The sequence below is a fragment of the Phoxinus phoxinus genome (assembly GCF_949152265.1).
Source record: "Phoxinus phoxinus genome assembly, chromosome: 5".
Classification (NCBI taxonomy): Eukaryota; Metazoa; Chordata; class Actinopteri; order Cypriniformes; family Leuciscidae; genus Phoxinus; species Phoxinus phoxinus.
In genome coordinates this window covers 17,567,438-17,691,143 of record NC_136880.1, presented here as the reverse complement: position 1 = coordinate 17,691,143, position 123,706 = coordinate 17,567,438, and the positions used below count along the sequence as shown (strand labels likewise).

The following is a 123,706-nucleotide window of genomic DNA, read 5'->3' as shown; positions in this document are numbered from 1 at the left end:
ACAAGGCTGCGTTCCCATCAGCCTCGCCAATTAGTTTAATTTTTAAAGCTCAAAATGTGACTTTGTTATGCCATTGTGACTAGTTCTTGAAATTTCCATTTGATATTGTGCAAAGTGACTGTCACACAATTACGACTACTAATTGGCATTTTACATCGCAGTAAATACATCAATTTGTCGCAGTTTGTCTTTTATTTCCTGTAATTTCAACTTTACGTCTCACAATGTGACTTTATTTATCGCAATTGCAATTTTATTTTGTTGTACTTTCAGTTACTACACCTCACATGTGGTGAGACACAACATTATCACAATTTTTTTTTTTTCACAGAGTGGCTTAATGTAGTGGAGATTGATTTTTATATCTAAAATTATATATATATATATATATATATATATATATATATATATATATATATATATATATATATATATATATATATATATATATATATATTTTAATTTTGTAGTTACTTACTTAAAAAAAAGAAAGAAGGCTTCCACACAAAACTTCACTATCTTAAGACATGAAAAATAAGCAATTCCTTCTTTTAGGTCTTCTATCTAACCATAATGTGGGGTAAAATGCCGTGCTATCAATAATATTCGGACAATATGACAAATTAGCAGTAACGACACACTCTTTCCCATTTGCCAATTGTGGTTTCACAAACTACATTGCAGCAGAAAGATCCGTCTTTTCCTGTAAGTCAAAGCCAGAATTGACCCGTGTCCAATCTGGCTGTTTTCAGCTCACCCTGAGTGTGTACTGGTAAGCACTTTGAGGCTTGCGGCGTTGCGGAGGAGCTTGTCAAGTGTGCTGACGATCTGTCCGAAGCGTGGCCTCATGTTCCGCTCCTTCACCCAGCACTCCAGCATGAGCTGGTGCAGCACTGCGGGGCAGTCCATGGGAGGAGGCAGCCTGTAGTCCTGCTCCACTGCGTTCATTACCTACAGCACCAACAGACAGAGCAGTTACACTGTCCTTCTGCATTAGGACAAACTCTGCAGTATATATGCAGAGTTTTATTAGGCATACAGTATGCGACTGGAATGTTACAACAGTTAAACCATAATAAAGACTAATAGGGTTGAACAACCTTCTTAAGATCATCTCAGAATAAGACATATAGCATCGTGCTTGTGGTATAGGCAAAACAACACAAGCTACAGCACCGAATAGAGGCAGTAAACAGTATAATAAAAGAGGTTAAAAAACATTTATTTTAACAATATTATTAGTGCGAAAGGATGGACCTCATGAAACCGGCCAGGGAAATGTCTGGGTCATATTTCACCTCATAAACAAAAACAAAATGCTCATTAAAAAACTGAAATATAATTAAATTGTATTATATTTATACATACCTTTCCCAATAACGTAATGTAAAAAATGTCATTCTTATCTTATTCAAAATGTAAAGTGTATTTAGTATAGTTGTAGTATATTTTGTACTAATTTATGCTGATTTATATCAAACATTAATGTTACAGTATTTATTTGACTGTATAACAGTAATAAATACTGTAACACAACTTGATTTTTACATTTAAATAAGATATAATACGAGAATCAGCATTGAGAATAATGGAGAATCCAAAATAAAAACCCCAAAAGCATAAATACTTATTTCCCTCCTTAATTATTTAACTCGGCCAAAGGTATGGGCTTTTCAATAAATAAATAAATAATAATAACATCACATCCAAAATAAAAGCTTGTGTTTACATAATATATGTGTGTGTACTGTGTATAATTATTTTGTATATATACATATATATATATATAATAATTATACACATATGCATGCATATATTTAAGAAATATTTGCATGTATATATATATATATATATACACATCATTTGTATTATATATTATAAACACAAATATTTTATATATAAATAACACACTTTTCTTAAATATATACATGCATATGTGTGTATTTCTATATACAAAATAATTATACACAGTATACACACATAATAATATGTAAACACAAATCGCAATTAATCGTTGCCCAGGACTAATACATATATATTGGTATATATATAATTTGACTTTAAACATGAGATTAATGACATGAAATAGTTGACATACATCTTGATTGCTCATGTCCCAGTACGGCCGCTCCCCGAAGGACATGACCTCCCACATCACAATCCCGTAGCTCCACACATCACTGGCAGAGGTGAACTTCCTAAAGGCGATCGCCTCGGGAGCGGTCCAGCGGATTGGGATTTTCCCCCCCTACACGATAACACACATGCACACAGAGAAGCCATTAAACTCAAACACAGACTTTAAAACCAATGACATAATGGCTTGAGTCTTTAGCTGCCTAATTAGAGCGAAGACTCAGCCCAAACTCACAGCTCTCTCCCCACAGGGCACCATCGCTGGGTTCATTAATCTAAGATGAAAACCAGTAAAAAATAAATGGCAGGGTTCTAACTTTAAACATAACGGTTTGATCTGTCCATGAAACAGACAACGTTGACGGGGAAGCTGATCAATACACTAATCCAAGCCAATTACTAAATCTTCACTTCTACTAATACTAGCATGCCAATGACACAAATGTTTACTCAACATTTGTAGTCAAAATATTCTAAAAATAAACTGAAAGGAATTTTAAGGGATTCTAGTCATCCAATTCCCTTATCTGTCGCCTTTCACGTCGGACACATTGAACAAGCCGTACTGTACTGACTACTTCCATATGTTTCCAACTGACAGAGATAGAGACAGGCTTCTTCCACATATCAAGTATGCCATCTGTACTCCCGATTCTGATGGTCAAGGCTGTTCTTATCAATTGTTGATGCACACTGTATCTGTAAAGCACAGATATCGCTTACATTTCTGTCTGGAACTTGGATCAAATGGTCTCTGAAGTCCCTCAAAGCTAACAGACACAGACTAAAATCCATTTTATAGGGTCTTTTAGGTTAATATGCTAACAAAAAATACCAAACAGTATACCATACTAACATGGTTTTTGGACATGTATAATGTGAATAAACACCACAGCATATGTCATAGAATCTGACAGAAACCCGAAAGAAAGCATGGTATTGAAAATGTATACCATCATGGTAACCCAAATGCATAGCATCATCATCTATGCTAACATAAGGTCGTCGTGATTTTGCAAGTAAAACATGTTCCTGGATCAACATATTTTGTTGATCCTGGAACAACATTCCTATCTGAAAATGTAGTCCTAACCCTAACCCTAAGTTTTCCCTAAAATCAGAGGGGAAAATATGTGAATAACACTTATGTATAAGCACCTAACCCTGGTTGTAAGTCTAAACTTGACTGCAAAATTGTCCCTCAAATTTGATTGGTTGATTGGAATGTTGTTCCAGATTGTTGTAGACTCAACTCTTATCAATAAGTCATGACAACATGTTTTTACATTGCTTTAACTCATCAAAATAAGTTAAGTAATTTTCGACTGTTTTTTTTTTTTTTTTTTACAAGTTATACAAGATTCAACTAATTTTTTTAAGTCAATTTAATGTCATTTAAGTTGAAATGACTTAATCATCCAAGCAACTTATTTTACAGTGAGGAACATGTTGGGTGAAATCACGTTCGCAGCTAATGTCTTTGAATTGTATTTTATTTTATACTATCATCTAGCAGTTTGTACTCACATATGAAGGAAATTGACCCTATTGATATCTCTCTGTTATGAATCTTTTTTAATTTCCTCCTTATTTACTTAGCCTACTAATTTAGCTATGCAAATGATAAGTAACAGTTATGTGCTTTTCTGTTTAAATGAAATGAAATTATATAATTACTTAATTTATTATCAATAAAGGCAAGAGCTCTTTCCTTTAGCCATGTACTGACTACTAATTTGTACATTTGTACAGACAATACACTATGAGATAAGCTACAATAACGGCTTAGTGGGGATTGGAGGATTTGTTGGAACAAGGATATTTCATTATTGCCTTCATATTATTACATAAAAAGAGCAGACCTTATCTGAACTCACCAATGAGCTGGTGTAGGTGGGGTCCGATGAGTTATCGTCTAAAAAGCGAGAGAGGCCGAAATCGGACACTTTGCACACCAGGTTGCTGTTGACGAGCACGTTGCGAGCAGCCAGGTCGCGATGGACGTAGTTCATGTCGGACAGATACTTCATGCCAGCCGCGATCCCCCTCAACATGCCCACCAGCTGCGTCACGGTAAACCTGCCGTCGTTCAGCTGAGCGGGAAACGGTGCAATAAAAGAGGGAGAGTGACATTAACAGATGTAAACATGACACCACCCCGGTTCTACTCGTTCTAATCAGCCTGACTTTGACAGTGCCGTCGGACTAATTCCACTCGCAGCCTGTAATCTCCTTCATAGTATCGGGATGCCAATGCGAGGAAGGCAGAACTCCACCAAAAGCTAATCCTCATGGAAGAATTTCCTTTGCAAAAAGCGCTGAACACTTAAAAGCATAACTCAATTACACACTTCACATAGAATATCAAAACCACATGTTTTCATTTTCATATTCTGAATAGAGAAAAGCTGAAGTGCTCCAGTGGGTCGCAGTCTGTTCTGATAGGATCACAGACAGCAGGGACAAAACAGTGGGCAACACTTTCATTTAGGGTCCAATTCTCACTATTAACTAATTGTTCATTAGCATGCGTATTACTAGGATATTTGCTGTTTATTAGTGCTTATAAAGCACATACTGTATCAATGCCTTATACATGACCATATCCTACATTTTTTAATCTTACGCAATACCTAAACTTAACAACTACCTTACTAACTGTTAATAAGCAGTGATTAGAAGATTGTTGAGGCACAAATCATAGTTAATAGTTATATTAATGGTGTTAACACTGCCTGGCCCAAAAACAAACAAAAAAAAAGATCAAATTCTAAAGACTGAATGATTGCTGCAGTTATTATGTTTCTAGCATGTTATATGTTTGGCAACAGATCTTCTAAGCCTAATTGATGGAGAGTGTAGCTTTTCATTTCTTAAAACAATCATGTAGGAAGACGCATCATGGCCATATTCCAGGATGACATTGTCAAGATTCATCAGGATCAAATTGTGAAAAAATGGAGCATGAAGAATCATTTTCACACATGAATTGGTATCACTGAGTCCAGACCTTAAATTCATTGAAAGTCCTTGGGATGTGCGGGAGGAGACTTTACAGAGTGTTGGACTCTTGCATTGTCAATACAAGATCTTGACCAAAAACGAATGCACCTCTTGATGGACATTAAAGGTTGTGATGTTATTTCAATCAAGAGGTGCATCAATTTTTGGTCAAGATCTTGGCCATGATGTGTTTTCCTACAGGTTGCAAGTATACACTGTATATATATATATACTTTTGTTCAAAAAATCATTGATCTTCGGATTTACGTCAATATAAAAATTTACTTTAATTCTTCTGCTGAAGAAACCTCTGATGGGAAAGTCTACTGTTCACAAATAGCACACGGTTCATGTTAAGCCTCGAAGCAAAAGGACATCATCACGTCTGTAGCCAGTCTCACTTGGTTTGGCTCCAATGACGATAAGCATTCTGCAACAAGATTTTGATGTTGATGCTTTTTTTCTTCTTCTTCTAAAGTTGAAGATGAATCATGCCAAACCTTGTTCCTACGGATATTTTTAGAAGCGTGTTTGTGTGTACGCCTGGAAATGAGTGTGCTTGTGTCCCTGGCTGGACTTTGTGTGAGTACAGGCTGTGCCGTAGGAAGATGTCGGGCTGGTTGGGTGCATGGGCTTTAAGTTGTGTCATCGGCTGCTGCTCAGAGTCAGACAGAGCGAGACTATCCCACCTCTGGATGTCCAAACTCTCAGTGTTCGGCATCGACTGCATGGGCTGCTTAAGGTTCCTGAGTTCAAACAGTTTCTCAAGTGTTTCTGTAGAAACTCAGCCGAGGGATTACATAAAGACTTTAGATGACTTTGGTGTTTTTTAAAGATTTTCAAAAGCCAGATGTTGACACAAGTTAAAGGTGAAGCAAGGTTCTGTCTAAAGAACCATGAATAAGTGTTTAATGCTGAGGGGTTATCAAATTCCCCTGTCAGCACGAAATAAGTTTTCACTGACAGTCTGGCCAGAGATTCATGCAAGGGAAGTTTTGTAAAGTAAAGTGACGCATTTCAGACTGAAGCAGAATATTCAATTGGACTTGATTTTATCCATCGGGAATTGATTGAACAAGTTATTACATTTTGATGAAAGATTATGAAGCCAAACTTTTTTCTTAGCACCAGGGGTGTGACTAGGCGAAGCCCCGAAGGTTTTCCAAAAGCTGCGTTTGTTCTTTCCAGCTTGTTTTTTTTTTTAAAACGCTGTCTTTTTCTTTCATTCTTTTTAATGTATGCACTGCAGCAAAAATTGTTTTATTGCAATGGAACTTGATTTAATATGCGATTGATGTATTTTAACACCCAATCTAGATCGCAAGCTAGCAGCGCAACACGACTCAACAGATTCTTTCAATTTAATGGCAGTCCTTTAGTTCGTCACATTGTGTCGCTAGCCGTATAAAAAGGGTGATTTACTATACACTTCGAATTAGTGTAGAACAGGGCCTCAAAGACATCAACATTCACTACATTATATCGATTTATTTATAAATCGTGGCTAATAAGTCGTAGCTAAGGTTGTATGTTTTATGCACACCACTGGCCACTTGCTTTTCAGCCTAAACTGACACAGTCATTCAAAATGCAATTTCCCATTTTGAGTACAGGTAAGGTGTCACGGTTTGTTCATGTTTCATGTCTTTTATTTTGTAAAAAGTCATAATCATATTTCCTGTTTGCAATGTGCTTTCCTTGTTTGTGTCATGTTCTAGTCATGTGATTCTGCCATATGCTCCCCTTGTCATGTGTCCCACATGTCCTATATATATATATATATACTTTCCATAGCCCTCATGTTATCATTGTCCTTTTTCTAGTATTGTTTCCTGTAACTACTGTTGGTGAGTTTTAAGTTTCTAGTCTAGTCTAGTCTAGATTTTGTTCCTGTTTGGATTAATAAACTAAAAAAAATAGATTTTGGGGATAAAAAGTGGATTTCACAAATGTTTCCAAGTCTCCACCTTATGAATATAAGACGGGATGCATTAATACAGATTTAATACGTTTGATCGATGTATTATGTTATGGGTCAAATTTGACCCGCAATACATTTTTGCTTTGCTAGCGTCTCTGCTGATTGACATACAGGAAAGCACATTTTAAATCTTAAATTTAAAATACAAATATTTTAAAAGTTGGTTATAAAATCCACTTTTTTTTTTTTTGTAAAACAAATGTTTTAAAATGTAGTTTTAAAAATCATATGTTCTCATGTTTACTTTGTTTAATGTGTGAGATGTATTATGGTTAAAAGTTTACTGACATTTTTTTTTTGTTGTTGTTCTTCATAGTTTGATTTTTGGTGAATTGCACAAAATATAATTCCATAAACAAAATGATCATAACTACAACTTTAACAATACAAGGGTTAAAATGAGCTGGAAAGGTTTATTTATGATTTTATAATCAACATTATGTTTAGATGGCTTCTTTTTATTAATATTTATAATCCATAGTATAATTTCACTATTGTTGTTACTATTACCAGTTTAAAATGAATATGTGATGTAATGAAATCATATTCTATATGTTTGCATTTGTTTTGACCCACTTTTACTTATTAAAGCATTTGATGGTGGACTTCATCAGCTCCAGAAGAGAGTGTGTTATGCATTGCTAAATAATGGTAGCATTTTTAAAAAACATATTTAATATATTTTTGTGAAATGTACCAGTGGGCAAATATAACAGGGTTAGAAAACCGTTAACCTTGATAACTTAACTGGGCCACGCTAATAATGTCTAAAATGCCCATGCTCAGTTCCCGATGCCGAGGAATCGCGCACAATAAGACCAGGAATGTCTTTTAATGTAAAGTAAATAAGTAAGGCTACTGCAGTAAAACGGTTTTGCATCAAATATGATCTCTTACTCTAAGGAAGGAGTCGAGCGCTCCGTTCTCCATGAACTCTGTGACAATAAGCACGGGACAACTCCTAGTCAGAACTCCTTCCAAGTGGATGACGTTGGGATGGTCAAACTGGCCCATGATACTGGCCTCGCTAAGGAAGTCCCGTCTTTGGCGCTCCGTGTATCCTGCCTTCAGCGTCTTGATGGCCACGGTGGCTTCCTTTCTGCCAGGCTGTTTGAGTCGGCCTCGACACACCTCCCCGAACTCCCCTGAGTGAATGGAGCAGAGAGGAAGAGGAGAGAGAGAGAGAGAGAGAGAGAGAGAGAGAGAGGGAGTGGGGTGGGGGGCGTGAGGGAGAGGGAGGATTATTGGTTTGAGCTCAGGATAAAAAAATCATTCGAGGGAAGAAATGATGTACTGCTGAAAGACCAAGGAAAGTGCGAGAGAGAAAAGAGCAGATGGCAACAGTTTAGAGTTTGAATAGGCAGGGGACGGATGGAGAGAGAGGGCGAGAGAGGAGTTTAGGGACGGGCTGTGGAGAGGGAGGAGAGAGGAGTTTCAGGGTTGTGGGAGTTTTGGGTCTGGACTCTGGATGTGAACGTTAGACATGAGGTGGAAGGGAAGTGATCCAGATTGTAAAACATAAAACAAGCACAGGGATGGAAAAAAAAAAGAAAGAAAAAGAAGATTTTACATAGGTAAAGGCAGCAAGCAGCATGCATATGGTTAGTTTTAGAATAAACTCTGTTATCTTCCATGAATTTGGTTTATTGCAAAAATGGTTAAAAGAGAGATAGTTCACCCAAATATTAAAATCCGGTCAAGTCTCTAGTTGTTACAAACCTGTATGAGTTTCTTTCTTCTGCTGAACACAGAGGAGTTACAGTAGCCATTGACTTCCATAGTGTGAGGTTTGGGGGAATACAATGGAAGTCAATGGGGTCCATTACTGTTTGGTTACCCACATTCTTTTGTGTTCAGCAGAAGAAAGAAATTCATACAAAGTTGGAACAACTTGGGGGTGGGTAAATTTTTTTTTTTTTGGGTGAACTATCCATTTAAGCTATTTAAATAATACACTGAGTTGTTTCAACCCAAATTTGGGTCAAATATGTGAGTTTTTAATTCAAAATGTTAACCCAACGGTTGGGTTCATCCATATTTGACCCAGGTTTGGGTTGAAACAACCCAGCATTTTTTTAGAGTGCTATTGTTATAAATGAATATTTTAAAACTTTAATATTTTTTTTCCAAGTCAGTGGTTCTCAACTGGTGTGTTGCAGATCTTTTCAAAGCACTGACAGCAGGGAAAAACCCTGCATGTAAATTATTAAATGCAACTGATCACACAGTCCTCAATATTTATGAAAACAAACAATCTCATTAAAAGGGAGTCTGTCCAATCAAATCAGTTGTTTTTTCATGCAAATTCATAAATGACATTGCAAAGTATAGCCTTATTTTTGGATCAAATAAATGCCGCCTTACAGCAGTCTTATTTCAAAAACATTATGATTTTTAATCGATACTGTTGGACCAATTCATAGTAATAATCATAAATATCAATGTTTTGATTTTAAATACTTTTTTGTTACTTTTGTATGATTAACAATTTTAGTCATGTAAAATCTGGGTCCTGAAGCAAAACCAGTTTAAAACCACTGATCCAAGGCATGGTTCTTCATAACGACCATAATAATCAGAGATTTGGTTTTAATACTGAGGAATGTGGTTTACCTGCTCCAATGACTTCCTCTATCTTCACACATGAGATGTCAATCTCTCGGGCAAACTCATGAACTGCCTCGTTCGGGTCCTCATAAGTAAAAGGGTCAATGTAAACTTTTACGCCCGGTGATACTTAAACGGAAAAAAAAAAGTAAAGAAGAATGTTAGTTATTTTTATATATATTTTAATATTATTATTTGACATTCTTTTTATGGATATGTACACTGTAAATATTCTGTAAAAAAAAAAAAAAAAAAAACATTCCAATGTACCAATAACAAAAAAGATTTAAAATAAAATATAATAAAATTCTTTTTAATCATAAAAAATGGAACAATTTTTTCCTACCAAAAAATAACTTTTTGACACATGCTTTACTATAAATACATATAATGTCATGATGAAGACATATATACATCTCATTCTAAATTATATGGTAATTCATACTTTTTTACAGTAAAATTAATTAAACCAATTAACAGTTGTTTACTGTGGTATTTTTGTATTCTTCAACAATTAAAACTATGGTACACTATAACAAATTATGTTTTTTTACTTTAGTATACTTGATACAATAGGTTTCCACCAGGTCATGGCTCTGACCTAATAATTTAATTAAATTTAATATATGTTTTAAATATGTTACATCATTGCACCATATTCACAAGCCTTCTCTTGCCACATCAGTAAATATGTATAGCAACTTTAGCAAGACATATATCTTTTTTGTAAACAGGGTGCAGTTATACTCACCGTACTGCTGCAGTTTTTCCGTATACTCCAGCTCAGACCCAGTACGCTGCCGTCTGTAACCAGATTATACACACACTGAGAGTCTGGCTTAAGACTGGATTTACACGGTACAGGCAAACACACAAAAAAATGTTTTAACTGGGGCATCTTGTGAAAGAGAACATTTGAGTGCTTTAGGTATTTCATATGCTTCAATCATCAATTACGTCCCTCAAATTGCTAGTTTTAATCAATCTAAACTTATGAGGATGATTCCCCCCCCCTAACAGCCGGATCTAGGCCTTTTCAGCCATTTCTAGTCATTTGCGCCTAATTGCGATACAGTACATGTAGGATTCAAAGGCCGGGTCACCACAACAAGCAGCGCGAAAGATCAACCGTCAAGAATGTCTCGTCGTCGCCTCTAACCAGAACTCCTCCATTACACGGTTCAGATGAGCCGAAAAGTAGGTTATACTCTAAAAACAGTAAGTCAATTAACACCAAATCATAGGTTGAATCCTTAAGCGCGGAACAAATAACCAAGCCCGGAACATACATGCTAATCTGCGCTCGGTTCATGCCTGTATCGAGTGTCTGAAGACAGTGAACAGTGTATTTAAATCTCCGGCTTCTCATTAAGATCTCTTTGTTTCACTAACTCTGCATAAGTAGCGCGTTTGAAAGGGAACGGGAGCAAAGGGGCCTATTGGAATTCGCCATCTGTGGGATTCCTTTTGTCTCTTGACCTGTGCTAACAATGACGCCTGCTGCTAATTAGCATCTCATCTCCAATTTAAATGTCAGGAGGAAAAAGAGTGACGCTTCAGCGCGCACACACACACACACACAAAGAAAACATTGGGATACTAGCGCAGAGGGCATGAATGAGAGAGAAGAAAGAGCTTGAAGCGGAGAGGAGGAGACGCTTTGGCACAACAAGGCGGTCACAGTCAAGAAGAATGTGTCAAATAGACACAGTGGCAGTCTGCCGTCTCTGGAGTGATTGGCAGCGTCCCAGTCTTCGTTCGGATCTGGGCGAAGTGGCCTCAAATGAGCATCTTGTGAGAGTCTCATAAATATCCGAAGTCAGACGCACTTTGAAGTCTGTTTTGCAGTGTCCATCTTGTGCTATTGAGTTTGTTTGACACCAAGTAGGCTACCGAGGCATTGAAATGATAAACAATACAAATAGCCCTTTGCTAAGTCAACATGAAATTGAAATGGACCTCGTTTACTTTCGTACTATCTTACCACGAGTTCCTGGTCTAAAGGCGCGGTCGCATTAGCAAAATTGCGGGACGATTTCACAAGCAAAAAAAGGTCTATTTCAATAGCGTAGAGATGTATGAAGCACAGCTCAGAAGTCATGTCCAAACCAACAGCTTTCTGTTGGTCAACGGGGCGAATCAACTTGGATACGTTGAGAATGTCCGCTTGGAAATCTTTCGCCTTCATGTGAAATTCCTACTTGAATGGACTCTTTTTACATTTCAGGGGTTGTCAGAAGCGGAAGTCGTCAGATTCAAATAAACTTCTAAATCCACCAAAGAAAGTCACACAGATTTTGGAACAACATGAGGATGAGTGAATGACGACAAGTTATGTAGGGGTGTTCATTGATAAAACTTACCTGAGGCAAACAACAGCAATGACCACCATGGCAAGGATGACCACAAACCCAGCCGCGGCGGAGCCCACAATGAGCGGCAGCAGGTCCTGTACGGACCGCTCTGGGTCATCTGTCAGATGAATTTAAATTGATTTACAATACCAATAATGGAGAAATATAGGCAAAAGCTTCATATGAGATATTTCTTCTAAAATCCACTAGGAACAACCACTTCTGGGAGGGAATAGTGAGAGAACATAGTGCTTTGCACGTGTTTCGTCTTCAAACCAAAAAACTTGGGTCTTTAGCTGACCAAGTTTAAATCTCGACTGGCTAGCGCGCTAGTTTGCTCAGTAGGCAGAGAAGGCGGCCTTTTGTGGCAGTTCGAACTAATTCGATCACATGAGCGTTTACACTACGAAAGCAATCCGGTTGAATGCGCTTTCGACTACTTCTGGAAGTGGTTGAAAGTGGACAAACTCAAAACGTTTTAGATCCTGTTTACACCTGCATTTAGCGTCATCCACTTGTGACCCGATCGAACAAAACATATCTTAATACCAGATGCAAAAAAACTATTCGGATATTACAGAGATCTCATTAGTGATAATCCTTTCCTATGGGTAGTATACATGGTTTGCACTTGGCCACTCAGTATCTTTGCAACAGATGCAAAAGAAATAAAAGTACGTGTCCTTACCATACAGACTCGTACTGAAGTCCACCGGGCTGCTATAACGTCCGTACCCGGCCACCGTACGAGCCCGTACCTGCACGGCGTACACCGTGCCAGCCTTTAAACCCTCCACTTTGGCGGAGGTGTGCTGGGCGGTGACGGTGTGCGAGAACGACTCTCCCTGAGAAAAAAGAAAAAAACACACACACTGAACGGCCAAAACTAGACTCTCGAGTCATTCAGTGCTTTAAAGTGAATGTTTAGTTAACAGTTTTCACTGCAATTAGCGGATCAAAAGTGTTTGAAAAGGCATTCCGCGGCTAAAACTGTGATCCAAACACGCGGCAGCAAGTAAATCCTATAGACGGAATTAAGCTCCACTCTTTTTAGCATTAGCCATTGGGTTTTGACCAGTGGCCATCTGTTGTTCCATTGTACTCCACTTTAAGTCGAGCCAGGGTTACTTTGAGCTCACGCCAGTTAAACCCATGCTGGGTGCCTGGTGAAATGTCATCTGGCTCAGGTTCAAGAGTTCTTCAGTATGGGGTGATTTAGATGCGCAGCAGTTCCTCACCCTCTCCTGGTACTTGATCTCATAATCCAGGATCACGCCATTGGGCCGCTCTGGGGGCAGCCAGGAGAGGCTGAGAGTGCCAGCTGTGGCCCGCATTAAGTGGACGGTGGGGACCGCGGACGGAGCTGGAGGTGGAGAGAGATGGGGAGAGAAAAAGGTGAATAACTTTATTAGAATAACAGATTAGATTGTAAACATATAGTCTGAAAGATATATTGTCTGTGCTGATTGCACGGACACAGCAGGGAAATGAAAATTGAAGAGAAAGCACTTTGCATATCGTATCGATCTCTACTGTATTTTGGCCTAATTTAAATAAATACAATTCTGTAGTGTATTTTAATTCTTGTGCATACTACAAAATTATTTTTTTTAACATTATTTTGATCATATTGCTTGTGGGTCAGTGGTCAACACCTCTTCTATGATGAGCATGTTTTTGATTTCTTAATTAAAATTAATTTTTAATTTAATTTTTTGGGGGATGTATCAAAAGGTGTGATACAACTATCCAGATATTATAACGAAGTAAAAAAAGCCCAATTAAATGAAATATTTAAAAAAAGAAAACCTTACGAAGCAAGTTGACATTAACTTTACTTCAATAACTTTTGGACACCAAATAACAGACATGTGTTGCGATTCCCCAAAGACATAAATACTTATCGATTTATATTTATGATATTTCTAACAAATAAAATACATTTTTGAAAACATACTGAATGTATAGGAATTTAAATGTTTTACTCTTCATCACATTTTAGGAGTCATGAAATTAAATGTTTCTTGAAAATGTTTCTTGTTTCTTCAAAACCAGCATGCGTACATTTCAGAAAACTTTAAATTTAAAATTTCTTAAAAACATCTACTTTTCTTTATTGTAGATGCTGTCATTTGTCATTGACACTTGCGCCACCATTTAATAAACACAATATGCCACTTGAGGCTGTGCTTGTCTGTTCGGGGGGAATACTATAAGCACAGTCTCTCGTGGTTTACTGGTTTATTAGACAATTGAAAATGAAAGTCTCACCTGCTTGATTGGTGGTGATATTGACAGTGGCATATTGCGGGGAGGCGGGACTCTTGGGGGACACCCCGTTGACAGCCTGGATCTCAAAGCTGTAATGGGTGTGTGCCTGTAGATTCCTCAGCGCCGCCTGCCTCTCGGCCAGTCCCAGTCGGCGAGGAGACACCTCCACGTTATCGTCACACCGCGCACAGGACCCGCCATCGTGCAGGCACTTTTTACACACCACGTTATACACCACGTCCCCTCGCCCGCCTAAATCCCGTGGCTCGGACCACTCCAGTGACACCGAAGTCTCGTTCACACTGGAGATCACGTTTAAAGGAGACGAGGGAACAGCTAGGGAGACAACGGTAAAGTGTTATACATGTGGAATATGTATTATTTAACTCTTTCCCCACCATTGATGGAAATTTCCGTCATTTATGAGACAACGCTTTCCCGCCATTGACGGATTTTTCCGTGTTTTCACTGTTAAACTGTAGGGGGAACTATTACACATCTTCTTAAAGCGTACTGCATATCCTGTTCAAAAGACATGTAAAGAAGAAGCAGAAACAAGCGATAGCATATGTAAGCAGATGCATATGTAAAATAACGCGATCTTCAACATTCAATCCATCATAGTCAATCCAGGAAGAGGTATTAGACTATGAAGCTTCGGGGGTGTTGATGGACTCGATCTACTCCATCTACTGTATGTTTTGATCATCATTATGAATCCGATCCTGACACATTTTTCTCAGCTTTTTGCTCAAAATGTTGCTTTTTTAATGAAATTTACCCACATTCAAGTGTTAAAGGAACACGTGTCTTAGTACACGATTTAACTACAGAAGAGTCAGGTTTTAAATAGGAAAAATGTCGAAACTCTTTGGTCATTTTTTTTGAGAGAGATGCTAACGGTCTAATCAGATTCAATTATCTATGCTAAGCTATGCTAAAAGTGCTACCGCCAGACCCGGAGATCGGCTGAATGGATTCGAACACGGTAAAACTCAACTGTTTAACTCTAGGGGAGATGGACTATTTCCAAAAAAAGTGGAGTGTTCCTTTAAATAATAGAATAAAACAGTTTTTTTTGTTTTGTTTAAAAGCAAGAGACTCTGTTCTTTCTTTTTATATATTAATACAACTAAATAATCTGGGGGCCATTATGAAACTTTTGTGAAAATGATCAAAAATGCTGGCGGTGGCTGGCAACTTTTTTCAATAACGCTGGCGGGGAAAGAGTTAATACGATGTCCTGGAGCGAAACACTTTCTGCACATATCCTACAGTACATGTTTAGTCAGGAATAAAAAAACACCTTAGTTTTGTAGATCATTACACAGTGATTCAACACTAATTAGAAAAATCAAGATGCTCAAAGTCAGGCAGTCACTGGTTAAATTATCTATTTATTCTTGCATATTTGTTCCAAAAATGTCTGGGATTTACAATGCACTCCATAGTTAGCTTGTCAGGGTTAAATTTATAACCGATGAATCTTGCTCAGTGAATCATGATGTAAACTAATTAAATCCAGAAGCTGGATTTTCATTGCACAACTGCCTAAGGAACTGGAAGCTTTGGTTACAATTATTGAAAAGGAAAAAAAAAAAAAAAATCCCTCTTATTTTGCATACCTCCAACACAATTCAGTTTTTTTTTTAAATACATAAATTATAAACAACATTCAGGCTTCCAGAAAATGTTTCAAAAGACCTCCACTGCAAAAATGCTCTCCAACCGGGGGTTTTTGCAACACATTGCATCAATGTGTGAACTCATGTGATATTTCCAATTAAATCCATGTGTCAAGACTCAACAGCGCTGAAGCTAACTAGTTATAATCGCACACTTTATGCGCTAGATGCTGAGGACCGACGGGCTTACATCAGCGATCATGACCTTTTTATCAACACGCTTTTCTGTGTCATTAGCCGCCACATCAAACGGGGCGAATGCACCGAGCAGACCTTTTCAACATACAATTAACACAATGTGGGAGCTATTTTAATTTAACAAGTGGCACTGATGGTCATCACTTACTAGTGCAGGCCGTGTCAGGGGGGTCGCTGTCAGCACGGTAGTAGCCGTTTTGACAAGGGCACATGCTGGACGCCCTAGAGCTGGCCCGGCTGTTGGAAGGGCACGGCGTACAAGAACCCTCGCCTTGTTTGGATTTAAAGGTCCCTGGGGTGCACGCTAAAGGAAGAAAAAAGGTGTCAAGTCATGCCATTTTCAAAAATGAACTGCAAAGTGAAATTGAATTTAGTACAATTGAAAAAAAAAAAGGTTAACCTAAACCATTTGCTTCTAAATTGAAAACAGAATTACATAAAAATGGATCAACCTACACACATTAAGCTCATTAACGGACCATTCAAGATTCATACAGGCTCAAATCACCGCATTTGTGGGATAAATTACCAAAACGAGTCCCTACTTTTCTTCTAAAAGAGAGAAACAAATCTTTTTCCATGAGACGCAATGGAACAGAATGGAACCAATCAAAAGTCTAGCCAAATAAAACTAAAACAATCTGTGTGTTAACATGATTTTAAAACATTTTGAAACATCACCTACTAAAGAAAACATAGGAAAGCTATGTAAAGTTATATCCAGTTTACTTCATTGCCATGACGCCTAACCCAAAATGCCCGTAAAAAAACAACTTTACAACTCAAATAATACTCAAGCTTTACCATAGATGTTAAAGTTTTTATATTATAAGCTCTACATTTCTCCTTTTAAATCCTACAAAAATTGGCCCCATTCATTTTTCATTTTAAGTGCCATGCCTTAACTTCATTGTTACGACAACGACAAGACTAAAACCCTAAACAACCATAAAAATGACAACAATCTTAAAGCTCAAATAACACTCCAGTTTTAAAAGAATCATTAATGTAAGTGCTTTCATATCATATCTGCTTTTGAATCCTCAAAACAAATTCCCTTCGTTCACTTCCATTGTAAGTGCCTCACCGTAACCGTGACGATGTAACGCCCAAAACCTAACAACCATACAAAATAACAAGAATAACTTTACAAACTCCCCCATTCACTTCCATTGTAAGTGCCACCACATAAACTTTGATTTTTTGTAATCAACATTATACCACAAATGTTGTCAGTTGATCTTAACCTGGAATATTCCTTCAAGATTACCACTTTTTACAGTGCACCATGTCGCCCCTTGATATCCAAAGTGAAATCTGGGTCACGAACCAGCTGCAGATCACTGGAATACATTTTTTTTTTCCATTGCAAAAATGGCACACTTCAGAATACGATTCGAAACATTTACAATAATAACGAATCACCCAAGCTCAGATAAAGTTAGTTCGCTAACCGCGCCGCCGAGGCCAAACTGTGCAATAATGATGCGCTAAACTCAGTCCGTTTCTTTTGGAAGAAAATGGCTGACGTAACAGTCTGGCTGAGGAATCTGCAGCTTTCACAAAGCTCTGTTCTCCCTGTAAACAAGCCACCACGCCCGTATCTCCACACAAAACTCTGCAGTTAATGAGGAACATGCTGAGAATCATGTCCTGCTTGTGACACCGCCGGTGAATTATAGCACATACAGAACAAAAAAAACCCGTCTTCAGTATTCCTCCAATGACACATATCGCTTCACGGCTTGTGTAATAAGACAGTGGAAAATCCGAGCGAGTGGCCCCTGCTCTCAAACCTTAACACGCGTGGCGTTCCGCATTCAGACCGAGTGCGAGAATGAGACTGGAAGAGCTTTGAGAGAGAGAGAGAGAAAAGTGAGAACATACCCAACCTGACAGATAAATGTTAACTGGCTTGGCTGTTTCCCTTCTGTGTGTGTGTGTGTGTGCGGATTAATGCTGGAAGGTGATAAAGGAAATTAGACGCACTCTCCATTGGCCACGGCGCATCTCACGGCTGTATAGCGCGGCCCTGGAGAGTCGTTTATCAGTCCTTTAAAGCAAGCTCTTAACCTTGAACAACCAGATGGAAACAAATGAGCCGCCACATACTGGCAATCTCAAAGGAAGTTCCCCCTCTGTCCACCAGTTCCTTCCCAGAGAACAGTCCAGGAGGCCCGTCCAATTCACATTTTATTACTCCGAGCCCACCTCATCATTCGCTCTCTCCTCCCCCGCTCTCTGTAGTCTATCTTTTAATTTTCCCCATTACTCTCCCAGACTCGCGTTCGAGAATTGGTCTCGCCTTCTGCAGCCGCATCCGTCTCTGGTACATCGCTCTGTTAGGGCCCTATCAGATGTGTCAATGGAAGCTGTGGGCTGCGCTGTTGGCAGCTTTGTTCTCTGACACCACTGCAGTCCTCCACCCATTACCGAGACTCTCTCTCTCTCTCTCTCTCTTCTGTGCTGAGCCCAGATAAGGTCTGCGGAGAGACTGTGGATGAGTACGGCTCCAGACTCCAGATTCGGGACTGGCAGGCTATACTAGTCTTGTTGAGCTCCGAAATTCTGGCCTTTTCATATTCAGCTAACACCCCTATTAGCGGTTTTGGCCCTTTGACCCCAGAATGCAAAAAGGAATCCAATTAGCAAGTCACTTTAGTAACTTCACTTGTGTCAAACCCATTTGAATTTCTTTCTTCTATTGAATACAAATGGAGAATGTACTGACTACTCCTATTCATTTAATAAAATTGAACAGTGATATGGGGCGTGGAGCTCCAAAACGAAAAAAAACCCCTCAAAAAAAGTAGGTAATGGGACTCACAAATTAATTCCCATTTACTTGTATCAAATGGAAAAATGTAAATGAATTTAAATTTTTTGGAGGGAAAATAATTTAAATTGTCTATGTGTAATAAGTTCACTTTTGTGTTCTTACGAGACAAATTTGCAATATGACAACACCTTCGCTTAAAGGATTAGTTTACTTTCAAAACATTTTTGGCTGATAATTTACTCACCCCGATGTCATCCAAGATGTCCATGTCTTTCTTTCTTCAGTCGAAAAGAAATTAAGGTTTTTGAGGAAAACATTCCAGGATTTTTCACAATATAATGGACTTCAATGGTCCAAATGCCCGTCTCAATGCAGCTTCAAAGGCTCTACACGATCCCAGACTTATCTAGCGAAACGATCGTTCATTTTCTAAAAATAAATACAAATTATATACTTTTTAACCACAAATGCCCGTCTTGTACCATCTCAAAGATATGCCACGTATTACGTCATCACGTTGGTAAGGTCCTGGAATGTTTTCCTGACACGGGGGTGAGTAAATTATCAGCAAAACATTTTTTTGAAAGTGAACTAATCCTTTAAAAGCGTGCTCAATTGACCGTTCGCAAAGACCCGCCCCCCTTAGTTACTGTCGCTAAGCCCGACAAGCTACGCCGCTCTCACGCCACACCATGTTCTCACGCAGTGAAAAATACATCACGGAGCTGACAACTGACAACACGCTGACAGACAGGACAGACCAGGTTACTTTTGGGTTACTTTTGATATTAAACATATTAAACAAAGTCTCACCTTTCAAATTTGGTCATTTTTTAGAATAATTTTAAACAATAAATACCGTTTTGTGGCTCTTTAATGTGTCTGATAGATCGCTGTAGAGCATCAGTTAAAGCTGCTCGTGAACCGATCATCTCTTCCTTCAAGTTAATTACATCAAATAAACATGAATGAACATCAGAAGGAATGTTGTTTTAACCGCGGAAAGGCGTCAGTACACTCCGCTTCTCAAGTTCAAATCCTCCCATGTTAATCTACTAACTCTCCTGACTGCTTAGTCGGACAAAATGGCGGATGGCGAAGTATGATTGGTCAGATCACCTGTCAATCAAGCTCCCTGCAAAGGGTCAATTGAAAGTATTTGAGTAATATAATTGGGTGTAGCTTTTATTAAACAGGGCAAATTAGCGTGAAAGGGCAATTGGAAAAAGCGCAGATGGGAGTGGGAAGTTCTGCTCGTGACCTACTGACGACGTGCAAATTAAAGAACAGACGCAGCCGGATCATTTCCATAATGACCAACACAATCTACCAAGAGCAGCGCAAATTAGCATCTGGTTTAAAGGAACACTTCACCCATTTGCATTAGACTTTGTATCTTTAGAAACCCAGTCACATTTTCGAATGGTCATGGTTTATTCCCTTATTTTCCCCTGAGATGGGAGAAATAAGGATTTAAGTGTTCCACTTCCTGCTTTTTATGACGCAAAAATCGTCATTTTGCGTCATAAAAAGCAGGAAGTCAAATTTTTTTGAATAAGGTTAAGACTACAAACACTAGATCATCATTTATCCAGTAGAAGGCGCTGTTCCGCATGTTTTCAACCCGCCCATAGAGGGATCTCACTCACAGAATGTACATATAGTGTCAGCCATTCTTTATTTGGAAGCTAAGCTAACAGTTTCTTATTCTGTGGAGAAAGTAGTAGCGGTGACCATCCTCTTTTTCCCGGACATGTCCGGCCGTCGAGATGGTCCAAAATGTCCGGGATTCGGCTTTTGCTTTCTGCAGTCGCATTCATAGTTTACATGCACACCTTTTGTTTCAATCTAACTGAATTCATTCCGATCGGTGAATCTGAATGTAGTGTTTTACATGAACGCTAAACAAGTGATCGTTTGATGTGCGTTTTAACATTGCTAGGAAAATTCCCGCTCCTCCGTGAGAGATACGAGACCGGTGCGTCTCACAGGCGCCGGCGCCACTCTTCAGTAATCACGCCACCGGGCTCGCGCGCCGTTCTCCGCGGCCGTCAGTCTCGTTCCTGCTCGTCACAGTAAACATGAGGAATGGCGACTGAAGAACGCAAAAGCCGAATCCTGGACATTTTGGGCGACATCAAAATACTGGGCAGACTCACGGAGACTCACTAGTAGCATAGCCTTGTTGTTTACTGCGATCTCTTACCGGTAGGCGTGGCCTCCTAGGGCAGCGAAGCAAGTGCATTCTGGGAGTTGTTGTCTTTCATCCCCATAAGCCAAAAATACATTTTCTGGCTTTTCTCAGTCTAGAAGGCTCGAAATTCAAAAATAATTTCACATTTCTTCTACATAAATGACCCATTTTAAATACACATTCATCTTTCCAGAGGTGAAGTGTTCCTTTAAGACATGCTTTCTGGGCAGTAAATAATGGCACATGTACCTTTAAATTTACTAGCGCAAACCTTCGTAAATCTCGCCCTAAATGTGAAATTAGTTCAAATCAACAAAGAACTAGTTCACATCATCTTCAAATGTTAAGAAAAGATCACTTAATGTGAAAAAAAAAAATGCTATTCAGTGTGAGGTATGTTTTAATAATCTTGCAAAAAAAAAAAAAATTAGCATTGCCAGTGGCTGCTTAAAAGAGGATAATAAAACCTCTCTGACCTGCAAGTAACCTTTGCGTTGCTTCCATGCAGATTTTATAATCCGCGTATTGTAGCATCTGCCAGCATACATTCAAAAGCTTTAACCAGAATCCGCTTTACTCAGATTTAAAAAGCCAAACACTTACCCTGGCACTGAGTGTCTTTCTTGGCCGGCTCAAAGCCCGGCATGCAGGTGCACGCTCCCACGGGAACCATCCATTCTCCATCTCCGTTACAGTACAGCTTTAGAGGGACCGATTCCTCTGCGGCGTTTGGCACGCAGGCTCCGGCAGCGATGACCAGAGACGTGGCCTCGGCGCCAGTGGCCGTCTCAGGGAACACAGCGAAGTTGGCAATGGTGGTGGAGCACTTTTTAAAGAAGATCCTGGCCGAGATGAGGGACATGCAGGCGCCCAGGTCCTGGAAGGCCAGGTAGAAACCAGCTTTGGAAAGAGGACCGAAGCTCCGTACTTTGGTGTTGACGATTCCCGATTCCAGCAATGAGAAGCTCTCGTCGGGGGCGATGGTGTCCACCTGGGACAAAAGGCAACGGATTAGGTAAAGACATTCAATTGGACGTTTGTGTCCGATCACATCAGGAAGGGACCTATTAAGTCATCAATTATTTAGTCTTTTTAACCCTCTGGTGATCTTCAGTAATTTGTAAGTTTTTTTTTTTTTTTTTTTTTTACTTAATTGGAATGGTACGAAACTTGGTAAAGGTTTTGACAGTTGCTATGTGAAAAAAAAAAAAAAAAAAAAACACGGACATGATTCGAAAAGGTTAAATGGTCCTGTAAATAATATAGTCACACTTGTGCTCCTCGCGTTCTAAAATGACCACATTGGAAATATGAGACGAATTTTAGCTAGTGGAAACTTTTGGTACTGCAGCCAGACAAAATCTTACTGAAAGCTACTTTTTTGAGATATCAAGCTCAAATTTGGAACCCAACTAGTTTAGATGTATGGCTTTGATTGTCTTGCAGTCAGTATATATATATTGCATATCAAAATTTAAAATAGTATTTTTGTGCATTTTTCATAACAGTACACGTAAAATTCTGTTACTTTTTAAAACGTTTTTCCACTTCAGCAATAATCTGCCAAAAAAGGTTGAAAAGTCTTTACTCCAAAGCATTCAATATTTACAGTTTAACTCTTTTTTACTCAAAAAGTGAATAAATGGATTATAAATACAGCGTAAATATAATTTAGTATAAAAAAATCCCCTACATTAATAAAATAAAATATAGTACCGGTACATTAATTACATTGAAAAAATAAATTCTGTCATTTTTGACAGACACGCGAGGTCTGGTCACATTAGCTAATATTTGGCTAAATCTGTGTAAAATATTTTGCGTTCTTACTAAATTCCCTATCGATTGATTTTCTTGAAATACTGGATTTCTCTTTTGCTGAAACAATGGTAAACATGACTTACTTTCTCATGCAGAGCACACAAAAATAATATTGGACCCCTCTGACATTCATTAAATGGACACTAACATAATTATTTTATGTTTCACAAAAGATAGAAAATCATAACAGGTTTGGAATGACATGAGGGTGAGTTAACAATAGAATGTTTAACACACTATCCCTTTAAATATGCGTTATATTCCCAAGTAAAGAGTGAAAATGCCACTATTCACCAAAACATTGCAGAATGTATCGTTATGCAACGTGTCTAATTAAAAGTCAGACCTTCACGTAGGGATTCTCCCTCCAAGGCGGGCTGCTTGCTGTGGCCATGTCTCCATCCGATTCATAGTAGAACAAATTAAAGGTCTCCTTACAGGAGCCGGGAATATTGGGAATACTGCCACAGTCCCGCACAGAGAACTTGAGCTCCACGTAGACCCGGAGGACTCCTCGGCGGGGGATGAAGTCTGTCCGGAGCCAGTTGTTCTGATTGGGCTTCAGTACGTTACAGACCTGGTATGTCCTGATGGGGCTCAAGTGGTCATCGTATCCACTCACTTCCTCCCACTGAGAAGCACACAACACACTGTCACTGACTGCACACTCAACTTGAAATGTAACTGCATCCAGTGCAGTGTAATTTATCATTTAAGTCTTACTGCGTTGCTTCCTACCAAAGAAACAAACATGGAACCAAGTGAGGCTATAACTTGTGACCTTCCTCACTCTTTATAGTGAAATCATTCTTTGTATATACCAGTTTCTATCGAATGTAACAGAGGTTGTGTCTCATTGCAAAGGCTGCATCGCATTTGTTGGCTGCATACGTCATTGAGCCTGCTTCATTTCAGTTAACTGACCACTACATTCAAAACTCGTAAAGAAATTACAACAATTTACGCTTGACTAGGAATAACGATCAGTTGTATAATGGTTACTGTCCTGAAATAAGACGTTTGCGGACGACAAATTTGACCTCCGGAGGACGCAGCCTTCAAAATAAGACATGGCCTGAGTGTCCTGACCAAGCACAATGTAATAAAGATACACGAAGAAGTAACGATTCGGTACATATCACGATACTGAACTCACGATGCGATATTATTGCGATACTCCAAAACGTGTTGTTAAAGGTTAACCAAAAATGTACTGTTGATTAAAATGTAGTATTACATTGGGGGTGTAAATGAATAGGCTTGGACTTGGTGTTGGTAACCCAATGCAGGACAATGGTGACACCAGAATGATTCTGAAGCTTAAAATACTGAATTATTTTAGACAAATATGCTTGCATTTTGTCACTGACTAGATTTATTTAAAATAACGTAGGCCACTTTTTACTGGCAACATCAGACATTTGGAAAACTCAAGACCCACAAATATTCCCCCATTGCATTATTATACATTATACAGTACTTATACCAAAACTCTGTAAACTGGAATTTTTTACATTTTGGGTGAACTGTACTGTATACAAACATTATATATTGTCACTATCCACGATAGATATTGTTGCATTTTTGTATTGCGATAGATTGTGACACGATATATTGTTACACCCCTAAAAGATACACAAAAATCTTCAATCTTGACCCCCAATCAGCTGTGACAGGACTTGGTTTCAATTTCTGTGAAACTACAACTCCACCCGCCCACAGTGAAATCTCATTGGTCCACAATCTTTCTCCACATAATTGAATGGATCAGTGACATAACACTCTTATTTTTGTTCTGAATCTATTAATTTAGACAGAAATAAATGCAGGTCATGACTTAAATACACCTACTTTTTCGATTACCATACTGTAATTTCTTAATTATAACTCATTTTGATATTATTCTTTTTTTAAATGTCAGGATGATACATTTAATCCTGATATCATAATGAAATAAAGCGTAATGTTTTTTTTTTTAGGTAATTTGCCATGATTTTGTATTATTATTTCTTAGAAAAAATATTGCTTCACTGCTTTTTAAAGTCAAAAAATGCAACCAATATGGTGCAACCAACATGCTGTGAAAGACTGTGTGTCAAGATCAATTGATCTTATTCAAATATACGATACTTTGACCTTCAAGATTCAGGTTGTTAAATGTCATGTGATGCAACTCCACAAAAATCTATATATAAATGATTAATTCATGATGTTTGTAAAAACAAAAACATTTACTTTTTTTTACATGTTTACAAATGAAAATAATGGTTAAGATGTGTACACTTACATGTATTCAAAATGTTAGGAACATTTTATTTTTACTTAATGGAAAATGTCAATTTTAGAGTAATAAAATTGAAACTTTTCACAATCTCTGTCATTGATCAATATATGAAACATCTCATATTTTGGGATTGGCTGTGAAATCACCTCACATTTCGGCGTTCAATATGGACAAACAAATTCTCACTGAAAAAAAAAGTGTTGCATCGTGTCTGGTTGGGACACAGTGTCACACAAAACATGAAAATCATAAAATCTAGATCTATTGATTGATACCTCTAAGTTGTGCCCCAAAGTAGCACTAAATGGAAGTAGGAATAATGAACGACTCAAATGCTCAATTAAACTCATGTCGGTGGTTAGGGGAAATAGAAATGCTTTCTCAAAAGTGACATTTGGGTTCCCTGAACTTCTCACAACACAATTAAGAGGCGTCGCAGCGAGTGGTAGCATGTGTTTATCTCCAGGTGTGAAGGAACACATTACTTATGATGATGCATGCCTTTTGAGATGCCAGACATCGAGCACAAGCCTGCGGAAAGGGCTGAGCTGCTTAAGATTGTTGCCATGGCAACCCATCATTTCCATTGACTGACTTCGCATGCACATTCCAAAGACAAATCATGCAACGGGAGAGAGTGGATTTTGGTGGGGTGGGGTTGGTGGGGGGGGGGTTGGTTTAGGTGTCAAGCTTAAGGTCAGAATCGCTGTGGTTAATTTCTTCACCAGTCACATGTGTAAAATAAACTGCTGCTGTAAGTCTCCAGCATACATAAGTGCATTCTTGCAAACAGAGAGGTTGAGAGCGATTATTCTTGTTAATGGCCTCCTTTCATTTGTCTTGTTAAGACAAATGAAAGGAGGCCATTAACTACACATCATAGAGAGGGCCTTTTTGACTGTGTGTCAAGATCAATTGGCCAAACATTTGGTAATTTGACCTTTAATATTCAGGTTTTAAAATATCATGTGGTGCAACTCTTGTAAAAATGTATAGGGCACATCTGGGCAAAAAGTGCACTGTGTAAAGGGCACCTTTAAAATAAAAGTCTTCTTAATGGTTTTCAGTTGTGTTTAAGGTAATTCAATCAAAAGCTTTTCAATAATGGAAGAATATGGTATTTGGGGTAAAAGGCGCCCCTGCTGTTGGGGCGGAACTCATAATAATTAACATGATAATAAAATAGCTGAGTTTTCCATTTGTTGATATTACATGGTTAGATTCAGATGGTAAATATCATAAATCAAGTTGGGTGTCCATCTTAGAGATAATCACCATATTCTATATATAATGAAACCATGATATTTAAAAAAAAAAATATTATAATAATATTAATCATATAATAAAATACTATTTGTTGTTACCCTTGTAAATCTAGATTACATTATTCTGGGATCTTCTTCAATGATTTCAGAATCTTAACTTTTCTAAAATATATTTTTTTAAAGCATTTTTATATTAACATTATTTTAATGACAGCATATCAAAATAAACAGAACATAGTACAAACTTTGCTAGGGTGATTGTTTTGTATTAACAAGTATTAACTAAGACATTATTAATTTATTTTATTTTTTTAGCTAAAGTATTTGTGTAAATCCTTGCCCCACGCTGGTGAGCCTTTTGCCCCAGATTTTTAAACAAAATAATAAACAACCTTCATGATTTATCTTCACACAAATCTGTTGCTCCATCACTGTTCAATACAAACATATATAATTTGCACTATGGGAGTAGTGAAAAGCAACATTTTCTGTTGTACCCTATATCAATGAATAATTCATGATATTTGTAAAAACAAAAACGTTTACTTAAACTGAAAAAAAAAAGAGAAAATTATTACGATTTTCATGTATTCAAAATGTTATGAATTAGGAAGTCATTAAATTGAAACTTTTCTTGAAAATGGCAGAACATCTTCACAATCTTCGTCATGGATCCATACATTTCAACATCTCATATTTTAAGATTGGCTGTGAAATCGTGCCACATTTTGGCGTTCAATATGGACCAACAACTTAATTTAGATACCGCAGGTACGTCTGCAAGATGTCCGTTAAAGATCACTTCATCTGGAAAGCATCTGCTGTCTACTTACATCTGATAGACGTCTTTAAGATGTCAGTTTTACATACATTCTAAATCATAAACATCTCTAAGACGTTTTCTAAACGTCTATTTGACATCTTACAGGAAACGTCCTATAGACGTATTGCAGATGAGCAAACACGTCTTCCTGAGGTAAACGCGCATCAAATAGACGTCTCCGTGATGAACGTGTGCTATCCGAATTCTCACTGTAAAAGTTTTGCTTTATGTCGGTGGTTAGGATAATTAGAAGTGCCATTTTCCAGTCAATGCATGTGCTGATTAATATCCAGCCTTATGGAAAGCGCTAACAACACTCACCCCGCTTTCTGGATAGGTGGTCCACGCCAGCTCTGTAGTTGCCCACCTGCTGTCGATAAGAGTCTCTGCAAAAACAGGCAATCAATGAGGCTCCGACAACAGCAGCCTCCATCACAAACACAAACAGAGCATCACGGTGCTAAAAAACGGTAATTTAACCGGCTACATATCAAAGCACTTCACTCATTTGAAATCCCTGCATATGTGGAAGGGCCTAATCACTGTTTTCACTCCGCACACTAATAATGCGATCCGCATTTATCTACCCACTCCAGCTCTGGCCTGTGGCTGATCTGAGAACAGATCCTGTTGCGTACCGCAGGGATGCTCGCTGTTTCTCTAAATACACTCCGATCAGTGGAGCAAAACTGCACGAGCCAGCTTCCGCAAATTAGCCGCACATTCGAATGTTTTATTCACTTTGTAAGTCGCCGTCCGATGAGGCCGAGCGCTCGCTTCAAATTAATGTGACGCTGCACACATCTGCAAGCAAATCCGTGGAATATTTAGAGCAGAACATCAACTTAGCTGATTAAGGCCCCGGTAAATACGTGCATGCGACGCGCACTGGCAAACACACACATGGTGTTTATGTGGATTGTGGCTACACCTCGCTTTAATGGTGCTGTAAATCACACAGAGAGTTAATTGTGTGATGAAATAGCTGTGAGGGCATCTCGCTGTGTGAAATATTCATAAATTTGGGGGGCGATCTTTTGATGCTTTGATCAATTCCTTGTGATCGCATTCAGTCTTTCCTCAAGGCTCTTTGCATCTGTGCATCGTGGAAAAACAAAGTCGCGATTTTCATCAGTTTTGCACAAAGGAGCTTATTGGTGTCTGTTTCACACAGATGAGTGCACAGGATGTTCTTTGAAACTTTGTATTGTACAGTCAGCAGATTTACAAAACACCTCATTATCCTTTGAAATCATTTGTAACTCCGCTAGACTTTAACTGTAAAGAAAAGCAAACAACCTTTAAAGGCACTTTTACGGTGTTTGCAGGAGGAAAATAATACTGGAGCTTATTTGTTTTATTGCAAGAAGTATATTAACATGCAATTTAGAAATTGGTTTTCATTCAGAAAATACTCATGCAAATGTTGTAAGGCCCGTTCACACCAAGGATGATAACCATAACAATTAAATAATTATTTAATGCAATGAGAATATGTGAAGTACACATCCCAACTATAACGGTAACGACACAGAGGAATGCTATTGATAAAAATGACCAATCAGCCAATTAGCCAATCAGAATTCTTACGCCTTATTGAACTTAAAGCGACAGATGACATAACAGCAATGTAAACAGATGACAAGACATGGTGTGGAATACTATCATTATAGTTACTGTTACTGTACAAAATCGATATGAGATTGTAGCTTGGTATCATACAGAATGTGTGCATGTCAATCGGACTACAATTGGACTTAACATTAGGCGTTTACAACAGTGATGTGCAGCGGACACATCACAAGCAAGGTATGCTATAAACGTCCGTATCAATTATTTGTATATGCGTTATATGCAATGTATTCTCTGTCAGCCAGATTAAAGGGCCGTTCACACAGAGTTTGTGCAAATAAAAATATGAGACGATATAGTGTAATGGGGGGGGGGGGCAGTTACGTTGAAGCCTTTTTATAACCCTGTCATGCACGAGACACTGCAAAAGACGCAAGATGTGAGCACAATAGTCAAACACATTCATTTAGCATAGACCAAATGCAGTGAAGTGCACAAAACGATGCTTGATTATTAGCTGTGTTATTATCATGTAATAACAATATAATAACACAAGCAGAAAAACAATCACCCTACCTTAATCCACAGTAATGACAACCACTAACTGGGCTAAAAACCCTTCTCATCCGTTTTATATTTATATGCCATAGTGCCTGGAAGGGCTTCTGACAGATGGACTGAATTGACACAGGGGACCCTGGATGCAGCTTTACACTTTTCCTCTTGTCATGAGGTGCCTGGCTCACTTGACCTCCATTGGAAGTGTAACTAATATAGTCTGTTAAGAAACCAGCTCAGAAACTAACCTATGAGTCAAACACCTACTCTCTCTCTCTCTCTCTCTCTCTCTCTCTCTCTCTCTCTCTCTCTCTCACACACACACACACACACACACACACACACACACACACACACTATCGATTGAGACCCTGACGCTGAAACTGATAAAGAATCGAGGTAGTCAAGGCCAAGGTGAAGGAGTATCAGGCTTCACTGTAGTTAAGAATTACTGGGACATGACCAAGGTGCATAATGATGCCAGCTATGCATGTATCAGCGCCTATAAAAATATGTATCAAAATCCTGCCTTGAGACTGTCATTTTGTAACATGGAACATTGCCAAGCAGTAATTTGTTTTGAATGTGAAATTAATAATTTCCAAGCATTAAATTACAAGAAAGCGAGACTAATTGCCTTTATGCATTTTTTTTAAACAAATATGCGAACAATAGATCTTATTAATCTTTATTTACGTGAGTATATATACTGTATCATTTTAAATTACATTTGGGATTGGGGGCTAGAATATACAGAGACTAACCTATTCATAAGAGTCCTCGACAAGAACGTAGTGTGAAGTCAACAAACCTCAAAGGTATCAATAGCTATTCCGAAACCACACCTAGGCTCAATGTTGGCACGTTTCACCTCACCACTGTTTTCAAGATAGCAACTGGCTTGGATTTCATTTCAAAATGCATTGTTACTTTGAAGCGACTCCTTTTTTTTCTCACCTAGTATAGTCCTTTGAACAGCTGTGATCATACAAGCCAATTAACATGTGTGGCAATTACACTGATCGTGATGCTGCCATCATCACTATCTGGGTAAAAGCCTTTAGGGTGAAATGTGTCACACCAGAGCAACAGGGGGCTTTCAGCAGTCCTAAACCATGTGTCACACAAATGCACAAAGCACACCTGAAAATATAACAACTACATGCGAATTTTAATACAGAAATGATCAAAGCAGAACACTGATCATAAGCTCGCAAGACTCAACACATGCAAGCGAATTAAATATGCTTGGATGTGTAACGTCTTCATTTAAAACAACGGTTACTATAATTTATTTAGTCTGTGTTTTTTTTTTTTTTTTACGGGTTGTTATAAAAACAAAGGCAATGAGCATGTGGACAAACAGCATCGTCTGTATCAATACATGGACATGCCATAACACAAACATTGCCTATCACTGGTCACCTCACTGGTAAAGCTTCAGAAATAGAATTCAACACTGAATAAAACATACCTTTGGATATTAGAATTCTTCAGAATAATGGGAAACAAATGTAATGCTGATTCAGTAAGCCCTGTTGCTAGTAAAAGGCTATAACGAATTTCCTCTTTTCATGAAGCCTATTCACTTTAAACGCACTAATATATATTTGCAACCGACTGTGCTTATTCAACTGCATCCCTGTCCGAAGAATAAAATGCTAAATCGCACCAAGACATTTAAGTTTTCGTCGAACGCGAAGTTTTCGAGCACGAACAGTCCTCGCGGTACGTAAAGCTTTAGTCCAGTACAGTTTTTTAATTATATATTCTGCATTTATTAATTTATTTCATAAAAGCAATAGCCAGCTGATGACCATAACACCAGGTCGGAAACCGAGTAGCCCCGTAACAAAGAGCGTTACACTTACCCTCAACAGCGAGAATAACGGGAACCCAAAGGCTGTATAATAACAGCGAATAATCCATTGTCATGAAGCTTGAGGTTGCAACATGAATAGCGTTTTGTCTATATGTCACCGGGACAGAAAGTATCGTAAAATCTCTGCATACAGAGACTGGCGGGGCGAATTCACGCCTTGAGAAATTACAGCCTGAGAAAAAAAAATGCCCAGCTCCTTTTTGGTTTGGTTGTCTTCAGGTTTTTCATTCACAACTGTTCGCACCATGGAATCCACGACCTCTTTCGTGAGCGCAGTCTATCATGGTCTTCTACATGTGTGGCATCATCCTCATCCTCAGTGTGAAAGAAGCTGTTGATTCTCTGCGACTGCACGGAGGAGTGTCAGTTGCGAGGAATGATGGGGGGCGAAAGCTCTTCTGGTCCCAAGGCAAAACCCTGCGGGATTCCGCTGATAACTTACAGACTAAGTACTCCCCCAAGTTATTTTATTTATGCATTTCATTATTTTTTTCCAGAGAGTGTTAAATCGACCTGTATCCATTTTATTGAAAATGCCTTTATAAGGGAAAACAAAATCCCCAGTGACAATTTGTGGCAAATCAGTAATGTATCGGTATTCTTTGATGCACAGCGCCACTCACTGTTTGTTTACTGCAGGGATTGGTGTTCTGTATTTTAGAAGGGAGAGACTTGGCAAATGGCCACGACTAGGTCACCCAACACCAATAAAATAAAAATCACCATCCAGCTTTCTGCTGATTAAATAATGGGCTGCATGTTGACAGGAAGGTTATGGGATACTGTAAACAATCATCAAAGCTGTAAATGAATGATATCGTGCTGGACATATTACTTCTGAAATGTAATCTGGTACTTATTACACAACAACATTTTTTAGCTAATCCAATCTGGTTACCTTTTGGATTCATTTTGATCTAACTGTTTTTTATTTGGTTTCACATGAAGAAATTACCCATGGTTTTGAAAGGAGAAACAGAGAGAGGAACAAACTCCGTAAACTAAACTTGTATCAATCCAAAGTGTGTCTTCCATTCCTTTACTTATGTTTTCATGAACTTCTAATTACTAATTTTAAAGTGCATTATAAAAACCAATTAACACTCATCATGTACAAATACATTTGATTAAACAACAGTAAGATTAGTGAGAAAAAATGAGTCTTTTGTCATGGTAATAACTTTAAGACATAAATTTTTTAAAAGAAGGATTGCAACAATGTATAATTAACCATACAACAATGGTAATTTATCATGCATTACATTTCAAGTATAAAGCCACTTGGGGGCAAACAAAGAGATGCATTTTAGATGTATTTAGTGTTATGTTTAGATTTAGTTTTTGCTTCATTGTGTTTTGTTTTGTATAATTTAATGAACAGCACTGTCGGATTGTTCCAGTTGCTGTCATTTTATTGATTTATGAAATACACGTTGATTCATTTGAACATTTCATTATGGAATTATCTATACAAGAGTTTTACACCTTTGACCTTCTGTTGCAAAAAATAAATTGTAATGGAAAACAATTTCCCCCTTTTTTCTCGCAAAAACCTTTTGTTTGGTCTTAACACCTCGACTTGCTGGAAGATCGTCGTGATTACTTCAGTTTGAAGTCATAACAGCGAAGAACATGATATAATCTCTGGGAAAATATATGACTTACACACTGAAATACAACCCAGCAGACGCACTGCACTACACTTAAACCCAATCATTGCATCACGGTAACTGGGAAATCAGGAGAGATCATTCAAAGATTTGCGGTAAACGGAACACAATTCAGACTCTTGAGGGAAACGGCTTCGATCTTCGGGTAAGACAATCTTTGATGATGCAAATATTACCTGGTTCAGAGAACGCTTAAATCTCAGGGATTTGATAACGTCTGATCATTTGATTTAGTCGTAGTACTTTCACCAGCAAATGCTAAAAGTCACTGATCAAAGTATCACACCATGTGCTAAATTCAACCCTTGTAACGCCCGCAATACTTCAAATTCTTGGGCAACCTCACATCTGTATCAAGAGGCGGATGTCAACAGGAGCTTGTTCTTATAGTGTTTGGACAGTTAGCCACTGGCAGACGGTGTCTGGGGAACAGAAGACAGGAAGAAGAGAGAAAGATGAAGGAGAACAGAGGGAGGGTACCGGAGGGCCAGGCGCCGAGTCAATACAGTAAGCTGACAGAGGTGGATGAAGCACTCCCCCTTTGTGGCTCGCTTTCAAGGCACTGCTGAAATATAGAGCTGCTCGGGCCACACGGGTGCAATAGACAGGTGTGGCGATGAAAACAGCTTTCAGTTTGTCACTGCTGAGCCTGCGAATCACAGGAATATTGAGCTTTCTCTGAAACCCAGAGTAGAGCTGGTAAATGCTATCGCAAAGGTCACTGCACTCTTCTCTTTAGCCCTGAACTTGGCAAACTACGTCCAGATAATGGACATTTTCTCAGTCATTTAAGCATTTGATCATTACAGAAGCAACGGACCATATATCTGTGACCCACTTCCTCTCGCTATTCAAAACACCTCATCACACTCTTTGTTTTCCTTTCTTTGTAGATCATCAAGGCTTTTCACTGACCCTCAATTATGATTTAGAGACTAGCCAATGACAAGAACCGAATGCTGACATGCAACACAGCACGGGTGTAGCAAACAACGGACACACAGAAGGCTAAATTTGGTCTCATTATATCCACCATTTTGAATACAGTAGCCTTGTCCCTGTGAACACTGAAGGACAGGATCACTTCAGTTATAGTTTGTATTCAAGTTTTAAAAAAAAATCAGTTCATGAATTTGAATGCACTCAGCACAGGTACGTCTGTAAGATGTCTGCTAAAGATCTGTTCATCTGGAAAGCATCTGCTGTGTAAAAACGTATGGAAAAGACGTTTTTACATACTTTTTAAATCTTAAACATCTTAAAGACATCTTGTCTATACTACATCTGACAGGACTCGCTAAAAAAAATACATCTTGCAGATGTAAATGCAGACATCAAATAGAAGTCTCTGAGATGTACTTGTGCAATCAGGGTATTGTTTCCCTCCTTAAATCATTTCATAAAAAAATAATTATAATGAATGAAAATGTTTAAAATGATGTCCACTCACATTAGATGATTCCAGTCATATCAAGCCCAACAAAAGCTGTTTTATTTTACATGTAGCGGGTCACCTCATGGGGTCCACCATGTTGAGATCACATGACAAGCATCCACACCACTAGGTGTCAGTATAAGTCCAAGATAGCCACTGCAATATTAACAAAAGAATACTGTGTGCCAAAAACTGCAGGAGCCTCCGAAATCACATTCTGTCCTTACTACATTTTATGAAAAGCGAACTTCACAAAGTTCACACATTCTAGATCTGAAATCCAACATAATCGCACAGCAATTCATAACTATTTTATGTTTTGGCAAATTGGCAACTAATTTGTACGATCCTATTCATACATTTTCGTACGATCTGCTTACGCCCCACTGATGGTTATAGGTTTAGGGTTGGGGTAAGAGGTGATCTTCATGCTTATACTTTTCCTAAAAAATCGTAAGTTTTCGTACAAATCAAGTCATACAAATTCATATGAAATTGAATTTGAAATTGAACTTGGCCTCTTAAAATGGTCAAGTTGGTTGTCTGAAAATACTACATCTGCTTCTTGTCATTATCATGCGACCCACGCCGTCGGTTGAATCACTTCACTGCCATTCACAACTTTGTTCCCGTGCCTCCTGTGTGTCACGGACAGCATTTCCCATAATCCTCCCTGGCACCTAACCATGCACACCTGGAACTCATCTAGCCCTCATCACCAGCACTATAAAGAGCACACACACTCCCTAAATCATGGGTTGCGTCCGAAAGTTTAGGCAGCTGACTTGTTGCCTTGCTGCTTTATCAGGCAATGACTTTGCAGGCAGTGTTTGTGTACAAAGGTACCTCACAAAACCGATTTTGGACGTGTTTCTTAAGGTGAAACACGGGGAAACTTTTTGAGCAATGTTGCCGGGCATTCTTGCCGAGCGATTGTTGCTTGGGCACTTTCCCATTGAAAATGGCCAATACATTTCTATCTGAATAATTTAGATCAGTCGTGGGCCCTGTGTCTCATCTGCTTGCCCGTTGACGGCAACATTGCCCAGCAACATCGCCCCAAAAGTTGCCCTGTGTATCATCACCTTTAGTTTGGTGAGAACTAAGTGGATATTTAAATGGCAGCGGCTATTTGCACTAAGTGCAATAGATGCTATTTAAACTAAGTGCAAATAATGATAGATCCTATTTACACTAAGTGCAAATACCAACTAGATGCTATTAAGTACAAATAGTGATTGCTGCTATTTACTTTAAGTTTAAATAGCAATGGATTCTATTTAGATTAAGTGAAAATAGCAATAGATTCTATTTACACAATGTTAAAATAGGTATTCTTTGCAAAGGGTGTAAATAGTAATTAGATGCTATTTATACTTATAAATAGTGGCAGATCCTATTTGCACCTCAGTATTGTTGGACATTAAACGGTATGCAATAATAACCGAGTGTGAATAATATTTTTTTCCAATTATTATTGAAATGCTGCGTTATTGGGACAATAAAGCCCTTCCTACACCTACCCTAACCAAAAAAACACTTGATTATTAAACATGCGTTAGACACTTTATTTCCACTTTTCAAATATATTCTTAATTTTTATTGATAATAAATGCCTTTCTGATATGATCTGATGTGATTGGAAAAGGGAGTGGAGCGAGTTCAGCAAAAGGCAGATTCGAACTTGGGTCAATTTCGTCAAATCTTTCTACCACATGCCTTACCCCTACGCTTCTGTTGACAATCCAGCGTCTTCCATGATTTTGTCCGGCCCAACCAGACGTCAGTGGGCGGAGTTAATGTAAATAGCCTCTGCCAACAAGGCAGGCTATTTGCACTTAGTGTAAATAGACACTCCAATAGTAATTTCTCACTAGAAATCACATCAAAAGTGGAAAACGGTTAAAAACATACTTCAAACTGACCACCAACTTCAACTTTCAGATGCCATCTTAATTTTTGAACAGGATTGTGTGCTAAAGCAGTAAAGGATACACATATGCTGCCTTAAAAAAATCGATCAGATGAAGGTATCTCTGAAGACAGGAAGCTAAGCTAGCATTACATTTGGACATGCCGGAGGCCTTCCTACCTTGGATGCATTCTCCGAAGGCAGCATTTATCAGCTTTTGAATGCAGCCATGGTCTACTTACCTTGATATCTGCTTTATGTTGCGGACTGCTAGCTACTACCAAAGTTAATCTCCAGTCATCGAAGTCGTCTTCCAGCCATCCCTCGTCTCAATGTTGTTCCCTCGTGTGTGTGTGTGTGTGTGTGTGTGCTCCATTGATTCTGCAAGACAAAGACCCAAAGTCAACAATACAAGTCTATCTCATCTGCAAACAATCTCAAGCATCATCACTTACCTGTTTATGCCTTGTGTTTCTGCCATGTCTGCAAATAAGCCTACCTGTTTAAGTTTTACCTCAGTTCTGTTCATTGAGTTGGTTGTGAAAGAAAAGGACTTCATGTTTCAAGTCTGTTACCTTCATTAGACAAACATTCAGTCATGCTTCTCTGCGATTTCGAGCAGGCTCTGTCATCTGCAGTTAGAGGACCGTCACGAGAGCCGCACACCAGTAAACAATTGTCAGGTTTCAAGGCAGGGGTGGTGATTTTGGATTAGTTTTGGTCTTCTTCTGCGGAATGAGATTTGGCGGACATCCTATATCAGCACTTTTACTTTGAGACGAACGAGTCCAGGATAGATCATGTGAATCTCTTCATCGGCCCCGGTTTTCTACCTCAGGAACGGATCCCTTAACTAGACAACAAAAATGAACCGAAAACATTTCCATTAGGAGTTTTTCTTTTTTCAGCTGTACTTTTTCATTGGGAGACAATCTCAATAAGGTATATTGATGACTCTGCACATTTTTTCCGTGCTGTTTTTGCTTCATGGTCTTCCTCCATTATTCATTTGCAGCCCGTTTTTTAATCTCCAGTGGGCTGACTCAGAATTCATTTTCCATTTGGAGAGTGTTCCCCCTGTCTGCACTTGTCCGTAGCATTGATTAAGTGGGTCCTTGTGGAGAGGAAATTATGTTTGGGTTTTAGCACTTTTTACACTGTATTTTTACTAATCTACCCAGTCTGGGACTTTGAATGAAGTTTTGCTTAGTTCAAGTGGGATTACGGTTTGAGTTTTGTGATCCCTGTGGCTTCTCATAGCAGTCTTCACATTTAAATTAAATTTGCAGGATTTTTTTGGGTGAATAAGTTTTTGTGTAAAATCCAGTATATGGTTACTGAAAATAAAAGTCACCAAGGTTGGTTTTATTGGTAAATTTTTTTTATTTTGTAAAATAATTTTAAAATGTTAAATATCTGTTTCTATTTTAATACATTTGAAAATGTATTCCTGTGATGCAAAGCTGAATTTTCAGTATCATTACTAGTCTTCAGTGTCACATGATCCTTCATAAATCATTCTAATATTATGATTTGCGGCACAAGAAACACTTCGAGTGTTTAAAACGGATGTACTGCTTAATTTTGTTTATCTTTGGAAAAAACATATTTCTCTGATGAATAGAAAAAGAAAAAAAACAGCTTTTTGATTTTTTTTTTTTTTGTAACTGTAAAGATCTTTACTGTCACTTTTGATCAATTTAATGCGTCCTTGCTGAATAAAAGTGTAAGTTTGGATAGTGTATTGAGACACTGCAGAATAAATCACAGAAAATGTACCAGACCAATTACTAAAATGGAAGCAATTGAATCCCTACTGACGTTTAAAAGCAGTTTCATGCTTATTGGGATGATTGAATTTCACGTGGCACAAAACCAATTCCTTAATTTTTGATAGATTTGATTTGTTGTTCCAGTAAAAAGTTTCTCCGTACATTGTCAATTAAAAACATTTCAAATGAACCAACCCATATATTTCAGAACTAATAATTGTCCCTAAGACTTTTTCAGTTGTTTTGCTATAAACAGTAAGTACGGAGACAGCATTTTCCCTAATACAGTGCCGAAAGATTTTCTTCCTTCATAAGTTCACAGCTGCCTTTTTTAATTTTAATATCACCCAAAAAAGTGATTTTTACAGAAGATTTCATTATAACCAAATCCCCAAGCGCCAGTAACTGGCACACGCCCTTCTCTTTTTCTATTTTTTACTTACAGTCAGTTTATTAAACTAAATCCCAGTGCTGAACAGGTGCAACTCAATAACTGACATCAGGTTGGTGATAAACATAAGAGCTGTTGATCAGTTTTCCTGCCTTCCGAGTTTCCATTTGCTATTTATTCAGTGTGAGACTGCATTGTTTTACCTTGGCCGAATTGATAACAGCTGGTATAAGGACCAAATAATCCAAATTCGTGTCTCCTTCTACCCTTGAACCTATTGTAACGTTGTGTTTGCGAGCCTCCCTCAAAGGCACCATCATAGTTTTCAATCAATTAAAGCTGTAGATCAAACACTAAGCTGGGTCTGGCATCGCTTGACTGTGTGTCTTTTGGGAGTGGGTTCAGATAACAGTGTGAATGAAAACCAGCTTACCGGGGGGGTTGGGGCACGGGAATATTTTACCCAGGCTGTTCTCTATGACTGCCACACCGACAGACTCTCACAAACTATCCGGGGAAATAAAATCTGGCTTCACCATAACACACTCCAGCAGAAGCATGAACCGACATACGATATTTGGGCCCTTGCAAAAACAAACCATGTAATGGTCTTCATGACTTCCATGTGCATATTTGAAACTCTAGTCCCCTGGACAAGGGGGAGGGCTTCTTCAATTTGCCTGTAATTGTTTATGTGCAAATTGTTTACAGAGTTGTTTCCCATAAAGACCGGCTGATATCCATTCTGAGCCTGCCAGTTGTCTTGGAAAGAACACACATCTGGTTAAAACTTCAGGAAAGCACTGAAATCTGATCTTCTTTCAAAGGTAGAGGGCATGGGAGAAAGGTCCCCGCTGCCCGCTCTTATTCCTGTCAGTTTGGACGTCGCTTCCCCTTTGCACGTAATACCTGTATGGAGTCATTAGATGCTAATTTACGCTTGAGTAAATATTACTAGGTCAGTGCGTTCCCTTGGGCCAACAGTTTGCATTAATGAATAATATGTCACCCACTTGGCTGTATGGCCACATCTCGTTCCATTAAGCCCGATATTAATCCACAAAATGGCTACAGCCCAAATTGAAGCCCTTGTCTGCGGTGCCAGAGGCCGATTCAAAGGCGGTGCCAGGGCTCAGAGACAAGTACAATAAATAAAGCCTTGTAAGTGCGTCGTAAAAATCACTTATCCTCATTTTGCGGTGGGCCAAGTTATGCTAAAGGGCAATCAACTAACATTTGGTCAGCAGGAAATTGCTCAAATCTGTATGTAATATTCAAAGTTGAATTGCAACATGAATTCCTCCCACATGTTGTTTTCTGTCCCTTCTGATTCAATCAGTTGAGAATTAAAAGAGCACATAGGAGAGAAAATCATACGACATATTTTTAATATCTTAATAGGTTCTCCTAGATGGGAACCAGATTAATTGTTAAGCAATTTCAGAAAAAAATATTGTCAATCATTGTACTTATTACACAAGTTCGTGGGGTAAGATGAGCCAGTGGGTAAGCTGTCCCAGCCCCTGTATCTTGGTAGCCCTACACTTTTATTGTCATGAGAACATATATTTTGGAACCACCCATCATTTCTGCCAGACTGTGATAAGGAGAAGCACATGGGAGGAGTGGAAGGCACCCATTTACTTTTTTTGGCTTGGGAAAGTAAAAGTTGAGCATAACAGATGTAATGGCTGTTACATCAAAGCAAATTTGTTCAGGTCTAAAAATATGTATGATGCACATTGGTGATTTAGCAACGTATAAAACCATTCAAATCGTTTAGCTAAATATTAGCCTAAATTGGTAAGCTAGCTAGTAAAAAAAAAAGAAAAAAAAAGGCAGCTATGACAAAGTGAGCCAAACACGGTGGGGTAAATTGAGCCAGCATTGAAGTTAAGTAAAATCTCTGAAGTATAAACTGGTATAATTATCATTTAGTGTTTTTTTCCCCCCAAGTTTATTTGATATGAACAATGTACAAGTACACAAAATCCTTCTCTTATACGAACCAGAATATATCTTTCCACCTGTAGTCTATAATGGCCTAACATGTTCGACATTTCAGAAAATCTAGGTCTTGAACATTTTGACTAAAAATTTAATTCGTTTCAGTGACATTTAATTCCATTCTAATTCAGTTTTTATTTCATTTTACTCAACAAGCTCTCCGTTTAGTCTGCTTTTGGGAAGGTTACAACATTGGTGTTGAACATAGGCTATTGTTTCAGAAATGCAAACAACTAATATTGAAATTTCGTTGGTTTTATGTTTTACAAGTTAAAAGAGATATGATTTGATTATTAAATGAATGTTTTAAGAGGTAAATCATCTTTACAATTTCACATTTGATTTAGATTCAGTTAGATGGTCAGTTTACACCCAGATGGTGCAACTTACCTACTGACTCGGATCATCTTACCCCAAACCTGGGGTAAATTGAGCCATAGGAACACTTTTTTAAATAAGAAGCCATGTTTTCAGAACATGTTTTTTTTCATAGATGTATTCTGATAATTTAAAATGATAGGAAACATCCTGAAATTAGTACAGATACTTTCATACTTCTGCCTCATTTCCCCTTATCTTTAGGATCACAGAAGTAAAACATGGTTCATCTTGTATGTATGTATGTATGTATGTATATACGATGAGGATATATAGTTTAAAATAGAAAAATGGGCTAATCATCAAGTCTGATCAAATCTTGTGCAAGGTAGACATCTAGTGGTCTTCCGTCAGTGTGAGGTGAAACAGAGGATTAAAACCACACTCTGCTAATTTATATGGACATTAAAAATATCTAAAAGTTCATTATTTTTTAAAAGAAGTAGGCTATTGTAGATACCATAGGCTAAACAAACGCAAGAAAAAAACGGCTTCGCGCAAAAGACAGATAGGAAACTGAATTCCTACATAGCATACTGGCATTATCTAAACGCATTCTGGATCAAATGTAGTCTCTTTATAAAGAAAACTGCAGCAGCAGCGTGCTTCACTACAGTCAGTCACAATACTTTTAACGTGGAAGTGACATGTCCCGGTTTCACACCGGGTTTAAGGGAAACTGCCCTTCAACTCCCGCAGAACAAACGGCACATTCATGAACAGCAGTCAAGTCAGTCAGTCAGTCAGTCAGTCAGTCAGCAGTATAATATCTCTGGAGATTTCACTTCTCTTCCTCTCTGAATGTTACATTTGTTCAAACGCGCCTCATACGATGAGGATTATAATCTGGAGCATCGCGAGCGCTTTCCTGTTCAGCGTCATTTTTACGCAACGACATCGAAGGTATGTGGAATATATAACTAAATCCATATCTAGATGCCTGTATATGGTCAAAAAAGCATTTAGGTTGAATTGATGAAAAATACGCTGAATTCTGTTTGCTGTTTGGTTGGTGACATTAGTTAGTCCACGTGACGGTGTTATAGCCTACACACTTGACTAATGTACTAATGACTAATTAATAAACAAATCATTGCATATTAAGTATGCTGTTGTTCATTAATTTTACTTAGTAGCTACCAATAAACCACATGCTTTAGAAGTCCTTATGAGTTTCAAACTTAACTATGTGCTTTCCCATTTGTCCTCATTGTAGACCAGTTTTTACATGTGGCGGGAACTTCACTGGAGACACAGGACTGATTGGGAGTCAGGGGTATCCTGGTGTCTACCCACCCAACAACAAATGTGTGTGGAGAATTACAGTAAGGACAGATGCGTGGGAGATATCAGTCTTTAAATGTCTTTTCTGTCAAAGAAAATATTTCCCATGCACCGTAAATCTCTCACAAAGTGTGGTCTGGTCTGGGTGGTTGGTTGCTTACTGTCCCAAGCCAATTATATTTTGTTCCATATTCTAATCCTTCATTGTAATTCTGTAGAATTATTCCCTGTTCTCTGTTTTATAGTTTACCAGGCAAAAAATTATTATTATTTGTGCTTAGAAAACACACACTTCACTGGCAGCACACTTCATCAAGTCACTATTTGAAGTATAGATCATGTCTATAGCACAAATGTGTTACTCAATTTTATTATGAATGTCTTTTTGAAAATCAGCTGCGACCTAATAGCATTTTTGGGGAGTAACAGGGTTCCCACACCTTGGTTAACCTCAAATTCAAGGACTTTTCAGGTCCAATACCCTCACATTCAAGGATTTAATGTGGGGACACATTTCAAGTGAGAGCAAGGTTACATCGTGTTACCTTGTAAGATACATTGTTACAGTTTTCATGTGTCAAACTGTCACAACTATGCAAAAGAGCTTTTTTTCCCGTTCGTCATGGCAACGCCAACGTACAACACAAAGTACCTCAAGCGGGAAACACTTGATGTAAATGCGCGTAACTAGAGTAAATCAAGCAAGCTAGTGTACTTAGGCCATGAAGTGTTGGTAAAAAAACACATTAGCGGACCTGAGGGAATATGGATTTTTTTCCCTGAAAACTTATTGAACAAAATAAATTCAAGCACTTTCAAGGACCTGTATCTGTGTATGTTTATTTTCAAAAACTTTCCAGGGCCTTGAATTTTATTTTTTCAGATTCACAAACTTTCAAGGATTTCAAGGACCCGTGGGAACCCTGGAGCAATCTAAGGAGTTTAATGTTTTGATTGTGGAAAGATATTCATGCTAAAAAATGTTTTATTCTTTTATTTCCCAGAAGCACTGATAACCAACTACTTTCGCAAATTTCATCGTTAATAGTGTTTTCCGAAACCACAGTTCCAATGAACATTTGCAAACAGCGTTGCAAATTTGTGTGGCTCCCATATTTTCCCCAGATTAAATGGCACACATGTACACACTTGGGCGTCCAACACCATGCCGCTGGTTTGTGGTTTGCCCCTTTTGGACCACTGTTAAATGGTCAATTCTCAATGGTCAATGGTAAATTCTCACCACTGCTGACCGGGAGAACCCCACTCTGACCCAGTCACGCTGTATTATGCGTCCCGGCCATTAGATGGCGATGAAACACTATAGATTGAACACGTATTAAGCATGTGCATGACATCACGTCTTCAGAGATTCGCGTTTTTGTTGTTTACACGAAGACCGTTTTCAAAAACGTGCACTTTGAAACCCCGTTTTCAAAAGTTTACGTTTTCAGTCCCCCAAAACGCCATTGTCGTGTAAATGAATGGCCAAAACACATAGAAAGTTTTACGTTTTTAGTTGAAAACAGTGTCGTGTAAACAGCCCCTAAATATACATTTCATTCTGGATCAAAAATTGCACAATAGTCCTCAGATGCCATCTACGTTACAGCAGCATTTTGGAAAAATGTAACCGTATGTATGTGACCCTGGACCACAAAACCAGTCACATGGGTAATTTTTTTAAAATTGAGATGTATACATCACATGAAAGCTGAATAAATAAGATCATTGATGTATGGTTTGTTATGATAGGACAATATTTGGTCGAGATACAACTATTGAAAATCTGGAATCTAAGGCTGCAAAAAAATCGAAACATTGAGAAACTCGCCTTTAAAGTTGTCCATTTGTGTTCGCGATTGTGCTGCATTCACTCACAAAAATAAATGTTTTATATATTTACGTAGGGAATTTGCTAAATATCTTCATGGAACATGATCTTTACTTAATATCCTAATGATTTTTGGCATAAAAGAAAAATCTATAATTTTGACCCATACAATGTATTGTTGGCTATTCCCACAAATACACCTGTGCGACATAAGAATGATTTTGTGGAAAAACTTGTCTTTCTGATGTTTCGTCTAAATGAACTATAATAATCTGACATTAATTGCGATTCTGAATTGATTAATTAGCAGACGTTATTACACCACCACCTGTGTGTGGCGTCATTAATGACAGTCCTATATTGTTAAACCAATGTTGTTGAAATGACAGAGGTGCGACCATGTTACTTCGATTTTGAGATACAGCCACAACTAGCTAGTTAATATCTCGTTGCATCGTACTCTGGTAGGCAACGAGTTACTCTATTGTTTGGGGAATTTACTCCTAATCTCGTGAGAAAATGTAACAATATTGAAAACCTGCCCCTTTTTTTTAAAGTAAGCACCCTTAACCCAAACCCTAAACGTAACATTAAGCAAATTGAATGAATGACATTCTACACCAATTTGTAAAATAGTTACAAGTTGCCATGGGACTGTGTTGACTCTTCTCAATGAACCGTCTACAGGTCCCTCAGGGGAGGGTCGTCTCCCTCTTGTTCCGTGTTCTGGATCTTGAGAGTGATAGTCTTTGCAGATATGACTTTGTGGATGTTTACAACGGCCACATCAACGGGCAGCGTCTCGGCCGCTTCTGTGGTACTGCCAAACCCGGACCGCTGGTCACCAATGGAAACAAGATGCAAGTGGTCATGCTGTCAGACGCCAACACAGCTGGGAGTGGTTTCCTTGCTGTATACTCAGCGATTCGCCCAAATGAAAGAGGTAACGAGACTACCAACTTATTACCATCCAAATATAGTAAGTGGCCCTTCCCTGTTATTTCAATTCGGCTCTGGGTTTTGTTTTGCTCATCATGTTTTTTTCTGTAAATGCTTACTCAAATTTCCAGAAATTATTTCAAAATGCAGCACTACAGACCTCAGTGTTTTCAAATAAATCTGCATTGATTCCATGTCATCAGACTAATATCCAATGATTGTCAATGGCAGGTGACCGGTATTGCGGGGGTCTTTTAGAGAAGCCCTCTGGGACGATACAGACTCCTAACTGGCCAGATAAAGACTACCCAGCAGGAGTAACATGTGCCTGGCATATAGTTGCCCCTCAAGACCAGGTGTTAATTTATTATTTCTATCAATTCCAGATCATGTCACGAGTCATGCCACAAGTCATGCATCATTGACAGCACATTGACAGGATGTTGAGTATGAATAAATATATTTTATTAGTAACTTCCCTTCCCCTCTCAGATCATTGAGCTGAAGTTTGAGAAGTTTGATGTGGAGAGGGACAGCTCCTGCCGCTATGACCATGTGACTGCGTTTAATGGTGAAGAAATGAATGAGTCACGGAAGATCGGCAAGTTCTGCGGAGACAGCCCACCCAAGTGAGACCCTCAGTCCATCACACATGCACCAATACACCATTTACCACTCGTTCACTAAGCAGAGAAACCACCACAGACACTGACCTCAAATTTTTAGACCGATATGGATTTTTTCAGTGGTTGATGCTACATTATTGCATGTTGTCCCCCAATTCCCATATTTTCATGGCGAAGTTATTTTTTTATTCTTCACTTAGGGGTAGAAAGAAGTTCAAAATAACTTTTCAGCGGTATACTGTTAGCGAACATCCTGACGCCTCTCACACTGCTGTATGTAAATATATATATATATGTATATTGTATATTTTAAGTATAACAAAATAAACACACAACAAAAATGAGAAAGCAGCAGTTCAGAAAGCATCCGGTCATAGCGATGTGGATGTTTGCACCAGCTCTGCTATTCAGCACTCCATTCAAGTCACGTCATGTTTATTTATACAGCACTTTATACAATATATCGCTTTAACGCAAACAGCTTTAGGCCGTGTGTCCACCAAAAAGTTTTTTCATACGGCTGGCGTGTTTTTTCAATTGTTTTCAATGGGAGCGTAATGAGGCGCTGAGCGTATTTTTCACTCTGAAGCGCTGAGTGGTCAGCGTTTTTTACAGGTCGCCGAGAGTTGAAGAATGTTCCACTTCTGGTAAAACGCTGTGCTCATTACTGTCACTTTTTACCCAACCGTCCAATCACAGTGGAGGAGGGGTGGGACTAATACCGACCAACGGATATTCTGTATCATAGCAACGAAGTGTCTCAACTTAAAAAAAACTGCGCTGCCAAAGCGCTCTCAAGTGCACATAGCTCAGCGTTTTCAGCAGAGCGCCTAGCGTTTTTAGCCAGCTGAAAAGCTTTGGTGGACACATGGCCTTACAGTATTGAACATGAAAAACAGTGTCACTTTCAATTAGAATTACACCAATGGTAGTTTGATGGTGATTACCAGCCGGAGCAAACTTTTCTGAAAAAAAAAAAAAACTCCAAATAAACTTAAAGGAACACTCCACTTTTTTTGGAAATAGGTTAATTGTCCAACTCCCCTAGAGTTAAACAGTGGAGTTGTATCGTTTTTGAATCCCTTCAGCCGATCTCCGGGTCTGGCGGTAGCACTTTTAGCATAGCTTAGCATAGATCATTGAATCTGATTAGACCGTTAGCATCTCTCTGAAAAAAAATGACCAAAGAGTTTCGATATTTTTCCTATTTAAAACTTGACTCTTCTGTAGTTACATCGTGTACTAAGACCGGCGGAGAATGAAAAGTTGCGATTTTCTAGGCCAATATGACTAGGAACTATACTCTCATTCCTGCGTAATAATCAAGGAACTGCTGCCGTACCAGCAGGCGCAATGCTATTACAAACTTAGTGCCGGTCACGTTGGAAGTTACCGAGCTGGGGACTATTTTCAGGCGCTGCATAATATCATTGCGCTGCTGGTACGGCAGCAGTTCCTTGATTATTACGCAGGAATGAGAGTATAGTTCCTAGTCATATTGGCCTAGAAAAATCGCAACTTTTAATTTTCCGTCGGTCTTAGTACACGATGTAACTACAGAAGAGCCAAGTTTTAAATAGGAAAAATATAGAAACTCTTTGGTCATTTTTTTGAGAGAGGTGCTAACGGTCTAATCAGATTCAATTATCTATGCTAAGCTATGCTAAAAGTGCTACCGCCAGACCCGGAGATCGGGCTGAATGGATTAAAAAACGATAAAACTAAAAAAATTAGCCTATTTCCAAAAAAAGTGGACACAAAAAGCGGATAATGTTCGAAATGATGACACACCAGTTTGTCCTTCGATTTCGCTTGAAGTATATTGGGGCCTTAATTCTAAAAATCTTTGTTTATGCATAGACTCTAATAGGGCAGTATGAAGGTATATAACATTATGTCTTGAGTGAACATAACAGTTAGTTGACAAATGTATTACTACATGTTAAATAAACCTCGTCTGAAAAACTATATTGCATCAACTATATTGTGATATATCGTTATCGTGAAATAAAATTTCTCTCACAGACTTTGTAACTCGCAATTACAAGTTTATATCTCGCAATTCTGAGAAAAAAAGTCAGAATTGTGAGATTATAAGTCGCAATTATCTTTTAAATTGTCTTATCACAGGGCGGAAACAACCTTCCAAAGGACAAACTTTATTGATCATAAAATAAATTGATCATAAAATCATAAAATAAATAAGAGTGTACCTGTAATAATAAATTGCATTGAAAAGACAGAATTGAAGTCGCTATTGCATGTTATCAAGTTAGAATTGCGAGATATAAACTATATAAAATATATCATTCAATTCTGACTTTATAACTAGTTTTATCACACAATTCTGAGAAAAACAGACATAAAACCTTGCAATTACATTTTTTATTCTGTGGTGGAAACAAGCTTCCATATTGTCCACATGGTCAATAAATCTTTATTTTAGAGAGGTATTTCAAAGCAAAAATTTTCATTTCAAACATTATTTATTTATTTTGTCTCGTAGGCCAATTAATTCGGATGGCAATCATCTCCTCATCATGTTTCTGTCTGACCTGAGCCTAACTGCGGATGGATTCATCGGCCATTACCGCTTTAAATGGAGGAGTCCCAGCACAGCCAGCGCCCCCCTCACCCCCATGAGCACCATACCACCCACCACACGGCCCGCAGGTCAGTCCACAGCCCACTTTCCAGGAGATTTCATTTCAAATGAAAAATGCAAGTAGCGGCACGGTGTAAAACTGCTGTATATTATAGGAATAAACGTGTGTAGGTAATGACATTGGAATGTATTGAAGATTTATTATGTTTGGTTCATATGGAACGCATTAGTTCGGTCACATGGGAAGACTAATGTGCTTCTATTTTGTTACTAAAGTGCTTTAACAGAAATAAATGTATGTGACTTTTGCTGTGTTTTACACTGTATTTTAGTGTATAAAGACATGCTGTTGGCCATTATTAGAACAAATCTTTTTTTTACTCTCTTTTTCAAAAAGCCCTTACATATTCAGAAGGTCTTTGCAAGCAAAAATGCAAAAGGACTGGAACAATTGAAAGCCATTACTGCTCTAGTAACTTTGGTAAGTGGTCATTGTTTTATTGAAATGTTTTTGCTTTCTGCAAACCCAACTGATAGGAGGAATTTCTTTGAAATTCGGACTTCCAGGCGTCACAATTTCAGGACTTTTACAAAGGCATTAAACAAATTAGATTGATAAAAAATAAAAATAATTGGTAACACTTTACAATAATGTTGATTAGTTAAAGCAACACTGTGTAATTTTTTAAGTTGATTCTTAGCAAAAAACACTTTGTTCTTTCAAAATGATATGTGCTCATTAATGTATAATTACTTCCACCAACTAATCAAGTATTCCCGTAAGCGTAGAATCTTGCATTTATAATACATACGGGTGAGCTGCTCGAATGGCGGGAGCTATGTTTGCGCCTCCATCTTGAAACTACATTAGCCAAAAGAGGGACATACCTGGAAATTCAAGCTTCGCCTTTCACGCTTTTACACTCAGTGGCACCGTGACGAATGCGAGCGGGAGATTACTCGCGACTGCCGGCAGATTTGAAATAATGCGGCCACTGTAGGAGTTAAAACGCCCTCGCAATGGGAGCGGCTAGAAAGTAATATTCAGTTGGTAGTCATATTGATTTCATCGCTAGATGGGAGTAAATCCTACACAGTGTAGCTTTAACATTAGATAATGTATTAACTAACACGAACTAACAATGAGCAATACAGTTGTTACATTATTTATAAATCTTTGTTAATCTTTGTTTAATAAAAATCCAGCTGTTCATTGTTTGTTCATGTTAGTTCAAAGTGCATTAACTAATGTTCACATATAAAACCTTTGATTTTAATAATCTATTAGTAAATGTTGGAATTAATATTAACTAAGATTAATAAGTGCTGTAGAAGTATTGTTCATTCTTAGTTCATGTTAACTACGGTAGGTCTCTAATGAACCATTGTAAAGTGTTACCAAATTATTTTACGTATCTGTACCACTCTTTATCAAAATGATATTTTAGGAAAAATATTTGTATCAATTTATAATAACTAAACTAATATTTAAAAAAAAGGATTTGTAATTAAACAAATTGCTTAAAAATCATTAGTTAACCCTTAATAAAAAAAATAAAAAAAAAGGAGTATACTTCAATACACTCGGTATCTAAAAATACGCTTTGTAGTAAGTACACTACATACAAATGTGTCCTATAAACATTTAAATATGAATATATGTATGAAAATAAAATATTTTAGTCAACATTTCAAGAGATGTAACACCTAAAAGCGATGTAAACCTATTTTAATTCACTGAAATAATTCACTGTTAACTAAAGCTCTCATTCACCGTCTCTGTTTTTAATAATGCTTATAGATGGAAAATGTGTTCAGGCCGATACTGAGACTCAGCTCTTTTTTTTATTTTATAATTGCAGTGGCAGTCAAGCTGCTGAGCACAGTAAAAATGACAGCACGCATAACAGAACTATACATACTTACCATGCACATGCAATTTTATGCATTTGTTCAAAGAAGAAACCCTGATTGTGTGAATTTAGTATTTTCCCCCCCTCCCCACAGTGATTACTGCCACCCTTATCTCGGCAGCCATGAGGGACCACAGCGTCCTCGCCACCTTTTCCCTCATACACCTCTATAAGGAAGGAAGTTTATCCATTCAACAGGCTGGGAAGACCATGAGCACAAAAGTCACGGTCCTCTGTAAAAAATGCCCTCTAGTCAGAAGAGGCGAGTATCTTTACACTGACCTTGATCTACAGGAACCCTAACCTTAATCATTCTAATTGAAACCAGCACAGCCAGCGCTAGCACCCGGCGAGCCCAGCAGATGTTTATAGTTGATTGAGGTGGATTTTGGAAGGTGATAGTTTGCAAATTTCCAGCTCCCCCCGAAGTCCTTTGGCTCCATTTGTGGTGTTGAGATATTTCAGGCAGGATATGCCATTTCGGCGTCACGGTGTGTAACTTAAGCTCGCTCGAGAGAGGGTCTCAGTTGGTTTCCTTGAATCGTGGACAGCTAGAATAATAATTCTCTTCAACCCCATGGATGGTATGTGACTTTATTGGTGCCATGCTTTACCTCAGCTCACTTGGTGTCGAAATGGTAAGCCACTGCTCGGAAACTCTGAAGAGCAACCGTTTTGTTTTGAGGGAAATTTTCTAGAAAATGTGCCATGGAAGAATTTGCGTTAAAATATGCAGGAATTGTTTTTGGCAGTTCAGAGGAACAGTTTAACATTAATCATTAGCGGTGGAATTTTTATTGTTGAAATGAAAAGCAAGGGAATAAACAGACTATTATTTGCTTTGGCTCACGTTATATATGTATATATACGTTATATATATGGCTGTGTTCTTCAACAGTTAAATGAATAAATGAGTAAGGAGAATAGGTTTGGGATGTGCATTTGCTAGTTCAAAAGATGTGGCCAATCCTCTGGTACTAATTCAAAAACATCACATTAGAACTAGAAACAAAATATTTTCCCTTGTAAAAGGAAGTTAGCCTAGCATAATTGTCTTGAATGCACTTCATATCCTAAAAGTGTAATATCTTAAGCACTGTACTTGCAGATAATGTAATATTAATGTACTAAAAGGCCATTTAAGGGCACTAAAAGAGAGTGAACACTTTGAAAAAGTGAATTTTGTTACAGTGTCAAATTATTTATTTTAAATGTACTGAATTGCAACAAATTCGTAATTATATTTAATACATGACATACAAGTTTAAATAAAATTACATTAAAGTTGGCATATACTTCAGTTTACCATAAATGCTTGTCGGTACATTTGACATAACTTAGAATGAATTATGAAATAATGTAAATTATGAAATTATGTTACAGTAAGTCCTACTTGGGTAAAAAACACACACTTGTAACTAACATACAATTAAGTGCCTGAAAACATTACATTCAGTTTGCACTTAAAGGTGCAGTATGTAATATTGTGAGCTAGCGGTTTGAAATTCGAAATATTGGAGAGTTGTTTCCCGGCCCCTCCTGCTCAAACTCGACGCACATGCGGGTTTCCTGATTGAGGACAAGCAATAGGAATGAGTGCAATTAACAATGGAAGGTAACAAGCCTTACACTGTAAGTTGTTGAGCTGATTTATACGTGTTGTAATACGCCATAGAGCTTTTTATATGGATGCGGTAGCTTTTTAGGTCGCGTAGAATCTGCGATCTCTGACCTAGTTTGTTTGCTGGTTTCCACGGCTGCAATACGCAGTGTTTTCCACCAACTGGCAACCTGGGGTGTCGAAATACTATTGGGTTTTAGTACAGTCAAAAAAATAACATATAGCACTTTTAAGTATATATTTTTAGAGTATGTTTTTAAGTATTTTGTATTATTATGATATATATATATATATATTTTTTTTAGGGCTTAACTACATTGTCATGGGACTGACAGATGAACAGGGACAGGGTATTGTTTCCCCTTATAACTTTGTGATGGCCTTCAAAACCAAGAAGCAACGGGATCTGGGAGTGCTGAAGAATATTCGCTGTTAATGTGCCGGAGTCTGGATTTCTATGACCTACAGTATATTATTCACTTGATGTAAGTGCATTTAATAACATTCATACTTGAAGGACTCTTTCACATTTTTTCTAGCACATTTACCCCAATAGAACATTTGCAAAAACGTAAACATTTTTTTGTTTCAATCCGTCTTATTTTTTTTAAGGAACATACTTGACTTTGAAAGACTTGCATATCTTTGACTACATAAATCAATGACGCCCTCAAAATAATTTTAAGAATAACTTCTAGAATAAGTATAGCAAAAAGCACTTTCCTTCAAGAGTTGGACTGAAGATCTGAACTGTTGCAGAGCACGGTGGAAAAACGAAGGCACTCACTACAACAAACTGTCATTTGCAGTAGCTGGGGGGTGCTGACATTTACGAGAGCTGCGGACATGTTGGCCTTTGAGTCTGACATTTATCTAATCTATCTAGTGTTGTAATGAGCGAACGAAGATTGAAGATGACAAAATGAAATGTTGTCAAATTGAAGTGCACTGTAAATTGCTTTTATGTCAGATGAGGTTACTACAGAAAGTTCCTATGTCACTCCTGGGACGCAGTGTTTTATTGGAAATACTTTATGCTCTTGTGCAGCTCAGACACATATTATAACTTGATTTTTCAAACAATGGGAAAATAAAATGAAAATAGAGTGGGAATGAAAAGCTAAAGTTTGCTTAGTGTATATGAGGGAGTCTTAATTTAGATTATTATTAATCAGCTTTTACATTTTAAATGAGTTATAGCATAGCATAACTTCTGGCCCCAGTTGACCCCATGTTTACCTAATTGTGATATTAAGTATATTTTGTAAATGTAATATACAGTATAATATTTTATTATTATATCATGGGGACATGAAATTGTGCTGCATAGTAAATGATGTTTATCAGAATACTGAGCTTTGAGATTTGCGTCGCAAAGACTGCAGATCATTTTTGGACTTCCCTTGTGAAAAAGAAGCGCACTTTAGCACAATTCTTGATAGAGTACTTATTATGGAAATAAAATACTTTAAAAGAATATTATAAGCGCGAACTGAATGTAATGTTTTCGGACACTTAATTGCATGTTACTTACAGTTATTATAGTTTAAATTTGAACTTAAGGGTGTTTTTGACCCACTTAAGTAGGACTGAAGTACATCTTGATATATAATTACATAACTACTTCTTATTGTCTTTAAAATATGGTTAAAATGCACTGTGAATGTATAAAATATACAGTATATACATGTAAATATTTCTTAAATATTTACAAGCATGTGTGTGTATTTAAATATATTAAATAATTATACACCGCACACACACACATTATGTAAACACAAACTTTTATTTTGGATGCGATTAATCGCGATTAATCGTTTAACAGCCCTACTTTGAAGAATGTTGGTAACCAGCCATTGTGTTTTTTTCCTACTATGGAAGTCAATGGGGCCCGTCAACCGTCTAGTTACCATCATTCTTTCAAATATCTTCTTTTGTGTTCAACAGAAGAAAGAAACTCATACAGGTTTGGAACAACATGAGGGTGAGAAAATAATGACAGAATTTCCATTTTTGCGTGAACTATCCCTTTAAGTGTGTTAAGAAACAGTCATGAAAGTGTGCTCTCGTCATAGTCTTTTATTAGTATTCTATTATCTGCAAGTACAGTTTTTTTTTTATAATATACTTTTCAGATTTAACGTACACTACAAGTGCACATTCAGTACAATTAAGCACACTTCGTTTTCACAAGGGTTTAGCATTTGAATTGGCATATTAATGCTGGAACCGGGCAGCAAACGGGTTAACACACTGAGATCTGCTAGTGTTTCTGTACAGTAACATAATGCAGTACAGCGAATGAGACACACTGTTAAGTGAATCCACTGAGCCCAGAGGGGGGCTTCGAATGTGAAACCGAGCGCAGCTCTACGTGACGGTACAATTGTCAAAGGGGAACACTCAGCTCAGCTGAAATTATCCCAGAAACTCGAACACATCTGGAATTTCACAATGACATTGAGAGAAAGTCCCTCTAGACGAGAGCTGGACACGTTGGATGATTGTAAATAGGAGGCAGAGCCCAGGAAAGCGTTTGCGATTCTGGCCACTGTTAAATGATGTGGATGCTTGTTCAATAATTCTTTCTGCCAATTGTAGCATTTTTCTGCTTTCGACTCACATTCACTGTAAAAAAAAATCCTCCTCTGAATCACAAAGCGCCTTCCTGGATGAGCAAATATTTAGCCTGACGCCCAAAATGTATGATTATAAGCCAGAATAGCTGGCCAGCTGCATCTAAGCCTGATTAAATAACAAAATTAACGAATGTGCAGATCTACATGGCTCAAATATTTCTCGTGAGCACCTTTATTTACGCAATGCAAAAATATCCAGCTATTTACAATCTGAAAGAATCAAGAGTCGAAGAAATAAAGCATTTGCAATTATTAAGAAAATAACATTCTCTTTGAATAATCTTGCATCTAGTATCTTTTTTTTTCATTTTCGGTGCAATTAACAAGAGGTGAATTCATGAGGAAATATTCATCAAAAACAACGACTGCATTAAAGTGTTGGTGCGTGAAGGCAGAAGGGATGTTAGGGGAAGAAAAAAAGTGCCATGTTTCTGACAAGGTCAGCCGTCGACTTTCTTCAAGCCCCTTCCCATAAGGCATGCAAACACCGTCATCACCATCTTGGGTTTGACCTCCACAAGGTCATCGGGCAGGGCGTACACCTTGACTCCGATTTTTCGCGCCACTGAGATTGCGTATCTGTGTGTGGGAAACAGAGATACGGAGACGGTTGTTGGTGGCGAGACAACAGGCAATTTGGCGTCAGATGCGTATCAGGGTAATTTATGAGGAGCCGCGGGGGGAACTTACTTTGCATTGTTTAGCTTGTCCTCTGGCGTCATTTCCCCGCTCCTCACCATCTCGTATTTAATGGCTTTGGGCACGATGGTGTCGATCAGATCGATCACCGGCAGGCTAGTGCTGATTGATTTGTCCTGAAAGAATACATCATATACAATTCAATTTCATTTAAACTTAAACACGTTTGATATTATTTGAATCCCAATATGAATTCATTCACTTTATGGTACTGTAGGAAAGCAGTACTGGTAAAACATCGCGTCGAATGGGATTCACCTTGAAGCTGTTGATATACGAGTCTTTATGGCCTTGTTTCAAGGTGTTGTTCACCCAGTTGATAATAATTTGGTCATTGACTATTTCCCCTTCCCCGAGGTCAGAGAGAACCTTCAAAGTGTATCTGCAAGAGATATTTGTAAGAAACAAGACGATTAATGCGTTTCACATTTTTAACAAAAGTAGACGTCAAAGCCATAACCATCCTCATATGACAAGTATTTTTTTTCCACATATCCAAAAGTTTGAGGTCATAAAAAAAAAAAACTTTTATTCAATAAGAAAGCATTAATTTCTTCCCCAAAAGTCACAGAAAAGACTATCAAATAAATGCTGTTCTTTTGAACTTTCTATTTATCAAATAATCCTGAAAAGCAAACCAACGGTTTTCAACATTGATAATAATAAGAAATGTTTCTTGAGCAGCAAATCTGCATATTAGAATAATTTCTGAAGGATCATGTGACACTGAAGACTAGAGTAATGATGCTGGAAATTCAACTTTGATCACAGGAATACATTACATTTTAAAACATATTCAAAAAGAAAAAGGTTCTTTTAAATTGTAATAATATTCCACAATATTACTGTATTTTTGATTAAATAAATGCAGCCTTGGTGAGCATACGAGACTTATTTTTTTTTAAACATTTAAATGGTAAGTATTTTATGATTGGAAATTAATTTCCCTGCCTCTTGAAGTACATGTTGTGATATGTAACACATTTATTTAGAATATGTTTTGGCCAATTTTTTGCCATATGAGTCAAGTCAAAATCACTTAAGTATTCCAAAATCTCATGAGAAACAATCTCAAATTTTCCATCATCATATGAATACATACAATTTTATTTGTATGAAAATAGGATTTTTTAAGGAAAAAAAGCATGAAGGTCCACCTCTAAACGTGTCCCTCAGTGGGGTGTACGCAGATTATACGGAAACGTGCATTAGATCACACAAATCTTCCACAAAATCGCCAACATGTAAAATAGTTAGAATTGCCCTGACCCAAACTTTTATTGTATAGATAAAGTACCTTGTCATGAGTTGCCAGACCAGTGCCAGGGTGTGCATGGGGCTTCCCTCATTGATATTCTCACCACCGATTCCTACTAAGGAAAACTTAGCTTCCTTTTTGCCCAGTGCGACTGCATAATTACAATTCTCAAGCTACAAAACAAACATATGTCAGCCAAGTTAAAATGACATGTATAATTTAACCCGGACGACAGCAGTACGCATACATAAATAGAATTTTTGATGAATAAAAGTGCATTTTGAATTCTAAACGGAGCTAGCCAGTACCCTGGAAATCATTTCAGCAGGGACAGAAATCCAACATGTAACAGTACAGACATGTTTAATTATGATATGACTCAAAGCTGATCCAGTTCTTTTATTTCAGTTATTAGCTGCTTGTACTCTTAACCTGTTGAAACTCGAAGCTGAACTTCTGAAAGTACGAACCTTCTTCATGTTGGAGCCCAGTATTGGATAGGGAGGTTTATTGACTCTAGTCCAGTCAACAGGGACCTGGATTCTCTCGTATAACTGAAGAATGACCTGACCATCGTGCAGATCACTGGAGAAGAAGATGTTCATTATTAACTTCAGTCTTTTGGTTATGATGTTTTATGTAGTACAGTGAATCAATGTAAATTGTGTTTAAATGTAGAGACCACCTCTGATTTGTCAGCAAATTTCTCCAAAGCAACACAACAAAAAAGCAAAAAGCAACATGTCAGAGCTGTGGCCTTGTGGTTGGACATGTGCTATCTATCCATCCACCCATCCATCCATCTGTATGTCTGTCTGTCTATCCATCTGTCCATCTATCTATCTATCTATCTATCTATCTATCTATCTATCTATCTATCTATCTATCTATCTATCTATCCATCCATCCATCCATCCACCCCTCCATCCACCCCTCCATCCGTCTGTCCATCCATCCATCCATCCATCCGTCAGTCCATCCATCTGTCCATCTATCCATCCATCCATCCATCCATCCACCCCTCCATCCGTCTGTCCATCCATCCATCCACCCTTCCATCTGTCTGTCCATCCATCCATCCATCCGTCAGTCCATCTGTCCATCTATCTATCCATCCATCCATCTGTCCGTCCATCCGTCAGTCTGTCCATCCATCCATCCATCCATCCGTCCATCAAACTGTCCATCCATCCATCCATCCATATGTCTGTCTGTCTGTCTGTCTGTCTGTCCATCCATCAGTCCATCTATCTATCCATCCATCCATCCATCCACCCCTCCATCCGTCTGTCCATCCATCCATCTGTCTGTCCATCCATCCGTCCGTCCGTCAGTCTGCCCATCCATCCATCCATCCATCCATCCATCCGTCCATCCATCCATCCATCCATCCATCCATCCATCCATCCATCCATCCATCCATCCGTCCATCCATCTGTCCATCCATCCATCCATCCATCCATCTATCCATCCATCCATCTGTCCATCCATCCATCTATCCGTCCATCCATCCATCCCTCCATCCATCCATCCATCTTTCTCTCTATATTAATAACTCCTAGTTTATCTATTACTACTAAATAACACCTCTTTTTAAGCTGGTGTACTAATTTTGTTTATGGTTTTAACTAATTGCTCATGATTTTCATCATTTGTAAGTCATTTTGAGTAAACGCATCTGCTAAACTGATAAATGTAAATGTATGCATAAGTTACAGTAAATTCCTAAATGCAATACTTTGGGAAGGAGGTTTAGAACAAACCTAAGTTTAAGCAATAGCCTTAGCAAGCACCACTAACATGACAATATTTTGTACATAGTATCATATTATAGTTTTATTTCTATATGTTGTAGTTATATTTCCATTTGTAAAAGTTATACATTTAAAAAATAATGGTGTTATACATTCAAAAGTAAACATGCATACATTTTGTTTGTTTGTTTAATTTATTTAGCTATATCTCCATCTCACAACCTCCCTACCGTTCCACCATGAACTCATGGATTCATAGCTTTTGATTTCAGGACCAACATTAGTCCTGATATTTCAACTGTCACCGTAGATATGGCATTACTGTAAGCTAAATAAATGGCTGTGTTACCTGTACAAGTGATTGACATGTGGAGAAACCCCCAGAGAATTCATCCAGTTTCTGAATGTCCTGTCCTCTCTTGTTTCCCCTGTCGAAAGAGAGAGCGATCATTTATTAGTCAAAGTCACACCATGTCTTATGCCTTATTTTAAGGATAATTTTGTACTTTAGATGCAGTAAATTGTTTTATATATTTTTTAAATACTGTTTTGATTGGATGTTAATGCTTATATTGACCTCACATTATAAGCCCAGACTTAGTATCGTCAGTTTCCTTTGTTCTAGTTTCCCGCCACTCATTTCGTTTCCATGGACACTCATTCAGTCATCACAGCTGTTTAATATTTAATTGTTAGTTCCAATCCCGGATTCTGATTGGTCAATAGCTGTGTTTTATTCACGATAAAACACGGCTATGACCGCTTCACCCAACGGTTCTATGTATCACTACACAACACCCCTAGCAACCACTCTTAGCAACTTAAACACATGTTTGATCTCATCGATATTGTTCGTTGAAGCTGTAGTAGAGTATTGTGAGAGATCGAGTAAGCGAGTGTACCTGCATTTACAGTAGATATAGCATTTTCCTACCGGTCAGTCCTATATATTTATAATTTAAAAAATCTGTTTGAATGTCCGCTGCGATATCTTGTCCTTTTAACAGTTAATGGGTTTTCCCGTGCCAGTCATCTGTCAGTTGCGTCTTCCTTCTCCGTGATCACAAGTTTGAGTCCTTTCAATGTAAAACAGAAGGATGGCTGATAGACTGGGAAATGCATGCAGTGCTTCCCACCCTGCCCACCCCCAAACCTTCTCTATCACTTGTCTCCTCCTGTATTAATCAGTGTTTATCATCGCCGCTGGTCCTACCCAGTTACGAGCCTTCTGTGTTATCATTGCCACTGGTCCTGTCCAGCCCTAGTTTGTCGCCACCACCAGTCCATCACAGTATGATCTTCTTCGCCACCAGCCCTGTCCTTCACCAAGCCTGCTTCCTCACCTAGTCTACCTCTTCTGCACGTTCCACTGAAGGCAGCCATTCCCTCAGCTCTGCCTCCGCCGGCTCCCTTTAGCGCACCATCAGCCCTGCCATGCAGCCCTGATCCGCCTTGGGGCTTCCGGTCCCCAGCTCTGCCCTGGCGTGACGTGTGCCGGGCACCGCCTTGTCCCTCAGAGCCCTCAGTTCCAACTCAGTCCGTCGACCAATCGGCTGCGTCATGTCTCCTCGCCCCCTCAGCTCCACCTGGGACCGTTGTTCTTTCGGCTCCACCAGGCTACCTCGTCGCATCAGCTCTGCTCTGGTCAGCGTCGCCCCACCATCTCCACGGACTTCCGGGCTGTCTGCTGCGCTCCATCCCTCCACCTCTACGGCCCGGCTCCTCCACCCCTCAGTCTCCACCGGGGTCCTCACTCACACCAGCATCACCTCGGTCCACCGGGTCTCTTGTCGCCAGGACTTCGCCTTGGTCTCCCTGTCCTTCAGTGTCACCGGGTCTCTCGGTGCCACAGACTCCACCTGGGCCTCTTCATCTCCAGGCATCAGTGCTGTTGGTCGAGCTCAAAGAACCGCCTTGGCTCCTCCCTCCATCATTGCCGCCATGGCTTGCCTCCATAATGGTCTTCTCCTGGGTCGCTCTGGGATTTCGTCGGCCGTCCGGTCCTCCCTGGATCCTACCACCATCCACTTCTCCTTGGGCCCTTTCACCATCATGTCCTCCATGGCTACTACATCCATTGCCACCCTTGTCTCTCCTGCCAGCATGTCTGCCTTTGTCCAGCCCTTCACCCACTCCTCATCTGCCTCCTAACCCCCCCAACATGTATTACGGTGCGAGGTTGCGCCTTCCCACAGGGAGCGTTATGTCACAATTATGTCCTGTTAGTTTCACTTTCATGGACTTTTAGTTTGTTTATTGTCAGTTTCCTGTTTCCTTTGTTCTAGGTTCCCGCCACTCGCTAGTTTCCATTGACATTCAATCAAACATCACAGCTGTTTGTTATTTTGCCATCATCTCTGTGTATTTAAGTTCCTCCTTGACCAGATATTCAGCTGAACTATACTATTCAAAAATTTGGGGTCGTGAGTTTTTTTTTTCTGTAATATTTGAAAGAAGTCTCTTATTTTAAATCTCTTAATTTGTCCAGTATTGTTTGTGTCTTTACACACTGTACCTACCTCTGGCTATTGGATTACTTGTGTTAGTTTTATTAATAAATACTTTGTTTTGTAACCTTTTTTGAATCATCTTCATCTGGACTAAAACATGACAGCTGTATACTGAATAGTTTAATAGATTGACATTGATGTATAAATGTGGGTGCTCATATGTTAATTATTGTGGTGTCATAGCCATTACAATTTCCTTAGCTGTTAAGTGGACTAAGGAGGAAGCTTTGTGTTGTGAATGTTAATGTATGCCCATTTCTACAGCAAAAATCCTGTTTTCCATGATATGCTCCTGGTAAATATGTTTTTAATAAAGTCCTTTAAATACGAATGATTAAAGTGCAGACTAATGATTACATGATGATAGTCTGTTTCACAATCCTGAGCTACATATTCTCTTAGTTTGCACAATAAGACCTTTATCCTTATTAACAATCAAATCAGGCTGCAGACTGAATTACTAGTGTTGTGAATGCAGAAAAGAGCATGATAGTAAAATAATCATCTATCTCCCTCTGCAATGTAAATGGGAAAAAGGCAGTCAAGAGGTTTCTGGCAAATGTGCGTATCTATTTGGCTGATGACATGCTGTGTTTAAGGAGACAGAATGGAGAAGAGGAAGAGGACAAAAGACAGATAAACAGACAGTGCCTAATCACCCCCAATTACTGATGTCACATGTGACCCTCTAACACACACACACACACACACAAACACACACACACACACACACACACGCATTATGTGTGAAGTAAGCCACAGAGCGCCACCTGCTGCTCGCTGAAAACACTGCAGATGCATGAACTGACACACAAAAGCACCAATTTGAACAGTACGGTATGTCTTTCATGCATATTTCATGCAACCTATAACAGAGTGTCTTGAAACTTTAGTGACTTCTTTAGATGCTGTTTCCTATTTGATATCAGGCTCTAAAAAAAACATTGGACTAACTAACTAACAAACTAACTAACATTAATATTTTTATTATCATTACTATTCAAACTTTGTGTTTGAAATAATAACAACAACAATTATTATTACTGAATGTATTATTTTATAAAAAAGTATTATTATTATTATTATTATTATTATTAGTCTCTATATTATTAGCATTATTATTATCATCATCAGCAGCAACATTTTCTTACACACTAATATCCTAAGAAACAACCCACTACTAAATAAACATAATACATACATACATATTATTAATCTTTATTTATGTTAGTTAATAAAAATTGAATTGTTCATTGTTAGTTCATGTTAGCTCGGGTCCATTAAATAATTTTAACTGAACTTTTGATTTGAAAAATGTATTAGCAAATGTTCAAATTAAAGGGATAGTTCACCCAAAAATGATCCTCAAGTCATCTAGGTATATGACTTTCTTCTTTCAGCCAAACACAGTCGGAGTTATATTAAAACACTTCCTTGCTCTTCCAAGCTTTATAATGGGAGTGAATGGTACCTTAGATTTTGAAGCCCCCAAAAAAGTGCATCCATCCATCATAAAAGTAATCCATACGGCTCCATGGTGTTAATGTTAATCCAATGATGCGGTTATGTAAGAAAAATATCCATATTTATAACTTTATAAACTATAATCACTGGCTTCTGATAACGGCCGTAGGCTACGCGAATCTAGTTTCGGCGGAACAAAATTAAAATTATATAAAATATGATAATTTAAAAATACGATCGTCTTCTATCAAACAATCATAGGTTGCGAGTAAGTCATTAAGCATGTATTGTGAATACTTTCATGGATCTTGCTGTTTGAGTATGTTTCTAGTTTTAACCATGGGAAATGTCTGGTTGGTAATTCAAACAGGATGTGAGCTCAGATGTGAAGCAAAGATAATGCAGCATCATTTATCACAAGCAGTCAAAACTCTAAAGGGTCCCAGACTGCATAAATAACACTGTGTTTTCAGCACGCGTTCGGCACATTCACATCAAATAATGCAACTCACCCTCAATTGCATAATCAATGCCATTGCTGGTGGGTTTGTCCAAGGCCGGGTACATGTTGAAAAGATTGGCCACAAAGGCCATGTTGAGCTTATGGTTTCCTGCCACCACATCCCGCGGAGTGACAAACTGTCTGCAATCCAGGCGATCCGCCTGCTTCAGCATCAGCTCGGCTCGCATTTCATCATCGCGCTCCTTAAAGAGAGAGTTATTGAGTCTGAGTAACTGTGCTTAAATCTGAAAGCAGATGATGATCTGCCTCAACAAGATTAATGGCGGTTCTGTACAGTGCCACAATAATAGGACAATATGTGGACGTAACTGTACAAACACTACATTTTACACCGCTGGTTAGTATAAGTTACTTTATTTGGCTTGAAAAATAGACTGCGTTTATATTATTGTACTGGCTTTCTATACAGTATCAAAGGTTTGCACTTCCATTCAGTGTTCTTTTAGCATCATTGAAATATAAAATATAAATATAAAATATAAAAAACAAACATTCAAACACATTATGGTGAGAATAAATGAGAATTAATATAGCACTAATTGTCATGAAAATAATTCCAGAATGCAAAAAAAAAAATAGCATTCATACATTTATTTATTTATTGAAGTGAAATGTGACCTTGTTGAAAGTTGTGAAAGTTCTGTGTTGTGTTGTGGGGTATCGTTCGTGTCTGTAGCACAAATGATTCATGAGGAGTCGCATCAAAGTTTAATTAGGCTTAGGTTTTTGAAAAAATATTATTAATGCTCGAGTAATACTGAATTTTGCACCACCAATAGTTATAATCTAAAGACAAACGAACGTCCCCAATCAAACCGAACTTGCCAAACACTCGTATCCAACCTCCCGTCCTCAGGACTTTGCCTCGTTGTCTTTTGTTCTCATATTTCCCTTCACTTTGTTTTAACAGCAGTCAGTGTTGGGTATCAAAAAGTCTCCCTCTTTCTTATCTGCGCTAAATTGTGTCATAAAGTGTGGAACAGAGGACCTGACACCGGAAACAAATCAGCATGTCGACTTCCTCAGTAAAAAGGCAACGGCTGTTGACCAAACATTCAGAGCGACTTACCTTCAGACCAGACATGTCAATGCCAATCCTCATCTCGTCGTCCCCGTCTCCTTTAGGTGAGATCTGATCAAGCAGGTGGAAGTAAGCCCTGGAGTCCTGAGAGCATTATATAAGTCAATATCAACTGACATGCAAATGACAGCACAAAAGATTTGATGTCAAACCAGATCAAAGGCTTTCATGGGGTTTTATATAGTTCTTTCATTTCTAGGCCTGTGGTTGATTCACTCAGCATATAACCAATGCTGTATTTCAAAATATACAACAAATGGCCATATATAAATATATACGAATATATACTGTAAAAAAATATTTTCATGATTTGTTATCACAACTTTTTTTCTTTTGTCAAATCAACTTCGATAACTAATGTGTTAAGATAACATACTACTTTGAGTTTCTGTTTATTAAATCATTCTTCATTGTATTAACTCAAATTTTTAATTACAACAAACTCAAAATTTTAAGGCATCTTGCTTTTTTAAGTTAACCCAACATTTTTTTTTTTTTTACAGTGTATACTGGCTAAATGTTTTGCGTTCCCCCAAGAAACTTAACATTTACGTTTACATTTGCCAAGTGAACGCAAAGTTTCTCAGGGGAATGTGGAAGCTCATAATAGATACAAATCTTAATGACTCCAAACTTTTGAATGGTAGTGTATTTGAAATATATTTTGGCCCAAAAAAAGAAAAGAAAGAAAAGAAAAGAAAAGCTCGGGGTATGTATGGTAAACTTCAGTTCAGCGCCCAGTTCTAATGGAGTGATGTGAATTATCAGTAATGACTGATGATGACTTCTGTGATGAAGCATAAACTAGTACCTTGATATCTTCACTGAAGTTTCTGATTTGTTGCCAGCCAGCAGCTTTCATGTGATAGTTGACCCATCGCAGCAAAAGGTCCTCGGGGGACATTGACATCAGGTGGTCCAGCTCTTCCGACTCACCAAGCAATGCGATTAGAGCTACACATACAGATAAATACACAGAAACACGCTATTGAAACTCATGTACATGCGTGCTTGTATTCATTTATGGGAGCAATTAGTATCCCCATTGGATGGCACCATGTTACCATAAATCAATTTAGGCAGAGTAATGACCTTCATTGCGTGAGATCTCGATGTCAGCGAAGAGGCCGATTTTTATGATTTGCCAGAGGAGGCCAAGCACGAGGTGAGGGGTCCCTGCTTTCATGTCCTGAGCATCGATGTTGACCACCGTGCAGCCAATAGCCGAAGCGGAGTTAAGTGCCAATATCAAATTCTCCTGTATTAGTAAAGAGGTAGATAGAACTTTATTTATTGTCAAAATGTATGTCTCTAATCCACACATCTTTTATTTTAATACATATTCACACCAATAACGATTACCATGACTATAAATTATTATAATAATGATTATAATAATCCTAATTCTATCAGAATAGGGAAGTCCACACCACCACAACTAGAACGATAACGGCACAAAGGAACGATACCGTTGCAATCCCTAAAAACATTGAATTGTATATTGTATATATTTTGAATAAATAAAAAACGGTAACACTTTAATGTTCCATTTGTTAACTTTAGTTTACCACATTAGTTAAAATGAAAATTCTTCTACAGCATTTATTACTCTTAGTCAACGTTAATTTCAATTTTTATTTTTAAAATCAAAAAGTTGTAGGCCTATCTGCTAATATTTTTTTATAATGGACCTGAGCTAACATGAACTAACAATGAATAGCTGATTTTGAAAAGATGAATAAATTATGTAACAGATCACTCGTTGTTAGTTAATGCATTTTTGCATTATTGTAATGTTACTGGATTTTTTTTTACAGAAAATAAACAAAAATAAGTGTGTGTTGTGATTTTTTTCACAATTTAAGATCATTTTAATAAAGACATATCTTTATTATAACTGAAATACAGAACATAAAACATATAATATATATATATATATATATATATATATATATATATATATATATATATATATATATATATATATATATATATTTACATAGTAGGTATTGTGATGAAAAAGATAAGTGTAGGTATATCAAGAATTTGTTGTGCTGACTTAAATTTTTGTTGATAAATCACCATTGAGAATAATGGTAATGACTAAGGGTACGTTTACACAACAACAATGTACTAAAAACAAAACATTTTCCTTTGTGTTTTTCACGTACAGAAGACGTCAAAACGATCCCCGTTCACAAGTATCCACGAAAAGGACTAAAAACGCTGTATTCTGCTGCCAGGCCAATAGATGGCGATGCCAGTTTGTAAAGAATTTTTTTTTAATTTTTTTTTTTTTTTTGTAAAGAAACATTACGCACCTATAGACCATTCGCATGACATCAACGTTTTCACAAATTTGCATTTTTATAGTTTACATGGAGACTAATAACAGTATCGTTTTCAAAAACCTGCGCTTTCTGACCCCCAAAACGCTGTTGTCGTGTAAATAAACGACCATACAAAGTTTTACGGTTTTAGTTGAAAACTATTTTAAATGGCTCCCATTTCTCATGATTAATTAATTAGAATTAATAAGAATTAAAGTCACATTGTGGCATTAATTGTCAATGCAAAAAAAAAAAACCTCTATTATATTTTGTCAATTTTCTTTTTGATTTTAGGGTCAAATGTAACCTGGACATTTTTTTTTTAGGACGGGGCTGAGAATCACCCATTATGGGAGATGTTTTCAAAGATCTTTATTCTGATGTCACCTCTTTGTTGGATTTCAAAAGTGAGAGCACTTACAGTCATTGTAAACGGAGTGCATTTCTTGTTGAGGACCCGCTCATCAATGGTCTCCGGTTGCGAGAGGTTGATCATTTTGCTGCAAAGAAACGGTCAAGAAGTTGTTAAACATGAACTCTTATTAGGGCCCGAGCACCGATGGTGAGAGGACCCTATTGGAACTGCTCCGTTTATTATTTCTATTGTATTTAAATGTGCTGATACATTTGTGCAAAAGGTTGTATCACCGATTGTGGGTGACGTCACTTCTGTTTGTGTTTGAAGCGAGATCCCAAACAAACCAAGTTAGCTCGCCCCTCCCTCCCGTTTCATACATCATGAAAAAAACTATCATGTACGCGCATTTCTTAACGATATTTTCACACAGTTCACATCCAAACAAGTCAGCACTAGCAGCTACTCACCTGTCCAGAAGAAACAGTGCAACCTCGGCGTCCGATTTAAAAATTGTCAGTTCTTTAAGTTCTCTCCACCTTTCAAAAGCCTTCCCATTAACTATTCGTGTCTTGGAATAAACACAATGGTATTCCCTCGCCCTAATCCTCCTCTTGGGGAATTGACTCAGCCATGTTAAATTTCTCTTGTTCATTGATAGACGCTGGCTTCTTCTTCAGCTCCGACTTCGCGTGCAGCCGTGCACGAGCGCAAAACCTCACAACACCCGGTCGGAGATTGGTTGGAACACTGTTTATTTTGGTTTTGAGTGGTTGGTGAAACCAATTGTTTTTGTGTGCAGATCTCAGAGCCTAGGCTGCCTACAGAGGCGCATTTTTTTGACGGCCTGCTTATGGGGACGGGCAGCTAGCGGATGCTTAGGAAAGATTAGATGAATGTGATCATTTATGTTTGGGCCTGAAATCGCTGATACAACCTTTCAAAGGCAATGTATTGAAAAGCACAACAAACAAATAACCTTACACAGTAAAGCAGTTAATCTTATATTACCAAAGCAATATTCCATCTTTTACGGATTTGAATAAACTGTCAGTTTCCGGGTCCATTGGGATCAGATGTTTGCAGTCAGGATCTTTTGCCAAGGCCTTATTGACCCAGTTCACAAAGGCCACTTTTTCTTCATCTGAGAAACGTTTATAAAAACAAAACATTAGCAAAATGACATTTGGTCCACTTGTGTCAGGGATCATTTGACAAATCAATTGACAAATCTCATTTCAAACAGTTTATATATGGTTTGACTCTTCTGAAGCAGTGCTCAAGCACAGCAGGAACTGCTCAGAGGGTTTATGTGTTTCCAAGTGAAACAGGATATTCCATAAGAAAATATGTATAGAGTTGGACTTAATTTATTGGACAGGAATTCACTGGATGGTGAAAAGGGTTAGGGGCGACATGGCAGAATGGAGGTGGGCAGCTGAAGTCCTTTATGATATCAGCCAAAAATTAGGCAAATCAAGTTATTACATCTTGGTAAATGAAGACAACCGTTTTTTATCCTTTAAAAATTAAAATTAAAAAATGAAATGAAATGTTCATTAACTGTTTGCCCGCCATTGACAAGATTTTCCATAATTTTTGACACAATGCTTCCCCACCACTGATGAGTTTTGTTCCTGCAATCCCTGTTTTTACTGTTATAAGGTAGGGGGCACATCCTCTGAAATATTACAGCATCTCCGGATCCAAAAACAAGGGAATATCTGCATAAACCAGAAGGAGCTAATAGAAGCATTGCTTGTGCACAAGTAATCTAACGTGATCATCAAACATTAAACAGCATATAAATCAAAATGTCTAGGTTACTAATATAACCACCGTAACGCCCACCGTAACGCCCACCGTAACGCCCAGGACCGGTCTTGGGCCTGATATGCCAAGACTATGGTGTCCACTATCCAGTGGGCTAACTTCTGCTGGAGACAGCCTTTCCCTCCTGCTGGCCTCCATAACAGACAAAAGGGCTGTTCTGAGGTCCACGGTCCACGTATAAGGGCAAAGCAAGGGCTAGGTCTGCCTCCTCCATGGGCAGTGCTTGCAGGTTCACCACCTGATCCCTAAAAGAAGTGGTAGGATCCTTGGGCAAGTATCCAGGCCGGGGTCTCAGGATTACGTGAGAGTTGGCTGGTCCGAATTCCAGGCACGATCCATCAGCCAAAAAATGCCTGCAGGTCCTCCACCCTCTTAACAGAAGCACGTGCAGTCAGGAGCACCATCTTAAGAGACAGGATTTGAAGCCCTACTGACTGCAGTGTTTCAAAGGGTGCCCCCTGTAAGGCTGCTAAGACCAAGGACAGGTCCCAAGTGGGTACAAAGTGAGGGCGGGGAGGATTTAATCTTCTCACGCCCCTCAGGAACCTGATGATCAGGTCGTGCTTTCCCACGAACATACCCCATCGACTGCATCATGATGTTCAGCGATAGCGGCGACATACTCTTTCAGGGTGGAGGGAGACAGCCCTCGCTCCAGCCCTTCTTGCAGGAAGGAAAGAACAGCTCCAGGAGTCTTCTCATTGGAGAAGAGCACCAATCAACGAACAAGCTCCACTTCAGAGCGGAAGAGTGCCTTGTAGAGGGTCGTACTCGCTGAAGTGATATTGTCTACCAACGCTGGGGGTAGACTACTTAAGTCCTCCGCGTCCCGTCAGAGACCACACGTGGAGGTTCCAGAGGTCTGGACGCGGGTGGACGCGGCTGGACGCTGGAGGCGGGTGCCTCATCTCTGAGAAAACAAGTCCTTCCTAAGAGGAATCCGCCAGGGAGGTGCTGTCGCGAGGAGCATTAGTTCTGTTAACCAGGACCGGTTGGGCCAGTACGGCGCTACTAGCAAGACCTGCTCCTCTTCCTCCTTGACTTTGCACAGTGTCTTTGCGAGAAGGCTCACTGGGGGAAATGCATACTTGCGTAGTCCCCTCGGTCAGGGACTAAAACAACTGGCAGTTGGACCGCCATTTTCCTGGGAGCGTGGGCTGTCGCGAGAACTCGTCGGCTGCACGATTGAGCCCACCCTGAATGTGAACGCAGCGAAGCTACCTCAGATGCTTCTGACTCCAGAGGAGGAGATGGCGGGTGAGTTGCAACATGAGATGGGAGCGTAGACCACCCTGATGGTTGAGGAACGCAACGGCCGTCTGGACCAGCATATGCTTGCCCTGTAGCAGCAATTTGAAGCAACACAGAGCAAGCCATTCTGCTAGCATTAGAGGCAGTTGATGTGCCAGTGCAGTCAAGGTCCTGTCCAGGAGCCCGAGGCTGCACGCCCTTTATACATGGCACCCCAGCCGGTGGTGGAGGCATCTGTTGAGACAGCAACATGCCTGGACACGGCGTGAATATTATAAAAAATATGATGGCTGGCAACATTTTAACATCAAAATGATGATGGGGAAAGAGTTAAGAATGAAACTAAGGTACATTACACTTAAATTTCATATTGACTGTCTATACTCTAACAAATAATGTTTTTTATTGTCATTGATGTTATTACATTAAGAGCCTTTAACGCCCACGGAACCTTTCTAGAGCACAAAAGGTTCTATATAGGTTCTTTAGATTATTCAAATGTTCTCCACACTAAGAATTAAATGGTTATTTTTAAAACTGTTCCCTAAAGGGTTCTTTCAGGAACTCAAACTGGTTATATTATGGCATCACTGCATAAAACATTTTGGAACCTTTATTTTTAAGAATGTAATGGATGTTCATGTCACCACCTGAGTAAGAATGCTGCGTTCCTTCACTTGAGATCTTTGATGTTCCTCCAAATGACCGAATCCCATCCCGCCTGGAGATGGACTTGCGGAAAGTTTCTCTCACTTCTTTACCTCTTAGCTCTTGGTATATCTGAAGAATTTAGTGAGATCTAAGCTTTCAAAGTGCAACAGTGACACATACTTTGACCAATAAAAACTCAGCAACACTTCAAGATAAGATGAAAACTCATAATCAGTATTACCACAACAAACTCTTCAAAACTGATCTTCTCGTCTTTGTTGGTATCACCGGCGATGAACTTCTCCACAATCTCCCGTACCTTGTATCCGGGAAGGTGAAAGCTGGCCTCTCGAAAGAGCTCTTGAAGTTCAAAATCACTTACAAAGCCACTGTTATCAATATCTAGAAGGAAAGACAGTTTTAATATTACATTTTATAGTAGTTGAATTCCTCAAAGCAGAAAATCTTTGACACCATATTTCGGTATTCCATAAAAAACTATAAATGATGTGTGTAGAACAACGTGATACGATGATCAGTTAGTGTAATCTTTGGTAATGTTTGACAACTCACAAGCACAAAGTAGATGATTCAAGCACATTTCACATGTTCGGTAACACTTTTTTTTTACATTGTCCTTGTTACATATTGTACATGTACTTTACGTGGTAATAACAGTAAATTATGCATAATTACATGCAACTAACCCTCAATCAAATCCTAATCCTACCCTAACCCTATAGTAAGTACATGTAGTTGCTTAATATCAGTACTTAAATATATAATTATACTTTAACAAGCACACCTTACAATAAAGTGTAACCACATGTTCTAATGCACAATTGACTAAACAATTGAGTTTTACTGACCGATTTTGTTGAAAGCCTCTCTCAGCTCCTCCAGATCTTCTCGGGAGATCTGTGTGACGTTGTTCTCCATGCTGGTCTCCGCACAGCAGTGCTCACCGTGCAAAAGACCTGTCAAAGAGGTCCACACAGAGAGTTTGTGCACTATTTGCCCACTGCTGTATCTCTATGATAAGCAAATCCATGATGGACACGACTGGTAGAAATACTTAGCGAAATGCAGTTATAGAAGAGTCGGCATACACTACCGTTCAAAAGGGTGAGGTTGTTTTTTTTGTTTTTGAATAAAATGTCATATGCTCACCAAAGCTGCACTTACTTGAACAGGAACATACTTTAAATAATTATTGTCATTTTAACTGTAAAAAGACCGTAAAAACACTACTGTTGAAAAAACTAGGTCACACTTTAGATTAGGATCTAATTCTCATTAATAACTGTGACTTTTGCCTCAATAAACTCCTAATTACTGCTTATTAATAGTTTGTTTATTGTTAAGTTTAGGTATTGGGTAACATGTAGAATATGGTTGTGCAGAATAAGGAATTAATGTGCTTTGTAAGTACTGATAAAAAGCCGACATCCTAGTAATATGCATGCTAATAAGCAACTAGTTAATAGGGAGAGCTGGACTCTAAACCAAAGTGTGACCAAAACCTATGAATGGGTTAACAGTAAGTTCCCTTACTATGTATACAGGAAAAACGGTAATAGATCTAACCTTATAATTCATATTTGGAGTGAAATACAGTAAAACCTTCAATGCATTCTTATTTATCTCAGCTTGTAAATCTACTTGTGATGAACTTTGATCCATCATGTGTTCATCATTTTCTTTACCACCAGTTTAATTATGGTGGTTGTCAGTATGTTATAAAGGTTAAAAGAAATCTTATAAATTACAATTTGTTTTAAATTAAACAGGTTATTCTGTAAAGTTTACAACTTAACTGTATTTTTACAGAATTACTCGGGCAACCACAAGTTTTTTTTTACAGTGTACAGTAAAAAGTTATTACAATTTCATTACAATGTTATTACAATTTCATTACAATGTTTATTACAATTTAAAACTACTGTTTGCTATTTTGATATATCTTAAAATATAATCTAGTCCTATGATGTCAAAGCTGAATTGTCAGTATCATTACTCATCATTCAGTGTCAAATGATCCTTCAGAAATCATTCGAATATGCTGATTTGCTGCTCAAGAAACATTTCTCATGATCAATGTTGAAAACAATTGTGTTTCTTAAAATGTTTATATGAATCTGAAAACATTATAAATATCTTTATTGTCACTTTTGATGATATTAATGCGTCCTTGCTTAATAATAGTATTAAGTTCTTCAGCATCAAGATTTTAGGTTTCACCATTTTTTCACCCCGTTCATTTTAAATGGTGTAATAAATAATTTTTTTAAAAGTGCAAATGTTCCATGTAGCCTTTTTCTAAATAATATGAGACCATAAAAGCTGCAGGAAAAACAACGATAAAAAAAAGAATTAGCAAAATGCTAGTTTAGCATCTCACACCGCAGGACATGTCAACATCCCAGCAGGATTTACAAGAACAAACTCGCTGAATCATCAGTTTTCTATTATAAATCACAGAAATATCACTGAATAATTAGAAAACAAAAGCTACGGGACACATCAAAAAATCAGCATGTTTTGATGAGATAAGACAGTAAAATCAAAGCTTGAATGCTGCCGTAGTGAAGACGATACCTTTCTCCTAAAAAGTCCCACGCCTCAGCTTGAGATTACCCTATAAAAGATGCAGATATTCCGATCGAATCCACTGCAGTGACTAATGTCCTCTCCCACTGCGTGTGTGCAGCTCATGAAGACAGGGGTGAGGTAAGAGACCTTTGGCCTGTAATGTCTATTAAAGGCGAGGGCTTCGTAGCTGGAGTTAACGTTTAACGCCCAACCCAATGCTGTGTCAGCTGAGGCTATCATCATGACATTCGTCTCTTTTATGAACTCTATCTATGACATGTGAGCATACTTTATACTTTATACCCACATGACTTTGTGACCTAAAAAAGCAGCTCCACATTTCACTGGTTTTTATTATCAAAGCTTATATAACAAGCTATTTTCTCACACAAACACAACCATAAACGCATAATCTGGAAGGCCTCTTTGATAAAAGATATAAATTATAAAAATGAGCCGTTTAATTGGTCTCATAACTAGAGAGACTAGATACAAGAGCGGAGCGCAAGTACAGCGATGATACAGGAGAGTAATAAGACCTTATCATCAGCTGACCTGACGATTGGAGAGAGGGAATCACCAGCCATAAAACAGAGAAATGTGCTGGAAAATAATATTCGACCACACGAGTGTCTCTCCTGTGCTGTTGAACTCGCTGGAGGCGGAACAAGAAACCTCAGCTGACAGATGTTTGACAGCAGGCCTTCATGTTTTAAGCATGACTCTAGACAATACAGCATTTGCTCATGGTAACTCGATTTCATGATAGAACCACTACAAACATTTACATTTATGCATTTAGCATACTTTTATCCAAATGCCTGGTTTATTAGACAATTAACCAGCTAGAGAGGAGAATAATTAACCTTTTTTTAGCGTGTGTGTGTGTGTGTGTGTGTTTTAAGAGTGTGGGGTCATTAAGTGCTTGCGGAGAGGTGCATCTTGTAATTGCTGCTTAATTGCTTAAAAGTTTATTTGCTGTCATATATTTAAGTGAACTCAAAGTGGTGCCAAAGTCATAATCTGCAATAATAAGTTCACTGGACTTTCAGGCCACTTTAAAGTTAAAGAATTCAATTGTAAATGTTGGGTTATGATTTACAACAAGTGTATTTAACTATTGTGCGCTAACGCTAACATTTAAACATGAATCATTGGTAACAGTTTGTTTTACAGTCCTTGTTGATATGTTACAATCACAGTTACTATAACAATCACTATAAATTATGGATAATTACACACAACTAACTCTAAACCAATCCATCATCATAACCCTATAGTAAGTGCTTGTTTATTACTCAGTACTTAAATGTATAACTACTCTGTTTAAGGACACGTTCAAATAAAGTGGGTTGCACTTTATTTTACAGTACATGTACTTACAGTGTTACCTAAGAAAATACCAGGTAACATAAGGCTACAAGGGTTAAGGTTAGTTCAGGTGTTAAGGGTAAGTACCTACTGTAGTTATTACCCATTGTAAATAAGTATGTACACTGTAAAAAAACTAAGTTGTAGTTGACTCAACTTAACTAAGTCAAGTCATCTTGTTGCTTTGACTGAGTTAATTTGAGTCAACTTATAGTGTCAAGTTTATGCATCAATTCATGTTTTGAAGTGTAATAAACTTGACACTATAAGTTGACTCAAATTAACTCAGTCAAAGCAACAAGATGACTTGACTTAGTTAAGTTGAGTCAACTAATCTTTTTTTTACAGTGTACATGGGGAACAGGACTGTAAAATAAAGTGCTATAAAGTGTAACCTAATCATTTGATTCAATGCACTTATTGTGTATATAAATGTTTTATAGTTTACTTATATTAAAAAAATACTTGTATGTAATTTACATCTATAATTACACTGTTGACGTTCCCTTAAACCTAACCGTACCACTAAACCTGTCTCTTATCCTACCCGTATTGCAACGCAACAGCAGGAAAAGTGTTTTGCAATACAACATGAAGATCATAAGTACACTGTAAAGAACAATATTTTTTATGGAAGTGCATAGTAGTTAAAGACACCTAATATAAAGTGCGACCAAATGTTGTTATATCGTTAGAATGAAAACACTCTTTACAGTGTAATGTAATCAAGCGGTTACTGATTTCGAATGCAAACGAAGATGATATAACAGAATGATGGATCATATACGCATCAGCATGGGAAAAAACGAATGCAAATTTAGACATTTCAGGAAATAAAAAGCCATCATGGTAAAATGCTTACTCAAGCTGAATTAGTGAAACAAACTCTTAAAGGATTATCAACTTACCCCTCACAAAAGCTACTCACTTCCTGTTTTCAGTGGATCCAGGTAACATCTGCCATGCACTAAAAGATCTCTGAGCGGTCCATAATAAAGAAGGATGCTCTCCTTTGTTAAAAAAAGGTATTTTAAAAAGTATTTTGGATGAACGAACGGGTGGAAAAGCAGTCGTTTCAAGGCCCAAGAATGTTTCTCTGACACTTAATACTGAGCTCACTCCTTTAAGAGACTCATCGGCCTCTGTTGCCACCTGCATTATTGATGGTTCTGAAAAGAGGATCAGTTACCACATCTCCAGGGCCCTTGCAGCGGGACATATAGGTTAAGTATCTCACCCTTATACTTAACCCACATCCTCTACTTTAATATAATCTCACTGCAGTGAACAGTAAGGTTATGCATTGAGGTTTCCTGTATGCTCTCTCTAACAGAGCCAACTAAGTCTATGTTGATACCAACAAACATGAGAGAATGAGTCTACATGAGTCACCTCAAACAAGTGTGCTACATCCAATTAAAAACCCTCATCCTTCTCTTGGGTCATTTTGACCCGAAATTCATTATTTTATTTTTTTAAACATTAAAGTGGCGCTATGCAGGTTTGGCCATTTCTTCGCTGTATTCTCGTTTTTTGCTCGCAGGTTTCTCTATAGAGCTCCCTCTACAGCTTCAGAATAGATATTTTACCACACTGTTGTAAAAACTCGTTGGCGATTCTCAGATACCAGAGGCTAGTAGATCAACGACATCAAAGAAGACGGGACATTCTTTAAAACGTCTTCTTCATTCATGTTCGAACAGCGTGAGGGAGCGAGGTAATGACAGAATTTTAGCCGATTTCTTTTGCCGTAAAGCAATCCGTTACATCGCGAGACCTGATATCACGCGATACTTCCTGACGCTTGGTTGCAAGGGTGGTTTTTACGCTCACATGCACCAGGGGGACGCGAGACGGCCACCATTCAACCCGAAAAAAAGTCATATAACCACTCCAATGACTCTGAAGCTATTCAGTTCATGTAAATTAAGCTAAAAAAATTGCATAGTTCCCCTTTAAGTGTTCATCAGAGGGGTCCAAGACTTGTCGCACTTGAACCACGAATAGACAAAAACAAATCGAATGGATTAGAGTAGTTTTGGGGTTGAAATTTAAAACAGTAACAAATCCTTCCCTCGCGGGTCAAATTGACCCCCATAGGAATTAATTGAATGCGAGGAATGCTTCAGTACACATACACTGTAAAATCCAATAGCTTTCCTGACTCACTTATACTTAGTAAACTTTACTCAGTAATATAAAATACATACTTCTTACTAGGTTTTGTTGAGTTAAAGGCAATTGCAGCGTGAAAATAACAAGTTACTCAATAATTTGAGTGACGCTTACTTGAAATAAGCAAGTAGCAACAAAGAATGCAATGACGTTACTAAACCATTGAGAGGCAGCAGTGAAATAAAGAATGCCTAATGTGCAGAAAAAACAAAGAAGAAGAAGCGGCACTTGTGAGAGCATGCGTAATAGATTCTGTGCACATTTTCGGGTGTGAGCATGTGCTCAGTAGAAGCTACCAACGTTCAATTTCCTTGCAACAACAACAGTGGTGCCTGTCGGACTGTGCTGACGCATTTGCTGGAAATGTACCGATTTCATTGCTTGTGGAATATTAAGGTAAGTTTTCAATCAAGTTATGTTTTATTTGTGTGTGAATTTGTGTTTCTATCTGCTGCCTCAACATTAGCTAACATTTGTTAAACATTAGCAAAATAACAGCCAGAGCACATGTTTGGTGCAATCTTGGTTTCACCTAAAAAATCTTATTTTAACTGAAAGTGAAAATTTAAATGTAGCTACAGCAAATTTGGTGTTTTCCCCGAGTTGACACAGTGGATGTATATTGGTCGAATGTTGGGTATTAACAACACAGAAATTTGAGCAGCAGTGCATTTCTAGATTGATACAATGCCAACTTAAATTTTTATTTTCATGAAGATATTTAATAAAAAAATACATTTCTAATAACTTTACAAAACTTTCAAGCAATTATTTTTCATTATGACAATAATTAATTCTACATTTACAATTAACTGCCAGGTGTTAGCTTTCAAATGAGATCATACTTGTGCTTTTAGTACAAAGGGTTAATGAACTGTAATAAAGTTAGTTAAAACCAACACTTTCTTTCAAATAAATACTATTATTTCTTTAAGTAAATGTGGTTGCTGTTCTGTAATTATACTTAAGTGAGGATTGTTTATACTCTTTTTTTTTTTTTTTATTATTTAAACTCAATCTGAATCTTCAAATATTAATATAAGAGGATATATATATATATAATATATACTTTTTTATATTTATATTGGAAAACAAGCATTATTCTGTAATGCTTGTAAATTATTCACATGTGTCTTTAATCTACAAATCTCATCACTGTAATTGGAGCTTTGTTTTAACTAAGACATTCTTTGTCCTTTACAGAAGTGCTTGTGGCGACTGGCTTGAGGACTCTTCACAGCTGCTTTGTCAGTGTTGGTCTCAATACACTGGAGGTGAGATAACAGTAGACAACATTTTGGAGGATATATATATATATATATATATATATATATATATATATATATATAAACACATGCACATTAGATGACCGAAGACTTACAACTTGCACCTAAAATTTCCACTTAAAATACTTTTTTGCAGATGCAGTGGACCTGTAAGCAGTGTATTTTTTCTACAGACAAAAGAGGAATGAAGATAGACTAGAGGCTGAAAGAAAGCTCCTGGTTGAAGAAATGAAAAAACGGAACCCCAGTGAAACTGTCATTGGATCTAAGATGGACCAGACCTTCCCACTGCGGAGACAGGAGATTGTGGAGGCTGAACTTGTAGTGAAAACCCTGGAGCGCTGGCCAGCCCTATTTACAGAGACAAGTACGTATTGATATTGCTATGCTTTTTTGTTTGTTTTCTCCTATGACAAAGTGTGTATTTAGGTTTTAGGACTGGTAACCAAAGGTTTTCCAAAATTTCCACTCTATTCTTACATTTTTTCTGTGTCTTGTAGTTGTTTGCTGAGTTCAACCGGATAGCTACGACAAACTTGGAGAATGACTTTGTTGGAGAGAAACTGGCTGAAATTGTGCAGCAAATTAATTCAAGGGTCAGTAAACTACAGACGTGTTAGTCTGTGCTGTTCTCTGCACTGTTAAGCTTACATGGTTTCACCTTTTTCATATACACTTTTAAAAATGGGTTTGTATTGTAACTTTTGAATGTTTGTATTGTAACTCTTGAACTGTATTTGTTCTATCCACTTTTAGAAACCAGATGTGACAGCAGTGCGTACCCTTGTTCTCCAAGCATCTCTGTTCTTCTTGGTGATGACCCTACAACACCTCCTTTGTAAGTTCTCACATCTTAAAGGAGCACATACTGTATATCACTGTGTGTTCAGAACAAAGATGGGCTGCATGCTGTGACAGTTCAAGGGATACTCCACTTTAAAATGAAAATTCTGTCATCATATACTCACCCTCATGTTGTTTCAAACCTGTATGAATTTCTTTCTTCTGCTGAACAGACAGTTTCTGGTCTCATTGACTTCCATAGTATATATTTTTCCTACTATGGAAGTCAATGAGACCAGAAACTGTCTGGCTAGCTGATATTCTTCTAAATATCGTCCTTTCTGTTCAGCAGAAGAAATAAATTCATACAGGTTTGAAACAACATGAGGGTGAGTATATGATGACAGAATTTTCATTTTAAAGGGGAGTATCCCTTGAACGGTCACAGCATGCAGCACACAGAGTGATATACAGTATCTGAATAAATTGTATATTAGGACAGACATCAGAGTTTAATTTCCTTCATGTTCTTAAGCTGGGTGTAAAGTGAAAACTTAAATAAAAATATGCTGGAGGGAAGTGTTGGCAGGACAGATGACTTGATGACAATTGATAATGCCTATCAACATTTACTTGTTGTAATGTTGTTTTTCGTTGGTTGTATACAGGATTCTGACAGCAATGAGGCCTGGGCCCAGGTATCTGTTGGGTTGCTGACTGTCATCAGTGAAGATGCGCCTCTCTCTCCAAATCATCTCCATCTTGACCCAGTGTCTACTGCCATCATTCTTGAAGGAGGTATTGTAATGGACATTCTCCAGAACCTACCTCAAGCACTTTGCCTCTTGTTTGGGCTATGCGCTACACTTGGACTACCCTAAAGCTATGAAAAACACATTCAACGAGTGATGCTTGGCCTGGGACAGAACAAACTTGACACAGTGGATGTTTTTCCACAAATGACAATGTTGTGTACTGTATATTACTGGGAGATTATTGAAAAACAATTTTGGTACCGTTGTATATGTGCAGATAGGCAAACATTCCGCTGTCTGTTCCGTTGTTCACACCCCTGGGTGTTGCTTTCACTCTGTACTTTGAAGAATGTTTTTATTTTTATATTTTATGGCAGTGTAATAAGCGTGTGTGCGCATTCTAGTTCTGTAAGAACACATATTCTGGGGTTGGCGCTAATACCTTGACATTGATAATTTTAGTCTGAATTTCGTTTTCAAGTGGTACTGATCACTTATAGTAATGACTAACATTTTAATCTCTTCGAAACCAATTAGTATCTCTATCAGCTGTCTAAAGTACAGATTCGACTGTTTTCCCAGTACACATCTCTGTACTGGATACACTCATAAAAACAAGTATATTTCTCAAAAATTCATATTAATACATATAATCCGGTTAAAAAAAGTTAACTTATCAGCCAAGTCAAGAACTCAAAATTGTGAAATCCTGTGTCAAAATTTGATTGATTGAAATAACAAGGTTTATCTGGACAAATAAGATAAAATACAATCAGAATAAAATTAAAAATGTCAAGGTAATGTATACTTTATCAGATTCAAAAGGTTTTAAGACTTTGATTTTAACATTGGAAATTAAATACCAATGGTTAATGTTCAAAGAATAAACCTGTTTTTCAACTATAATGTGGTTGTGTGTTAAATATTTCTATTTTATGATACTTTATACTTATTCTCTGGTACATTTGTGACAAGTGTATAGTGAGTTCGCAGAACAGAGTTAACATATAGGTGAGCATTTGGTGTTTGAGATTGAGAATATCTTCAGAATAACAATGTCAATTGATTACTGTAAAATTAATGTTTGAAGTACTTAATTTACAGAAGTAACAGTTACTTCGGTTTGCATGGTTTTAACAAGTAAATCAGAATCGCTTTAAGTAAAGTTCACATGGCATTACTTAGTTGTTTGAAATAGTAATTCTGAGTAGACTATACTAAGTCAGGAGTACATCGCACACATTTATTTTAGTAATTTAAACTCAAGAGTAAGTTTACCATACTAAACAAGGATTTGTTAATACAACACGCAATACCGATTCCACTGTACTTAGTTTTTTAAGTGCAATCGGTTTGCATGCTTTTTTTGAGTAAGCGGAACTAATCGGATTTTACAGTGTAGAAAAGCCTAAAAATGCTCAAAATTATTACTAAAAACGCTAAAACTTTGTCTACTTTTGTCTTTGTCTTGTCTACATGTGTATCTGAATGCATACTGAAGAAAAACTGACTTTAGGACCCAGCAGAACATCTCATTTGCTCCAAATACAGATTAAAGGCAATCTAGTGGCTAGAGTCATGACATATCATCATGTTATATTATTTTTTCCCACAAGAGGTCGGCAAAAACACCCAATGTACGATATTTTGAGCTGAATTAAAAGGTTTATGCATGAAATTATTTTGAATTTAATTTGAAAGAATGTAAGGAATGTGCTTAAATTACTATTTATTTATTATTTATCGATCAAATCTAGTAATTTAAAGTTAAATAGATAAAAAATAACAAAAATCTCCAAAAAAACATGGATTAAAAAAACTAAAAAATATAATCAAAATTAAATAAAATAAGTATAGTTATTTTAGGGCTTTGGGTCATTTTGACCCGCGAGGGAAAGATGTGTTACAAAACGCGAGGGAAGGATGAGGGTTAGTTTCACTAACACTTTATTTTACAGTGTCCTTGTTAATGTTATAACAGCACATTATGCACAATTACAGTAGGCCTACACGCAACTGTTACGTTTAGACGAAGCAAAGAGAGAATCCTTATTTTAATAACAAAAAAAGGCACAACATATAAAAAAATACAGACACTCCAAACCTGGAAAGTGTCCACACAAAGAAACAGGAACATACCCTAATCCAAAGACTGCAGTGACCAGTATAAACTACTTTAAACTAGTAGTTAATTTTTTTTTTTAAAGGTTTGTGTTAAACAGTTGTTTCGAGATTGGGCAAAATGTGACTTTTTGCTAAATTATGTGATGCAATGACAAAGGTAAGGTTCAAACAACAACAACGGCGATGATTATATAATAATAATAATAACTTGTTTTTATTATATTTACAGTGTAACATCATCACCTGGTTAATGACTTAAGAAGAAAAAAATAATAGGCTAGCATTTTCTTTTTATTATTATTATATTGTTTTTATTAGTAGTAGCCTAGTGGTTATTATTAGTTGCATATATGGTGTGAGTTCCAGAAAGTAAAGCAAGTGTGTATTGCCCTGATCAGCCGCTGTAGCTGCACTCAACAATCCATCAGCAGCAGGTCTGTGTGTTTGACAGACAATTTCCCTTGCCAGTTACAGCATCATATCAGATTACAGTACAACTCTAATACCCTATAATACACGTAGGCTATGGAAAGGATTTGAAAATGGACTTTAGCCACACAGATTTCAGTAGATGCAGTGAGGGGAAAATATTAGCCTACATCAAGCAAACACAACAATAAATAGCTTACTGTTCCATCATAGTCTTAATAAAGTAATTAAAGCAAAACAATCTCACCTGTAATTGTGCTATTTGATCTCTTGGTCCACAAAAATATCCTGTGGAGTCCTCTTGTGATTAACGCCATGGTTTTCTTCTAATGCAGGTCTAGATGACCGAAAATATCAGACAGATCTGGACATCGCATATGAGCACACACACACTGATCATGGCGAATGGACAATAGGCCTACTGATGACAGCGTCACGAGAGGTGTCTTAAAGACTAAGAGAGAAAGAAAAAGAGGCAAACAAGCCCGAATCACCCAGACCAGAGTTCAATCCTTCTGTGCAGCAACATTAATTCCCAAAACAACGCAACTTTTGGGGTTGAAGCAATAACTCGCTTCGCAATATGGCAAGACTCCAGCCTAATGCGCTGCTGCTGCAATGGCCTGTCCACTGTATTATAATCTCCCTTCAGAAACACATGTGATAGAGTGAAAGAGGCTATATCATCACTTTTTCTGCACTATAACCTTATTTTATTAATCTAAATTATTCATCAATATGTTAATGTCTAAAGGTGAGAACGTAGGGTAAAAGTGGAGAGCACATGGGGGAGCGAGAGAGAGGGAAACAAACAGCAGGTGGCGCTACCTGCTAAGAAGAGTTTCAAGAACAGGCTCTGTTAGTGTGTGTTTATCGTGAATTAACTATTCCTGTGTCATTGTTTTTTAAGTTATGTAACAAAAATGTGTCTTTCATTGATTTTAATCATAAAGAATCCTTGTTTTAATACCCAGTTTCCAACATTTACAAATCAAATGAAACCCAAACCAAGACCCTCTTGCATAGCCCAGCCAAATAACAAATAAAGGCTGAATTTGATAATACATAACTTTCATTAAAAGCATTAGGTAGCATTATAACCTCCTGGGACCCAGGAATAGACTTGTGTAAACAACTTCTCCTTGGTCTTTATAAATGACTGACAGTCATTTAGTGATCAAATTTAGCACTCTTATGGAAATAGGATAATATTTTGTAATTACCATTTAAATCTGACTAATCTCAGGAAAACTTTATGGAGGACTTAAAGCATATGTTTATCAGGCATTTTGGGAGACACAACAATAGGGAAATAAATGATATATCAATATCCCTAATATTATATAAAGAAATGTTGCTGATTATTACTCTCATTATAACACAATATGCAAATTGGATACAGTGTATTGAATGGCAATACCCATTTGTGGCCATTTTACCTACATATTGCATAAAGTAAAATGGTGTGTCTGTTATATCTTTCACAATTCATTCTGTTATATCTTTCATAACATTGAGAATCTTTAGGCCTATACAACCTTTGGTTAAAAAAAGAATAATCTTGAAACATAAAAATGTATTAGTAAATGGATGTTATATGTTATGTCATGCCTTTTTCTATTTTAAACAACTGGTTTCTGGGTCTCAGGAGGATATATTGTTATATTATATTATATATAATATAATTGACCACAAATGCTGGCATATTTAAATAATGAAAGATGTAAATTCAAAAGACAGCATCCATACAGTTTAAGGTAACTTTTTTAAAATGTAAAAATAAAGGGATACTTTATAAATATATAGGCTACACTTAATTTGTCAGACATAATGTATGATATTATTGTCTGAACTCTCCAAATGTTATTCTTCGTGATACACAGCTCATCATGTTGCTATGTAGGCTTGTGGCCAATGGGATTTGACGGACGTAGACAGGAACCAATAGCGTCGTTAGTAGACGCCAAGATGCTCCTGATTCCACCATTCAGCGCTTAAAGGAGGCGGCGACTTGTGTTCCTGTTCTATCATTTAATTCGTGCAGCACCAATCGGTTATAGCGTACGCCCGGACAACAGAGCAAAGGCTGGGTACCACAATGACTGGAGATGGCTTTCTTTTGATTCCGTGCGTTTAAAAGGAACTTTCTATTTACGGGATTTTCTTTTCTTTGAGCGCAAATGCTCGCGCACGCATCTATATCGCCATTTTACCCCAGCCCGTGGCCCGGACGAGAAATGTTATCGGGAGGAGACCCCGCCGCTATTCATCGGTAAGCGAAACGAAATGAGCTCGAGTTCGCTTTGTGAGCCGTTAAATAATACGAACGGCATCCGTTGTATGATATCCGAATGAAACCCTGCGCATTGCGGTGCGGTTTGTTTTCGTTTCGCCTCGTATTTTGGAGCGTAGGGCATCCCCTCCTCTCCCACGCATCACCTAATCGATAATCGATTGCATGGACTTGGGGCAGATGTCACGCTTTCTTCCATGCCATCATCGCTGCATGTGATAAACTGCAGCTCTATTTGAGACACCACTGGCTCTCCTGTGTCATAAATGAAAAACAAACCCTACCCTCTAAAATTCACACCACCATGGGAGAAGAATGCTGGCTTTGGAAGGAAACACACGTCTTGCACGAGAAATCACACCAAAATAATAGCCAACCCTGGAATTGTGATGAAAGTGCTACGGCGGAAGAAGATCATCATGTTTCTGGCGTATTTTCTGCTGGTGGCTCTGACCATGCTGAACCTGGCTAATTACAAATGGACCAAAGAGCCTCAGCAATGCAACCAGCCGGTGCAAGGAGTGAACTTCCAAAGCAGATCCGACATCCGTTACCTTTACAAAGCCCCGCAGGTCAAGAAACGCCAGCTGGTCTACGTGCTGACCACTTGGAGGTCCGGCTCGTCTTTTTTCGGGGAGCTCTTCAACCAAAACCCGGATGTGTTTTTCTTATATGAGCCTATGTGGCATATTTGGCAGAAACTGTACCCGGGGGACGCGGTGTCCCTCCAGGGAGCAGCCCGGGACATGTTGAGCTCTCTTTACAGGTGCGATTTCTCTGTTTTTCAGTTGTACAACAGTCCCGGGGGGAAGAACATTACCTCTCTTGGGCTGTTTGGGGCCGCCATCAATAAGGTCATCTGCTCCTACCCCTTCTGCTCGTCCTATAGAAAAGATGTGGTGGGGATGGTGGACGAAAAGGTGTGTAGAAAGTGCCCGCCGCAGAGCCTTCAGATGCTGGAGGAAGAGTGCCTGAAGTACAACACGATAGTGATAAAGGGAGTTCGCATTTTGGATGTTAACGTTCTGGCTCCTCTAATGGAGGACCCGTCTCTGAACCTGAAAGTCATCCACCTGGTCCGAGACCCCAGGGCGGTGGCCAACTCCAGGATTAAATCTAGACACGGGCTCATTCGGGAGAACTTGCAGGTGGTGCGCAGCAGGGACCCAAAGCTTCGCCGTGTGCCGTTCGTGGACCCCAACCACAAAATGAACAAAAAAGACGGCTCAGATTACCACTCCATCGGAGCCATGGAGGTGATCTGCGAACAGACGTCTAGGACTCTGAAAACCGCTCTTCACCCGCCCAACTGGTTCAAAGGCAAATACATGACGGTGCGTTACGAGGACCTGGTGGAGAACCCCGTTAAAACGGTACGGAATGTATACCGCTTCGTTAACCTTTCAGCCAATCACGAAATTGAGGTCTTCGCCATGAACATGACGACGGGGCCGAACGCCTCCACCAAGCCGTTCATCGTGTCGTCCAGGAACGCGACGCAGGCGGTCAGCGCGTGGAGAACTGTGCTGAGCTACCAGCAGATCCGACAGGTGGAGGAGTACTGTCAGCATGCCATGTCTCTGCTGGGATACCTGCGCGTGCGCACGGCCGGCGAGGCCAAGGACTTGAGCAGGCCGCTATTGACAGTGCCCAAAATATGAACCACCGCCAAAGACGTTTCGATGTTTTGCATTTTTGTCCTGAGAACAGCCTCATTCTTGTACAAACTGGTATTTATGTTCAATGCTTATTAATGGCTCAGTGGAATGTATCTGTTTGCATCAGCCACTTACTGTTTGTTGGGACCAGGATGTTGTCTGTCGCATCGCCACCCGTTTGACCAAAATAAGAAAAAAACACACTTTGTGAATGACGTGTCTTTTGATCATTAAAGCTGTACGCCAAGATATTTATTTACTCAAAATATTTCGATTGTTTTGCATTCACTGCTGTCAGCACTGCACAAACTAAAGAGACTGCTATCTGAACAGCGAAAGTCTCACTGTCCTGCGGGCCTCGTCGAAATGTGTGGACGAATCATCGGAGATGCGCTCTAGTTCCTGTAGACTTCGTCTCTGGGTGAACACACTTAAAAGCATGTCCTTCTGGTTATGCAGTACATTTTAATGTCTCATCATGTCTTAAGTTTTATGGATGAAATATTAAACAATTTTTAATTGATTTTCGACACCCCAATCTGTCTATTGTTTAATTATGAAAATTATGTCATTATGTACTTACCCTCAACATACATCTTTTTCTTTCTTCTGAGCAACAAAGATATATTGCTTTTTTTAAACTATCTATCTATCTATCTATCTATCTATCTATCTATCTATCTATCTATCTATCTATCTATCTATCTCAATCTATCTATTTATCTATCTGTATATATCTATCTATCTATCTGTCTGTCTCTGTATCTCAATCTATTTTTTTATCTAAATCTGTATCTCTATATCTATCTATCTATTTATCTATCTATTTATCTATCTATCTATCTATCTATCTATCTATCTATCTATCTATCTATCTATCTATCTATCTATCTATCTATCTGTATCTCTATCTATCTATTTATCTATCTATCTATCTATCTATCTATCTATCTATCTATCTATCTATCTGTATCTCTATCTATCTATCTATCTGTATCTCAATCTATTTATTTATCTGTCTGTATCTCTATATCTATCTATCTATTTATCTATCTATCTGTATCTCAATCTATCTATTTATCTATCTTTCTGTATCTCAATCTATTTTTTATCTATCTGTATCTCTATATCTTATCTATCTATCTATTTATCTATCTATCTATTTATCTATCTGTATCTCTATCTATCTATCTATCTATCTATCTGTATCTCAATCTATTTATTTATCTATCTGTATCTCTATCTATCTATTTATCTATCTTTCTGTATCTCAATCTATTTTTTATCTATCTGTATCTCTATATCTTATCTATCTATCTATTTATCTATCTGTATCTCTATCTATCTATCTATCTATCTGTATCTCAATCTATTTATTTATCTATCTGTATCTCTATATCTATCTATATCTATCTATCTATCTATTTATCTATCTGTCTGTCTATCTGTATCTCAATCTATCTATTTATCTATCTATCTGTATCTCAATCTATTTTTTTATCTATCTGTATCTCTATATCTATCTATCTATTTATCTATCTATCTATCACTTTCCATCCTGTTTTCTTTTGTAATTTAACAGTTCCTTACAGTAATGTCATCATAAGAAATTACTATTTTGAGCAGGAAACACAGCAGTATCACTATTAGCAATGCATTCGATACATTCTGTGATGATGTTGGTATATCCATCGGTTTGTTTCACTCGAGATTCGATCTTGAGTGATACAATTACAGAAGTTAAAATATCAACACTGAAGATTGCCCTTACGTAAGATAACAGTCCGTCTCTGAGCAATGTCTGACTTTAGCTCTTCATTTCCATCCTGTTATGCAAGTTATGATTAAATATGAGGTGCTTGAGCTCGACCTGATAATATGTCTAAAAATATTCTACACCCTTTAACAGAAATGCTTACAAGTAACAGAGCTTTAAAGGTACTGCATAACAGAAATGTCCAAATCACTGTATGTGTGGTTCATAACAAGAGGGTTTGAGAGCAACTCACTCCCACCTACTTTTTCTTTCAGTTCCACTTTTAACGCCACACAAGATGTCTGCATTTCTCTTTTTTTAATGCATTTGTTTAGTTATACACAAAGTTATTGGAGGAATAATACTCTTTGCTGTGCTCTGGTTGGAACGTGGCCAGTAATACTGCATTCTGACACATCCAGCGGGTTTTCATTTAGCTCTCCTCTCGGCATACGAGTCTGTTTTAAACAAAGAGGAAATGAATTTGTGATTATGTGACGCTCTGGAAATTTCGACGAATGACTTCTCTAATGTGGTTTGGCAAGTATAAAGATTTGACAACAGCTAAAAAATAAAAAAAGCAGCCTCCCCTGCAGAGAAAGAGCTCGTTCACTTTGAAAGTACAGGCCTACAAATACGTTTACTATCTTCATTTCTGTTAAAAGTTACACTCAATATAGATTCATGGCTGTTTATTTTCTTGTCCCACATTTGAATCATAAATTTGGCATTTAAATCACTGGGCACATTGACACATTTCAATGTAAAATCTCACTTTCTCACGAAGTGTTGACACACGACGCTTAACACTATATTCACTTCCATTAAAACGCAGGAGAGTGGGAATGCAAACATCTAGAAGTTTTCTTTCACTGTGAAAATTCAAATTGGCTTCAATACAACCAACTTCAAAGTGGCACGATTGCTGGAAATGTAACAGTATCTTTAGTTAGCATTTTTTAGAAGTATTATTATCTATTCATTATTGATTATGGCCTTATGATTGTTGCATGATCTAAAGCAATTTTACATGGTTAATAGCGGCATCATACTTTAAAATATCTTTTGGTAACGCTTTACAATAAGGTTTCATTAGTTAACATGAATATAATAATGAACAATACCGCATTTATTTCTCTTCGTTAATGTCAATTTCAACATTTACTAATACATTATTAAACTTAAATGTTTTTTTTTTTTAACATTAATACACCGCAAACTCACATTAACAATCAATAAACAGCTGGATTTTTATTAACTAAACATTAACAAAGATGAATAAATACCGTAATAAATGTATTGCTCATGGTTAGTTCATGATAGTTAAAACATTAACTAATGTTAACAAATGAAACCTTACTGTGAAGTGTTAGCATCTTTTAAAATTTTATTTTGAACGTTTTATTCATCAAATAATCCTGGGAAAAAAAATCATGAATCATTTTCAACATTGATAATAAAAATAAATGTTTCTCAGCAGAAAATCAGCATTATTAGAGAAGGATCTCTGAATGATCATGTGACACTGAAGACTGGTAATGATGCTAAAAAAAAAAAAAAAAAAAAGATGTGTGTGTGTGTGTGTGTGTGTGTGTGTGTGAGTATAAACTAGGTTACCATCACGCAGTGGCGTCTGTATCTGTACCAAAGCAAAAGCTATTTTAAGAGCCAAACGGCAGAAATATCAATGGCATCCGCTACAGTATGTACAGGCATTTTAATGGTGGCAAACGGTCAACTAGCAGACCACAAATCCCGGACAATCAGTCTGTCTCCCAGGAGTATCCAGTGACTATGAATCCTTGATTCTCTGAAGTGGTTGCCATCGCAGCCGTGTGTGCGAGCGAGCGAGGAGCGAGAGAGCAGCCTCTGTTTTCCACAAATAGCAGCTGCGGGTGCGGAGGCCCCTGAGGGGTCGGGGCAGGGGGCCGCATGCGGACGGGGTGCTCAACGGCTGGGCTTGAAGAACTGTTGGCGCTCAGTTCGGGTCCCGGCGAGTGCCCTGGCCCGTCGCCATGTCCGTGCCCTTATCCTGTTGCTGTCAACAGAACATGAGGTGATATAAAAAACAGAAAAACACATTATGGCCTACGGATGACTTTGTTTCACTTCCAGTAATACAGGATGCCTGCTGTCAAGCTTGAGTTTACTGTAATGCACTGCTTCCAGAAAAATGTTTGTCATAATTTAAAACAGGTTTTCAGGTTTTGGTTGGTTGTAACAATATATGTCTGTCGATAACCTTACCAGTTAAATTCATGATTATCAATACAACATATGCTATTGAAAATGCTTTCTTTTGAACTTTCTATTAAAGAAAAACACACTTTCCGCAGAAAATTAAGCATCACAGCTGTTTTCAAACATTGATAATAATCAGAAATGTTTCATGAGCAGCGAATCCTCATATTAGAATGATTTCTGAAGGATCATGTGACACTGAAAACTGGAGTCATGATGCTGGAAATTCAGCTTTGATCACAGTAATAGGTTACATTTTTAAATATATTTAAATAGTAAACTAATAATATTTCATAATATTACTGTATTTTTTTAAATCAAATAAATGCAGCCTTGGTGAGCATAAGAGACTTCTTTCAAAAACCTTACTTTTGTATGGTATATACTGTACTGTATACTTTTGTTCAAATGTTAACTAAGCAGAAACCAATATTTGCATTTTAAATTTCACAATAGATACGGTGATAAGGAGAGCAAGGCGGTGAGTGAGTGGTTATATAATAAACATTATGTGTACATTTTTGTTCCCACTTTGAATAATCATATAATGTGTTTGTTTAGGAGCCATAGTGATCCCTAACCATAACTTTATTAAAAAATATATATATTGTGGGCACATTGACCAAATATTTAAAAATACATTTAAGTATAGACCTTATATAATTTGTATTATACAAATGTTTAAAGAAAGTGAATGCAAACTTTTAAATGGAAATCTAGACCAAATATTCAAAAATGGCAACAATGGTTTTGACAATGCTGAGTTTGTCTCTACAAAATATAATGCTAAGAGAAGTAAAAGAAAACTCAAAGAGACCGAGAAGTAAAATTAGCAGGCCAAAACAAATCACATGATCAAGTAATGGCACTGTAAAAACAAGCATGTGATAACGTGTGTGTGTGTGGGGGGATTCTTGCAATAGCTCAGTTTGATGGACTGCTCTTCTAAGCACACACGCTGTTAACAGTCTCATTGTTAACTACTGCCACGCTCATTTCTAAGGCCACAGAGACAGTCCTCTATGCAGTTGTCATGGTTACTTGGTCAGCGATGCCCGTCATGCAAATAGAGCAGATGGTGACCATGTAGACGAGGACAGCTGAGGAGATGGAGTGTGTTTAGATGGCCTGGGGGGGGAATGAAAGGAAGCAAAAGGAATCTTTCCCCGCTATTTCCCAATGAGCACCATTTACACCAATCCCCTAATTTCTTCTAAAAATAAATTATGAAGCATTTGCCCATATTATTGGATGTCTTTTTCAAGCAGCTGAGCGATCATTAGCAGCATTGCTTAGGTAAATACATCATGAATCATCCGTGCGGCGTATTAGCAGAGCTCCTCTCCTAAGTCATATTTTAGTGAGCACTGGAGTCTCATCTCAGATGCAGAGATGCATATGCATGGACTCGTCTCTCCGCTGACCCCAGTGTGAGGTGTAATTATCATACTGCCTGCTCTGAATATGATCATCTCACTGCGTTGCTTCTATACTTGCCACCTATCCCGTGATTAAAAATGGATGAGAACTGGGACCCTCTGATTGGGGACCCAGCGATCTTAGATCCATAGGTTATGAAAGCACAATCATTATTTATGTGTCATGCAGTTCTCATGCGGTTTAAATAATACAATACTTACAAAGGTTGGAGAAGTTATAATGAGCGCTGCAGTAAGCATATAGCATATGTATATATAGGGGTTTGAAATGAACTTTTTCACTTACCGACCAATTTGGCTACACGGTTTTTAAGTTACTGGCCATTCAGAACTTTTACAGCCAAAAAAAAGAAAAAAAAAAAAAGAAAAAAAAAAACAGAAACAGAAAATAAAATAAATTAATCAGATAAACTAGCCTATGTCACAGCTTATGAGTCTCACACACACACACACACACACACACACACACACACACACACACACACACACACACACACACACACACACACACACACACACACACACACACACACACACACACACACATATATATATATATATATATAATGTGGACTTTTCTAACAAAAACAAATAAACATTTTCTATTAAAACTAAATACTGTCAACCATCTCATCCCTTTCTCTTTCATTCTCATCCTTTTAGGTGGACAGTCACAGATCAATATAGTAAAAAAAAAAAACATAAAAAAAATGTAGGATGTCGGAAACCAACAATGTTATTTTTATTTTCTGTTAACCAAATGCCTTTTTAATCTTCGCTATTGCTTCAATGAAAATGCACAAGCGCGCTGTTATTTGTTGCGTAATGACGTGTATGTTCAAGTAAGCCAGATATGCGCAGAATCTGCGCAATACGCTGTATTATCAGGATGACTCACAAGTTGAGTATTTGTGCTAAATCTGCAGAGATTTGGCTAATACGAATTTCCTCAGCAAAGTGAGTAAATAGCCTATAATAAGTAACCTGCCAAATTGGCTAGTGATTTGACAGTGTTACCCGCCACAGTTGATTTTTACCATTTTTACTATCTCACGACCAATTCGTACGAATTTGTACGAGTGATTAAAATGTGGCTAATTCGTACGAATTTGTACGACCTCACTCGTACGAATTTGTACGATTTGTCTAAACCCACGTGATGGGTAGGTTTAGGGGTGGGGTCAGGGGTAGGTCATTTGTATGAATTCATACGATTTTGGCAAATCGTAAAATATGTACGATTTAGCAAAAAACGTACAAATTCATACGAGTGAGGTCGTATGAATTGGTACGAATTAGCCACCTCGTAAAATTTGTCCGAATTGCCGTGAGATCGGGTTGATTTTTACGCAGCACGATCTCATGAAAGTGCGTATCTATGCGACGAATGTTATTTCTCGTGCCATTTATACGCCAAAAATAGTTTTTGCGTGCATATGATACGCATATGATAGGCCCCTACGCACTTTATCGCGTGTAATACGCACACACTCCCCACCCCTAATCCTACCCAAGGGTTTTTTGTGCGTAGCATGTGCACGCAAAAAAGCATTATAAATGCTACGAGAAATAAGATTCGTGGTATAGATACGCACTTTCATGAGATCGTGTTGTTTTTACCCGCATTTAGCAGGTTGGCGGGTGTTAATTTCAAACGCTGTTAATATATATATATATAGGCTATATATATATATATATATATATATATATATATATATATATAAACAGTATATGCTTCTAATATTTATTATATCATAGTACACTTCTGGCATACATTTTAAAAAATGTACACCTGCCATGGTGTTTCTTATTTGTCATCTCTGATTTGGATGTGTCTCCTCAGCCGATGCGCCGTATCGTTTAATGGTGAAGGTTGTAGTTGCTGCAACATTAGTGCCACCAAGCAGAATTACAAAAATACTGCATATTTTGCCTTCTCGTTCACTCGGATGTATGAAATTTCTTACATTGCACGAGTGCCCACTACTGGCGGAACCCTTGCAATGTGTTTAGATGGAACACCCTAAGCCCTTGATCATTGGTATCCGCCATGGAGCTGATTTATTATTTAAAGTTTTTTTCCCCTTATAAATTTGTTCTATGCACCATTCTATTGGCCTGTCCTGCATGTATGGTTTGGCTGTTGGAGAAAATCAAAAAAAAATTACACGCACAAAAATTATAATAATAAACTGTAAAACAGTCAACTTAAAGCTGCAGTATGTAATATTGAGAGCTAGTGGTTGAAATGGGTACTGCACTCTGCCAAAATCGAAGGGTCGAGGGTCTGTCCATATAAACTTCCCTCGTCCCCTTGACGACGTTGGCGGCGAAGTGCTTAGGGAAGTTTGCGAGTGTGTGTCTAAAAGTGGAGTTAAACGCAGCCCTAGTGCGCAAAGTGGAGTACACTTTGAAAGGCTTTACATTCGACAGTAGCGTATGCATAAAAAATGAAGTAGGCTTTAGAAAAATGTGGCTGCGAGTACGGTATGTGCTTGCTATGCTGCTGATGAAATTAGAGTCATATGCATATAGGCATACCCTGGAATATGTGTAAAAACAAAAGTATACTTTGGGTTTTACTGTTTGACTTTGATCAAATGCACACACATCCAACAGTAGGCCTATATACTACCTTGAAAAACAGCCTCGTATAGAACGTACTGGCAAGAAAGTCTCTTTTGTGAAGCATAAACTCACTTCAATTCAACTCTGTGAAATGTCTATTGAATGTGAATACGTCTGGGAAGTAAAGATTACATCTGCCGAGACTTCCTTTTAGTTCCGAGCCAGACAGGCAGAGGTGTGAGTAACACGGCATGACATGATCCTTTGAGCCACTCCAGCTCAGAGCCAGTCCACAATAGACAGCGCAGGAAGCAGGTGGCTCTGAAGGAGAGAGATAGAGATGGATGGATGGAGTAACCGGAGAAGTGAGAGTGTGTCTCAAGCTGGGACAATGGCATCGTGACCTATATCGGATTCTCTGCGGTTCGCCCGAGAATATATGGCTAGCCAGTGGTTTCCCCCATTGGCTTAGAAGATACAAGGAAATCTTTTCAGAAACGGATGACTGTGGTTCATGTGTATTGAACAAAACGGCTCCATATTACAACTACGCTACAATTACTGAATCACTTGCATAACATTATAAATGTCACACTGAACAATCAAGCACTCACTATGTAACAAAAAAGCTCTCTGAGATGCCTTTAATAGGGCAGACGAGAGACTGATATACAGATATACACGCTGTCTTCCATGTTTTGAAATTCTGAGGCCGTTCGGAATGGAATACTAGATCACTGTCTTATGAATACTGCACAGTATCTACAGTGGTTCTGATTCACACACTAAAAATAGCGTGACATAAGAGAAGTGTCTCAGTTTTGTATTAAATAGATTGAGATGGGGAAGTAAACGTAACACTGTTAATCCATGTTATATATAATTATTACTCATTTCATTATTTCCAAAAGCTTTCCAAATAATTTTGACCAACAGAAAAGAGAGAAAAAAGGGACAGAAAACAACAACGGTAACATTAAATTAATCAGAACAATTTGTGCGCCTTATTCCGGCTGACAACTTTGTGTGAGGAACAGACCAAAATACTAATTATTCACTGAAAATCGTCCTTCCTCAGTAGATCCCGAGTTCATTTTCCCGAATATTTAAAGGGACAGTGTGTAGGAATTTCTCCCATTTGGCGGTGAAATTGTATTTTGCATTCAAACGAATAGTGCTCTCAAGCTCCTCGCTTTTTCAAATGCGTGTTGCAACTACGGTAGCCGTTATGTACCAAGAAGCTATGACAACAATAGCCCTTCGTCGAGTTTAACTATACGTTACATGTTCTACTGTTATGCTGCCTATATAATGAATTACACAACCAAGCAATGAAAAAAAGCTTGTAATTTAGACCGTAACATTGACTTACCCGTCGAGAAGAAAGCAGGAAACTTCAGCGTCCCTTTCAAACTCTTTCTCCTTCATTAGCTCTTTCCACCTGGGTAAAGCTATCCCGTTATTTACCCTCGGTTTTTGAATTTGCCGGTCACGTTTCTTTTTAAATTAAATTTTGCCATTTCTCCTGTGGCTCGGCATAAGTATGATCCTGCATTATGAAGTACTGTGCAGTGCAGCCTTTCAAATTTACCAGGGCAGTGACACGCATTACGCCTCTCTCCTTGTCGTGACGCTGGCTCTGAACGAAAACACGTTGTGGAAATGCGTTGAGGTAGCCTAGTGGTTTTTGTCCCTCTCTGCTATTATAGTTTTTCAAGATGGCGGAACGACATGGAAGCCTCCGTGGACTTACCTGTCCCATGTAAATAAAGATAAGAAATTCTTCGCGTACGAGGATAAGTCGGATCATTGGGAGAGGTAATTGTACACCATTGAGGACATATTTATGAATAAAGACATTGATTTTAGCTAATAAAATACTTAAAAAACTACACAGTGTACCTTTAAGCTTGTTGCATTGTGATCAGTGATGAGAACCAATGGCATTTGCATCAGATACATCAAAATATAGTGCGACATTTCCATGCCCCACATTTGAATGTTTGCAAATGAGATGTGAATCTCTTGATTTTTGATCTGTTGGCTCATGTTGATCATATTCTTCTCTAAGGCATGCTATAACCCTGTCACACTGAGGCACAAATACAGCCAAATTCCAGACTTTTAGATTCCGACCTGACCCGTGACAGACAGGTTTGACTTAACTAGGCCTCTTATGCAGATGAAACTGACTGTGAAAATTGATATCTAAACTGATATCTGCTATGGTGGCTGTAATAAAGCGCACGGAGAAAGAGTAAAGAAACAAAAAGGAAACTTATTGATAAGTCACTCAGGAGATCGGAAGAGAATAAAGTACTGTAACAACCAACTGTAGCAATTTTTTCTCGGACTCGAAGGCATACTGTAGAGTCAACTTTGGGTGGATCCCAACTTGTTGCGGTGTCCCAAAAATGTATACACACAATATCTGTGGTGTATATATTTTAGGAATTTAGGTGTAACCTTCATAGAATTATGTTGTCAGCTAAAACATTCGCCCTCAAGACACATAGGCTACTGAATGACAGTGGTACAATATGTCTTTACAGGGTGTGTTCCACAATACAATGTCGCATGTTTAAAATATGACAGATTTTTTTAAAAATAATACCACCATTTATGCGACTGCTTGATGTTCCAACCAAGTGTTATTTTTGTTACTATTTATAACACAAAAAGAGCTCTAAGGACAGAATGTCCCGAGTCTTACATACAATGAAAGTGGAATGTGTGTTAAATGCCAAGCAAAAAAAAAATGAAAAGAAAAAGAAAAAACTACAAAGATACATTGTACAAAATGTTAGTAATTTAATGTTAGGATAGTAGGCCCATGTCATTTTAGACTGCAAAAATGCTTTTTTAGAGGTAAAAAACATGAATTACTTCATAATTTAGAGATATTCCTTGAGAGATTTAATGAAGTATACAGTATAGATTTCAATTATATTTAACAAGAAAAAATGTATGTCTTTACAGCAAAATATTGTATATAATCTAAATTCACTGTGTGAGCCATCACATTTGCTGTGATTTTATCTCTTAATCCGTATGAACCGACATATCGCTTATATGATGAACAGATTTGATTCACATATGTAAATTGATCGACACACATACATATAGCACATCAAATATACAGTAGTGGGGATGACATTTTATGAAGTTATATTTGTTCCTAGTCCGAACATGTATGTACAGTATATATTACTTGCTTATACTGAGTGGTCTGACCGGCTTCAGATAAAATCTTGGTTTCACTTTATTTTGATGGTCCCTTTCACAAATTCTATTGACTATAAGTAAACTTGCACTTACATGTCTACTAACTCTCATATGAGTGTTATTAGAGTATTAGTACACTGGTAGGTTTATGATTCAAATAAGTTGACGTACTTGCAAAGTTACTATAGTCAGTCAGTAGAATGCTTGTTGGAGGATCATCACAATAAAGAGCAGATATTAAGCAGACAGTCTGCTAATACTCTAAAGTTAGTTGACATGTAGTCGCAAAGTTACTTATAGTCAACAGAATGTTCAAAAGGGACCATCAAAATAAAGTGTTACTTGCTTGCTCATCCTAAAGTGACTATTTCCACAATTCAAATCTTCTTTCACAAATTTAAGAGAGTGATAATTTATATAAAAATCAGAAATGAAGAGTTTAAATGTAATGAAGTAACTTCAATTTGCTGTATTATTATATAGTTAAAAATGAATGATTAAAAAAAACAGGATACATTTTATCTTTAAGATCTGTGACCATTATATGACAGTAAAAGAGCGTGCGCAATCCTTATTCTAATATTGAATTGTATTGGAATGGTAAAAGGCTGTTGGTACGTGACAGGCGGGCCCGATGAACAAGTCTATCAATGTTCCACAAATGGTTGAAATATACCATCATTGGTCTACTCTAGAGAGATAACACTCTCTCACTCACTATCTCTCTCTCTCACACACACACACACACACACACACACACACACACACACACACACACACACACACACACACACACACACACACACACACACACACACACACACACACACACACACACACACACACACACAGAGAGAGAGGTTACAGAGTTCAGCTCCCCATAGAGCGCAGTAGAGGCTTGTGTAATGAGCGAGGGGTCTGGAGGTTCATTGCCCTGGTGGTCCTCTCAGTAGTTCCGCTGCTGTGAAAACTATAGTTAGTATACTATTAGTAGATATTACAGTCGGGTAGAGAAAAACATGATAATTTGTGATTTAGTGCATGTAAAGAACTACCAACACACACTTGAAACCCCATTCCCCTTGACACCACGTAGTAGGCCCTACTGTATAAATTTCAACATAAGGGGCTTTCACAGCGTGGGAACCTTAGTGTTCGCACCGCAGGAACTAGGAACGATTTTAATTCTAGAAACTCCTTTTGGAGAAACTAATTTAGCTCTGGGTCTAAACCGGCACTATAGGTACAACTACCAGTGACGTTAGTGTACGCTAAACACACGTATCCGCCATTTAAAAAAAAAAGAGAGAAAAAAAAGCCTATAATTACTCCAGAAACGAACATGGGAAACAGTGATAGACTAGACTGATCTGCCGGCGATTTGATTTCGCCCTGCAGCTCAGCCTGGAAACCTGTACATTCTTCTATCCTGCTTTCGTTACAAATTTGCGGGGACCAATCACAAACTGGCTTATCCACCTGGCGCTCTATTGGCGGGTTAAATCCAATCCAAAGTATTTCTGCTCAGCTAGCGACACTGGACATCAACCACACGGCATACGCTAATACCTTTTCATATACTGTCTACTTTCTATGCACAACAGTTCTATCTAATAACGTATTAGACAGGATTGTTAGACAGATCGTAAACTAATGAACACGGAGAATGCGAGCACTGTGTGTGTGTCTCTAGCGTTTCTCAGCGGCGTCAAAATAAAAGTCACAACAACATACAACAAGCGCGGCTTACGTCACTTCAGAGTTCCTACTGGTGGTGCGAATGCAACCAGGAAATTGTTCCTAAAGGGAACCATCCTGGTGGCTAGTTCCTAGAACTAAGTTTCTAGAACTACCCGGTGCGAAAGCCCCTATAGTTTTTCATTGAAAATACTAAGAAAGAAAAAAAAAGTACAAAAGAAAACATTACATAAATAACCTGTATGGTGTTTAAAGAATGTTGCATTTCTCCATTCACAACAGGTCATAGCTATCAGATCTGTCAAGCTCCAAAAAAAAATAAAATAAAGAAAGAAAAATAAAGAAAATTCATTCCAAATCTTGTGATGCTGTAGGAGAGCTTTGTGTGGTGAACAGGTCAGAATTCAAATGGAGAATGAGATTTGGTCTGGTCCCTTTTTTTTTTTTTTTTTTAACCTTTTTTCCAGATGTTCACTGAACTGTCATTGTCTGGAAAAGAGCTGCAAAAACATTCTTTAAAAAATGTCCTTTTGTTTTCAACATTATGTTGTTTAATGGCCCATTTACAACAATCATGATAACTATAACAATAACTACAAACTGGAGAAGCGCCAATGTATTGGCCCTACAATCAGTATATAGGACGATAAAATATTTTATTTTAAAATCAATTTAAAATAAATAATTTTCACACGTCAGACAATCACAAACACTTGTGCTGTGCGTGAAAATGTTTCTTGTGTTAAATTTAAGGCTGTCGAAGTTAATATGAAAAAAACACATTCAAATAAAAAAATATAGCAAAGTTAAAGCATTCTCTATTTGAAACGCGGCCGAACCGTCACTCCCCACATTTCTCACAGACCATGTCAAAAAAAATTATTTTTATAAAGAGACATTTTCACACTTTTCACATAAGATTTGCACCTTTCTAAGCAGATGTTGCACCTCTTCCTTTGTTTGTGCTTTCAGCTGTCCTTTCCAGTAGTCCCTTTTTTCATCGACTGCATCTGAAATCATATACTGAGTTGGTTATGTTTGAGAATGCCATGTCTGTTAAAGTATGAATTAAGTATTGTCAAGAATGAATGTGTGAAAGCAGTCTGAATGTACTACTGTACATCCACTGGCATGTTAGCATTGTCATGTGAGCTAGTGTCAATGGCAGTTGTGTCGTTTCCCTGCCATTTACGACTTCTCTCCCTTGGTCTATGAACAGTAAAGTGCCTTTTAATATGAACTTCACAATCATGGCAGAAATAGTAGGTCACCCAAATACTTTTTTTGCCTACTGTTTTATGAGCACTGTGAATTCAGACATACTACTCATTTCACATACTGCTTTTCATCTACTATATATTAGGGAGATATACTATATGAATATTCAGACACAGAGTTGAACCTAGGCTCTTTTTGTTAATCTACCCGAGTCAAATTTAGCATAATTAGAATGGAAACGCCACTTTTAAGATTGACCGTATTTTCGTTTTCGGTCAAAATGCCTTTTGAATGGGAGTGCATGGGGCTCTTCTATGATAGCATCAAAATCGCTATTTTTAAAACACTAATGCGGCTCAACACAACATGAAACTGTGCTCGAAGTATCACCAGCGGCTCTACTCATGAACTCCAGCATTGACTACATTGATTGTGTACACAGAGTTTACTAAAAAGAAAGGTTTTGTACGACTCACTTTAACAGTTAGTGTTTCCGGTGGCTGGAGTTTTGTCAGTCAAAAGTAGTCGATCTCCGAATGCAACGTAACAGGGAGGAGAGTAAAGATGGAAAGCTCCTAAAGCTTAGTTCCATATAAATTCACAAATAATTAGTTGTTTTGTCGTTAGTGAAAATCAATGTTGACCTTGTATTTGAAAAAGGATCCTCATATAATAATGAAATGATTCAGTGATACAGATCGACTATTTTTGACTGACAAAATGCCGGCGGCTGGGAAGAACAACAGCTACAGTGAGTTGTTCAAAACCTTTCTTTTTAGTAAACTCTGTGTACACAAACAATGTAGTCAATGCTGGAGTTCATGTGTAGAGCCCCTGGTGACACTTCCAGCACAGTTTCATGTTGTGTCGAGCCTTCTTAGTGTTTTAAAAATAGCGGTTTTGATGCTATCATAGAAGTGCCCCATTCGCTCCCATTCAAAAGGCATTTTGACCTAAAACGAAAATACGCGGTCAATCTTAAAAGTGGCGTTTCCATTCTAATTATGATTTTACACGAAAGTTTGACTCGGGTACATAAACAAAAAGAGCCTAGGTTCAATTTTGGCAACAGTTACCCTTAAATACAAGTTATAGCACGAAAAATCATGCATGAACATCAAATGGTGAAAGATACAGTACTTACTGAAATGTATCATTTGTCATGTAATAATCGCTTAATCTGTGATATCATCAGATATCATTCTGAATCGGCTCGGCAGAGACATTCAGTATTTTAAATAATGACAGAACTTTCTTGTTTGGATGAACTATTCTTTTACTCTGTGATGAGAGGATCGTTTCTCATTGCAAAGATCGGGCAGGGAGGCACTTTATCTGAATAAAGAACTAACAGCAACCATATAAAGTACAGTGCAATGTATTATGCAGTTAACCCAGCTCACTGAAGACGTTTGTATATTTGCATTAAATGATATCATGAGTTCAAACTGTGAGAGGGGGGATGTGTCTGTGTGTGCTTACTCAGCTGTTTGACCCCAGAGAAAAGCTATAGCTGAAGTTTAAGCCATGTTTCTCTCTTCTATTTTTAACTGCATTCCAGTTTTTAACAGTACAATCCACCATGAAGAGGTTTAATTGCTATAAAATGCATTCTAATAGGCTGGTTTTCATCCATACTGGATCATACCATTGACTTCCTGGACCACCTATAGCCATATGACAGCAAATATTTGTTGAATCCATGATTGGTTTGATTTTGTACGGCAAGTCTTTCCCTCTCATTGGGTACAGTGTGCATTTGTATATTGTTTACTCTGCACATTGTATATTTCAGAGGTTTTCAAACCGCTTTAGACTGTAACTTCTAACCATGCACACACAAAATACATTCATAATTCATAATAAATAACAATAATCATAATGTGCTGTTAAGTGTGCTGTTTCTCCTTTGGGAATCTGACGTGAATAAGCGTCTAATAATGGGGTGGCTTGGAATGGGATTCCGTTTCAAGACGGCATAGAATACGTATCTTGGGATGTGCCCTGGAAATATCCACTTCAGTAAAGAGCGAGTGACTTCTCTTCTAATCCGCTGCTTCCTGTCTCTGGTTTCCACCAATGCTCCGTATTGTTTAAAAACATCCAGTAACTTGAATACACAGGCTGATACGCCAAGTGCTTCAGAGGGCTTTTTGTTAGGATGACCAGTGATTGCGGAGGGGACCACCATTGTGTGACACAATTGTGCAGCTGATTTTTTTCTTCTTTTTTTTTCAGCAAACCAGACATGACAGTATACAGTGGCCTGCCTCACAAAATGCACTGGTCCTCAACAGTATCTCCAGTGTGACACAGTGTGACAGTGCTATTGCTGGGTTTGGGCAGATGATTCAAACATGCAATGTTTTGAAAGAAGAAACGTCTCCTCGGTTATTCTGTTTATTGCACTGAACGACACTGTATTTCCTGTTTGCTATATATATCATTTAATGTAAGGCGAGTTTGCTATAGGCGAGTTTGCAGAACCCAAGAGCAGTTTATTGAGAATCCCAACATGAACAGATACAAAATAAACAAAGACTTGACAAAGCATGACTTGACTTGATCAAACAGCAGCTTGAATGAGCAAAGCTAGACAAGATACAATGGAAAGATGAGGGCTGTTTATACAATAAGGGTATATGTTTACACGACAACGATATGCTTACAACGGAGAAAGTTTTCCACGTACACGTCACACACAACACCATTGTCAAAATGACCCCCATTCGCTCGAATCCGAGAAAACGACAAAAAACGCAGTATTCTGCCGCCAGGCCATTAGATGGCGATGAAACACTATAGATTGAACACGTAATACACACGTGTATGATGTCATCGTTTTCAGAGGTTCGCGTTTTTGTTTTTTACACGGAGACCGTTTTCAAAAACTTGCTCTTTGAAACCCGTTTCCAAACGTTTGCGTTTTCAGGCCCACCAAAACGCCGTTGTCGTGTAAACGAATGGCCAAAACGCATAAATATTTTTACCTTTTTAGTTGAAAGCGGTGTTGTGTAAACAGCCCCTTAGACGAATGACTAACAAGAAACACCTGTGAACAATAAAGACGATCAACCAATCATAACATGACACATAAGGCAAGGGAAGCGCAAGACATGATCACATGAGGGCAAGGAAGTCACACGACAAGAAACCAGGAAACATGACTGAGAATTTCAAAATAAAAGACATGAAACATAAACGTGAACCAAAACCCCAAAACCAAACGTGACAATACAGGAGTTAGCTCCAGTGCTCCTAATCTGATTGGCCGAGCGGCTTTCCAAAAGCACTGATATCTATGAATTGGTTGAAATCGCTGTGCGCTGTAAAAAAAAATTATAATTAGCGTAATATTAAAAATATTGTAAAAATGCTACAGTTAAAAACCTGTTAAATGGTTAATGGTAAGTTCCTTGCTATACAGTGGAAAACTGTAATAGATCAAATGGAGTATTTCATGTTACAGTAAGATAAGTGTAAAATTGGTAGAAAGAAAAGCGTCATAAATTCACCTTCTTCTTTTTTTCAGTGTGAGCAAAAATTATAACTCTAAAGATAACTCTTTTTTTATTATGTTACAGCTTTTTATGAATTTTTTTTGTTTTGTTGTCTTAGGAATCAGAGGTTAAGGGGGGATTGCCGCCGAAATGGAAATGTGAAAAAGTTGCTGAGAACGGGAGATTTGAAGATGCTACTCTCCTTCAAAGAGTCCACTGAGCTTGTCACATGAGACACGGCAACAAAGGCAAAGCAAGAGGCAGGGTTCACATCGTCCTAAAGCTTCACGCAACAGCCTGACAGCAGATGAGCTGTCTCTTCCCGCTTCACACTGATTCAGCTCACAGTTATCTGGGACAATGCTGTCCAAGCTGAGCCTCCTGCTTTGCACTGAATGTGGCAAAAGGAAAAGAGTGTATTTTGAACAGTATCTCACACAAAATCTTGTATATTTAAAATATATATAATATAATATAATACTGCTAATATATAGGGTAGGCTACATTTAGCACCTTATTGTAATGTGTATTGTGTTTTTGGTTCTGTTTCCCTGAGTGTCTGATTGTTGTATTCCTATCACATGTTGTTCAATTAATTAATTTGTTAGTCCCTGTGTATTAAAGTCCTGAGGTTTCCTCTGCTTCTTGTCCTGTCTCTTTAATGTGTTGCTTGTGTTCGCCTGTTCTCCTATACGTGTTCCTGTTGGGCTATTATTAAAGGAACACACAGACTTTTTGGGACTTTAGCTTATTCACCGTATCCCCCAGAGTTAGATATGTCCATACATACCCTTCTCATCTCCGTGCGTGCCGTAACTCTGTCTGACGCACCCACCGCTAGCCTAGCTTAGCACAAAGACTGGATGTAAACGGCTCCAGCTAGCATACAGCTCCCATAAGTGACAAAATAACGCCAACATTTTCCTATTTACATGTTGTGATTTGTATAGTCACAGCGTAAAAAGGTCACATGAGACACAGCCATCTTCTAACCGTATACATACTGGGAACTATATTCTCAGAAGGCGAAGCACTGCTACTTCTGCGGAACATTTAAACATTTAATAATAACTGTTTTATTTTTGAATAGGATTCAATTCCATGATTACTCTTCAGTGTCACACGATCCTTCAGAAATAATTCTAATATGCTGATTTTATTATTAGTTTGCTAATAATTTGCTTTCCTTATTATTATCAATGTTAAAAAAACGGTTGTGCTGCTTAATACTTTTGTGGAAACCATGATTCATTTTTCATGATCCTTTGAAAAGTTCAAAATAACCTATAAGAGAGCAAGCGAGACCGTATTATTTATCAAGAATTAATTTGATTAAAAGTTGTCTCTGTATGTCAGACCACTAACGTAAAAAAAACAAAAACAAAAACAAAAGAAAGCTTGGTGATATCAATTGTGCATGGTAAATTTGAATATCACATGAGGTGCGTCCCAAATCGTGTACTTATGCACTACTCTACGCCGTTTTGTATTATAAATAGTGCGAGTAGTGCGTTCACACTGACAATTATAAAAAGAAATAGTGCAGTTTAAGTATCCGGGTGATGCATTTTTTAACCGAAAAAAAAGAAGAAGTGTGGACCGTTGGACACTTCATGCACTAAACTGGCGCAGCTTTAATTAGCTACGTAGCGGAGGGGGAGGGTCTATCAGACTCCGATGTTGAAAGACAAAATAAACTTAAGTTCATACACTACATGGTTGAGTACATAATAGGGTATAAGTGGCGAGTAGTCCATCATTTGGTACACAACTATGGACTTAACTAGCATGTTAGCATAGTTAGCATTGCTACCACACTAGCTGCTTTAACAGGTCTTGCCATGAAATATTTGTACGTTTAACTGTTTACTGTTTAATTGCTTAATGTTCCTAGGCCTCTCCCATTTGCTCTTTGGTCGAATGAAGGAAACACACTAGAGGGCAAAACGCTGCTGGTTTAAAGGCTCTTAGTGCTTAAGGCGTAAGTTTAAGAGTCTTAAAGCTGCATCTCAGAATATCCTCTGCCCTAGTCTCTCACACCGTCACATGTGTGCACACACGGCTTTCACTCCATGCATCAGCCCACGTCAACAAGCTAAAGTCAAGACAATGACGTTGTATTCAAATGCCCTGACCCCAGTAACTTTTGCACAGAAGCACGTGGAGTCTAAGACTCGGTGATTAGACCCAGGGCACTTCAACAGCCTTTGTTACCAGCCGTGTTATTGAGCTGCCATTTCCTCGCATTCCCTCACTGAGCAGCTAATGAGTCTTCTCTCCGCAGCAGAACTGGTGAAGCACTGGCAGAATGTTGAATGCTGGCTATATCTGATAATCTGGTAGCCTTGAGGCATTTCCTTAACAAAGCCCTGCTTTGACTTTCTGCTCAGACAGGAAGCGAGACGGTTCTCAGTAGTTCAACATGTGGTAAAGTGAACTAATGTCGGGTATCACAAGGTTCACTACACGCATACTTCTGCCATGATACTATTAAAAAGTAGTCAAATATAAATAAAAAGAGACAAGTTGTGTAAATGAGTAAGCTTACAATACTGCAAACACACACATGAGTATGACTGATTACAATATCGTGCAATCATTTGAATATTTTACTAAATCTACTAAAATACAAATTACTAAGCAAATTTCAGCTTTACAATTTAAAATTAGCAACTAGTGACTCACCGTGTAAGTCTAAGTGTATCATGTGTGAATAAAATGGTCTGTGTTTATCAATAGAAACATATTTTAATTCAGAATAAAACAGGCAGTTCACTTTTTTTTGTATTATTGCTCATGTAGCAACTGGAGATTCAAAAATATTCTGTATTTATTTCCCTGTGAGCCCTATTAAGTCTTTAATTTATTGAAATATGATATTGTGAAAATGCTTAGTCATCAACCACTCAAAGTAAAACACAAATCATATCTTGGAACGAACTGTCGGTGTGTGAAACTGCCACCATACACAAGTCCATTATGCTGATTATAATGAGGGAAGTCTATCTTTACTGAAAATATATCAGAGCATTTATTATTTGACCAGCTGATGAAGTTATTTGAGCAACGGATTGCTGAACCTAATCATATTGTGCCGAATGGACTGTTCCTTTCCCAGATTAAGGCAGTGTTTACAGCAGGGAATGCAGAGCCGGGGTCAGGTTGAGGACTGTCAGAGAGTTAAGAGGTCTGGGAAAATCAAAGCAAGGCCTTGCAACAGGATTTTTTTCATGACAGCAAACAAGCCTTTTCACTTGAGCCCAGTGAGAGATGCAATAACACTATAGTAAAGTGAGCCTCTTTACCTTTTTATGTTCATATTTCAACTGAGTAGTGAACTAGTTAGGTAACTATTACCCATGTGTAGTGTCTTGCTCAAGGGCAATCAATCGTAAAAGTATTATTCAAATAATATAAATTAGCTTTAGCTCTGCTAAGTTTAACATTAGTTAAATTAATGCTAAAACAAATTCCATTCACCAAAACTTATTGTTTGTGTTTTTCTATTTTATAACTTTAGGGTTTGCAATTTCAGAGAAGTAGCAATAGCGAGCTAGCTTAGAAAACATAAGATCCCATCCTCCCTTCAGAGCGCCTCCAAAGCCACATCTTCTTCAACATAAACACGTACTCTTAAAGGACAAGTTCGGTATTTTACACTTAAAGCCCTGGTTTCAGTTGAGCTGCAGTCTTTTTAATCACACAGAATCATAATGTCTGTGTTACAAAATATGCATATTATCTACAGTATAGATCAAAGCAGAGGAAATCACATTTTGAAAGTAATTGCAAATAACGATTGTATAAATTACATCGTTGCACCAGTAGGTGCCGACAAGTGACTGTTAGAAAATGTATTTGTCATTGAATCATTTGTTCAAGAGAATCGTTCAAAAATGCCGATTAAGTGTTTATGAGTGAGTCATTGAATAATTCATTCAAACCGATTTTTAAAAAATTATTAATTTAGATTAAATATATTAAATAGACTGCAGCAATTAACATTTTGTCAGGGCCTTTAGTAAATTGCATGATTATTTTGTTTAGTTATCTGTTCAAAAAATGTTTCACTTTGGCTGAGGGAGATTTCCTTACAAGCTCTGCCTCAAATGAAATGTTTTATGAACATAAGTTATACATTATGGTTTGCAAGGCCGGTCAGATGTGGTCAGGTTTGGGAAGAGGTGAATCAAAATGGTGGCCTTTGCTTTAAAAAAAAAAAAAAAAGTATTTTCTTGACATCTTTGTTTAGTCAGCAATTCACTGACTATACACACACAGTACGGCGGACATGCTAAGATTTCAATTGGCTTTTTTGAAAAACACAATCTTGATATTTTAGGATAAAAGACTGCTCCAGACTTTCCACTGTCAACCACGAATATGTTACAGGCTCAATAAACAATAATTCTGCTACCACAGAAACCCAAAATTCTCGGGACAGCAGCATGTGTCCAAATTTCAATCTTAACCGTTCTATTTCATCAGAAACTATCTGAAAACAGGGCTTTAAGTGTAAAATAAGAAAACTTGTTCTTTAAGATAAAGTGGTAACACTTATGTTAACAGATACAACTTTTAGTTTCATTTATTTTTTTAAATCTTTAAAATCTTTAAAAAATATATATATTAGTAAGTGTTGAGAATAACATTAACTTACGATTGACACTGTAGAAGTTTTTATAATTTGTTATAAATTGCTATGTTAACTAGTTATTTACAAATTAAGCCTTATTGTAAAGTTTTACCAACTATAACCCATTCAGTTTGATAGCAATTTGCCATGTGTAAATCTTTTTAAAACTTTTATTTTTATTTTTTTACAGTAAAGACTGTCTAAATATCTAGTTCAGTCATGAAACTCTAGTGGGCGCAGGATGATTTGTCCTTTACAAGCAATCACATCATTACCACATGGCACAAGCTGATTGGCCTCTGCTGATCCTGCAGCCAATGAGATTGCTTGCTCAACATGTAAATAGTCTGATTCAGTGTTTGCTGTAGGCTAGTCCTGTATCGTGCTATCAGAGTTCCTCTGAACCCCTCCACCTCCCCCAGCTCCACCTGTCTGGATCTGTTACGGGGTTTATGTCTATTTACGCAGCAGCTGCAGCAGATCTTACATTCTCACACCAGCGAGTCTGTGTATCTATTATCAGCAGCAAGTCCATACTTGCTCTGCAGACGCAATGATCATCATCAACTGCAGCAGATCTAGTCTGCCAAGACCAATGCGATTAGAGTGCCGTATTCAACAACATGCTAAAACTATCTGAGTTGTCATGATTGAAATCTTACCGAATGTAAAAAATATATAAAAACATGAACATGACTTTCAGGTGTGAAAACGCCCTAAGTTAATTACCTTACCACATAAAATGGGGGAAAAAAGGTTAATGGTATTAATTATATTAATTTGATCAAACGAAAGGAACAGGGTGAGGCTGGCGATGATGTGTTTGATCTATTGTCTATGGCCGTGATCAGTAAAGAGAGTCTCACTATAACATCATTATTTATACATTTCTCTGCTTATGATCTTTGGTCACATATACTGATGCAGCGCATTTGATACACAATAACATTTCAAAGTACTATGTAGAACAAAAAGAGGAAAAAAAATAGAGACTGTAAAAGTCAAATCATTAAAAAACACACTCCCATGACATGATGACCATTAGCAATGATGCAAAGGCCAGCAAACAACTTCAACCCTGGGGCACAGCGACATCAAAGGGCAAGTCAGAAGCTGGTAGACAGTTTCAAGAAGAAAGAAAGTCCTTTTGAAAAAGGGGTTTCCAACAACTGTATTCTTGAAGCACATACACGCGCTTCAAAAATATAGACAACGCAAGAAGTATCCAACTCTATATTCCTCTGCCACTACCTCTCATATCATCTTCTGCTTCTGTCGCTGTTCTCCACCCTCTTCATAATGCAGATGTGCTATTATCTGTGCAGTGCCTTTGAATAATGAATATAGGGTTCAGTCTTGCCTCAGAAGTGGACAGCGGACAGGAAGGCAGACAGCAGTCTCTGTTTGTGTTTATGTTAGACTCCGTCTGCAGGAAAGATCCGACTTAGGAACGTCTCAGCCCAGTTCTGAACGCTCATGGTGGAGATGTGGCGACGTGTCATCAGCGCCTTGTAATTTTGGTATCATATATCACATCTCCAGGTGTGAATTAGTGGGTGGATTGTTATTTATAACTGCAGGTCTGTCATTGTAAGCATTTAGTGCATGATAATTAAGTCGTTATTTACTCAGTCTAATATCATTCCAAACCCTTTTGTCATTCTTTAGAACACAAAACAATATGTTTAATTGTATACTGATTGTTCTTTTCCATGCAATTAAAATGAATAGTGAGTGGAGTTTCCAAGCTTCAAGAGGACCATAACAGTTCTATAACAAGGCAAGGTTAATAAAGGGGGCTTTTACATTACACCAGTTTCATTTAACAGCGTTTCAGCATTTTCATTTTTCAGCATTTTCATTTAACAGCATCATGATAACAGCGGCCTGAAAACGCAAACCTTTTAGAACGGGTTTCAAAAGACGCAGTTATTGTCTCGTGTAAACTACAAAAATGTACATTTGTGAAAACGGTGACATCATGCGCATGCGTTGCCTATTACATGTTCAGTCTATTAGGCGTGTAGTGTTTCTTTACAAAGTGGCATCGCCAACTACTGGCCTGGCAGCAGAATACAGTGATCTGTGTCACTGTGCGAATGGGGATCGTTTTGACAACGTTGTCTTCTTTACACTAAACTTTTCAAAAATGCAAAGGAAAAACGTTTACATTTAGTACATCGTTGTTACACATCACATAAATCTATAGGATATACATCGCCTAAACAAAACCTAATATCATAAAAAAAACAAAAAAAACCGTAATGATATATTTGTAAAAAAATATATATTTTTTTTTGCTTTTTACCTTGAATTTTTTTCCAAAATCTTTTTTTTTTATAATGATTCAGGTTTATATACACAGATGTATTTAATCTGTATACACAGATTTATTTACTGTGTAAGAAAAATATTTGATTACTTTGTATAACATTTTTCTCATTTGAATCTTTTCCTGAAATTGATATAGGTTTTTCACAAACATATGAAGCTCACACGATTACAATAATTACATTTCTAAGAATTGAACGTGTTTTAAAGTGATTTTCCACCCTCTCTATATTTTTAGTCTATGACCCAGAAATAGTTCCAGGATAATCTAAGGATATGTTCATCTGGAAACATGTCCTGTTTGGCAAACTCATGGTAAGCATTTGCGCTTGATCCCGTGTGTGTGTTTGCACAGGGGCACTTGACAGTGAGATTGCCCTTTTGAATAATAGCCATAGAAACCAAACTGTCTTTGAACTCATAACTCTCAAAGTACCTCTGAGCTTCTGCTGCAATCCCTTTGACTCATGCATTATGTAACGACACACTCTTAGAGTCAAAACACTTTTCCCTCGACTATTATAATAGTACAGTGAGTGTCGTCAGACTTAGACATGATGCGTTTAGCTAAGCACAGAACTCAATTAACAGGCAGCTCATTAATGCACTTCAAAAGTGTTTTTAAAAATGTACCATCTGTGTCTTTTGAAATGTCTGTCAATCAGGAAGATATGAATAATCTATTCATGAAAAGGTCATTCAACTTTCATGTAGTTTTTTTATATGTTAGGTAGAACATGATTAGTACAATAGCTTGAGAAAAAGGAAAAGAGAAGAATCCACCATTGCAGTTTGATACTTTAAAAAAAATATCCTGGTGCATTCAAAAAGCTCTCTTTACAACACCCCATACACATTAAAACCCTGAATGATAAATGCAATAAGTTGTGAGGGAAGAGCCAACTTTTTTCCAATTTTGTCGGATAAAGGTGAAACGACAAATTAATCGATGAATGGTCCAGTCACACCAAAAGTGAAACAAATACGCGTCAGTCTGAAGAAAAACACGAATTCACACTCAGGCATGACACAAACGCACCTTTCAACTGCGCTACCATTCTGGATAGCAGAACATGAAGCAGTAGTTGTAACTTTACAACACTTATTTCAGAAATAGCCAAATAGGCCTAAAAGTAAATAATAATAACAATAACAACAACATATGACATTTAACTAAAATAACATAATTTGCAGTTATATTGTTGAATTTGATGAAGGTCACAGCAAGATGTTGGCAAATAAAGTGAGATTAAATGCATGGAGTGTATTATTTACCATATTAGCTGTGTCCAAAATAACATGCTATACATTATGCACTTTTACTATGCCTCTTAACTGTTTTAAGTTTTTAAATGTTCGCCGGTTCCCGCCTCCTTCTTCCCATGACAGCAAACTGCGTTACAATTAGTCTTACAAGTTAGTCATCAATTTATTACATCAAGTTAAACTTAACAAAAAAATGTTGCCTGTTGCGGAAATAAAATAAGTTTTAGTTTTTTACAGTTTATTTATTTATTTTATTTCAAACAACAACAAAAACATCTTTAAAAAAGTTTTTTATTGCTTTAGTTTTAGTTTAAGTTAACTATAATAACCCTAAAATGCAGTACGTCCAGATTACATTTATACTACTCACTATAATTACTTAAAAGAAGTACATATTCAGAGAGTGATTTTGGACACAGCCTTCATTTTTTTGGGTCAAATGAGTGCATCATTTGATTATTTGAAGTGCACTTTTTTCCTTTTGAAATTTCAAGTGTGAACACACTACTCGCACTATTTATACTACAATATAGCATAATAGTGCAGAATGAGCAATTGAGACGCACTTGTTTTTTAATTATTCCTGGTTTGCATACAGTGTTAATAGTATAACCTGTGTGCTTTTATTTATTTTAAGGAGTATTGCATCTGTTTTTGTGTGTGTGTGTCTGTGTGTGTCTGTGTGTGTGTGTGTGTGTGTGTGTGTGTGTGTGTGTGTGTGTGTGTGTGTGTGTGTGTGTGTGTGTGTGTGTGTGTGTGTGTGTGTGTGTGTGTGTGTGTGTGTGTGTGTGAGTGAGTGAGATGTTTCGTTCCTGAATGAATTAGTGTTTTTGAATAAACTATTTCCTTAGTTTTCAACTGACTCAGATTTGACGACCGGAACTAAGTTATATTGCATATTCTGATTGACAAAAGGCATGTGTGTTGTTTTGCTATTGTTCTGCTCAGTGCAGATACCAAAGTAAAGACAACAGAAAAATGGAACAATGAAGGCCTTTGGCACTGGAAGCAATCGTGTACCGCAGTAGCTCGTACGTCTGTGAATATTAACCTTGTTTATGAGTTCTGGCAGAACATCATTCTGCACAAATCCAGAGAATAATGAATAGGGACATCTGGACCTCACACTGAGATCGAGATGACAAATATGCAGATTAAGTCTGCATGTCCGCTCACAGGATTGATAATTCAGCCTCAGTTGCAAAACTGATTTGAGAGATTGATGGCTGTTTAGAAAATAAATGATGGATACCTACAATTTTTTTTTTTTTTTTACAAAGACATATTAGAAATCAATTTATGTTGAGATCATGCTCTCTTTAAGATCCTCCCTTCTTTATGATCTCATTTGATCTCTAGTAGTGACTAGTGATGCTATTTCCTAATTGTTGTACTTTGACATTTATATTTATACACCTGATATTTTATAGAAAGAACTGGATGGGTAGATGGATGGGGTGGTTGCTAGGGTGTTCTGGGTAGTTGTTCTATGGTTGCCAAGGTATACTGGGTGGTTGCTAAGGTGTTGCTATGTAGATGCTATGGCAGGGGTGTCCAATCCTGCTCCTGAAGGGCCACTTTCCTGCAAAGTTTGCCTCCAACCCCAATAAAAATAAATAATAATAAAAAACACCTGACCCAGCCAACCAAGGTCTTACTAGGCATACTAGAAACTTCCAGGCAGTTGTGTTGAGGAAAGTTGGAGCTCAACTCGGCAGGACAGTGGCCCTCAAGGACCGAATTTGGACATCCCTGTGCTATAGTATTTTGGGTGGATGCTATAGGGTGTTGCTAGGGTGTTGCTAGGGTGTTGCTATACTGTTGCTATGGTGTACTAGGTGGTTCGGGTGGTTGTGTAGCCCCTCCAGTTCGAACCGCCTGCTCTAAGCAGGACTTGAACCCGTCCCGTCCGCATGGGAGATCAGGGGAGTGAGGTTTGCACGCACAGATCTCACTGGCCTACGTCTGTTACAGTTGCATTGTTGTTACTAAGGAGTTGGTGTCAAAAATGTTAGCCTCAGAATAATAATAATAAGAAATACGTAATAACAGTATGTTGGCTTTCTCAATTTTTTTTAATTTTTTTATAAATGACAAAACAATACATAGTGTTAAATTACTGTTTGAAGTAAAGACAACACTGAGACACAAAACAATATTGGACCCCATTGACTTTTATTATAGGGGGGGGGGGGGGGGGGGGATAATAATTTTTTTTCAGAATATGATTTTTGTGTGTGTTTCAAGAAAACTTGAAACGACATGAGGGTGAGTAAATGATGGCAGAATTTTTATTTTTAGATGAACTTTCCCTTTAATGCAATGACATTCATACATTAGTAGTATAGGTTAAAGCTACACTGTGTGATTTTTACCCCCATCTAGCGGTGAAAAGGTATATGACCATCCAGTGAATATTAGTTTCTGTTCCTCTCAATTCCGATTTCGTTTTAACTCCTACGGTGGCCAATGTAGTCCAAGATTAACATGGCTTCCAGTTCGACCTCGTCCATGAGTATTCCTTCAAGTGATGAGGTTACTTTAGAAATTATTATAATTTGCAGTAATTTAATTTGTCTGTTAACATATAGGTTATGACATCTATGTAAAATGAATAATAGTTTTATGTTTTCGTTATTTTTTTACCATTTCATTGCTAACATCAGCTATCAGGTTCCCAGACGAATGCAAGCTAATCTTAGTAAACTAACTTTTATCAGTGCTATCGTTATTCTGTATTGTACGACATCACTAGCGTAAAGGCAAAGTTTACATTGTAGGCTATATCATTTTCTCCGTGAGCAGAGATCAGTTGATGTGACGGAGGTGCGAGGGAGAGGTAGAGGTAGAGGTAGAGGGAGAGGAAAAAATAAAAACAGGGCCGGTGACAGTGAATTGCGGAGACGCGAAAGGCGAAGCTTGAATTAACGGGTATGTCCCTCTTTGGCTAATGTACTTTCAAGATGGAGGGGCAACATGGCGACCGACATTCGAACCCCTCACCCGTATGTATTTTCAATGGCATATTATACACTCACGAGAATACTTTATTACTTGAACGAAGTAAATATACATTAATGAGCACATATATTTTTGAAAGAACTAAGTGTTTTTAGCTAAGAATAAACTAAAAAAGTTACACAGTGTAGCTTTAAATATCCAAATGCTTTTGAGAGGCAACGTATGTATTAGTAGATGTTTCTTTAGTTAACCCTATAGTAGCCTATTTAACAGTTAAACCAACTAAAAAATGTCATGTTTTTTGTGTGTTTGTTCTTATACGTTTTATTCACAGCCGTGCTGGACGAGAAATCCCAGGGGGGCAAACACAATTTACAGCATATAAACAACTAGAGAAGAAATAAATCAGCTTGGCTTGTGCAAATGTCAGGAAGCCATGGAGCAAAGGTCATCCTCCTCACCCTGATCTATCGACCACTGACGTCAGAGGATTCTTGAAAACCAGAACTTTGAAGTCGCAACTTCTACAACTATACCCCTCAAAGCATCAGTGCTACAAAACAAGAACACACACCCAATGAACCGGCGCACACTGTTTATACAGTACCACTTCTGTCTACTGCCCCTCCGGGTCTGTCTTGTTGTCTTACTCATAAATGGCTGTTTGACGCGGCAGAAGAACACTCCAGTCAACAGAAGTGCATTGCGGATCTCTGGAGAGACATTTGGTGTAGAGCAACTATTTTTCTCACTCTCTCCCATTGTTTCCTTTCTGCTCTGTGGGTTGTATTCCACTGAGAATAGCTTTGGTGCATGAAATGTTTCATTACTAAACCCACCCTTAAAATGTATAGTGCAATAATTATCTGACAAACAGAAAACATCAAGAAAAAGTTAGCTACAGGGCATACAAAATAATGGTTAGCAATCCCTTATCTCGTATTTCTTTCATGCTGCATAACCACTTACGATTCAATTAAATGCATTTCAGAGGTTGGTTACACCAGCTGCTGTGCGTGTTAAGACACATTTGTTTTTTTTCTTCTCTCTCTCCTTTCTCTTTCTCTCTATTTAGTAGCTCAGGTGGAGCATACAGTATCTCTGTATGCAATCTCACAATTTACCTACATTGCTATCTGTCTACTGTAGCTATCTATCTCCCTGTCTATCTGATCTGTCTTATATCTATCTTCAAATTTCAAATTGAGTTGTATCTAGTTTATAAGGAAAAAATCTAAACATGATTAACGAATTAGTAAGTAATAATGCTCGGTTGAATGATGTAGTCAATCAATACCTACTATTTTTCTCCTGGAGAAATCATTACACATCTTCTTAAACCCCTAAAGTCTATAAAAAGAGCACATCCAGTGAACCGGTCACAGCTCCAGATGCCTGACCGTCAGTGTGCTGTGACCAGACACTCACCACAGATGCCAGCCACCCTCGGGTTCTCTCAGCTCGCTGCTGTTAGTCCAGATGCTTTGTTATGGACAATATGTATACATTATTGAGTGCAGCGCTGTTTTATGGCTGATGCTCCATGATATTTTACTGGAAATAATGCCCCTTAATGCACCAGTAAAAGTCCTCTCACCTCTCTGCTCCTCATCTGGACATGGTTATAATGGACTTTTTTTTGTTTCTTTGCCGTCTGTAAAGAAATAATGAAAACACATTGTGTGGTATGAGCCTATTTACACAGACTACTGTGGGTCAGCACAACTAATGCTCTTTAATGAATAATAACAGCATGTTACAGCTGTTTTAATGTGAGAGCTTGTGGTTTGAGGCTCTTGTGATGTAGTCATTGCTTTTAAAGGTTTAGTTCTCTGTTTGTGTCGCAGTGGCTGGTTTCTTGTGTTAATCAGTGTTGTGATTCTTGACTACAATAAAAAAACTACAAAAAATGTAAAAAACAAAATATTGATAAATATGACGGTGTAAAAATTATACTAAAATAACTAATAAAGATAAAATAAAGCAATAAGCCCCTTGAAGCCGTAGCCGTGAAGCTAAGGGGTGTAGATCCAATTCAACTGTGCTAAAACCCCCTTGGCTGTTCTAAATCCACTGTAAAACACGTCTTCAATGGGCTTATTGCTTTTATAAAACGGTAACTTCATAAAAATATTCATTTTAATATTTATTTTATTCATAAAATAAACACCAGCTACAAAAAATATTACGTTATAACATATTTATTCCTCCGCTAAGCCATGTAGTTCCAGAGAGGTTGCTAAGCAACATGCAGCAACAAAGAATCACAAGTGGCAGTTGCGCAGTAACACCAGAGCCCATCAACGGAGAGCCTGGCCACTCCCTATGAAGTCCTATTGTACCGAATTTTGGTTGTAGTTCCACCAGAGTTCCAGTGGGGGCGATCACCCCCGAGTGCAAAATGAATGGGAGTCTATGGAGCTAGACGGCTAAATTTGTCTCTTTCACCTGATTGGCGTTGAGAAATCTCAGATTTGATTGTAGGTTTTGCCAGTTCAACATGGGTTATAGGTCGAAAGTTGAATGAACGAGTACTTATGTCCTCGATTTCTTACAGGTTGAGTTGTTGTTGCCCATAACACGCTAGCATTCTGCTAATGAACGCTGATTGGTCAGTGAAGGACTGATTACGACCGGAGATACCGCTTGATGGCATCGTGGCATCCGAAGCGGGACCAGAATGTCTTCTAGCAAAAACTCTTCTAGCACGTGTATTCTAGCACGTGTCAGCGGTGTTGTCGATACCTCGAGAGAAAAGAAAAAAGTAATTTACAACGGCTTCGAAAGATTTTCAAACCGTGAGCAACAACGGTTGCTCAACCAATCAGAATCAAGGACTGGAACTATCCGTTTTATAGACCTTATGTAGCCCCGCCCCTTTTCAGCGCTGCGCTCGTTGTCTTTTGACTTCCGGTCTGTATTTTCACAGCGATCTTGCGCATTTATGAATGAACGGCTCGTTTTAGAATCGTCCCGTTTTACTGACATTTGTTAAGACATCTGCTTTAAACATTACAATCCTCATGATAACTTCCGTTAACTTTACATTAAGTAAATCCACTTTAAAAGCTAGTTGCTCCTGGACAGCGATCCCATTGAAATACACAGAGCGACCGCAAAACGGAAGTTCAAAGACAATATTCTAAAGATGGCTCTTCTAAAGAATACTTTTTTGTATTATTTCTTAAGAAAGTTTTAATGATTGTTTTAGATATAAAATAAATGTAAAAAAAAATACACATAAAATACATAAATGCTGATCAAGAAAAAAAAAATTCCCCATGGTTTGTACTGGTGCGGTAAATCTGAAATGAATTATCTGCAAGAAACGCTATAAGGGAGAATTGGAAGACATCAATTAATAAATTCATACATTCTGAAGAATAATCATATTCCCTTGCAAATTGGATCTATAAATGAGAAAACAACAAATACCAGTTTAATACAATTGGATTTATGTGACTACTGAGCATCCTTCTTCTTCTTTTTTATCAAAACATGGGACAATTTTCACCCTAACCCTCTCCATCTCCTGAAAAGTCGAGTGCAGGGAGAGCATATTTACTCTCCCTGCATTAGATTGATCAGTCTATATATACTTGCTCACAAAGCATGCATTTCTATTTGTTTATGGTAATGAAGGAACCTTAATAATGTCTTTGTTGTATATTGCACACTTTTATTACATTATATTAACAAAGTACACTGAATCAGGGGTATGTGAGCTGACAGCAGGCCGGCGTGGGCCAAGGGAACGGGTCTTATTGACTGAATTAGAGCAAGGATTGATGTGTTCATGCTTTCTTGGTCAGTGCTCAGCAGAAAAGCATCACGATTAAATCCAGAGCTTTCGGTTTTCTCATGCATCTATTATAAAAGTCTGAGTCTGCTGAGCCAAGTCAATACGCTTTATTTAATGATTTAAAGCTGTGGAATTCTATCGACGAATCAGAACAGAGCTTTGCATCATTGTGTTGCTTTTAGCATTTTGAAGGTATTTACACTAAGTGTTTCTAAATGTGCGTGTCACGTTAATGTCACAAGAGATGGCATCAGTTATAAGGACTGGGTGTGTGTTTTGATTGACATTGTTTACCAAAATGAGAAGAACATTTTTGACAGTTAAAAAGTATTTTGTTGATTCGTCAGAGAGGGGTGGGGAGATATGACCAAACTCTTAAATCAAAAATATGATTAATTTTATTTCACGATCATGATAAATAGCCTAAATTATATTTATTTTTGCTTTAAATAAGGTTTTTATGATATACATTTTTTTGACACCATTACAATTTCATAATTCTCATCACTGACACAAAATATGATTCTAGCCGAAGTAAAAAAAAAAAAACTAAAACAGACTCAAGCTTACTGAAAACAAGTAAACACTCAGTGATAAGATAAGAACAAAGAATCTAATTACAAGCATAGGACTAAACTACAATAGAACAAAGACAACAATCAAATAAACCTACCTAAAAAACTTCAAGCACTAGAAAAAATAAATACTACATAAATTGTGTAAAGTATTTAATTGTATGAAAAACTTAGTCTTCACTGTGTAAATTAAATATACATTTACACTTAATAAAGTTAAAAAAGTGATTCATTCAAGAGCAGTGAGTGATTTTTTCGTAGTTTTTTGTTGTTTGATTAACATTATAAAACGGATAGTTCCAGTTCTTGATTCTGATTGGTAGAGCCGCGTTCAAAGCCGTTGTAAATTACTCAACAAACACACACCTGTGACCGCATTACATTAGAGTTACTGCGCAACTGCTGTTTGTGATTCTTTGTTGTTGCATGTGTTGCTTAGCAACCTCTTTGGAACTACATTGCTTGGCGGAGGAATACACTCCGCTCCGCGTCCTGCCTAACAACTGTTCTAAATCCACTGTAAAATACGGCTTCGCGGGGCTTATTGTTTTAATAAGCCCCGCGAAGCCATGTTTTACAGTGGATTTAGAACAGCTACAACACGGCTTCAAAGGGCGTATTGCTTTTATAAAACGGTTACTCCATACAAATATTCATTTTAATATTTATTTTATTCATAAAATAAACACCAGCAACAAAAAATATTACTCTATTACACATTTATTCCTCAGCCAAGCAATGTAGTTCCAAAGAGGTTGCTAAGCAACATGCAGCAACAAATAATCACAAACGGCAGTTGCGCAGTAACTTTAATGTAATGCGGTCACAGATGTGTGTTTAATTTACAACGGCTTCGAACGCGGCTCAACCAATCAGAATCAAGGACCGGAACTATCCGTTTTATAATGCTTTATTAATGACACAGACATCAGCAGGGTTATTAGGCTACTGTCACTTTAAGGCAGAATGCACAGATCCAATATACTGATAGACTCACACTTTATTTCTCAACTGTTTACATTCATTTAAGACATAAATGACTGTGTTTATAAAGATACTCGGATGTTGACTCATTAGTGTGTGTATTTGACCGTTCAAGCCCAATTAGGCGGCAAAAATAACTCAGTTCTCATGCAAAGAGTGGCTTCATGTTCGCGCATCTCTCAGACAGTGCTCAGAAACCATCTCTCAGACGGTGCACGTAAATACCGAAATAAGTACACTTTCGCTAAATTGCGCTTTCAGCATTTTAAAAGCACTTTTTTTTTAAACAGCAATGCTTATTCATGCAAAACACGTTTTCGTGATGGCGCAGCATGGCAAGGTCGCTCGAGAGTAATCGTTAGGCTATAGAGACGATAATGCGAAATCACTACAAGGTTGACAATTTCCAGCCAGTTAATCGTGTCTACCGGTATATCGCCCAACCCCTAGGTCAGAGGCGTTCCAAGAGTACTGATATTTAGCCAAATATTTTTGGTATGTTTCACTTTGGCATCAATTCAGAGCTCTGTTTTGAAATAAGACTGTGAGAATTCGAAATGACTAGCTTATTTTAGCTCTGGAATGACACATTTCTAGTTTTTCTTTGAAGTCGGTCTCCAGCTGGTATGTGAGGGTGCGTTCACGCCACGTCGTAATTACTGTAACGATTCTGAACTGTAAAAAGCCTTCGCGTGCTCGTAGAACTCGTCATTTCCCGAGAGCTACGACGTGTAGCAATCCACCTGACCACTGCAGATTTAAGGTGTGTTCGACTTGTGTTTCGACATCAGAGGACCAGAGAGCGATCCGGAAGCACACAGAGCTTTTGTTTATGGTATTACGACATGGCGTGAGCGCAGCACCACACCAGCCCCCTTAGCTCCACAGCCACCTTGACTTGCTCCCACTTGCCACATTCTTTTCTTTCTGCTCCTCTTCCAGCCCTGGAGTTTCTCCTGCGTTTTCTTTGATTTTATTGCTCTGTATTATTTTATTTAACTTGTTTTACAGTGCAAATATCTTTGTACGAACATCTGCAAACATTAAATGAAGATACATGAGAAGCAAAGTTACTTAAGGTCTTGTTCTCTTAAAAAAAGGGTTCATAACTTAAATAAGAACTTCAAAAGGAAAATAATACTCGTTTAAAAAATATATTTTTGCTGTGTACTCCGTACCTCTGATATTGATGTTGAGTTGTCAGGGTCAAACCTCATGACAAAGATATGATATTTGTTATAGGCACATACTTTTCGTGGTGTTTGATATCATTTTAAAGTTGTTAAATGGTTGATAATGTTCTATAATTATTGTTAGTTAATAATGGAAAATGAAAAGGAGTCAATTTAATCCTAAACAGGAATTCAGGGCCTGTTCAAATACCCAAACTTGCAGTCTTTGACCAATTTCCGGAGTTTTGGCCAAAGTGTTCAAGTGGGTGTTTTAAGACTTTCGTTAACTCAATGTGACAAACTGAACCAGTGTGTGATAGTGGAGCTTCATTTGCAAGCGTTTTATAAATGCATATCTCTGCAGTCTCTGCAACAATAAAATGTGCAACCTAACATTTAAAAAACAAATCAACATTCAATGAATAGACATGATGCTCCGAAGCGATATTAGCAATATGTGGATTTAGTGTACACTTGCGGTCTTGGCCACTTGAAAGCATATACACATAAACAGAAAGTGTGCAAGACTGTCCCGGATCTGAAAAATTCCTAAGTGCTTAGCTACACTTAACACACACTAAATCCACACAATGGCTGTGCCTGAAAATGCATGATCTTTTGAGTTGGCACTAATCTGGAGCAATTAGTTTGAGATTGCTAAAAAAGTACATTCTAGTATGAATTTGTTTAGTATGAATGTAATCCAGATGTATACATTCGCAATGTTGTCATTATCGGCCTCTATATAATTTGGTTTTAAAATGTAAGGTTTTATTGGTGCAGAGACTGCAGAGGTTATATTGTAAAATGTTTGCAAAAAAAGCAAATGATAGTAGCCTAGCTGTATCAGACTGAAAAAAGTAGCCTGTCGTCCATCTCTGGGTTGCTTTGAGTTAATACTTGTCAGTGTGAATCTTTCATTTTTAGTATTTGTTAATATTGCAAATAGTGCTGTTAATAACACAATTATTTTAACTTAGAAAGAAAAGCGTGCATTTGAAGCCTGTTGCGGGATACAATGGTGAACGCAGAACGAGACAGAAAGAGGCTCAACAAAGGGGCGCTTAGATATAATTAAAATCTCTTGATAATAGACTCAATCTACAGGCAACAAAGCACATTTTATACACTCATTTAAATGATTAGCCATTACGCTGTCAACGGGGCTCAACTAGGGCTTGATCTCCAAGGTTTTCCTTCTTTGTCAGCCTTGATGTATAAACATTGGCCGTACCTGAAAATGTCACATTTTCAATTAAAACAAAAGTCCAAACACTCTTTACTTTTTACTTATAGCTTTTTCTATTGTAAAGTGAGCAGCAACTGTCATTAATATGTACATTTTTCTTCTTCTACAAAAACCAAGATCCCAAGCCTTGGTATAGGCCTGCGTTGTGCCTTTTATTCTTACAATGAGCAGTTGTGTTTTTGAACCAGACATTTAATGCATGGAAATTACTCCGAAACACATCCACCGGTGAATAAAGCGTCTCTCGGGTACAATAAGACAAGGCAAAAGAAAAAAAACGCTCTCTGTGTTCTGTGATCTTAAGCCTTTGAGGTAACAAAGTGACACAATGCTTCTATTCTATTGGTCGGCATATTCTTTCATTTCACTCTCAGCTTACAAATGCTCAAAACTACTTTAAATCGAGCACAAAAAAGCAGTGTCCTGCACAGATTGAAGCTTTAATTTGGTATCAGATCCAGACAGTTCAAAGCCTCTTTAAAAAAAAAGCAAAACTGACAATAATTTCTTTAAAAAAAAGAGCATTTCTGTTTCATCTGTAATTTCAAGGGTGATCCAAGAGCTTCAAACAGTACTTACACCTCCATAAAAGAGCAAAATATTTGAGTATTGCAAAAAGATTACTTAAACCAGATGTTCTGAGGATTATGACACAGACATATTTTTAGACAAATACATTTATGTCCGGTAATTCTCCATGGAAAATTACAGTCATGCTTGTATCCTGCCAAATCTTTAGGGCTGGAGGCTTGGAGGAGTGATATAGTCTAGCTGGCCTTTCGAGTCTATTTCGCGTCAGGGTCATTTCAGTTTTAATGCGGTCAGCCCATTTCCATCAGCTAGTCCTAGAATAGTTTCTTTTCAATAAGAAGGGAATGTTCATCTGTCTCTCTTTTTCATGAAATGCTCTTTACGACAAGCCTATTTTAAGTGATATCGAGCATTTGCCCGAAAGAATCTGTAGTTAGAGGAAATCTAAATAAAGCGTGCTCTCAGAGTGGTGTCAGCAGTCTTCAGTAAGATGTCATTGAACTCGGACTGAGTGACTGTAGGCCTACCCTTAAATATATCTCTTCCGCATAATAATTGCTTTTCACTTATTACCGTGACCTGTGTGTATCTGTGTGGCTCTCTAGTCTGCGCAGGGAAAGAATGCAACACAATAGTGATAAGACTGCAAGCTTTAATTAACTTAGAATGTGGGAGGTGTTCAAATATCCTCGATCCCTCAGGCTTGGGACAGACAGACAGGGGTTAGGGCAAACAACCGTTTTGAGCAAACATAATAAAGAGGACACTGTCTACTCTTTTCTTTAATAACGCCTGAGTAGAACTGTCGACACAAACCGCTATTTACAAATAGTCTATCAACATTAATGGAGAAAGTCAGTCGTAGCAAGCATCTCTCAATGTTTGACGCCATCTAGTGCACATTGTAAGTATTACCACAAAGATGGCAATATTCGAAATA

The 123,706-nt window shown here is 37.9% G+C and overlaps 4 protein-coding genes and 1 long non-coding RNA gene across 7 annotated transcripts in view; 3 read left to right on the top strand and 2 right to left on the bottom strand.

The window, feature by feature from the left end:
- ephb3a (eph receptor B3a) overlaps nt 1-31,781 on the bottom strand; it is a 35,888-nt gene extending 4,107 nt beyond the window's left edge. The window contains exons 1-15 of the mRNA XM_079612409.1: nt 31,403-31,781; nt 27,723-27,787; nt 23,376-23,660; nt 21,812-22,199; nt 16,384-16,539; nt 14,353-14,688; nt 13,320-13,444; nt 12,770-12,926; nt 12,091-12,199; nt 10,479-10,531; nt 9,734-9,856; nt 8,018-8,265; nt 4,014-4,229; nt 2,099-2,248; nt 758-951 (exon numbers count right to left, since the gene is read on the bottom strand). Coding sequence (XP_079468535.1) covers nt 758-951; nt 2,099-2,248; nt 4,014-4,229; nt 8,018-8,265; nt 9,734-9,856; nt 10,479-10,531; nt 12,091-12,199; nt 12,770-12,926; nt 13,320-13,444; nt 14,353-14,688; nt 16,384-16,539; nt 21,812-22,199; nt 23,376-23,660; nt 27,723-27,787; nt 31,403-31,466 — 2,669 coding nt within the window. The 5' untranslated portion in view covers nt 31,467-31,781. The remainder of the gene's footprint in view (nt 1-757; nt 952-2,098; nt 2,249-4,013; nt 4,230-8,017; nt 8,266-9,733; nt 9,857-10,478; nt 10,532-12,090; nt 12,200-12,769; nt 12,927-13,319; nt 13,445-14,352; nt 14,689-16,383; nt 16,540-21,811; nt 22,200-23,375; nt 23,661-27,722; nt 27,788-31,402) is intronic.
- Nucleotides 31,782-41,585: 9,804 nt separating this feature from the next.
- pcolce2a (procollagen C-endopeptidase enhancer 2a) lies at nt 41,586-52,741 on the top strand. Of its 2 annotated transcripts, XM_079612399.1 has the most exons (10): nt 41,586-41,881; nt 42,195-42,303; nt 44,784-45,039; nt 45,267-45,391; nt 45,528-45,664; nt 48,168-48,334; nt 48,664-48,747; nt 50,274-50,441; nt 52,106-52,285; nt 52,560-52,741. In XM_079612399.1, exons 1-9 carry the CDS (start codon nt 41,694-41,696, stop codon nt 52,234-52,236), a joined length of 1,365 nt encoding a protein of 454 aa, XP_079468525.1. In that variant the 5' UTR covers nt 41,586-41,693; the 3' UTR covers nt 52,237-52,285; nt 52,560-52,741. The 2 variants fall into 2 exon arrangements, with proteins under 2 accessions (XP_079468525.1, XP_079468524.1); XM_079612398.1 differs by lacking the exon at nt 52,560-52,741 and having other exon boundaries at nt 52,106-52,360.
- A 1,119-nt stretch (nt 52,742-53,860) lies between these two features.
- Nucleotides 53,861-82,502, bottom strand: pls1 (plastin 1 (I isoform)). 2 transcript variants are annotated; one of them, XM_079612396.1, is made up of 16 exons: nt 81,911-82,502; nt 71,018-71,125; nt 70,390-70,550; nt 70,148-70,277; nt 67,425-67,557; nt 66,480-66,558; nt 64,821-64,986; nt 64,540-64,682; nt 63,717-63,812; nt 62,637-62,829; nt 58,500-58,578; nt 56,867-56,981; nt 56,436-56,569; nt 55,397-55,520; nt 55,130-55,254; nt 53,861-55,018 (listed from the first exon to the last, which is right to left on the bottom strand). In XM_079612396.1, exons 1-16 carry the CDS (start codon nt 81,978-81,980, stop codon nt 54,880-54,882), a joined length of 1,995 nt encoding a protein of 664 aa, XP_079468522.1. In that variant the 5' UTR covers nt 81,981-82,502; the 3' UTR covers nt 53,861-54,879. The 2 variants fall into 2 exon arrangements, with proteins under 2 accessions (XP_079468522.1, XP_079468523.1); XM_079612397.1 differs by lacking the exon at nt 81,911-82,502 and adding an exon at nt 72,747-72,857.
- LOC306999051 lies at nt 76,604-78,396 on the top strand. Its single transcript, XR_013797718.1, has 5 exons — nt 76,604-76,682; nt 77,490-77,560; nt 77,709-77,939; nt 78,073-78,168; nt 78,329-78,396. It is a non-coding gene; the product is annotated as an uncharacterized lncRNA (long non-coding RNA).
- A 1,159-nt stretch (nt 82,503-83,661) lies between the features above and the next one.
- chst2a (carbohydrate (N-acetylglucosamine-6-O) sulfotransferase 2a) lies at nt 83,662-85,882 on the top strand. Its single transcript, XM_079612713.1, has one exon. The coding sequence runs from the start codon at nt 84,223-84,225 to the stop codon at nt 85,615-85,617; it is 1,395 nt and encodes a 464-aa protein (XP_079468839.1). The 5' UTR covers nt 83,662-84,222; the 3' UTR covers nt 85,618-85,882.
- The last annotated feature ends 37,824 nt before the right edge of the window (nt 85,883-123,706 follow it).

Coding starts and splice junctions, on each gene's coding strand:
- chst2a (XM_079612713.1), top strand. CDS start 84,223: ATGAAAAACAAACCCTACCCTCTAAAATTCACACCACCATGGGAGAAG.
- pcolce2a (XM_079612399.1), top strand. CDS start 41,694: ATGAACAGCAGTCAAGTCAGTCAGTCAGTCAGTCAGTCAGTCAGCAGT. Junction 45,040..45,266: donor GATTCGCCCAAATGAAAGAG/GTAACGAGACTA, acceptor TGTCAATGGCAG/GTGACCGGTATTGCGGGGGT. Junction 50,442..52,105: donor ATGCCCTCTAGTCAGAAGAG/GCGAGTATCTTT, acceptor TATTTTTTTTAG/GGCTTAACTACATTGTCATG.
- pls1 (XM_079612396.1), bottom strand. CDS start 81,980: ATGGCGTTAATCACAAGAGGACTCCACAGGATATTTTTGTGGACCAAG. Junction 67,558..70,147: donor AACGCAGCATTCTTACTCAG/GTGGTGACATGA, acceptor AACGTTTCTCAG/ATGAAGAAAAAGTGGCCTTT. Junction 56,982..58,499: donor CATGTCAATCACTTGTACAG/GTAACACAGCCA, acceptor CTTCTTCTCCAG/TGATCTGCACGATGGTCAGG.